A 101,290-nucleotide genomic window follows, 5' to 3' on the forward strand; every position below is an offset into this window, starting at 1 on the left:
GGAGCCACCGGACCAGACAGATGTGGTAGACACCGGGGACAGGCGAGTATGGGTTTTGCTTTTTTTTCTTATTTGTCACCTTTTCCTTGCAGACAACTATAATTCCTGGATAACCCCATTAACATCTCAATACCGTGTTTCCCCGAAAGTAGGACACCCCTGAAAGTAAGGCATGCCCAAAAATCGTGTGCATAGCAATGCTGGCTGCTGCCTCTGCTGTTGTGTCCTCTGTCCCTGCTGCTGTAGGATGAGCTCTCCCAGCTCATCCCAGAGGCAGCAGCCGGCATACAGAAGAGGCAGCAGCCGGCATACAGAAGAGGCAGCAGCATACAGAAGAGGCAGCAGCCGGCATACAGAAGAGGCAGCAGCCGGCATACAGAAGAGGCAGCAGCCGGCATACAGAAGAGGCAGCAGCCGGCATACAGAAGAGGCAGCAGCCGGCATGCAGAAGAGGCAGCAGCCGGCATACAGAAGAGGCAGCAGCCGACATACATAAGAGGCAGCAGCCGGCATACAGAAGAGGCAGCAGCCGACATACATAAGAGGCAGCAGCCGGAATACAGAAGAGGCAGCAGCCGGCATACAGAAGAGGCAGCAGCCGGCATACAGAAGAGGCAGCAGCCGGCATACAGAAGAGGCAGCAGCCAACATAAATAAGAGGCAGCAGCCGGCATACAGAAAAGGCAGCAACCGGCATACAGAAGAGGCAGCAGCCGGCATACAGAAGAGGCAGCAGCCGGCTTTCCTGTGAACACAGAGCACGGCATCCAGCCGGTGCTGTGTCAGTGAAGTGGGGATCCCTAAGCCCCGCCCACGAAAGCTCCGCTAAGCCCGGCCCCCCCGAAGCCTCACTAATCCCCGCCCACCACTGTCGGGACGAACAGCAGCACCAGCGCTGCTAGGAAGATGGGAAAGGTAAGTATGATCCCTTCCCCCCCTCCCCTACACTACCTACAACCGGCAGTTATGCTGACGCTCCGCTAAGGAAGTGCCGGCATGACTGCCAGTTGTAATAAGACGTCCTCCGAAAATAAGACAGGTCCTATATTTAGGGCGACAATTTAATATAAGACACTGTCTTATTTTCAGGGAACGCGGTATACTGAATATCACACTATAAAATACAATTTTAGTATGCATAATGGTAGTCATGTACAGAAGAAAACAGAGACACACTCATATGCTGGATATACTTAGGCCTGGTTCACATCTGCATTCGGTATTCCTTTTCGGGAAGTCCACTTGGGGTCCCCCGAACAGAAACCTATACGCATTAAAAAGCGGTGAGCAATGAAACCACACGGACCTCATAGACTATAATGGGGTCCATGTGTTTACCATGCAGTGTCCGCATGAATCGTGTGGTGAGAAAAGTGCTGCAAGCATTACTTCTCTCTCCTCGTGATTTGCGTGGACACCGCGCGGAAAACACAAGGACCCCATTATTGTCTATGGGGTCCGTGTGGTTTCATTGCTCACCGCTTTTTAATGCGTATAGGTTTCTGTTTGGGGGACCCCAAGCGGACTTCCCGAAAAGGAATACCGAACTCAAATCTGAAAGGGGCCTAATACATATAATATACATTTACACACATACTTTCATATACATACACACCTATCTACAAACATACAGGAATCACACAGTACATCAGACACTTTACACAAATATACACATATTAAATATACATATTTTACCCAAAAGATGTACTTACATTTGGGTGCACTGGGTATGGAGGCTCATGTGCAGCTCTGTCCTGTCTGGCAGTGGTGAAAGCTCTGCTTCATTTGCAGCAGCTGGCAGACTTCCCCCTGCACACTCCGATCTGTGAGGGGAGGGGCAGCATAGCTCCTGCTACATGACGGCAGGGTACAACGTAGGGAGCAGAAGACCCCGCACCTGCTAATGGTCTCACACACTCCCAGTGATTGGTACAGGGGCCCATTTTGGAACAGTCAGGAGCCCGATCAGGCCCCTGAAGATCCCGATCGAATCCCTGACAAGTGCATTTGGATAGGTTAAATGAAAACTAATAGTCAGGCTCGGGGCCCACCAGGGAATTCCCCGGTTCCCCGGCGGGCCAGTCCGACCCTGACGGTTTGGCTTCAATTTGCTTCTTTCCCTCTCATACGTCTTGAGGGTACTGCCTCTCAGTGCAAAGCTGGGTACTGGCTGGGTGAGAGGTCTTAGATCTTAGTTACGTGACTACTGGGCAACTTTTTGTCTCATAACAAATATCACCATGTGCTCCTAGTGTAACAGCCTCAGGAGCAGGTTACATAATCCCATATAAACAACCAAAAAGGAACATTTCTGTCCTCACTAGAGATGGGTAAAGCTCCCAAGATTCGTTTCATGATCGGCGACTTGGGTCTTATTGTTATAGGGCCGGGATAGGGAACCTTCGGCTCTCCAGCTGCTCTGAAACTACAACTCCCAGCATGCTCCATTCACTTCCATGGGAGTTCCAAGAACAGCAGAGCAAATATGCATGCTGGGAGTTGTAGTTTTGCAACAGCTGGAGAGCCGTACGTTCCCTACCCCATATAGCGGGTTATTGTTATTTGGGAGAGACAAAAAGGCAGCAACAATGATCATGATGGGAGCAGCAATATGGCGAAAATATCACCAGCAGTGTGTTATATTGAAACGTGATGGTGATGGAGGGCGCTGTGGTGACATGTGTGGCAGTGCGGCAGGGACCAATATGATGGAGCACATTTTAGTACCACGGCCAATTCTACTACTTTACTATTGTTTGTGATGTAGATGTAGAATGACAGATGTGCACACAGGGCTCCTGCACATACAGATTTACATCATGGCTCAGTCTCCTTCACTCTGTGTGTGGATCAGACACCACAGCAGACCAGAGTGGAAAAAACATGAAATTCCTATTCCTAAATGTGTTTTCTAAGATTACAGAAGGCTAAACTTTATTGAGTGAATATACCCAAACCAGCCCCCCCCCCCCCCCAAGAAAAAAAAAAAAAAAAAGCAAACACCAATATAACGCAGACTCCTTATTTTACATTAGCGAAGGACGGACTACTAGTATTACCACGGCCACTGCTACTCCTTTACTATTGTGTGTGACATCAGTGGTGTAACTAGGAATGGCGGGGACTCAAGGCGAACATATGACATGGTTCCCCCCAAAACTCCGAATGACCGACAACCCCCCTCCCTCGCGCACACGTGCGCGAACCGCATTGCTGCCCACACTATTATGCCCCATAGTGGCCCCTGCACACACTATTATGACCCATAGTGGCCCCTGCACACACTATTATGACCCATAGTGGCCCCTGCACACAGTATTATGCCCCATAGTGGCCCCTGCACACAGTATTATGTCCCTTAGTAGCCCCTGCACACAGTATTATGCCCCATAGTGGCCCCTACACACAGTATTATCCCCCATAGTGGCCCCTGCACACAGTATTATGTCCCATAGTGGCCCCTGCACACAGTATTATGCCCCATAGTGGCCCCTGCACATAGTATTATGTCCCTTAGTAGCCCCTGCACACAGTATTATGCCCCATAGTGGCCCCTGCACACAGTATTATGTCCCATAGAGGCCCCTGCACACAGTATTATGCCCCATAGTGGCCACTGCACACAGTATTATGTCCCATATAGGCACCTGCACAGAATATTATGCCCCATAGTGACCCCTGCACAGAATATTATGTCCCATACTGGCCCCTGCACACAGTATTATACCCCATAGTGGCCCCTGCACACAGTATTATACCCCATAGTGGCCCCTGCACACAGTATTAAGACCCATAGTGGCCCCTGCACTCAGTATTATGTCCCTTAGTGGTCCCTTCACACAGTATTATACCCCATAGTGGCCCCTGCACACAGTATTATGCCCTATAGTGGCTCCTGCACACAGTATTATGCCCCATAGTGGCCCCTGCACACACTATTATGACCCATAGTGGTCCCTGCACACAGTATTATGTCCCTTAGTGGCCCCTGCACACAATATTATACCCCATAGTGGCCCCTGCACACAGTATTATGCCCTATAGTGGCCCCTGCACACAGTATTATATCCCATGGTAGCCCCTGCACACAGTGTTATGCCCCAAAGTGGCCCCTTCGCACAGTATTATGTCCCTTAGTGGCCCCTGCACACAGTATTATACCCATTAGTGGCCCCTGCACACAGTATTATGTCCCATAGAGGCACCTGCACACAATATTATGTCCCATAGTGGCCCCTGCACACAGTATTATACCCCATAGTGGCCCCTGCACACAGTATTATACCCCATAGTGGCCCCTGCACACAGTTTTATGCCCCATAGTGGCCCATGCACACAGTATTATACCCCATAGTGGACCCTGCACACAGTATTATGCCCCATAGTGACCCCTGCACACAGTATTATGTCCCATAGTGGCCCATGCACACAGTATTATACCCCATAGTGGCCCCTGCACACAGTATTATGCCCCATAGTGGCCCATGCACACAGTATTATCCCCCATAGTGTTCCCTGCACACAGTATTATACCCCATAGTGGCCCCTGCACACAGTATTATGTCCCATAGTGGTTCCTGCACACAGTATTATCCCCCATAATGACCCCTGCACACAGTATTATACCCCATAGTAGCCCCTGCACACAGTATTATCCCCCATAGTGACCCCTGCACACAGTATTATGCCCCATAGTGGCTCCTGCACACAGTATTATGACCCATATTGGCCCCTACACACAGTATTGTGCCCATAGTGGCCCCTGAACAGAGTATTATGCCCCATAGTGGCCCCTGCACACAGTATTATCCCCCATAGTGGCCCCTGCACACAGTATTATGTCCCATAGTGGCCCCTGCACACAGTATTATGCCTCATAGTGGCCCCTGCACACAGTATTATGCCCCATAGTGGCCCATGCACACAGTATTATACCCCATAGAGGCCCCTGCACACAGTATTATGCCCCATAGTGGCCCCTGCACACACTATTATGCCCCATAGTGGCCCCTGCACACACTATTATGTCCCTTAGTAGCCCCTGCACACAGTATTATGCCCCATACTGGCCCCTGCACACGGTATTATGTCCCTTAGTAGCCCCTGCACACAGTATTATGCCCCATAGTGGCCCCTGCACACAGTATTATACCCATTAGTGGCCCCTGCACACAGTATTATGTCCCATAGAGGCCCCTGCACACAGTATTATGCCCCATAGTGGCCCCTGCACACAGTATTATGTCCCATAGAGGCACCTGCACAGAATATTATGCCCCATAGTGACCCCTGCACAGAATATTATGTCCCATAGTGGCCCCTGCACACAGTATTATACCCCATAGTGGCCCCTGCACACAGTATTAAGACCCATAGTGGCCCCTGCACTCAGTATTATGTCCGTTAGTGGTCCCTTCACACAGTATTATACCCCATAGTGGCCCCTGCACACAGTATTATGCCCAATAGTGGCTTCTGCACACAGTATTATGCCCCATAGTGGCCCCTGCACACACTATTATGACCCATAGTGGTCCCTGCACACAGTATTATGTCCCTTAGTGGCCCCTGCACACAATATTATACCCCATAGTGGCCCCTGCACACAGTATTATGCCCTATAGTGGCCCCTGCACACAGTATTATATCCCATAGTAGCCCCTGCACACAGTGTTATGCCCCAAAGTGGCCCCTTCGCACAGTATTATGTCCCTTAGTGGCCCCTGCACACAGTATTATACCCATTAGTGGCCCCTGCACACAGTATTATCCCCCATAGTGGCCCCTGCACACATTACTATGCCCCATAGAGGCCCCTGCACACAGTATTATGTCCCATAGTGGCTTCTGCACACAGTATTGTCCACCATAGTGGCTCCTGCGCACAGTATTATCCCCCATAGTGGCCCCTGCACACAGTATTATACCCCATAGTGGCCCCTGCACACAGTATTATACCCCATAGTGGCCCCTGCACACAGTATTATGTCCCATAGTGGTTCCTGCACACAGTATTATCCCCCATAATGACCCCTGTACTTAGTATTATACCCCATAGTAGCCCCTGCACACAGTATTATCCCCCATAGTGGCCCCTGCACACAGTATTATCCCCCATAGTGGCCCCTGCACACAGTATTATGCCCCATAGTGGCTCCTGCACACAGTATTATGACCCATAGTGGCCCCTAAACACAGTATTGTGCCCATAGTGGCCCCTGAACACAGTATTATGCCCCATAGTGGCCCCTGCACACAGTATTATGTCCCATAGTGGTTCCTGCACACAGTATTATGTCCCATAGTGGCCCCTGCACACAGTATTATGCCCCATAGTGGCCCCTGCACACAGTATTATACCCCACAGTAGCCCCCGCACACAGTATTATCCCCCATAGTGGCCCCTGCACACAGTATTATCCCCCATAGTGGCCCCTGCACACAGTATTATGTCCCATAGTGGCCCCTGCACACAGTATTATGCCCCATAGTGGCCCCTGCAAACAGTATTATGTCCCATAGTGGCTTCTGCACACTGTATTATACCCCATAATGACCCCTGCACACAGTATTATACCCCATAGTAGCCCCCGCACACAGTATTATCCCCCATAGTGGCCCCTGCACACAGTATTATCCCCCATAGTGGCCCCTGCACACAGTATTATGTCCCATAGTGGCCCCTGCACACAGTATTATGCCCCATAGTGGCCCCTGCAAACAGTATTATGTCCCATAGTGGCTTCTGCACACTGTATTATGTCCCATAGTGGCCCCTGCACACATTACTATGCCCCATAGAGGCCCCTGCACACAGTATTATGTCCCATAGTGGCTTCTGCACACAGTATTGTCCACCATAGTGGCCCCTGCACACAGTATTATCCCCCATAGTGGCCCCTGCACACAGTATTATCCCCCATAGTGGCCCCTGCACACAGTATTATGCCCTATAGTGGCCCATGCACACAGTATTATCCCCCATAGTGGCCCCTGCACACAGTATTATACCCCATAGTGGCCCCTGCACACAGTATTATGTCCCATAGTGGTTCCTGCACACAGTATTATCCCCCATAATGACCCCTGCACACAGTATTATACCCCATAGTAGCCCCTGCACACAGTATTATCCCCCATAGTGGCCCCTGCACACAGTATTATCCCCCATAGTGGCCCCTGCACACAGTATTATGCCCCATAGTGGCTCCTGCACACAGTATTATGACCCATAGTGGCCCCTACACACAGTATTGTGCCCATAGTGGCCCCTGAACACAGTATTATGCCCCATAGTGGCCCCTGCACACAGTATTATGTCCCATAGTGGTTCCTGCACACAGTATTATCCCCCATAATGACCCCTGCACACAGTATTATACCCCATAGTAGCCCCCGCACACAGTATTATCCCCCATAGTGGCCCCTGCACACAGTATTATCCCCCATAGTGGCCCCTGCACACAGTATTTTGTCCCATAGTCGCCCCTGCACACAGTATTATGCCCCATAGTGGCCCCTGCAAACAGTATTATGTCCCATAGTGGCTTCTGCACACTGTATTATGTCCCATAGTGGCCCCTGCACACATTACTTTGCCCCATAGAGGCCCCTGCACACAGTATTATGTCCCATAGTGGCTTCTGCACACAGTATTGTCCACCATAGTGGCTCCTGCACACAGTATTATCCCCCATAGTGGCCCCTGCACACAGTATTATCCCCCATAGTGGCCCCTGCACACAGTATTATGTCCCATAGTGGCCCCTGCACACAGTATTATGTCCCATAGTGACCCCTGCACACAGTATTATCCCCCATAGTGGCCCCTGCACACAGTATTATGTCCCATAGTGGCCCCTGCACACACTATTATGACCCATAGTGACCCCTGCACACCGTATTATCTCCCATAGTCTCCCCTGCACACAGTATTATGTCCCATAGTGACCCCTGCACACAGTATTATGTGCCATAGTGGCCCCTGCACACAGTATTATGCCCCATAGTGACCCCTGCACACAGTATTATCTCCCATAGTGTCCCCTGCACACAGTATTGTGTCCCATAGTGTCCCCTGCACACAGTATTGTGTCCCATAGTGGCCCCTGCAGTATTTTTATTTTTTTGTATCCTCCAATAAATGCCGCTCTGCTGATTCTGGCAGACTTGTTTTGGAGCAGAGGATATTTTCTCTTGTCTTCACCATTCCCGAGCAATTGTTTCTGCTTCTTTCTGCATAATTCTGCTTTCTACTGGTCCTGGGTGGTCTTGGGCTGGAGAAGACACACAGGGACCGCTCACATAACAGGAGACTAACAGAAATGATTGCTTGGAAATAAAGGGTTAAATAAAAATTCCAGCGGACTCTATTGAAAGATGCAAAGAGTTGGAGTTGGTGGAAGTGGTGAAAGGGTCACTTTGAATTCACCTCCATCTGACCTGACAATTCTGTCCTTTATACTCTTTGCCTGTCTATAAGGGAACAAAGGAGGATTCCTAAGCTCAGGTATATTAGCAGCATCCATTGAAGGAAACAACAAATGTTTACAAATAATCCATGCAATGTGCTCACCTCTGTCACAGTATGGTGATACAAATGGCCTCCTGTCTGACTTCTTTTCTACTTTCACCTGTCTCAGGTCTATTGAAGTTCATCAAACTGCAATGATAACCCCTCTGCAACAATGTATCACTCATATAGTCCAATTGGGTGTCAACACTCGCAGTTCTCATTGGATCTTCTTACGGACTTTCTTGATGATTGTCCATGAATGAGAAAGATAAGATAATCCTTTAATAGTCCCACAATGGGGAAATTTCAGTGATACAGTATCATGGATGGTACAGTAGTGTCATGGTACACCAGGTAGAATAGAGTAGAGTAGATGTCTAGAGAATCGCACAGTGACGAGGGGGCCTGCGTGCTACCGGATAGTGGTGGTAGGAGTACCCCAGGGGCACTTCCAGTTGCAGAGGGGTCCTCTCTTACCCTGAGCTGGTGTGATGCTGTTTGGAAGGGCCATAATGGTAACAGCAGGAATGACTCAGGAGGCGGCAGTGCAGAAACAGGATCATTTGTACTGTGGCAACTGGAAACCTGTGCAGCCTCCTGATGGGGGTAGTAGTCTCCCAAGCATTTGGTATGCCCAGGCTTGGCAATGAGGGACGCCCAGACCTGATGTACTTCACTCCAACAACTCTCTCAGAATCTTAGCCTTAGGCAGTAGATGGTTCTGAGAGCTGTTAATAAGGAAATCCTTTCTGGGCACAGTAACCTTATGGGGTGGGCAGACAGGACTCCTTCTCTCCTCCTGGCACTGTGTCTGATAGGGGAAGCTGCAAAACAATAAAATACATAAAACACATGACACAACCGGTCTCATCGGTGACGTGGGGTACATAGAGGACTGAGGACTGAAGCACAGAGTGCGACCAAATGGGCTGCAGAAGGGCACACCAGACCACCAGGGAATATATATATATATATATATATATATATATATATATATTTTTTTATGTTACACCTGTCCCGGACCCCTATGGAATTTGTCCAGGTCCTGAGGGTGTCTAGATTGAGGAGTCACTGGAGTGTGAGTGTGTTGGCGGCTGCTGCACCTAAAGCTTAATGGCCGCCCTGACCCCACTACCTACAGTCCTATGAAAAAGTTTGGTCACCCCTATTAATCTTAATCATTTTTAGTTCTAAATATTTTGGTGTTTGCAGCAGCCATTTCAGTTTGATATATCTAATAACTGATGGACACAGTAATATTTCAGGATTGAAATGAGGTTTATTGTACTAACAGAAAATGTGCAATATGCATTAAACCAAAATTTTACTGGTGCAAAAATTTCGGTACCCTTATCATTTTATTGATTTGAATACTCCTAACTACTTTTTACTGACTTACTGAAGCACAAAATTGGTTTTGCAACCTCAGTGAGCTTTGAACTTCATAGCCAGGTGTATCCAGTCATGAAAAAAGGTATTTAAGGTGGCCAATTGCAAGTTGTTCTCCTATTTGAATCTCCTCTGAAGAGTGGCATCATGGGCTACTCAAAACAACTCTCAAATGATCTGAAAACAAAGATTGTTCAACATAGTTGCTCAGGGGAAGGATACAAAAAGTTGTCTCAGAGATTTAACCTGTCAGTTTCCACTGTAAGGAACATAGTAAGGAAATGGAAGACCACAGGGACAGTTCTTGTTAAGCCCAGAAGTGGCAGGCCAAGAAAAATATCAGAAAGGCAGAGAAGAAGAATGGTGAGAACAATCAAGGACAATCCACAGACCACCTCCAAAGAGCTGCAGCATCATCTTGCTGCAGATGGTGTCACTGTGCATCGGTCAACTATACAGCGCACTTTGCACAAGGAGAAGCTGTATGGGAGAGTGATGAGAAAGAAGCCGTTTCTGCACGTACGCCACAAATAGAGTTGCCTGAGGTATGCAAAAGCACATTTGGACAAGCCAGCTTCATTTTGGAAGAAGGTCCTGTGGACTGATGAAACAAAGATTGAGTTGTTTGGTCATACAAAAAGGCATTATGCATGGTGTCCAAAAAAAACACCACTCCAAGAAAAACACATGCTACCCACTGTAGAATTTGGTGGAGGTTCCATCATGCTTTGGGGCTGTGTGGCCAATGCCGGCACCGGGAATCTTGTTAAAGTTGAGGGTCGCATGGATTCCACTCAGTATCAGCAGATTCTTGAGAATAATGTTCAAGAATCAGTGACGAAGTTGAAGTTACGCCGGGGATGGATATTTCAGCAAGACAATGATCCAAAATCGACTCAGGCATTCATGCAGAGGAACAATTACAATGTTCTGGAATGGCCATCCCAGTCCCCAGACCTGAATATCATTGAACATCTGTGGGATGATTGGAAGCGGCCTGTCCATGCTCGGCGACCATCAAACTAACCTGAACTTGAATTGTTTTGTAAAGAGGAATAGTCCAAAATACCTTCATCCAGGATCCAGGAACTGATTAAAAGCTACAGGAAGCGACTAGAGGCAAAAGGAGGATCTACTAAATATTAATGTCACTTTTCTGTTGAGGTGCCCAGACTTTTGCACCGGTCAAATTTTGGTTTAATGCATATTGCACATTTTCTGTTAGTACAATAAACCTCATTTCAATCCTGAAATATTACTGTGTCCATCAGTTATTAGATATATCAAACTGAAATGGCTGCTGCAAACACCAAAATATTTAGAACTAAAAATGATTAATAGAGATGAGCGAACAGTGTTCTATCGAACACATGTTCGATCGGATATCAGGGTGTTCGCCATGTTCGAATCGAATCGAACACCGCGTGGTAAAGTGCGCCAAAATTCGATTCCCCTCCCACCTTCCCTGGCGCCTTTTTTGCACCAATAACAGCGCAGGGGAGGTGGGACAGGAACTACGACACCGGGGGCATTGAAAAAAATTGGAAAAAGTCATTGGCTGCCGAAATCAGGTGACCTCCATTTTAGACGAATAGTGGATTTCAAATCCGGGTCATATGAGAATGTGAACTTTGTGACTATGAGACAGGGATAGCTGTACAGGCAGGGATAGCTAGGGATAACCTTTATTTAGGGGGGAATGTTATTAAAAATAACTTTTTGGGGCTCTATCGGGTGTGTAATTATGATTTTTGTGAGATAAACTTTTTCCCATAGGGATGCATTGGCCAGCGCTGATTGGCCGAATTCCGTACTCTGGCCAATCAGTGCTGGCCAATGCATTCTATTAGCTTGATGAAGCAGAGTGTGCACAAGGGTTCAAGCGCACCCTCGGCTCTGATGTAGCAGAGCCGAGGCTGCACAAGGGTTCAAGCGCACCCTCGGCTCTGATGTAGGAGAGCCGAGGGTGCACTTGAACCCTTGTGCACACTCTGCTTCATCAAGCTAATAGAATGCATTGGCCAGCGCTGATTGGCCAGAGTACGGAATTCGGCCAATCAGCGCTGGCTCTGCTGGAGGAGGCGGAGTCTAAGATCGCTCCACACCAGTCTCCATTCAGGTCCGACCTTAGACTCCACCTCCTCCAGCAGAGCCAGCGCTGATTGGCCGAATTCCGTACTCTGGCCAATCAGCACTGGCTAATGTATTGTATTGGCGTGATGAAGCAGTGCTGAATGTGTGCTTAGCACACACATTCAGCTCTACTTCATCGGGCTAACAGAATGCATTGGCCAATCAGCGCTGGCCAATGCATTCTATTAGCGTGAACGGAGTTTGCACAGGGGTTCTAGTGCACCCTCGGCTCTGCTACATCAGATTGCTACATCTGATGTAGCAGTGCCGAGTGTGCATCAGATGTGTAGTTGAGCAAAACTGACTCAGCACTGCTAAGTCTCTGCATTCGCATAGGAATGCATTGGCCAGCCTTCGGCCAATCAGCGCTGGCTCTGCCGGAGGAGGCGGAGTCTAAGGTCGGACCTGAATGGAGACTGGTGTGGAGCGATCTTAGACTCCGCCTCCTCCAGCAGAGCCAGCGCTGATTGGTCGAGTTCCGTACTCTGGCCAATCAGCACTGGCCAATGCATTTCTATGGGGAAAAGTTAGCTTGCGAAAATCGCAAACTGACAGGGATTTCCATGAAATAAAGTGACTTTTATGCCCCCAGACATGCTTCCCCTGCTGTCCCAGTGTCATTCTAGGGTGTTGGTATCATTTCCTGGGGTGTCATAGTGGACTTGGTGACCCTCCAGACACGAATTTGGGTTTCCCCCTTAACGAGTTTATGTTCCCCATAGACTATAATGGGGTTCGAAACCCATTCGAACACTCGAACAGTGAGCGGCTGTTCGAATTGAATTTCGAACCTCGAACATTTTAGTGTTCGCTCATCTCTAATGATTAAGATTAATAGGGGTGCCCAAACTTTTTCATAGGACTGTATAAGATTACTTACATAGGACTGCTGCCTTTACATATGAAGCAGGTATCCCTGTGCAACAGAAATATCTTCTTACATGGAGTGAGAGACAGCAGTCCTGTGTAACAGTTTCAGTCTGACATGGTAACTTACATAGGACTGCTACCTCTCCCTCCATGTAAAGCAGTCCTGTGAATACTTACTTTAGGCTAAGGCCTCATGCAGCGAATCTCTGGCAAAAAACACTGCAGAAAAGACCACGGTGGAACCACATTGAATCTTTTTCTGCAGTGTATTTCACAGACAGACAGCAGCGATTTCATAGGTATAAACAACATGCTGCGAGTTACAGAAACGGTTTTTGAAATCGCAGCATTTCCACTGCGGATCTTTTTCTGCAATGTGTGAATGGGATAAGCCAGAGTCCCCTCCACATCGCTGGTACTGGAAAATGCTGTGTTTTTAGCCATAGCTTTTCCGCTGCTGCCTAAAATCACTGCGTTCTTACAATGTGGGGCCTTAGGGCCCCTTCACACGGCGTAAACGTTCCGAATCAGCGGTGTTTAAAACAGATCCTGTTGCTTTCTATGGGAGATGGCATACATGCGCTCCCCATGCCGGTTCTGATGCCAGCCATGAATCCCTGACTGCTTATGGCAGCGGTGCAGGGATCTACAGCAAAAATAACCTATTCCTGTGCTCGGGGGCAGGGAATACAGACCTGGGGGCAACTTGTGGTAATTTATAGTAACATGTAGAGGGGTGCAGCATAGGGAGACTATTTTGGGCAGATTTATTGAGCTGGTAATAGGGGACAGTTCCTGTAAACATGAGGCGTGGCCTAAACATACTGAATAAGGACACCCCCACATATAACTTTGCTTGGGGCCCCAGAGATGCCGACTCAGTAACCTGCACATTACCCCGACTGTATAAACCGATTGGAGATTGGCTACTGGTGTGGTCCCTTATAGCCAATCAGATGGCAGCTTTCGTTATTGCAATTCAGTTTTAAAAGCAGTGCACTGATTGGTTGCTGTGGTCAGCTATGGCACGTGTTGTCTCTAGGCATAAGCCCCGCCCCCTTGTTCTGTTCCAACTGCCATCTCTTCTGGCCGACACCGGTCTGGAGAAAGGGAAATACAAGAGCAACAGAGCCCGGCCTGAGCCAGCAAGAGATAGGCCCAAAGCCTGACAACATGGAGGTAAGGTCAGCTCTGACACTGGAGGGCTCCTTCATATGTGTAAGGGGAGTGGCTAAAAGGTGGTGCGTCAGTGGGTGGAGCTAAGAGGGGGAGACAAGGGGTTAATGACAATAACTTTGTATCTTCTCACAATCACAGACAAGACTTGTGGGTACCGGCACCTGGGGTACATGTCCAGCAAACCCCAAATACTACGCCCCTATCTAAGAGTAACATCCACCTAATGCTACTACTGAGGCCACAGGACAGTCATAGGGACAGTGTCAGGATTATATGGAACGTGGGGGGCAGGGTTGTACTGATTGCTGTAGTAACAGGTGGGGTAAATGCAGCAGCTGCCGGAAAATTTCAAGAATTAAAATGGTGGGAGTGTTTGGGTGCAGGAGGTGCTGGGGGAGGGGAGGGGGTGTTTGGTTGTCTGTCTGCCCCTTCCCTGAGCTTGAGGACTGTTTTTTTTCCCACTTGGAGCTCAGCCTGGCTGACTATAGGGGATCTGCAGTGCTCCTATTAACCCCTTCCCGATGGAACAGGAGAACTGCAGATCCCCTATATTCAGTAGGCCGGGCACTGTCAGACACAGGGAGACCTAATGTGTTTGTGTCTCACAGTCATTCTCTACTTTTATATGTATTCTAGGGAAAGGAGGGATTTACAACTCTTATTTATAATATTTTTTTATTATATTCTTTAAAGCTTTTTTTTTTTTTTTTTTTACTATTTTATGGGAGATTCTATACATTACTATTGCTGGTCATAGACCCCTCTCCCTCCCCCCCCCCCCCCAATAAATAAATCATTTTTTTTTTTTTTTGCTTGACTCGCATATAAGCCGAGGGGGGCTTTGTCAGCACAAAAACTATGCTGAAAAACTCAGCTTATACTGGAGTATATACAGTACATTACGGCCGTGTAAGAGCAGCCTAACACCTTACATAGACTTATGTGTGGGACAGATAAGAAGTCCCCATTCAGGATAAGCCTTTTCCTGATATGTCAGAGAGTTTCTTTGTGTTGTACCAATGAAGTGTTTGCTGGGTATTGTAGTCCGCCTGTGCTAATACTGAGGACTGGGACTTTGTTTTGGTGATGGTTTGTCTTTCTGATTCATTTCTAGATTGTGAAGTGTGAGAGGAGCAAGACCAGGATCCATGTGAAGAAAGCTGCTCGTACTATAGAGACTGCTCATCTCCTGTCCACAGTCACTACAGACCTGCAAACATGGACCTGATCCTGGACTGAGAAGAACTCTACCTCACTACAGCCGGAGTCCTGATCCTCAGCAGTGGACGACAACCTCAAGACACTTGGGCTCCGACCAGAGGAAGGACTCACATCTCCTGGGGTTAGGTCTCCACTATCAGATGGCATTATATGTTATAGATTATTGGTACATGTGCACATGACTTGTTGACTTTTAAGTAACTTAATTATTGGTTGAAATAGTTGTCACAGATTTAAAGGGAAACTGTACAGTGTTGCAGAATGAACTATGTGTGTTGAAACTCAATAGCAAATTGTATTTACCTTAATGAGTTTCAACTTAAGAAATCCTTGCTAAAAAGTATTAGGATTCTTTAATATTTTATTTATTTTCAGATTTACATAAAATAGATGATAAAAATACAGGATGAAGACAACCGTCTGTGGCTTCGGTCCGACTGCCCTTTTCTTTGAGTGGCCCCTCAATGTTTTGGAAATGGGTGGAGGACATTGTCTTCATTAGAATGGGCTCCCCCGAGGTGCTGATTCAGTTTGGACTCGACATTAGCTCGTGGCAATTTGGCCACGACATGAAGGTTTAGAGGTTTAAAGTAATGGTGATTTCACAGACCCTAGAACCCGGTGTCGACTCTGTGCATTAGCATCTAATGGGCTAACTGTATTTTGTTTAGATTGTGAGCCCTAATGGGGACAGGATCTGATGTGACTCAATGATAATGTACAGTTCTGCAGATTGAACTATGTGTGTTGAAACTCAACAGCAAATTGTATTTACCTTAATGAGTTTCAACTTAAGAAATCCTTGCTAAAAAGTATTAGGATTCTTTAACATTTTATTTATTTTTTGATTTACATAAAATAGATGATAAAAATACAGGATGAAGACAACCGTCTGTGGCTTCGGTCCGACTGCCCCTTTCTTTGAGTGGCCCCTCAATGTTTTGGAAATGGGTGGAGGACATTGTCTTCATTAGAATGGGCTCCCCGAGGTGCTGATTCAGTTTGGACTCGACATTAGCTCGTGGCAATTTGGCCACGACATGAAGGTTTAGAGGTTTAAAGTAATGGTGATTTCACAGACCCTAGAACCCGGTGTCGACTCTGTGCATTAGCATCTAATGGGCTAACTGTATTTTGTTTAGATTGTGAGCCCTAATGGGGACAGGATCTGATGTGACTCAATGATAATGTACAGTTCTACAGATTGAACTATGTGTGTTGAAACTCAACAGCAAATTGTATTTACCTTAATGAGTTTCAACTTAAGAAATCCTTGCTAAAAAGTATTAGGATTCTTTAACATTTTATTTATTTTTTGATTTACATAAAATAGATGATAAAAATACAGGATGAAGACAACCGTCTGTGGCTTCGGTCCGACTGCCCCTTTCTTTGAGTGGCCCCTCAATGTTTTGGAAATGGGTGGAGGACATTGTCTTCATTAGAATGGGCTCCCCCGAGGTGCTTATTCAGTTTGGACTCGACATTAGCTCGTGGCAATTTGGCCACGACATGAAGGTTTAGAGGTTTAAAGTAATGGTGATTTCACAGACCCTAGAACCCGGTGTCGACTCTGTGCATTAGCATCTAATGGGCTAACTGTATTTTGTTTAGATTGTGAGCCCTAATGGGGACAGGATCTGATGTGACTCAATGATAATGTACAGTTCTGCAGATTGAACTATGTGTGTTGAAACTCAACAGCAAATTATATTTACCTGGATTTGTGACATGGACGTGTGGCAGTTTGGCCACGACATGAAGGTTTAGAGGAATGGTGTTTAGTCAGACTCTAGAACCCGGTGTGGACTCTGTACATTAGCACCGCAAGGGAAAACTGTATTTAAAAGGTTAGATTGTGAGCCCTAATAGGGAGAGAGACTTATTTGAGTAATGAATATCTGTACAGTGCTGTATAATACTTTGATAAAATAACTTTGAAAAAATAAATTTTTGGTTGTATGTGAGTAAACAAGGGTTGGACCTTGATTGTTATTGACTTACAATGTGAATGAGAAATGATGTATTCCTCAATAAAACTCCGTTTATATTGTAACTTTTTGTATCTGAGCTCTTTGTGCACCACATGTGTTTTGAAATAACACCACACTCATTGTACAGTGATATGATTTAGTAAGGCTTGGATGTAGTGACATCTAAGGGAATAAACTGCTGAGTAATCTGCCCCCAGCAGCTGTGGCAGGAACCTAGTTTCATATGTCTGCTGGGCTCCTAAGGGAGTTTTTTGGCAGAGGATTTTGATGCAGAATCTATCTCAAAATCCGCTGCCAGAAATGGCTCCCATTGACTTCAATGAGAGATGCTCGCTTCTTTTTTCTGATTGCTAGTAGTGGAAAAAAGAAGCCACATGCCCCTTCTTCCCGTGGATTCCGTGAAGGACTCAGTCGCAGCGCGAGACTCTCTCCCGATTAGGCCCAGTCATTCAGGCCTAATCTGGAGGTGAATGCCGCTACTTATTGCTGGTGCACTGCATTGGCATTCCGTCGCGGCTACCCTCGCGGTATGTTCACAAGCTGAATCAATTTTCTGCCGCGTTACATACCTATCAAAGAACATGCAGGTACAATGGCAGTGACATCATAGAGCATTATCTGACCCTGGCTCAGGATGGATATATCCGTCATGCAGGATTAAGGGTATATTCACACAGTGGAATTTGTACCAGCTAAAAAATTCAGCTTCAGGTATTTAACTCAGAACTTTCTGCTTGACCTAATTCCAACTTGTCATTTGCAAATTCCACATTGGCCAGACAGTATATTTCTACCTTCTATTTACTTCAAGAGCAGTTATCAGGTGGAATCTGCCTGAGGATCGAGGGTGATGATTATTTTTTCCCGCTAGCTGAAAAACTAAGAGTAAAAAAATCTGCATTTTTTTTTAAATAAATTAAATTAATAGGAGGCAGATTTCAGGCGGAATTAGGGGCTGATTTAGAGGCAAAATCCAACTCAGATTCAGCCATGTGAATATAACTCGATGATTTATACAATATTTGTATATTTTAAATCCTTTAGTGGAGAGAATTTGGTGATATAGTGGTCGCCACACATACTCTAGTGGTGAGTGTCGGTACTGCAGCTTTGCACCAGTGAAGTCTATGAGGCAAGGAAAAACTCTTTGATTAATTTTGTGTTATAATACTTTGAAATTTCCGATATTTCTTCTGAGAATTTCTAAACTAGAGATACACATGGCAGGATACCTCTGGTCTGTAGGCAATGTGGCCAAAATATCAGGGATTGTAACGTGATCTCTCTCTTAATACTGTACATAGATATTTGGTATATCGCCTCTACTGCCGGTGACTACAATAACATGGCTATAGCCATAAACGCTCATTGGCTTGTATGTTTAGCTCAGCTCCCCATGCGTTAGGAAGAGGGATATATGCAGAATTAGAACAGTCTGGCAGCGGAGAATATTTGTATCGCACAGTCAGGAAGCCCCCAGCCCCCATGGTTAGTGCGCAGACACAATACGGTTGCCTAATACTTCCATTCATCTATCTTCATCCGGTTGTATAATTGGAATATCTCTACATAAACACTTATTATAGGGATATACAATGCTCAAAAAATAAAGGGAACACTCCAATAACATCTCCTAGATCTGAAGGAATGAAATATTCTCATTGAATACTTTGTTCTGTACAAAGTTGAATGTGGTGACAACAAAATCACACAAAAATCATCAATGGAAATCACATTTATTAACCAATGGATTTAGTGTCACCCCCAAAATTAAAGTGGAAAAACATATTACAGGCTGATCCAACTTTGATGTAATGTCCTTAAAACATGTCAGTATGAGGCTGAGTAGTGTGTGTGACCTCCACGTGTCTGTATGACCTCCCTACAATGCCTGGGCATGCTCCTGATGAGGTTGTGGATGGTCTCCTGAGGGATCTCCTCCCAGACCTGGACTAAAGCATCTGCCAACTCCTGGACAGTCTGTGGTGCAACGTGACATTGGTGGATGGAGCGAGACATGATGTCCCAGATGTGCGCAATCGTATTCTGGTCTGGGGAATGGGCAGGCCAGTCCATAGCTTCAATGCCTTCATCTTGCAGGAACTGCTGACACACTCCAGCCACATGAGGTCTGGCATTGTCCTGCATTAGGAGGAAACCAGGGCCAACCGAACCAGCATATGGTCTCACAAGGGGTCTGAGGATTTCATCTCGGTACCTAATGACAGTCAGGCTACCTCTGTGAAGCACATGGAGGGCTGTGCAGCCCCACACCATTACTGACCCACTGCCAAATCGGTCATGCTGAAGGATGTTGTAGGCAGCAGATCACTCTCCACGGCGTCTCCAGACGTCACATGTGCTCACTGTGAACCTGCTTTCAACTGTGAAGAGCACAGGGCACCAGTGGCGAAGTTGCCAATCCTGGTATTCTGTGGCAAATGCCAAGCGTCCTGCACGGTGTTGGGCTGTAAGCGCAACCACCATCTGTGGACGTCGAGCCCTCATACCATCCTCATGGAGTCTGTTTCCAACCATTTGTGCAGACATATGAACATTTGTGGCCTGCTGGAGGTCATTTTGCAGGGCTCTGGCAGTGCTTCTCCTGTTCCTCCTTGCACAAAGGCGGAGGTAGCGGTCCTGCTGCTGGGGATTTGCCCTCCTACGGCCCCCTCTACATCGCCTGTCTCCTGGTAGCGCCTCCAGCATGTCACGTTGCACCACAGACTGTCCAGGAGTTGGCAGATGCTTTAGTCCAGGTCTGGAAGGAGAGCCTCAGGAGACCATCTGCAACCTCATCAGGAGCATGCCCAGGCGTTGTAGGGAGGTCATACAGGCACGTGGAGGCCACACACACTACTCAGCCTTTTTTTTTTTTTTTTTTTTTTAATAATGTAGATTGTGAGCCCCACATAGAGCTCACAATGTACATTTTTCCCTATCAGTATTTTTTTATTTTTTTGAATATGGGATGGAAATCCATGTAAACACGGTTAGAACATACTAACTCCTTGCAGATGGTTTTATGCCCTTGGCGGAATTTGAACACCAGGACTCTAGAGCTGCAAGGCTGCAGTGCTAACCACTGAGCCACCGTGTGACCCCTACTCAGCCTCATTTTGACGTTTTTTAAAGGGGCTCTATCAGCAAAATCATGCTGATAGAGCCCCACATATGCGTGAATAGCCTTTAAAAAGGCTATTCAGGCACCGTAAATGTTATATTAAACTACCCCCCCATTTTAAAATAATACCCTAAAAAAAGAATGTGATCTACTTACGCATCGTGCCCGCTGGGCGGGCATTCAGGGTCCTCCTCCGGCGCTCACGAACTGACATTGATTAAAAAAAATGGCCTGGACGCATACGCAGTAGCATGCGGCTTCCACTACGGCTACTGCGCATGTGCCCAGGCCATTTTTTTTAAACAATGTCAGTTTGCGAGCACCGGAGGAGGACGGGACTCGAGGACATCACAGGAAGAGGAAGCGTGGATGAAGAAGAAGACACACCCTGAATGCCCGCCCAGTGTGCACGATGCGTAAGTAGATCATTCTTTTTTAGGTTTTGCTGATAGAGCCCCTTTAAGGACATTACATCAAAGTTTCAAAGTTGGATCAGCCTGTAGTGTGTTTTTCCACTTTAATTTTGGGAGTGACTCCAAATCCAGGCCTTCATTGGATAATTCATTTGATTTCCACTGATGATTTTTGTGTGATTTTGTTGTCATCATGTTCAACTTTGTACAGAACAAAGTATTCAATGAGAATATTTCATTCATTCAGATCTAGGATGTGTTATTTGCGTGTTCCCTTCATTTTTTTGAGCAGTGTAAATAATACTGCCATATACCAAGCATCATGCTGTAAGGTAATATATAGTAACTACTCAACCAGGATCAAGGGTAACTATTAGAATAATTACAAAAACAAAGTTGTCCCCCCACAAAAATATTAGGATAAAATTTACCTTTTATTATTATAAATTAAAAATAAAATAAAGGATCCTCAATAGAACATGTGCTCCCTATGAAAGTGAACACCTATGTACAGACCCCTATATGACTGAGCCGTCAGTGAATAATGGATAATACTCCTAAATAAAGATATAGCTCCGGATTGTAACCATGTCTCTATTGTCTTAAAGAGCAAATGCAAGTGCAGATCGATATATCAGTGAGGATCTGTAACATTAAACTGACAGCTACAGCAACAAACCGTCTAATGGGGACAGGATCTGATGTGACTCAATGATAATGTACAGTGCTGCAGATTGAACTATGTGTGTTGAAACTCAACAGCAAATTGTATTTACCATAACCACTTCCGGACGCCCATAGACTATATACGTCCGGGAAGTGGTTGCCTAGTTCTGACAGGACGCACCTGTACGTCCAGTCAGAACACAGCAGCTGCACGGAGATCGTGCAGCTGCTTTCAATAGGAGCCGGCTGTAACTTCAGCCGGAGCTCCCAGAGAGAAGACAGGGCAGATTTATGACCTCCCCTGCCTTCTCGATCGCTGTGTATACAGCGCTCAATGAGCGCTGTATACACAGCTATGGACGCTGCCATAATTCAGCTGCCCTTTGACCCGGTGGACACGTGATCCGCTGGGAGCAGAGTCTTGCAAAAGCTGCTGGGTCCTACAGGACCCCAGATCAGCTCAGTAAGATGAATATACAGTGTGCAGGAGGCTGGATTTCTCCTGTAACTGGGGTTAAATGTAGCAGCCCCAGTTATAGGAGAAATCAGCCTCCAGTACAAAAAAATAAGTGATCAGATGTCCCCAAAGGTCTCTTATCACCTTATGGGGACACAATCTGGAAAAAATATAAAATAAAAATATAATAAAAAAGTTTTGAAAAAAATGTAAATAAAATAAAAAATAAATAAATAATACGCTAATAAAACACCGTTATTAAAGGTTATAGCCCCACCCCCGACTACACCATACAAAATAAAAATTACCGTAACGGAGAGGAAAAACTATTTTATAAAGTTTTTCAGTGACACTTTGTGTTATTAAATAAAATAAAATAAAAAAAATTGAAAACCAGACACAATTTCCCTCCTATTTTGTTTATATTTTCCTGGATATAAAAAATTTTAAAACACATTTGAAAATAAAAATAACATAAAAATAAAGCCCTATGTGTCCCCGAAAAAAAACGCAAAAATTAGTTGACTGAGACATACGAGAAAAATTTTACAGACCTCAAAACCGCACATACAAAATAAACCTAAAATGTGTCTGGTCCTGCACCACAAATTGGCCCGGTACTGAAGTGGTTAAGTTACCAGTCCCCGGACATCTCCTTTATTGCCTGGCCTGGGTTATTGCAGATAATGGCCGCAGAGGGTTCCTACGTCATGACCCCTGGATCATATGATTTGAAGTGGCATTCAGCCTTCCGGGTCACTTGCCCCATCCTTCACCAATCTCGTACAGAATTATCTATGTTATGGTGGCTGGTTATACTATAGTCAGCCGGCTCCCATGGAGAGAGACGTCCTGCCCAATCTTCTGATGGATTCCGCCCATAAATGCAGCCCAAACCATCCCATAAATAGATGTGCTTGGAATTGTCTCCTTAGATACCAATGTATGAAGGCTTGTTTTTTGCACAACAAATTGTACTTTTCTATTCCATTATTTTTATTGAGATATATATATATATTCCCCCACCACCACCATTGAGGTCTTATTTTTTTGTGCTTTTTTTTTTTTTTTTTTTTGAGACATGACCAACAGCAATTTTGTTTTGCTTTTTTGACGTTCACTGTGTGAGACTGATAAAATTCAACATACTATAACAATAGAACATTATATTTTATTTCATACTTTACAGTATTTTTACATTTACACTTCCATACTGAAACTAGAACACTAGGGAGCGTGACTGCCTGTGTAATACATTGCAATACTTCTGTATTGCAATGTATCATACGTTATCTAAGTGAAAGTAAGGTCTACTGATGGCCCCCCACGTCTCCATTCTAACGCATAACCACCACTTTAGAGGTCTCAATCGACAATGGCATTTAAGGGTTAAATAGCTGCAAATGGAGTTCCTACAGTTCGCAGGCGTTGGAGCAGAATGTCCGCTGTGTGTTACTGCCCGCCACCTCTCCCGGTGGTACCGTGAGAGCTCCCTAGCCTGCGCCATCTTCGTTCTTGATGTAATAGTATGTCACGGGATGGGAAAATTTAGAGGTATTCCAGTTTTCATGACGAGAACGGGATACCATAAAGCCGTGACATCGATGCAGCATTACAAAAACTTGTTGGGGCTCCTAACCACAATGCTGGCTCCTGCGGGGTTACAGGGGCTTCTCATGGTTTTCGGACTGTTCCAGACATAAGCACTGGCTAAACACTTGTGGTGACGCAGGTCTCGTTGGTTTGCAAAATGCCAGGGGCTTGGCCGATCTTCTTAGAAGGTTCTGGAGTTTTCCAAAGGTTGGCACTCAGACAACAATACAAATCGTAACACTTGTTAGCGAATGGGATGTCTAATAGGTCATTCACCGATTGTGGACCAGACGTGAAGGTTTCCTGTCCTGGCGTTTGTATGTAATTTCTATAGAGGAAATAAAGCGGACATCTGAACTCTGCCAGTAAATCCAATATATTGTGCTAAATTTTGGGGGAAAATACAATATAAAAAAAAATATTTAACCCAAAAATATAAGTGCACAAAAAAACCCTGAATAACTTAATATAGTTTTCACGTCACCACCATGAACTTGTCCTCGGCCTGGTTTTTTATACTTCACGACCCATAATCGATACACAAACTTGTGAGCACATTTCTTAAAAAAAAAACAACACACCTCCTTCTCACAGTGTGAATGAAATCGCTAAAAATAACCCCGCAGAGAACTGACTGAAATGAGAATTTCCAAGGTGTTAGGGGAAGGCAATTCACCAGACGACGCAACCGATCACACCAATGTGTGGCCATATAACAGTAAACTCATTGACATGAAAAATACCGCCCCAAGGAGTTGGAATGGACTGATGATGTATGGAAGAGATTACAATATTAATTGTGCAGAGGCTGTAGTGTCCTGCGGGCACCTCCGGCCTGGATATAAGATGACATATGGTTATGCAGCAGGATGCCATACAGAACCGGTCACTGCCATTTGCCACAGATGTAGGTTGCCAAAGCCGGGATCGCACCTGGTCCCAAAAATACTTGATTGGGAATAAATCTGGTCACCAGGCAGGCCAAGGAAGTGTTACAATCTGGTGGACAATCCTGAGGAACCCTTGCTGTATGTGGGTGAGCATTATCCTACTGAAAAATGCCATGAGAGAACACGTGTCTGAAGCATGTCCTGCACATATCACTGAGCTGTTAGGGCCCGTTCACATGGGCACAGAGGGGGCGGATTATGGCGCGGAATCCACGTCATAATCCGCCCCCTCACAAGGGTGGTCTCTGGAGACCGCTAGCGTTTGTTTTTCCGCTAACGACATGACTTTTCTTGAGGCGGATTCAACCTCGGGAAGTCAATAGAAGTGACTGGGAGGCGGAAACCACATTGCAGGTTTCGGTGCAGTTTTTGGCAAAAACCACAACCAAAAACCATGACGCAATTTTTTACAGTCCATTTGCTGTCCGTGAAGGAAAAACGGCCTGGCGTTTTCTGAAGCGGGTTTTGCCAAAAACCACCTCAAGGTCCAAAAACCGCTTCCTAATTAGGAAGCGTTTTTTTTCTGGACCAAATTACGCCACACGGTATTCACGTGTGAACTAAGCCTAAGTCTCCCTCGTATCTCTTGCAGAGGTGACCCCACTTTTGGGGCGGTGTGTCACTCCACAGCAAAGGCAGGATTGAAGTGCTCCCCGCGAGGCCTTTGTACTCTAACATAACCTGGATTATTCACTAAAGATTATACAATTCCAGTCCTTAGAAGTCCAAATGATGGTGGGTGACAGTCAATGGCAGAAGGAAAGTTGGTGTCCAAGAGCCTAGAAATGGTATGTAATGAAGGTGGCACCTGTGTCTGAATGGTGGACAAGGAAACCGAGGGGCTGCTACTGCTTGAAGGTGGATTAAATGATCTTCTCTACTGATAATCTGTCTGGGCTGGTCACAGTGTGCCCTCCAACCTCTGCTCCCAACAGCCTAGATGATGAACAATTCATTGACATGACCATGCTGCTTCCCTTAGTCCAATAATACGCCCCTCCTCAAAGCCCGTCAACTAGGCAAAATGACTGCAAGTACAGCATAGCAGTCTATGATCTCTCACCAAGTGGTACACTACCCAAAAGTAGCCTTTTTTTTTGGGCAAAACCAGTATGTCTTGTGGCAAAACCCCCCTGCCTAGTCAGACCATACTTGTAATGACTCAGATTGCTGAAAAATATATGTAGAGTGCAAAACTTTGGATCTATTCAGATTATAAATTGAGTATACATACTATATACACTATACAGATCTGGCAAATGTTATCCTTAGGCAAAGCTCTTCGCCATCTAGTGAATCCCAGGTTTTCTATGATCAATCCTTGTTTTTGGCGAGAAGTATAGCGGCCAGACATGGAGTCATGCAATTATTACGTGTACTGACGACCTTGTAGCAAAAACAATGCAAAGTGGACACGGCATAGATACAGAAGTTATATAATAACATTTCTTATTTGAACATTTTTTTTCCAATATTCCTTTCTGTCTGAATAGCAGTAGAAGAAAACAAAATGGTTTCCAATATATCCCGTACATCCAGCACATTGGTCGCCTGTCACGTGCGCACAGTGGGGGCAGACAGATGGGAAACAAAAACATCTTAGGTGCAAGTAAACATCAGGTGGAAAAAAAAAAAAAACACACCCAAAAAAGACAGAAAAAGTGAAGACCGGCTATACTGAGCCCCTTCATCGTTGGTGTTGGGCGCGGTTTACCTTGCCTGGTATGTATGCAAGCCTAGACTCCTCCCCTTTTTCACAAATTTGTGTTTCACATGCACTAGCTCTTAGGGGTGGGAGCAGGAGACCCAAAAGGTAATATTTTTTTTTACTTTATTTTTAACTAAAGCATCCCTTTAAATCAGAAAATGGCCGCCTCCACTGTGGGTAGGAGACAGGCTCACGATAGGACTGCGGTAATGACCAATAATAAACACTGAAAAGAATACATGTTACGTAAGAACAGGAAAGTAGCTCATAACATCAGCACGTGGTTGTGGAACGGTTCTCTTCCGGTTGCGAGAATATGGCAGGATGAAACAAAATGGCTTCCCATTCATCCCGTTTTCCTATACAATGCATTACCAAGTCAATAAAAAAAAAAAATGATACAGAACATAACATAAAAAAAAAACGAAAAACACAGCTTGTATATTTCCATGAGCTTAGCATAAAACCGTTCGGCAGCCGTGGTCCGCCTCGGAACGGAAAAGAGTAAGTTCTGAGAATCACCACTGCCGGGAGCGGTGAGAGAAACTTCCCATGAGTCAGTCTGGTCTGAAAAGACCTAAAATATATATTTATCTTTTTTTTTTTTTTTCTTTTTTTTTCTGTAAAAACTTTTGCACAGAGTCCAAGGCTAAACCTGAGAAAACGGGTTGGACGGAGGAAAGAGGCTTGTTGGATGGCTTCTGGATAAAACCAGCTGGGGACGGGTCTTTCGAAATCCGGTCAAGAGGACACGTTGGCCGTCGCCGTCCTGCTTTGGAAGTGGTGGTTTGTGGTGTTGACGTTTGGGAGGGAGGAGTCGTTCGGGGCGATGCCGTAGTCAGCCGGCTGGGAATTTAGAAAAAAAAAGTCCAATTTAGTTACAAAAGAAATATGAATCCCCAAGAACTAGATTGTCGCCATCCACCTCATGTCCCGACTAAAGATTCAACCGCGGATTGATGAAGACTGGTGGTACTCATGCCAGTCTTCATAGCCCCAGAGTTGGCAGTGGGTAGACCTTCAGGAAATCTATGCCAGATCATATATATATATAAGACAATCCTTTAGATCAGGGGTGGGCAATTAATTTTCCCATGGGGCCACAGGAGAAATTGTAACAGTTCTAGAGGGCTATGTGCGCCGTGGCAAATGTAGCTCCACCCACTTCTCCGCTGACTCCACCCATTCTCAATTATTTTTCCATGTGCCCCACAAAGTATAATCCTCCTACAGTCACCCTAACATTATACACCCCCACATTATAACGTTTCCCTCCAAATGTCCCACAGTATTAAGTCCCTCTCCTGGTGCCCCAGTATAAACCAGCAGAAACTAGTGGGGACATTAAACTGGGGCAGCTGGAGGGGGACATGTCCCCCTCCAGCTACCCCCCATGGTTTAATATCCTCCTCCAGCTGCCCCAGTTTAATGTCACCCTCCATCTGTCTAGTTTAATGACATGTGCATTCAGTTTAACTGTCTCCTACATCTGCCCCTAGTTCCCCCCTCTTGCTCACACATGCTGTCTCTTCTCTCTATCATCCGGCAGCCTCCACTGCCGGCAGCTTGCATCAAGCGCACACTCCCATGTGGCTCCGCCCACTAACGAGTCATAGCCTATCCTGGTGATAGGCTGTGATGACATCATCACAGGTCCTTGAAAAAACTTCCACTAGCTATGCAGGCCAGATAGACGCAGTCAGAGGGCTGGATGTGGCCCGCGGGCCGCACATTGCCCAGGTCTGATTTAGATGGTAGTTATACTTACATGTCTTCGGAAGATCCTTTGGAGCAGGCTACGTTTTGGCGGTTCAGGAAGAAGCCTCCAGTCGAGATCTGGAGAGCGAGTCCCATTTGGTCCGAAGATGTTGAGATCCTTGAAGCATTCAGTCTCAATCATCTAAAAGGACAAATTCATAGATCAGCCCGACAGTGATAAACGTGCATGGGATCAGCTGTGATCGGTGCAGGAACTAGGTAGGAAGGGTTTAGTTCCCCTGCACCGCCACCACAGGGGAAATGAGGTATTGCACAGTACTCTGTGACATCAACAAGCTCTATATTCATACTAAACACACAATATTACTAATTTTGATCTTTTTATTTCACTATTTTCTTTTTTTAATGGACAATTTTAACAAAAAATAAATAGAAATTGGGCACCACAAAACTGTAAAATATTTAAGAAATTGCCCCCTAGGATTTTGAAAGTGACCCCCATAAATAATATAACTACAGTTACCACTAGAGGGAGCCCAATTCATTCAGAATTCATTATATTATAACCCCTTTAGGGTTGTGCTATTCCAGACACTTCTCTCTCTATACCAGCAGTTGGACCCCCAGTGATCAGGAAAATAGGGGATTAACACCCCCCCCCCATGCATGCTTGTGAATGAAGAGCCGATATGCCTGAGTGACCTATGCTATGGCGCTGCCAGAAAGTGCAGTCCAGCAGCCCCACTCAAATAAATGAAGCCCCAGCCATGGAGGATGCAGGGGGGCTTTTAATCCCCAAATTTTCCTGATCGCTGGGGGTTCTAGCATTCAAACCCACAGCAAACGGGATAGCGTACAAATGCCTATAATAGCACAACCCCTTTAAAGGGGTTTTCCAAGATTAGAAAAACAGTGCCACACCTGTCCACAGGTTGCATGTGATATTGCAGCTTAACCCTATTCACGTCAACGGAGCTGAACTGAAATATTACAAAACCATTCTACTGGTGTGGCACTGTTTAGGGGGAGTTGTCTTAATAGCCAAATGGGCATTAGAGATGGACCCTCCATCATTTTTGAGTCAGAATGGACCCAAGCCTTGAATGTAATGGCGCTATATATTACTAGGTTTCCCCTGTAGAGGATATTCCTGTCAGACTGTGGTTTTCTCTCTGTAATATCCGCTATTTCCTGGCGGTATTGCAGCACATTTTGAAAGGGGTCATTTCTTAAAGACCACCTCTAACTTCTATACAGACCTAAGCAAATCATTTGGACCTGGAAGTAAACTGAAAAGTTAGAGGTACACTTTAAGAGTCCTGCACGCCCCCAGTACTGTGGGGTATGATGGTGGAGACGGTACTGACACCAGTTACAATGGCTGACCCATGATAAATGGAGTGGTCACCAATGAGAAGAGTCTATGGCGGAGATTTATCAGGCCATATACGCCTGTTTTCTTGAGTACAAAAATGTGCGACCCTCTTTACTACTCTTCACTTTCCACTTTCTGAGGCTTGGCCACAGACCCCTCAGATCTATAATCACAACTGGGCAGAGGGTACGTCCGATTTATGACACGCACCCTCCGCCAGCGTCTATGAAGACTGATGTTGAAAAGTCTGCCCCTATTTCTGGCTCTCGCGTCAAAAAGGAATTAAAACACTCACCTCATTCTGCCAGGGGATTGGCACACAGCCAGTGGCAAACTTGGCATAGAAATCATTGTCTGTTTTATCCAAGTTGACCCCTTTAACTGTGGAGAACTGCTCAATGTCCAGAACATCTTTACAATACACCGCCCGGGGCTAAGGAAGGGGGGAAAAATGACACAATTTAGTAATTTTTTTTGGAAAATCTGCCGACACTTCCATCCCCTAGATCAGGGATAGTGAACCTTCGGCTCTCCAGCTGCTGTGAAACTACAACTCCCAGCATGCTCCATTCACTTCCATGGGAGTTCCAAGAACAGCAGAGCAAGTATGCATGCTGGGAGTTGTAGTTTTGCAACAGCTGGAGAGCCGTACGTTCCCTGCCCCTGTTCTAGACAGATTATGAGAATATATATCATACGTCTGGCACGAAGGACGGCTTCATCATCCCGGCTTCCAGCCTCTTGAAGTTGATGTTCCTGAGAAACGGATGCTGCTTCACTTGGCTGGCGCCCTGCTCATTGCACCCCAGCCGCTGTTTTGGGTCTTTGGCTAGTAGCTGAGAAGAAGAGAACAGAAAATTGTGACCCCTCCCTTCACTTCACAACTGAACTTCTTAATATTAAAGGGGTTATCCAGGAAATGTGACAAAACTTCCTTCCTCCAGGGTTCTTTATATGGATATACGGCCTGGATCATGGGATGGGAACCAGCAGCCGGATCCCTCCTCTCACATGTTCACAGGTATTAGCTCTACTATTAGGGTGATCTAGTCTGCCAGCTCCCATAGAACATGTAAACTACCTAGGAATATGGGAGAAGCAGCGGACTGACGCGTACTGGGGTCCTGGTTCCAATCATGTGACCCACGGAGGGAACCAGCCCAGAAACCCTGGACAACCATTTATAAGTGTGTCCATTGTGTAGTGTTCCCCGATAACTATCCCCTCCTTCAGCCAAGCCTGCCCCCTGTAAGTGCAGTGACACTTACCAGCCTATAGGGGCAGTATATGAATCACTTACCATCCTACATATCGACTTGGCGTCTTCTGTGAACTTATCAGAATACGACTCTTGTTCTTCTTGAACTCGTTTTTCCACCTCTTCCCTTTTTACGCGTTCCTTTCGGGCACGGAACGGAGACTGCCCCTCGATCATCTCATATATGATACAGCCCAGCCCCCACCAGTCAGGGCTAAATGTATATCGCTCGTTCTTAATGACTTCTGGAGCTGCGGCAATGGGAGGACAGAGGGTAAGTCCATGGGGCTTAGTCTTATCTGCCACCATTGCACATACGGTATTGGTGCTGGCACTTACCCATGTAACCCACGGTTCCTACTCTTCCGCGGATACTCTCACCATCTGGAATTTTGATAGCCAATCCCAAATCTGAAATGCGGATGTGACCTGTGAGGAGGTAAAGAAGAGCATGCCATAAATCCTGTGGTGATCGGTCATGTAACTGTAGATGTATCTAATGGCTATGTTACAGTCAGAACATACAATACCCTATACAACCCCCCCCCCCACCCGCAATGTGAATGTACGCATGTCATAAAGCAATAAAGTCAACCTATCGGGGTGATTTAGGACACACAACCCATGGTCCATAAGGACCTGTGGGTGATCTAGTGTCCGAAATCACCATAGGCTATATTCAGTTTTAGTGATCCACCAATGCCTGGTGCCCTGTCAGTGATGACATATATGGCAGTCACATAAGTCGGCGGCAGGTACATAAATATACAAATTTGCTATTAATGCAACAGGTGTAAGGTGCGACTGCAGTTATAGCACCATACAACCTGCCGCAAAACAGGTCACACATGGTCATACAGAAGAAACTTATACAGTACACTAGTGAGAGATGGGGGGGGGGGTCACAGGGTAAAATCTCACCCCTCCTATTAGTCTGTATGTGCTGCCATCTGCTGGAGGACGGTGAACATTACTTGGGAGACCACATCATGTACAGACAGCAGTGCTATAGTGTCTGCTCTACATTACTGTGAGATAAATCTAATAGAGAATGTACAGTAGAGTGCAAAAGTTTTAGGCAGGGGGAATAAGAATGCTTTCAGAAATAGAAGTGTTAATAGTTATATATTTTTTTTTTTCAATTGACACAAAAATAAAAAGAGAACTATAAATCCCATCAGTATTTCAGGTGACCTTTGCCCTTCACCTTCCATCAGTTTTTTCGGGACTTGGAGACAGTTTTTGAAAGAACTCGTTTGTTCCCGCCATCTTGGAGATCTTCTGTAGATGTAGGCTTATCCAATCAGTCTGTCTCTTCATGTCATCCCAGACAGACTGGATGATGCTGAGATCAGGGCTATATCTTTGGGGGCTGTATCATCACTTCCAGGACTCCTCCATAGGGCAAAGGTCACACCAAATATTGATGGGATTTACATTTCTTATTACTTCATTTTTTTGAAACTATTAACCCTTGTATTTCTGAATGAATTGTTTGCAGCATATTTTCACACCTGTGTAGAACGTTTGCAGGGACCAGGTTGCGGTCACATACAATGGTGTGCAATGTGTATACCGAGCCGATAATTGGCATCCCCATAGGCAATCATCAGTTGCCAGGCCGCAATCAGTTGCCTGTGATAAAAGTCACCCTAACAGTCTGATGGAAATAGCTTGGCCGTTTTGTACAGGGTCCAGTTCACACACTGCAGCAGTACTAACATTCAATTGACAAGTCTAAACTATTAACACTTCTATTCCTGAAAGCATTTTTTTTTTTTAATACCTGCCTAAAACATTTGCACAGTGCTGTATGTACATATACATTTCAGTATTGCCATAAACGTCGTCAGTCTGTGTTGAAACTCCTGTATCGCCCCTGCTTATAGGGACGCAAGGCTTTCATACCCAAAACGACTGTGCAGACGATCACATCATAGCGCCTGCTACGCTGCAGTGACGCCATTCTCCCTACGAGGACATGAGTGCAGCTCTGGAGAAGTCATGGCCATGTTTACTAGGGTGGGACAATAGTAGTCTCGCAGAGGATGTGACTCGTTTCCTATCAGGCAATAATAATAATAATATAGATTCATCTGTTTTTCCGGAAAGTGCCGGCCTATTAGCTTATTGTGAATCGACGCCCTATAAAAGCTGATGTCACAGCAGAGGACCATGAATGAGATTCCGGTCTGCACCGCTGTCCTGATGATGGGTTTTGCTCTAAAATTACAGAGACAGGGGCTGACCTGAGGACGGCCAGCGAAAGCAGCGCCCTCCCATTACAGACTACACAAAAGCAAAACCAATTAAGTGACGGAGGATGACTACTCTCATTTCCCCTTTACGGGAATCATCCCGATCCCGTACACAATTTGCCAAGGTCTATGACAATTCTGTCTCCTTTTCCTCCTAATGTTTTTGATTTCTTTAGTCACGATTTTTTTTTTTGTCTCGTGCTCAGCCTTGGTCACGGTCCTCATACTGTACATATCATTTAGCTATCCCTGAGTCTGCCTTTGATATTCAGGGCTCATTCGCACAGGGCAAGAGGGGGCAGATTTTGGTGCTGAATATACCTCAGAATTCACCCCTCACAATAGAGGTCTATATAGACTGCTGCTTCCTTTTTTCCGTGAGCCAGAATATACCTGCCCTTTCTTCAGACTGATTCAGCCTCGGCGTCCACCTCGCGACAGCACCCTCCGGACTGGGCCCATTCATTTGGGCCTACTCCAGAGCGGGAAGACGTGACAGGCGCATTTTGGTCCTATTCTTCCCGCATCAAAATCAGGACCAAAATACGCGGTTCCATGCCCCGTGTGAACTAGCCCTAATAGATCAAGGGGATATGTCCTTTCCTAAAAGACTAGGGGGAAGACTTATGAAGACTAACATTTTCAACGTCAGTCATCACATCTCCTGCACTGGCGGCGGGGGTGTTGTGGCATAGATTTCCGGCATCATTAGCTTTACCAGTTGCCTTGCCCATGCCATACCCCCTTTCAGGAAAGTGTCAAGGATGGTGTACATCTCCCCCATAGCGTCTCTGGTGGCTGAAAATAATTTTTTTTCCCTTTTCTGCAAGGATCCTAATTTACACAGACTTCTGTCATGAAGATGGAAGGTTATGCACAAAGAGTTAATAAACGTTGAGCACACTGGCCTACGTTTACGACAAGACCCTGTTGTATCTAGGAGACATTAGTTAAAAAAAAAATTCTGACTTGTTAGACAAGTGGGTGTGTCTTTTCAGAGAAAAAGAGTCAAGATTGTGTCGCAAAATTCTGACTGAAAGTAAGCCAACTAAAGGGTGATATAAACATAACATCTGCTGTATCTTTACAATTTAGTTTATCATCTAGCGTCAGTCACTGTGATAAATCTGGTGTAGTATCAGACTGTGGAAATCTCTTATTATTAGTAAATGTAGGTCAGTGCCATGTCATAGGCAGGAATAGGGATAGCCAGAACGGCTATATAGTAGGGACACCCTAAAAACCGCTCCATCGGGATCGTTTTTGTTGTACAACTTCGAGTCCTTTTACACAGGTAAATTCTCTTAATTTTCACCAATATTATGCCTAGTACAGGGGCAAAAGGTGCAACATATTGGGATTCAATGCCAAGGACTTCAGACCGTGAACCAAGTAGAATACATTTGTTTTATCTTATTCTTTGTGCGTCCCTTTAAGAAGAGCCTCAATAAAATTGCAGGAAAATCACTGAATGTGAAATCTTTCTCCCATCCGAGATCCTTAAACATCATATTAAGAAAACAAATGTGGCGCAGGGCAAAACAATTCTAACTCTTCACCACAAGATGGCATACAGGTCCAGAGTATTGTGCTTTACAGGGCGGGTCCTGGAAGAAAGGGGCAGAAGTGTGCAGACAAGAAATGTGCCCATCTGCCAAGGTTTGGCTGGCCTGGGGAAAGTGAGTCGAAAGTGAGTCGAGTACGGGCACCTGCGGGAAGTTTGGGAACTGCTTACACCCCTCTAGAATGGGGTACAGATCAGCCCCTTTGTCCCAATGATCATTTAGGGACTGAGGGCCTAAGGGACTTTCATTGCTCAAAATAGCAGTAGGACTTTACGGCTGCATGTTTGAGATCCTTGCCATAGACAATCATTAGATACAACACCGCCGTCTGCAAGTCCTATGGCAAGTGTCACCCTATAGCCCTAAAGTAAAAGCTTGACTGGGTCCAGGTCACTCACTACAGTCAAACATCTAGTGACTATCAGCGTGATATGTCAGGAGATATTAACATAAGGGGTCATCACCTCCAGTACCGCGCCTCATCGGTTATACGGGTTATTAGTCTTTTAAGTCAGCTTTAGGATAGATTTCCTGTGTACAGGGCACAGGACAGAAGACGCATTCACCCCCGACCCCTGTCTGATGAGACACTATTAGTCACAGCCTAAGAGACTGATAAACCTCAACACATGACGTCTTGTAGAAAAAGCCATTGAACAAAGTCACAAAAAGATCATCTGGAATTCGGGCAGAAAATTAGCGAAAATCCTGAAATAAGATCTTCATCTAATGTGTTACATAACATACTAGAAGATCCTAGAACCATACAGGCAGTCATTACTACTAGAGATGAGCCAGTACTATTCGAAGCGGCCGTTTCGAACAGCACGCACCCATAGAAATGATGGACGCAGCCGGCACGCAGGGGGTTAAGCAGCCGGCCACCAGCAAAGTCTGCATGCCGGCCACTTCCATTCATTCCTATGGATGTGTGCTGTTCGAAACGGCCGCTTCGAATAGTACTCGCTCATCTCTAATTATTACGTCTCGTAGGATTCGACCAGACATTGACGCAACCCCACGTGGCCAAATCTCAGGCCCAGTCGCAGTAGCCAACCCCAGCAAAAGTTTACTGGTAACAATTGTTCTGTCTGCGCCAATATGGGATTGTACAAAGTAAGAAGCCTTTATAAGGATTTCCAGGCAAAATAATGGATAATCTATCTTTAGGATAAATCATCAACTAAAGATCAAAAGGCAACCAACACCTGGGACCCCAGCCGATCAGCTGCGGCATTCGGGTAAGTACTGTATGCTCTCTAGTACTTACCAAGCAAAGCTTTTTATCACAGTTCAGCCCACTCACTTGAATGAGACTGAGCTGCGATCAGGCCATGTGACCGATAAACGAGGAATCACAGGTTTGTGAAGCGGACAAAGCACTCAGCGGTCTCAGGTGTTGGACTCCCACAGATATACAACTGATGGCCTGTCCTGAGGATAGGTCATCCATTAAATAGCCCAGAAAAAACCCTTTAAGTGCCAGTTAATAAAAGGGACGCTATACACAGACCGCTGCCTTGATGGTAAAGGATCTGCCAACTGTCTGATTTAGGATGTAAAGGGTTAATAAAGGACACCAAAAGGAGCGACTACATCACATGAGATGACAGATACAGTATATACAGTAGAGACTGGTACTTACCATCGTCATCTAAGAGAATGTTCTCTGGTTTCAAATCCCTAAAAGGTAAAATAAAAAATACGAAATCCTTAAAAGCTCATTACACAGATTTATCAACAGACACAGAGCGCGCAAGAGGAGTCGATACGCTTTTTATGTTGTCGATAGTGCGGCCATCTGTCCACTGCAATCTACTGTATGTGAGTTATAGGAAGAACCCCAACCTCCTCATAGAAGGGGTCCAACATAAAGAAGGGACTAGACCACTTTTTTAACATATCCACAGGATAGGCAATAATGGTCAGACCTAAATATTACTAATGGTTACTGTTACCTGTATACTATTCCCTCCTGGTGCAGGTGATCGAGTCCACAACAAATTTCAGCAGCATAGAAAACCACACGCTCTTCCTCGAAGCCGGGATTGCCCATGTTATAGATGTGGAATTTGAGGTCTCCGCCATTCATGATGGTAAGCACCAGGCATAAAGCGTCTTTAGTCTCATACGCGTACGCCAAGTTTACCTGAACGAGGAAAACAACCAGTCAGGGCGGGGGAAATACACTTTTGTCTAACAAACCCCTTAAAGCTTCACAGAGAAAGTGGCTGGAGGAATATTAACCCTAAAACAAAAAATGGAAGTCGGCACTCCAATTAATATCCAAAAATTAAAATATACTTTTAATGTCCATGATTAAAATGAATTGACAAAAACAGAAGACCAGTGCAAAAACTTGAAAAATACGAAAACAACACTTACAGCATGATGAAAAAATAGACGTGCTCAAAGCATAGATGAACTAGCGTTAGTAGCCTACGCGTTTCAGGGCTTTAGCCCCTTACTCATGGCAGAATGCCATGGGTAAGGGGCTAAAGCCCTGAAACGCGTAGGCTACTAACGCTGGTTCATCTATGCTTTGAGCACGTCTATTTTTTCATCATGCTGTAAGTGTTGTTTTCGTATTTTTCAAGTTTTTGCACTGGTCTTCTGTTTTTGTCAATTCATTTTAATCATGGACATTAAAAGTATATTTTAATTTTTGGATATTAATTGGAGTGCCGACTTCCATTTTTTGTTTTCCTGTTTATATGGCCTGGACCGGGAGGTATGAAGCCTTGAGCACCCAAGGAGAGTATTTCTAAAGTATCGCACACTATACAAGCACTTTTTACGGGGGCTGTGTTCACTTTCTATATGTTTCAGAATATTAACCCTACTTTAGGCCAAATCCTTCATATTAGAAAGGTCTTTAGCAGAGCCCCCCCCAGCCATGGCACTGATGTAGCGGAGACTCCATTACTTCTATACACAAATATATTACTACTGGTCAGTACCACGAAGCGGCTGTTCACTTTTTCCAGGATCTGCTTCTCATTTAGAGCCATAGATTCCCCTTTCCTCTTCTTGATCCTCTTCTTCTCTAGCTTTTTACATGCATACATCTTCCCTGTGGCACGGACCTGGCAGGCACACACCTGGGGACACAGGGCACAAGGTTGGATCTACAATGAGCAATGATAACCCGCAGAAAGCACTATATGGGACAGGTATACAACGTACTATATGGAGTGTGGCATAAACATAGAAAGTACCACCATATGGAGTGCTAGCGAGCAGGCACAGTATATAGTATTGTGTAGTGCGGTTATATGCAGGGCTAGTGAGCAGATTTAGCTACTATATAAAACCAATGTGGGGCAGAAACGGCGGACAAAAGGGTATGGAAATGAATATATAGGCAGTATAGCAGTATGTATGGAGAGCACTATAGGGCCAGATAGACAGGACTATAGTACTACACAAGTCATGTGTGACAAATATAGTATAGAAGCTATTATATGAATCAGTGTGACACAATGAGTATAGACAATACTATAGTACTAAACAGAACAGTATGTGAGCGACTATATGAAGTACAGTATAGGCCGTACTACAGTATAGTGAGTGTTACAGGGCACAGATAGTAAGCAGCAAGCACAGGAAGGAACAATATGGAGTGAGGACAGAACACAATCCACTACACATTTATATAATATCACATGGTAATTGATAAGTTACCTCCCCGAATCCTCCTTTCCCAAGCACCCGATACTGCCTAAAAGTATCCTTTGTAACGGCTTGTCTGGAAAATAGGAAAAGAGAAATCTATATCAGTCATAGACATCTTATTACCATCCTGACCTGGTCCCTGAGGACTCTCACTACTAGAGACTAGACTCGCCATTGTAAGGCCCCGTTCACACGGGGCAAGAGGGGGCGGATTTTGGTGCGGAATCCACGTCATAATCCGCTCCCTCTCAATGGTGGTCTATGTAGACTGCAAGTGTTCTTGTTGCCGCCAGCGGGAAAAAAAAGAAGCAAGCTGCCCTTTCTTCAGGCGGATTCCGCGGCTGAATCAGCCCCGATGTCCGCCTCGCTACAGCACCCTCCGGACTAGGCCCTTTCATTTGGACCTAATCCAGAGCGGAAAGCCACAACAGGATGTTGTGCACTGCACCGGCATCCCGTCATGGCAGCCGTGACGGAATAAGACACACGGATTCCCCGTGTGAACTATCCCTAACAGACAGGGCACGAATCATTCAGCACCCTACTGGAAGGAATATGGAGGCCATTACCAATATATCTATCTCGTAAATCCCAAACTAAGACAAAACCTGAACATTTCAGATCACTTTAGCTGAACGAGTTGTATAGGACTATAAAAACATGGCTGCTTTACCAGAACAAGCCCCATTCCTGTCCAGCTGTTGTGTCAGGTTTTATAGCTCTGCTCTAGTGGGGTGTAAGGGGCTGAGGTGTAATACCACACACAACCTGTGGATGGATGTGGTGCTGGTTTTGAAAACAGTCATTTTTTTTTTCTAAGTGTTTACTGCCACGTCCAGCTTAAAGGGTTTGGGACTCTGAAATACAAGGTGTGGTTTATAGATAGTCCCAGTGCTTGACTCCAATATGGAAAGGAATGAAGTAGACACTGAAAGAGAAGGTGTCGCCTCTCCAAACATGTAAGTTTTCGTAAATACGCATATTCCCTATGAAATAATTCAAGATATTCACTAGGAAGGAAACATAGGCTACTTTTTAGGTCCCACACTCACCCGGAATGCCGACCGCGATCAGCGAAAGTGCTCTCCGGCTCCGCTGCAGGACCTGAGATGATGTCATCACAGATCTTTCAGCGGGGCTCCGATTGCTTGGCTGTGCTTGCACGGTCTGCCAACCCCATGCACCCCTGTAACCTCGGCGCACGGGGATCGCGGGGTGGGGTAGAGCCAGGTTCGCAGTGTGTGTGTGTGTGGTGTTAGAGATGGCAAAAACGGGGCACAGGGTAAGGGGGTGTAGAAGAGGAAAGGGGGCACGGAGTGAGGTGGGAAGTGGGCTCAGGGTCGTTGGTTGGGGAGGGAGAACGGAGTGAGGGAATATTGGAGCAGATAGGGAAAAAAGTGGGGGGCCAAGGGAGAAAGGAAGGGAAGGGGGCCAGTGGGGCGTAAGATGGGGGTCCATGGGCGCACTGGGGTTGGAAGGGCCCACTGCGGCCACAAGGCAAAGGCGGCACTACATGTGGGGCACGCAGGGGGTGGAGGGCCGAGGACGAAGTCACAGGTAATGTTAGTAATCTAATAAATACATTATTATAACCGTGTTCATAGACGTTCAATAATAAAATTGTATTATTTAACCAACACATTGAAAATGAGCTAAAAAAAAAAAAAAAAAAAAAAAAGCCAGAAAAGAATAATTTTATTTTTTATATCCTGCAGCACAAAAAATGGAATAAAAAGCGACAACGCTTTTCTTTCCAAGCGAAATGGGGAACGGAAACCCCAAGCGGAATATAGCCTTATACTGGAAAGTGGTTCAGAAAGTTGGCAAAAAGTAGCAAAGTTTCAATAATCCCCCCGACTCACAGACACATCAGAAACGTTCCAGATAATAAACCTATAAAAGTCACATTTAGGTTTTCTGAACTCTCTCACCTTTCAAGGCTTTTCCATTGCAGAAAGCGATCAAAGAACATACTTTCCTGGTACTCTCTGAACGGAGACCCCCGAAGGAACTCATTGAGCAGGCTGAAGGGGAACAACAAAAAAAATGAGTTTACATCCAGATTCATTAAACATGGCCACTCGGCTGTATTAGTACGTACTTAAAGCTCCTGGACCCCAATGCAAAATATGGAATCGGCCCCCACAATCTGGTGTCTCCTTATGTTGTTGAGAGGCCTTTGGGCCCCCCTTAGGCTCCTGGGCCCAGTAGCGATTGCTACTTCTGTACCCACTATAGCTAGGCCCTTAAGTAGACACTATATAAGATCACCAATAAATACAAGACATTGCGCCTCAGCAGGGTTATCTGACTGGAAATTTGGCCTTGTCTTCCTGTCAGAAATTGTTCCTTGACGATGGAGTCACCCTTTAAGGTCATCCACTCACCTAATACAACTGCCGAAGATCTCCTTGCTGGGGTTCTTCTCGAAGTTCAGTTTACATTCCTCCACATGCGAATCTGGGATTTCTGGCACATAATCGCGAGACTGGAAGGGAAACCACGTCATAGGTGAGGGAGGAACGGAAGAAGACATTACAGGAATTATTGACCCGTCCCAAATACACATCCCATACTACAGCCTTGAGAAAGGGTCTTTGTGTCGGGCCAGTGAACCCGTTGGTAGCATTTCAGTAAAATGACTGCTCTTCAGATATTAGAATGATATCTGAGGGAGCTGAGGAATGAACCCAAGCATGGCGAAGAGGAACCAGGCAGAGCCTACGATTAGTCACATGACTGACTAAAAGGTATACGCAGCTATGAGACAAGGACACCCATGACTCCCACCAGTCCTTCGCACAGTGATAATGGGGCAGGGTTTAGTACATTAACATAACAAGGGTGGTGTTGACGCATTTTCCAGACAGATTTGGGAGCATCTTAAATTTTAAAGGTCTTTCATAGTCCCAAAAAGGAGAATTTTTGGATACAATACGCCCCAATATTTTACTTTTGCAAAGTTTGCAAAGGTGGAATGACTAAACATGTTTTGCCACTTGACTTTGCTTACTTGCTCTTAGTCCATTTGGGTCCTGCCAAACTGTGGACCTGACACAACAGGTCTCTTCCCACAATGGTAATCAAATGAGCCGCCAGTAGTTCCGTGTACGGCCACAGGGGGTGCACCAACGTACAGGAATAAACTTAGAAAGAGACACAGAACTGCAGACCATTTATTCTCAAAAGCAGTTTGGGTACCAGAGATGGGACTTTCACAAATTATAAAGTGATAGCAATTCCTTAAAGGGATCCTCCAGGTCCCAAGATATTTATCGGTACCTGCACCAATCAAATGTTTGAAGAGACAAGCATAGCAACTACTTCATTTCTTACCAAGCACAGCGCCATACCTTGCATAGTGGTGGTGCTTGGAATTGCAGCTCAGCCCCAATGACTTAATTGGGCCTATGCTACAAACAGGCACATGCAGTGTGAAGCCTCTAATATTTTTAATATATTTTTTATTAATTAAAAGGGTGGCCAGGATTTTTTTTATGGGCTCTCTTTACGATAGGCCATTAATATCTGATCAGTGGGGGCTGGCAACCAGCCCCTGCACGGATCAGCTGTTCAGGGCTACTTTTGGAGCCAGAATAGGGTTTTCTTTGTGCCCTGTATAGTAGCCGGGCCTGATCACTGCAGCTCGGCTCCCACTGACTTTAATGCCATCTGCTTCCAGCTCTGTGCACTGCATAGTACGGGCCCTGAACGGCTCATCCACGCGGGGGCCAGTTGTCCGTCCCCCACTGATTAGATATTTATGGACTATAGTAAGGATGTGCTATAAACGTAAAAAAAATCCTGGTGAATCCCTTTATAATAGCATTATTCTCAGGAGACTGAGGGCAAAGTGGTGACAAAGAAGGGGGGTAAAAAAGGGGTAAAAAATGCAAAGTCATCCTGAAATCCTAAATTAACAAGAAAACAAATGTTTAGTGAAATCCATTTATCCCACACGGCCATTCAGATCTAAGACTGAAGTGACCTGAAATATAAACAGATGATGAATTTGTTTTAACTCTGCAATCCCCCCACACTCCATATGGCACTGGGAAAGTAGGCCACCGGCACATGACAGGGGCGTTCAGCTAAAAAGTGAAGGAAATCGAAGTCTGTATGACCTTCAGTTGTTAGATTTCCAAATGCAGTCTGCCTATTGGGTAAATGATCCACAATAACAAGGATATATAGTGGAGCCCTTACATATAATACTAACAGATGCAGTGAAATTTAACAGGACTCAAAACGCGTTAGCAGCAACAGGGATATATCTCTACGTGCTTGCTCTACAACAATGCCCACTGTTGTCGTGGTCAAAATACTGCCTTCTACTTGCCTGTACATTGATGCAATATAATGTGGCTGTGACCTCTGGTTGTATCAGGAAAATGTACAGGCTCGGCTGTGGATTTGGAAGGCCCACCCACCAGACTCCTCTGTTTTCCACAGCCCTGTCCACAGGTAGATTGTCCCACTGCTAAGCCAGCCTTACGTCAATGGATTAGAGCCAGAGGCTTGCGGGTTAGGGAAGGCCTAGTCTAGCTCAGTCTACAGCCAACAATAATATAAATTCTATTTTCCCTCAAAAAGGACAAAAAGTTTGACTGGTGGGCGGTGTTTTATAGACTCATTGTTAATAGTATCATTTACAGTGCATTTAGAGCTGCTAAAACATAAGTGCTGAGGATTTTACGAGACAGTTTACTACTAGAGGTGTATTTTTAATCTTTTTACGGGCCTGGAAACCAGATCATTTGTAAACATTTTTTTTTTTTTTTTTTTTAGAAAGGAACCTGGAAATGTAGGTGCAATTTGCTGGGTTCACCGATTAAATGGCTTCTGGAATTGGCTCCTTCTGAATTTCAGGGTATGTTCACACGGCGGAAACCTTTTCCGCCGTGTGAATTCTTTGCGCGGCTAGCAGTGCATGAGCATCCTGTCGCGGCATCCCACTCCTGATTAAGCTAGAATGAATGGGCCTAATTAGGAGAGTCTCGAGCCGTGGCCGCCGCGGCTGTCTCAGTGGCAAGATAGCCAGTGGCAAAAAAAAAGCGTGAGCAGCTCCCATTGAAATAAATGGGAGCCTTTTTTGCAGGTGGATTTTGAGGTGGATTCTCCCACCATTCCTGAGCAATTGGTTCTGTTAGTTTCTGCCGCCTACATGCTATTTAGGCTCCTTACTGTCAGGTGTGTGCTCCACCCGACACTGGGGAACATAAATGTTTACTTAGGAATGGTGGGGGCTAGAGAAAAAATTCCAACTGCACTGGAATCAGTGAAGCAAAGCTGATGGAAAGATGAAAAGAGGTGGTGAAAGGTCCCCTTTAAGTACTGATGACCTAGCATTAGGATAGGTCAATTATATCTCATTGGAGGCCCCAAAGATTAGCTGTTAGACACGATTGCAAGATTCAGGTGAACACTGTGGCCTGTACAGTGAATACCAAGCACAGTGCCATGAACGGCGTATGGGCCGTGCTTGGTATTGCAGCTCAGCCCCATTCACTTGAATGAGACTAAGCTGCAAACAGGCCATGTAATCAATGATCCTACCCCCCGATAAAAGGGGTAACCTAGGTAGGTGACGACTTACCCTTGAGGTAAAGAACCTATTGATGATCAGCTGTCCTGTCTCCTTCCTCTTCTCATCTGAGCATAATTCATAATTTGACTATTGGAGAAAAAAAAACACGGTAGAGATTTGGTCAGTCACATGGTGCAGAGACAATGTTTTTGGGTCTGGTCACATGGGTAGAAAATTCACAATCTGGATATACCCAACAACACTGACTTCCATGACTACATACAAGGCTAGGACTGCGTAATGAATTTTGGTCACCAACTAGGGATGGTAAAACGGCGGCATCACTGTGACCACGCCATAAACTCAAGATTTTCCAATACATAAGGTTATGGGTAGGTTTTAACTATAAAAAAGCATGTAACTTAGTCACTCTGTACATTACTGAAAAACTGTATCTATCCATCTCCTATCTATCTATCTATCTATCTATCTATCTATCTATCTATCTATCTATCTACCTCCTATCTATCTATCTATCTATCTATCTATCTATCTATCTATCTATCTAACTCCTATCTACCGATCTCTATATATGACAGCAAGGTCCCTACATTTTATACTATGTTATATGGATGACGGCATACAATACACCAATACAATAATGCACACGATATCCGTTCCTCCTCACCGCTGCATCGAGGAAGAGGATGATTTTGAAAAGATGTCTCCTCGTTTCACAGAATTGGCGAAAAAGTAGGCGTCCTATTGGCTGTTTTTCACAGATGCTGGTGTAGTCCCTGTCTATAAGGAATAACAGAAAACAAAGAGTTTAGAAAAAAAATTCTAGGGTTCAATGGTACATGAAGCTAGAAAATTCAGGCTGAAATGAATCACCAGCCCTATACTCCTCCTTGTCCCCTCCACACATGTGGTTAGCGGGGGTACTTTAAAGGGAGTCTGTCAATTCCAATATGGCCTCCAATCCTAATAATATTGCCATGTAGGGGCCTTTAATATGAGCAGAAACATACCTTGTGTAGGGCTAGACAAAAAAAAAAAAAAAAAAAAAAAAGATAAGTAAATCCAATGTTATTTTGGGGACGTTGGTGATTTCAGGCCTCCTGATGGGGACCAAGTCCCAGTCAGGAGCTGCTAAGGCCTGAGATTGGACCTCAGACATCATGTGGTGTCATGACACAAAGATGCAAATGTCAAGACGTTGTATGACCTACAAGACGTTGTTCAGGAGGCCTGAAGAGAACCAGGCCCAGCCCCAGAGCACAGGAGAGGTGAGTAACGCAGTTTAATAGCAGTTCCAGTTCCAACATGTTCTGTCTGAACAAAACTGAGTTTAGTATTATACAATAAACAGTCGGCCATTCCCAATAAAACAGGAGCAACCTCTGCCGGCCTGCGTGTCTAAATGAAAATCTAAACCAGCTCATTTATGACTGAAATCTATAAGTGATATTGTGACCCCTATACAAAATGAATCCCTCTTCTCTACAGCTTTGTCGTAAAACTGATCATAGGGCCCCTTCACACGGCGTAAGCGTTCAGCTCATCCCGAGCCGTACACGCGAGCACTTCTAAACACTTCCCATTCACTTCAATGGGAGCGCTCGTAAAGCCGGCTTTAGTGTGTTTAGAAGCGCTCACGTGTACGGCTCAGAATGAGCCGAACGCTTACGCCGTGTGAAGGAGCCCATACACGACAGGGAAAGTGCACTTCCTATGAAAAGTAGAGTGACCCAGTGGCTCAAATGATCGGTCCTGTTGAATTTTAACATGCCCCATCTTTATGTTTATAGATGCCCATACCCATTAGGCGGTCTCTCGCCCCCCAAATTGAAACCTACACCAGTCAGGGCCATTAGCCAAATAAAATAAAACAAGAAGTTACAAAATGGAGATTTGGGTGGAAGTTCTTAAATCAATGAACGTAAACAGCAGACAAATTTCAAGACTAGAAATAGATCCCTAAAGAATTAGCTCTTGAACCATATTTAATATAGAAAAAAAAATAAGTTGTCTATCTATAGAGCCTGGGCTCCGAGCCAGAAGAAAACACAACAAGGGAACATCTAATAAGAGCTTTGAACTCTAGCGGGAGAGGATAATGAAAAACGTTTGGGCTCGAGATTCCCAGGAACACAAGAATGATCGGAGTCTCCCGGGAGCCCAAAGCCTATGGGATGATCTTTCCATCACAGCACAAGAAAGCATCTCTGAAAAGCATGAGGATACAAGACTTAGTCTTACCTCCTTAAGAAAATCAATCCTGGCCTTACCTTTGGTGCAACTCATCGCCTATCCAAAGGAAAAACCCTTTAGACTGAGGTCTCACGTTGCAGATTTAGCTGCGTTTTTTTGGGCCAAAGCCAGGAGTGGATTCAGCAATAGATAGAAGTATAAGAACTTCCTATACATCTCCTATTCCTTTAGTAGTGCTAGGTGACGCTAACCTATCCAACTAAACAAGGGCACACCCTTCACCCAATGAATCTTACAGTCTGAGACATACAGTAACTGTCATGGTGGAACCAGAAAGCGCCGGCCTAGAAAACCAAAGATTCAATGCCTACAGGATAAAGCCGAAATAACCCAGCCCTATATTACCATAAATAATGCCGCCACCCTCGTCAGGAGAGCTGTAGTAGTCCGTGTTAAGAAATGACTACACGTCTACTCACCCAGCTGTTTGCGTAATTCTTCACACTGGCTGATATGTGGAAACTTTAGGATTTCCTTCCATTTTTTACTCCTCCCTTTCCTTTTGCCACCTCCACCTGCAAAGGAAAAAAAGGAAAAAGTTAGAAGTCTTGAAAAGTCTAAGGAGTTAGAGACTCCAGAATCTTCAACATTTCCTACATATTTTCCACCATGGCCCTGCTAATTCTGTAACTTCCATAGGCTTGAATGGAGAGGGGCACTGACCTGTAGGGCCACCCTTCCATTTACTCTCTACCGTTGACCTAATGGATGGTTGGTCCCAGATATGGTATAACCTTTATATACATCAAATAACTATAGTAAGGTTGGGCGATTTTTGCCTAAAAATCTCAATTTTATTCAAGCTTATGGAGTGATTCTCAACCCTTAAAGAAACTAAAAAAAAGTTCAGGGAGCTGGCATAGGGGCCGGGAGCAGTAAGTGACACCGCGGGCCCCACAAACACTATTATACTCGAGGGTCTTTTCTGGCCCCGAAGTATAATATTTGGAGGCCCGGGAGAGGTAAGGGAACATAAAACACAGTTACTTACCTCTCAACGCTCCATACAGGCACGCGGCCTAGTCATGTGACATCCAGATGTCATTGAAGATGACCAACACCACCAAGGACTGCAGCGGCGTGACAGTGTTTTTTATGTTAGCATCCCCCTTGGTCTCCGATTTTTATAATCAGGGGTCTGAAAAGACCCCACAGTATAAATATTGTTCATGGGTGTTCATTGCTAGCTTAAAGAAAAGTCTGTATACTGAAGTAGTCAGTCAGTAAGTATGGCTCCTGTCTACATTTATCATTCATTTTTGGGTTTAGTGTCCCTTTAAACGTTGGATTATCCTGAACTGTGGATGCGAGAAGCTTAAAGAAAATGCTGTTTTAATTTTACAACTTGCCACAGTTAAAGGGGTTGTCCACTTTGTACAAACTTTCCTTATACTAATATCTCCAGCAGATAAGTAGACTGAGTGAGTGTCATACTGTAGGGCCACGTGTTATCAGCTGAAATTATCCGCTGTTATAAATCAATTGGACACCGCTTTGTGCCCTGGTTCCCCCCCAGAGGGATATGTGAACTTGTATTCTGGCTAATAAAGGGGGCTCCAGACTATGGGAGATACAGAGGATAGTCACATGTTTCACAGGGTAATGAAGACCAACTGATATCTAGTTCTAAGTCAACAGAATTTTGTAAGCATCACTTGAAAGGGGTTGTAGGAAAGTGCTCAAAAACATTCTGAAATTTTTAAGAAATGGCACCACTCTTCTATCTGAGCTAGGCCATCTATTGCTTCTCAGACTCATTCACTTGCGTAGAGTGGATCTATAATACCAGATACAACTTGTATACATGAGTGGCGCTGTTTCTCGAAACGTTTTCTATTCACACACAAGCATTATCAAAATGTGGTTGCCAGGTCAGTCAGCTGGGGTCCCAGTCCTGGCACCCTGGCCAACATTTAGTTTTGCCAAGAGAAGGTCAGCCAGGCATTTCCATTGCTCAGGCCACATTAAGATGAATGGACAACAAACAACAAGGAGCGAAGTTCCGAGGCAGGGGATCCACGCTCTTTGGTTGTGAAGACAAGACACAGGCCAAGGATTTTGACTGGGGAAAACCCTTTATTGAGGGAAGTATAAAACAGATTGCAAGACGCGTTTTGGGCCGTACAGAGGCCCTTCATCAAGTGTGAAATAACACGTTTCATCGGGCCAGATGCAAAACCCTTGGCCTGTGTCTTGTCTTTGCAGAGAGCGCGAATCCCCTGCCAATGACCTTCAGTCCTTGTTGTTTGTTGGCCACAGTATTCCCCGGTCCTCCGGTATTTGCAGGTTGAACCGCTGCCACTCTCACCTGGAACCATAAGTGTCTACATGCGATTTAGGGTGTTGTGACTGCTTCACAACCCCGCAAGGTGAGAGGCCATCTGGTCATTCTATAAAGTACACATATTGTCAAATACTACATTTAGTGTGCTCGGTGTCACATTAGGATTAACGTCTGTCCATGTGCTATAAGGGATGGCTGTGTCCGTCATAACTTGACCTGTTCTCCATTCTGGCTCATTCGAAGGTCAATTTGGGGATGCCCTCTGTGATGTCCATATTCCCTAAGACTGCATGAGCTTGTTCTTCTATGACAAGTGCTTTAATGGTTCTAAAATACCACAAAAAAAATCAAGGGCAACGCTAACTTTCATAGGTAAAATGTAGAACAATGCATCAAATTCCAAATTTTACTATTCTCGTGACCTGGCACAAAACCTATGATTTTGGGTTGCGTAAGTAACACCAGCAGCAGGGATCCACCAAGAACGTCGAATCTATTATAACTCTGTATACACTGCCTACGGTTTCCTGCCCCCAGACCCTGTTGCCTAAAACAGACCTAACAGTACGCTCCGTAATAAGCACATCCCGGGAAATTAAGACCATGAAGATTTGGCAAAGTTCCGCAGTGATCAAAGTTATCTTGAGGAAACATGCTGAATATAGACTTGTGACGTAAGTAGACTGGAATTCGCAGTCTGAAATTAAGAATAATAATCTGTAGAGGAGAATTCCTTGGTAAGAAACGTCGAACATATGTATAACGTCAGACATTATATTCATTTTACACAAAAAAAACTGGATGAAAGTGACATTATCGAGGGCCTGTAAAGATGTCTTCTCCAGACCCAAGCACTGAGGACAGTTGCATTCAGTCAAGTGCAAGGTCATGGACGTCATCTCAGCTCGATCCTACATTCTTTCCATGCAGGTGTTGAACATGTTTTTCGGGAAGATTCTGACCCCTGTCTATGGTACAGGGAAAGCATGTGAGAGCTAATTGTCAAATCATCTCAAATTCTTTGGTAGGAAAGTGGTTCAACAAGTCACAAGGGAAGATGCAGATGTTTGCCTCGCTCCTCACGGATGCTGAACAAATGTTGACCAAATGTCGTCCTCCCCCATGTTCAATAAGCAATGATAAGCTTGAAAGCTTGCTGGTGTTGACAAGACCGTGATGTAATGATGCCATACAACCTTAGACTATCACTCTTCATCTGGCCATACAAATAAGACAAATATCAGCCAAAATGACCAATTTTGATGGAAATGATGGTACAAGATGACCCAACTCTTTCCCTACAGTTATATAAAGCTTCGGGCAGTTCAATGTCAACATGCCCATTCTACGTTTCTCACAACAAGAAAATTGTATGTAGTATGCGCTACATGCGTATGGGCGGGTAATACGGTTGGCCAAACAAACAAACATACATTGGCAGCCTTGTAGACACTTGACCACGTTTTCTGGTTGAACGTTAACGTCTGAGTGGTATCAAGACAGATCGGCTAGATCTTCTTACATTCCAGGGATTCACTTGGTGAGAACCTCAGTTCTCCTTAAAGTTATACGTACACTATGACCGACTACCACCCAAAATGTCATGTAGACTGCCAAAAGAAAGTTCCCTCCGATTTGGCATCAGGAACTATGCCCAGATATACAGCAGATCCAGAATGGATCTGAAGTTGAAGGAACCTAGATGACTTCAGTTACGGGATCAGCTGTCACGATTCTCAAGAGGACAATAAACTGTAGGAGTCAATTGTACCACACTAGTAGATAGTTCTAGTGGTTTTAACGTCAGACAATAATTTTCATAGATATCAATGGAAAATAGCTAAATAACCCAAGCTCTAGTCTCATTGGCTACATGGCCGATGGGAAAAGTCCAGACTTGACTTTGGTAATCAATACATTTGCCTCTTTTGTTTAGAAGAGTACAATGCTCAGGTCTATAAATGCAAATGGGAACTTATAAAATATAATCAATGGTCGACCCAAGGTGACGAGCGTCTACAACCTAAAGTATATGGGGAATGTCTCCTTGGATGAATAGTGAGGAGAACAGGCAGAATTCATGCCAATAACCCAGCAATCATCGCCGCCTGATGCATCTGGGGGTAAGTGGCTGATGGGTGATCACGAGAACTGGAACTAGGGTGTTCAGACTGACCATCAGTGACTATATTTCTCACCTTGATCATTCATTTCCTGACTTGGCATTCCTCTAAACCGGCCATACACTTTAGACACCGGGCAGAGTATGCATGTGTTCTCAATACGGAGAGGAGAATACACCATTGCCAGTAGACACCGCTGGTGGAGGATGATCTCCACTGAGAACGCACTCAAATTTTTTAACTTTTCGACATTCTGGCTTCTGCCATTAGAGTAAAGTCGAGATACCACAGCACACATTAGATATTTGGATGCTTACATTTTGGTGGATTTGGCTAATGTTCATACAATATGAATGGCCGCGTGAAGAGGACCTTTTATCCTACAATAGGCACCCTTCTACCAATTCCTGCACAGGATTTTTTTTTCTCTCGCTCTCACCATTCTTGAGCAGTCAGTGCTGATAGTTTTGGTGCCAGATATTCTAATTAGGCTGTCTAATGCCAAGTGGGTGGTGTCAAGTAAAGCAGGCAAGGGAGACTGACTCATAGCTACAATCAGAGGTGGGCGGTGTCAGAGCCCTACTGACACCACCCACTTTACATTAGAAAGTCTAAGTAGCTAACTAACTGCACTGATTGCTCTGGAAAGGTGTGGGCTAGAGAAAACTTTCCAGTGGTGCTGAAATCACATGACGGTGAGCCTAAATAGAAGAACTGCAGTTGCTGGAGATGGTGAAGGGTCCTCCTTAAAAGAGTTATACTGTTACAAGCTTTTAAGCACTTTCGACGGGGCCTAACTGTTGCGACCACCATCAGGGGTGAACCTGCCCCTTTCGCCGCCCGAGGCGAACTACAGAAAGCCCCCCCCGGAGGAGGGGGTGTGGCAGAGCGGAAGGGGCGGGTGCTTAGCAAAGGGGGCAGAGCTTAGCACTGTTCGCAGGCAGAGAGCAGGCACGGAGAGGACCTGCTCTCTGCCTGAGCGTGAGGGGAGGCTGCTGGAGCAGCGCTGCTCCAGTGGCCTCCCCAATCCACCACTCGGTGCTAAGCCAGTCCAGGGCAGCTTGTCCTGGACTGGCTTAGGTAAGCAAAAATGCCGCCCTCCCTGGGGCCTCATGGGAGGTGCGGCGCTGACCACCATTCATCAGAAGAAAGGGGTCCTGTGTAGCTACCCTTTGGTGTCAGTGCACCCCATGCTGGCAGACCCAGTAGCCCTATAGAAGTGAATGGAGTACTAGCTATACCAAGAACTCTGGGACTTCAAAGGGAGGCTTCAAGGGAGTTTCAGCATCTTAAGTATCTAGAACGGTGGAATCCCTTCAAACTGGCTTGGTGTCAGTAAAGGGAGTAGGTTTCTGAATAGCAAGCTACCTCCCAGCCAAAGAAATAGCGATCTAACACCCTTCCCTTTAGTTATAGCCTGCTGTTTATCAAACTCTAGGACTGGACATTTAGGGGGACTGAAGAATTAGGACACCTACTAGACTGTGATGAAGGTTGTGTACAGGGATAAGGATCCTACTAAAATTTTATATACTTTTTTTTTTTTTCCAAACTTTGCGTCACTTCTCAAGTATCCTACATTCCATCGCAAGATACGGCCAAGGAAAAGTTCATGCAGACCTAAAGGAAGGGACGGGCACGAGTCCAAGGCTTTGTATGCTTATGGCACCTTTCGTGGTAACCTTGGCACAGCCGGCAGCTACACTGTTTATCTTTATGTAATTGCCCTACCAAAAGTAAATATTAAATAATGAAATCAAAATCAACAGCGACTAAAAAGTCTGATTGTCTTATCATAACACAAACGTTTCCTTCTGGAATGAAGTCAGAGCTCACGACACAAAACTGGGGAAGTGCCAAAGTCAGCAGCGCTGCGAGCAGCAGGCAGAGCGCAGAAGTACACCACAATACATAATAACACGGCACAGGCCATGGGGTGGGGCGAGATACCACAGGGTGTAATAGAGGTCAGAACATGGCTGACAAAGGCCGGGGGGATAGACCACAAAGTGCAATAGTGGCCACAACATGGAAAGCGGAGGGGGAGGATTTACCGCAGTGTGGACTGGAAGTTAACACATTGTAGACGGAGAAGGAGGAAGTTGTAGATTTTCTGCGGCTTGAGGTGGAAAAGGGGGGATTTGCACCACAGGAAATGTAAATTTTTGGATAATAGATTAATAAAGCCACAATGATAGCAAATCATAAAAGCGATATAATATACAGATGCAGCAAAGGTTAACATGACTCATAACTCGCTGGCAACAGGGTGGCACTGAGTGTAAACTCGACTCTTTCAACGGCTTTTGTGGTCTTCTGAGATAGGATATCACGGCACAGAAAGTTATCACAATAGTGCTACATCCAGTATAACATCAGATACACGGCCTACAAAAGGCCACCAGCTATAGTGTGTACCAACAAACCGTGCCCATACTAAAGCATGACATTGCTTGTACGCTCCTCCAGCTACGTTGACCATACCAATGATCGCCCACTCACAAATGACTTCCTTTTCCTACATGGGGGTCCATGAGTCCATTATGAGATGGATAATGGGGGGTCCATGATCAGAGTTCAGTCCATAAAACAGGTATTTTGAACGTCAACATTTATGAAAGAACCAAACGATAGGCCATAAATGTCTGACGCAGGTACCATCTTAGGGTCGTCCACCTACCTGAGAAGGAGCAGAAGCTCCATCCGGGTGAAGAGAGAATCGAGACATGGCTATGCATGTGTTTAGCCATGTCCATTCAGCTTGGCGTTACAGAAACCGGCTACAATGGGGATCCCTGGTATAGGTCCCAAAAGTGAAATTTGCATCGGTCAGACATGTTATGGCACATCCTATGGATACATCATAAATGATAAATGCGGGAATACCCTTTGAAAGGAGTTTTCTGGCCCCGATAGTGTTTTTTATACCGAGTACCTATCCACAGGATAGGATAGACTATACTACATTTTATACAGAATAGGCCATGAGTATCAGTGGGGGGTCCCAAACCTAGAAGTTGCACCGATCAGCTGATCCGGCTGCCTCCTGGCCCTTGGAAGCTACTGCTGTGGACAAGGCCAGAAGTAATATATAGGTTATAGGTGCAAAGAGACAGTCCTGTCCAATGTATAGCTTTCAGCTCTGACCAGTGGGGACCCAACACCTAGTCGCTGCATGGATCAGCTGAATCGGCTGCCTCCGGGCACCACTGCAGTAAGGATTGGAGGGCTGCTTGGTGGTGAACAGTCATCTCACCACCACATTGTGACGTTAGCCAGAATTTAGATTCACCAACAACATCAATGTGCACATCCACTCCATGATACATGTGAATATTGATGCACTTGTTGACTTACAAAATACAAGGTTACACTTTAAGCCGCAGAGGCGAGTCTATGATAGATGGCTGGTTGGGATGTGGCGTTGTGCTTCACTCTGACCATTCCCACCCTCAGATTAGGACATTTGACTAGATTTACATTGTTAATAGATAGTTTTTGCCTATTGTGCGGTTCTCCCCAAGCTCTCCTGAAGAGTTTACAAAAGCCAATCAAATGACAGCGATGTGCTCGGCTCTAACACCAAGAGTCACAGCCAAGGCCACAGACTACCCAAACTGTAATGGGAACGCGACCCCTAGGATCCCGAAAAACAGATTGTGGGGGCAGAGGCACGGTCTATAGTCCTTTCACTGCACAGCCTAGTGAAGTCCGGACTGTATCTGGTACCGCAGTTTGATCGATTCAGTTGTGGTCCTTTAGTCAGTGTAGCTGATCCCATGTTCTATTGATCAGTTGGGATCCAAAAAGAAGGGACAGCACTGAGCTCGTAATGATAGCCTAACCATTTAAGGGGGCTCATTGAGTCAAAGGTTCCAATCTGGGGTCTGAATGAGTTTAAAGGGGTTCTCCAGAGTGTTCTGAGTTGGTTCTGACCCTGGGTCACATGGTTAGAACCTGTGTCCCTCCTAGAATATTCTGCCTCGTCCCTCTTCTTTCATGTTCATCACTAGTTACCTGTGCTATAGTCATCCGGCCCCCAAGACACAAGAGTCGGGAGAAGGTGGAGAGAATTGGGAGACTAGAGGCTGGTTCTGATCATATGACCCGGGATCGGAACCAGTCTGGAACCCCTAGGTAAAGCATATAATTCATTGAGGTCTAGGGGAGAGTTTTCTAGAAATACTTTCACCCGCAGAGGGAGCAGATAAGCTGTGACATCATCCATGGTCAGTGGTGGATGTAATGATGGGTCATGGGTGTTATCTTCTATTGTAATCCTGTCTGTGATGTGAATATGAGGTCACTGCTACAAAGAAAACCCTTAAACTTGTGAGTCTATTTTTAGGCTTAGTATCCGGAATGAGAAATTGTGGGAGTTACTACTTATTATTAAACAACTGGATCATAATATAAATTTTTTTTTATACATTTCAAAAATCATAAAAACTTGGTTTACCATATAAGTGAGTTTTTAGTGACACATTCCCTTTAAGGTGGAGCAGTAAGACTGACCTGTGCCTTATATGCATAACTTACACCCTAACCCAGTCTTATCCTGCATCCGATGAGAGCCCACCACCATATTATGATGACCAGATGACACCGCAGATGTTACATTACATAAAGAAGCTTCCGATAAGCTGCACATAAGACGCCCCAGGACTGGATTAAGATGCAGATTTCACTATAGGTTTTCACTTATACCAGCTTCAGACTGAGAAACACCAGCGCTGACGTACCTAGAGGGATAAAACGGCTCGCTTCAACTACGTCATGTATCAGAAGCCAATGGCTCCCTACCAAGATACCACCATCTGTGGAGGACTACATTAGGAGAAACAGGAGTGTCCCCCGACAAAGTCCATAGGTGCTACTGAGATAATCTCTTCCAACGGCATCAACTTCTTACGAGACGTCTTTCCTAAGAGATATAGTCTCTTACGAAAATGGGTTTGGTGGTCATAAGTGGTTGGCCTGGCTCACCATATAGAGATGAGTATCTAGTACTTCTATTGTCAGAACCTCTCAATAGAGTCGGAAGACATAACCCGTGAGGAGGCCATAAACGTCTCAACAACAGGTCAGATGTCCATCAGTAGGTGCCACCAGTCTGAAGGAAGACCGTTCTAACAAGTTGGACAATCGCTATACCTGAATTTAAAGGGATCTTCCATTCCAATACACATGGTTTGACCACTAGTTAAAACAAAGTATAAAAAGTGAATAGTGTCCAAAAACCATGGTGGAGGTCCTGAGAGTCCTTCAGTTAACTTAAGCCAAATCCACCAAGACATAAGGATAAGCATACAGACTACTCAACGAGCAGCAAGACACCAACGCCTCCTCCTTCCTGTGGTAAGCCATGGTGTCATTTTAATAGATTTCTTTGGTAAAATCAGTAGGTGCACATCACATAACAGGACATGAAGGGGAAAAAGAAAAGTGAGCGGAATACTTCAAGATAAATCTGTAATGAAACCAATGACTCAAAGATACAATAACATGATCTCCATGATTGAGATGACGCACTCGATCATGTAACATACAAGTCATACACTACATGTATGACACAACCCTCCATGAGTTGGGTATCTGACTCTCAGAATGACTTTTGGCACCTGCCCAAGTCACAGTAAAAACGCATTTTTCGGAAGTTTGTACAAACCAAGATATTATGGAAGGACAGATATAGCAAATCATTTTCTGTTTTGCTTCCATATGGTCCCTATTACAGTGCACAGATGACGTTACGGCCAGTACGGCTCCCTAGAGGATGTCCATCGGGTAAGGAGGCCAGCATGACTCTTCAGAGTAATGGCTCCACCCTCATGACTCTTTAACGATCACTAGAATTGAAACGACCTGTTCACAAAGGACTTTTTATGGGTTGTGTTGCGTCAGCCATAAAACAGGAGATCGTTGATACGGGTACACTCAGGACCTGACTGGTGGAGTTCAGAAGACAAACCACCAATTCCAACTCTAGATTCAGATTGATTATTTTGGAGTCATAGTCGGTAACTAGAGATGAGCGAAAACTGATCAGGATCAGCCATTTCGAACAGCACACTCCCATAGAAATGAATGGAAGCGACCAGCCGCCGGCAAAGTGTACGTGCCAGGTGCTTCCATTCATTTCTACGGGACCGTGCTGTTCGGAACGGCTGATCCGAACAGTGTTCGCTCATCTCTATTGATAACTTTTACAAACCATCCACTCAAAACTGGCCCAACTAAGACTCCACAGCCCTGGTTCTGGATATCACGTTGGGGCGGCCTGGGATTCTCAATAGTCCTGACAACGTCCATTCAGAGAGAACCTTTCACCACCTCCACCAACTCCTTATACCCTCCAATAGGCACCACTTTACCGATTCCAGTACAGTTGGACTTTTTTCTCCCCAATTGTTTCTGTTAGTTTCAGCAGAGACTCTACATGCGCCTGTGCCAACAAGGACAGGCGCATGTACTTAAATTTAAAAAAATAAAAATAAAAAAATACATATATAAATCTTTTTATACCCAGACCTTGAAGACAAAACTCCTAACAAGCAAAGCGAGAAATAAGCAGCTTTTTATGCTGCGAATAACAGACAGATGAGATTAGATGGAGATGGGACAAGTGATTTTAGAGGGATAAACTGCTGGGTGAAATCAGATTTCATTTGGCAGCGAGACGTGATGCCAGATGGTGCAGAACCCACTATACAACCCACCATAGGAGAACAGTCTGAAGAGCAAATGCTACAGAAGCAAAGGTGGACTCTGCAGACTACGAGACGCACACTCATATTATTAGCAAACTTTTTGTAATAAAAGTTATTATAGATAGATATAGATAGATAGATAGATAGATAGATAGAGATATATGTCCGAAAAAGTGTGTGTGTGTGTCTGTGTAATATATATATATATATATATATATATATATACCCACACTTTTTCAGACATATCTATCTATATAACTTATTACAAAAAGTTTGCTAATAATATGAATCTGCATCTCGTAGTCTCAACATTAAAAAAAAAAAACATGGCTGATACACAAATTTATTTTATTTTGTATGCAGTTTCATATACTAAACTAGAAAAACTGCATAAAATTATCTTTAAATTGATGAGATTTCGTTTATTTTTACGCTTGTTTTTTAAGTTTACAAACCAATTATTGAAGGAGAATTTAAATATTTTATTTTTATATAATTTTTTGTAAGTTTATAAAACCAACTACCAACTATCGCGGGAGAAAATAGGACATAAAAACAATGCCATAAATTAGAAACCGGCTGTAATATTATGTGCCACAAACATCAAAGGAAGCGGGCGCGCTATTCATAGGGGATGTTTATTTTAACTTGAAAGGGCAGCGAGACAAATTAGCATAACCCTGTGTTTATATAATGCGCCATCTACATAAATCCAATGATACCGCCAAACCCATGTAAATAAGACTGCACCGTACTATGAGGCTAATGGGTAAAATGGACGTCACCTGCAAAGTATTACAAAACTACACAAGTGACCAGAGTAGGGGTGTATTAGTGAATTTGTTATATCGCTGTTGTCTCAAGGGTTCTCTTATTAGAGCCAATCGCACCTGAACTAGGAATTTGGCAGAAATCGGTGGTTTTATAACAAAACTATTGTTCCGTATGCAGGAATATAGAACAGCATTTTGTATTCTGCTAAAGGACAACTCACCGCGTCAGTAATGCTATACTACATTATAGAGTCTCTAGGATTATGATTAAAGTTATATGATCACAGCTGGAGCACCATAACCAAATCACCTTCCCTCTGTATTTACTGCCGGGCTACCCTGGTACATAGCGATCAGAAGAAAACCCTATAAAGATGGCCATACATGTCAAATAAAAAGGGTTGCCCATGGACTTTACTACTGAAGGGGCCAAGTGAGAAAGAAGCAGAAAAACCACAGATAAACAGAGGCTGCTGGAGCTAATAGTAAGTTTTCTACCTCACCCCTTCTTCTATATAGTATACTACATGACTACCTGATCCTGCTGCTTAGTGAGTTAGACAGTGTTAGGGTACGTTCACACGGCATCGACGTCCCACGTCCTTCGCTGAGGCCGCTGAATGGACTCAGCAGTCACGTGCAATAGGGAATTCCGCATGTGAATCCATTCAAGCCGCAGGACCATATTGGGAGGCATCGGAGACAGGAGAGTATGTTTTTGTATTTTTTTTTTCTCTCACCTCCCCCGACCTAATTAAAAAAAATATATAATCCTGAACAATCCCTTTAAGGCGATATTCACAGAATACACATGTCACTTTTGGGGCTCCGGTTATAACTATATTTAATTGAAGTTATTCCGAGATCCAAACAGTTCTGACAGTAACTCTAATCCTTTGTCTTTTTACGACTTCTACGGAAAACGTGTGAGTATATGACTTGTATACAACCCGCGTGGCTGGACGAAAGAGACGGCAATATTTTAGGATGCACTTTTACATTGACATCTGAGAAGTGGGTGTCTGGACCTAAATTCAAGCGATGGCTGAGGATCTGGAGATAGTGGAGTACATACTCCCATAGAGACGAATGGAATGACCTGCCACTCCATTGATGCTGCAAACACAGGACCCCCACATAACCCCACAGTCCGACCCCACTAATGAGCAAGTTATCTATATGGGGGCAGGTTATAACTTCTAAGCTTGGTTTAAAACCAGCTCAGCAAAGCAAGTCTGTCATATAGCGGACGCCCATCCTTGGGACCACTGAGGGCTCCACCACCGTCATGTACCCTATGAGGTGACACGCTCTTCAGATGGGGACTAGACAAACACCAGCAGTACGTTGCGCATAAAATAAATATGGCTGCTTTCTTCCAGTAACAGCGCCTCCCCTGTTCATAGGTAGCGTGTGGTATAGCAGCTTAGCAATGTTCATGTAACTACAGCTTAGGTTCAATGGCAGCCACAACAAAGAGAGCAGCCATGTTTTCTAAGCGTATCAACAATGGCCGACTAGAGTCACCAAGTGCGGTCAGACGTTAATGGATATGGTGGGTACACTTTAAGGCCTACTATACGTTTGTAATGCATCCAGATTTTCGGGATAGTAATATGGCCATAAATCCCATTTAGATCTTGGGATTAATGACCCAAACGTACATCATAAACCTCTGTGATGGCTGAGCAATGCAGCCTTGCTGTGCTGGAGTCCTGGGTTCGAATCCCACCAGGAACAACATCTGCAAGGAGTTTGTATGTTCTCCCTGTGTTTGTGTGGATTTCCTCCCATTATACAGAGACATACAGATAGGGAAAAAAATGTACATTGTGATCCCTATATGGGGCACACAATCCACATTAAATTAAAAAAAAAAAAAATCCCTGTGATGTTGTAAATTTGGGCAATTTTTTCCACGATTTGAGCAGAATTGGTGGCCATAACATGGTACCGAAAATCCAGGAGAACTACAGCCATGTGCAAGAGACCTAAAGGTGCGGAGAAAATGTCCGGACAACCCCCTTTAGTTCCCCGTTCACATTGATGGATCACGTATGATGACGCAGCGTCCCTACTGGTCTGTAGACACACCATGTGACCTCATATGGCGCCTCCTTGAGGTTCTCCTCTGTCCACACTGCGCAGCAGGTATCGTATAGGCATAGTATAAGTATGTATCTACCCTATAGACGTGTAATACACATGTACATGACACCGACACCACAGAATACATTCAGAGGAATTGTCCATTAATCTGGACTGAATTACTCTACACAGTGTCAACCTCGTAACTGCAACCTCCAAAGCATCGCAGCGTTCTGGAACTTGTAGTTCTACAACAGACAGCCGTGCACGCGATACTGTATGCAATAAATAAACCTGAGCTCCTTTCTCGTACGACTCCAAATCTGGGAGGTGACAAGGTGGCTGTTTATACAATGGATTCTAGCACTCTTATCTCCAGAGATTGGGGACACAGTCCAAATACCACACGCGTCTAAAAATAACCGGACTGACGGCATAAGACACATTACCAGTTGATGGATGAAACAAAGTGGTCCGCCCAGTACCGAAAACCTATATGTGGGATTGTCGCTGCACCCACTAACCCCCCTCACCAATCTTCCAAAAGAAGCAACAGCATAACACGAGAATACAAGCAGGACACTCCATGCATATGCAAAAGCCAAATACGTCTTGGGATCGCTCTCTCAAGATTAACATTGGTTTAAGTTAAGGAGACCCTAAAAACTTTTGGTGAGGCCTCCAGTAGTCCAATGCGGTCACTCTTCTTCCAGCCATTGTCTTTGACTCTCTGCATTAATAAAGGATATACAATAAACAAGCTAAGGTATAAAGTGACACTCCGCCTATTAAAGAAGCAGGATCGGAGCAGTGGTTCACGCCTGAATAGAACAAGGCCCTCAGGCTTTGTAGACAATGAAGGGGATGTGACACTCCCACCATCACCAGAGGACTTTCACTCTGACAACAAGTAGACATTTACTAAAGGGTTTGTCTTATGACCTGTCCATACGTCCTAGTGATAACATAGAGGGGATCCCCTTGAATTAGAGGTTTAAGCTGTCTTTGTATTGCATGGACATACATCTTGTAATACAACATTTCACCTGTAGTGGCCACTGCAGGGGAAACACCTGACTAGCACATGTTTTTGAAAGGGGGAGTTTCTAATGAGACCACCCCTTTAAATCCAGGATTTTAAATGATGGCGTATGCTTAAAATAGGTCATCAATTAAAGACTAACTTCACAGGCCCTCAATCACATGGCCTGATCGGAGCTCAGGCCCATTCAAGCGAATGGGCTGAACTGCAATACCAAGCACAGCCCCTATACAAATGTACGGCGCTGTATTTGGTAAGTCCTGAAGGTGCTGCAGCATTCTTCCAAATACTGCAGCCTCTTCCAACAGCTGTTCAGCAGGTAACCTAGGTTTTGGGCCCATGCCTATCTTTAATGGATGACCTAGGTCATCCATTAAAGGTTGCAAAGCCTGGAAAAACCTCTTTAATGCACGATTACAGGCCCAAATCGTCAAGAGATTGCTCTTAGACCATGTTCAGATTTGTTTCCTTAATCCTGACCCAATCTGCCAATATTCTGCAGCAAGTAAATGAAGCTCTGTGTACCCCAATCACATACAGCGGGAATTACAATGAAGGCTAGCACCACTGGACTACAATGAAGGCTAGCACCACAGAACTACAATGAAGGCCAGCACCACTGAACTACAATGAAGGCCAGCACCACTGAACTACAATGAAGGCCAGCACCACTGAACTACAATGAAGGCCAGCACCACTGAACTACAATGAAGGCCAGCACCACTGAACTACAATGAAGGCCAGCACCACTGAACTACAATGAAGGCCAGCACCACTGAACTACAATGAAGGCCAGCACCACTGAACTACAATGAAGGCCAGCACCACTGAACTACAATGAAGGCCAGCACCACTGAACTACAATGAAGGCCAGCACCACTGGGCTACAATGAAGGCCAGCACCACTGGGCTACAATGAAGGCCAGCACCACTGGGCTACAATGAAGGCCAGCACCACTGGGCTACAATGAAGGCCAGCACCACTGAACTACAATGAAGGCCAGCACCACTGAACTACAATGAAGGCCAGCACCACTGAACTACAATGAAGGCCAGCACCACTGAACTACAATGAAGGCCAGCACCACTGAACTACAATGAAGGCCAGCACCACTGAACTACAATGAAGGCTAGCACCACTGAACTACAATGAAGGCTAGCACCACTGAACTACAATGAAGGTTAGCACCACTGTACTACAATGAAGGCTACAACCACTGTATTACAATGAAGGCTAGCACCACTGAACTACAATGAAGGCTAGCACCACTGAACTACAATGAAGGCTAGCACCACTGAACTACAATGAAGGCTAGCACCACTGGACTACAATGAAGGCTAGCACCACTGGACTACAATGAAGGCTAGCACCACTGAACTACAATGAAGGCTAGCACCACTGAACTACAATGAAGGCTAGCACCACTGAACTACAATGAAGGTTAGCACCACTGTACTACAATGAAGGCTAGCACCACTGAACTACAATGAAGGCTAGCACCACTGAACTACAATGAAGGCTAGCACCACTGGACTACAATGAAGGCTAGCACCACTGGACTACAATGAAGGCTAGCACCACTGGACTACAATGAAGGCTAGCACCACTGTACTACAATGAAGGCTAGCACCACTGTACTACAATGAAGGCTAGCACCACTGGACTACAATGAAGGCTAACACCACTGGACTACAATGAAGGCTAACACCACTGGACTACAATGAGGGCTAGCACCACTGAACTACAATGAGGGCTAGCACCACTGAACTACAATGAAGGCTAGCACCACTGGACTACAATGAAGGCTAGCACCACTGTAGTACAATGAAGGCTAGCACCACTGTAGTACAATGAAGGCTAGCACCACTGGACTACAATGAAGTATAACACATATGGATCTGCTCTTTCATTCCTGGTGGACAAAGTTTCATCCACAGATGTCAGCAGCAGATTCTTTGATAAATCCAAGCTGGATGCGCCTATGGCTATCTCAGCACATGTGAACATAGCCTTATGGTGACCACACTCATAGCTGTCAGCCAGCAGCTACTCCTTTCACCCTTCATACACATGCACACTTGGACATATTTGCCAACATTCAAAGTTTCAACTCCAGGAGAATGGAGACAGGGTCATACCCCCAATAGGACAAGTTCTTGCTTACTGGACCCCTTGTTGTGACACGGACAGACCCTTTTTTCGGGATGTGATTGGCGTATAAAGTGACACTTCACCTAAACTAACAGCTAGCCTGGGAGATTTATATGTATTGCAACTTTTTGACTGGACCTTTCCTTTAAAGGAGTTTTCACCGCTTTGTAATTGATGACCTTTCAATAGGATAGGTTAATAACTGAAGATGAGCGGGGATCAAATACTGAAGCACCAACGCTGATCAGCTGCATGAAGTGGCCGTGGCATACACTACTTACAAATACTGCAGAACACATTGTATAGCGGCTGTGCTTGGTTTTGCAGCTCAGTTCATTCACTTGAATGGGACCAAGCTGGGAATAGGCCATGCGACCGATAAACGAAACGTTACAAATAGCTGATCCACGAGGTCCCAGACACCCAACCCCCACAGACCTTTAACTGAGCAATCCTAAGGAAAGGTCATCAATTAAAGAGTAGGTAGGTAGGTAAGCTTGATGGGTAGGTGATCAGTATATGGTCTGTGGGGGTCTGAGACCCAGACCCTGTACAGAGCAGCTGTTGCCGGACTTTGCCTAATGGGGTAGTTGAGGCCAAAATCTGTACTAAAAACATTAAAAACAAGCTATAAATGATACTAATCCTGCAGCAATAAACAGTTTACAGATGGGGCTGGAGATGAGAGGGGAGAATACACAAGCCCTCCAAACTACGTCATTGGCCGATCCCTCCCTGCCGGCACAGGAAACATACGCTTTGTATGGCTTGTATACGCTGCTGTAGTAGTGGAGGAAGGTTACTATTATCTACTAGGACCTGAGTCATGTTCACAGCACTACATTCAGGTCACAGCTGTAGTATACAGACCCCTACCTCAGTGGTGTCCTACAGCTTCATGCCATCCGCTGCTGCAGAACCTCTTCACGTGACCGCTGCATCAAATCACTGAAGGACGTACGTGAAAACCCGAAGCAAACGGTTTTCTGTGTGTATGTACTGTACACTGCAGCTGCTGCAGAACCTCTAGGACCAGAAGAGGGTATCGCTGCCCTACTGGCATGGCAGACATAGATATAGCACTGTGGCTAGCATGTTCTTGCATCGAGAAAGGTGACCCCAAATCTGCTCTACTTACCCACCAAACAGATTTCGGAGGGTCTGCGTTGGAGACATCAAAGTTCCAAGCTCTTCCAGAAAGAGCGCCATAGCTGTCCAAAGGTTGCATCTGGAACTACAGCTTGGCTCTATCAAAGTGACTAAAGCGGAGCTGCAATACCACACACAACCCATAAACAGATGTGGCGCTGTTTTGTAAAAGGGGTTTCCGGGACCTAGGATAGGTCATCAATTTAATTTTGTTTGTGTCTGACCCTTGGACCACCTGTTTGACGCAGATGCGGCGCTCCTTAAAAGCCATGTGACGTCACGTTCATTGGTCACATTGGTTTATAGCTCAGTCTCATTCATGGGAATGGGGCTGAGCTGTGATACCAAGTTTTGCTGCTATATTATATATGGTGCGGTGCTTTGTTTGCTGATCGGTGGGGGGGCCCAGATATCAGACCTCCACCAAACTTCAATTAATGACCAATCCTAAGTATAGGTCATCAATTAATATGCCTGGGAAATCCTGTTAATAGACATGAGATCCAGATAACATCCAGTGTCCCCATCTCCCCAGTCCGGAGTTCCCAGTCTGACATAATTACTATAATCAGTGGATCGCTCTCCTCCACGTGTCGCAACGTACCAGTGAAGTGCAGGTGATCTGTATATTCTCTGCATACATTACAGAGGATTCCTTCATATCACAAGTCATTTCAGACCATGAATCTTCAAGGGCCAGTCCAGAAATAAACGATCTATGTAAAAACCAAAGGGCTCGCCAAAGGCAGGGACAACAAGATCCATCCCTAACCAGACAGGCAGTGCTACAGAGGGTCTGCAACTACAACCGAGCAAGCGGGACAGGGGCTACTCTATAAAGGAAGTGGGGGGGGGGGGGGATTATTAGACATAAGATACATAGGGAACACTACTCTATTGTAAGAGTAGGGGAAAACTGCCCTAAATATCAAGAGAGTAGAGAATGGGGTGGGGGTGCTCCATCAAGCAAAATGCAGGGTCTGCTCCGACTACCAAAAGGAGTAGGGGGCGGCAGCTCCGACTACCAAACACAGCACGGGGGCGGCAGCTCCGACTACCAAAAGGAATAAGTGGGAGGCAGCTCCGGCCACCAAAAGGAGTAGGGGGCGGCAGCTCCGGCTACCAAAAGGAGTAGGGGGCGGCAGCTCCGGCTACCAAAAGGAGTAGGGGGAGGCAGCTCCGGCTACCAAAAGGAGTAGGGGGCGGCAGCTCCGGCTACCAAAAGGAGTAGGGGGCGGCAGCTCCGGCTACCAAAAGGAGTAGGGGGAGGCAGCTCCGGCTACCAAAAGGAGTAGGGGGAGGCAGCTCCGGCTACCAAAAGGAGTAGGGGGCGGCAGCTCCGGCTACCAAAAGGAGTAGGGGGAGGCAGCTCCGGCTACCAAAAAGAGTAGGGGGAGGCAGCTCCGGCTACCAAAAGGAGTAGGGGGAGGCAGCTACCACTACCAAAAGGAGTAGGGGGGGGCAGCACCGGCTAGCAAAAGGAGTGGGGGGGGGGGGAGCTTCGGTTCCAAAAAGGAGCAGGGGGGGCAGCTACCACTACCAAAAGGAGTAGGGGGGAGGCAGCTCCGACTACTAAACAAGTAGAGGGTCTGCTGTGACTACCATACAAGTAGAGAGCCACCATGGCTCGGCACTATAGCGACCACTCCTTTAAAGGGATGTATGAGATGAGGAAGCCATGACCCTCTTGTTCACGGGACAGATCTGATATTACAGTGCAACCCCATTAAAGGCTGCCATACCGCTCACAGCCCATGGACAATTGTGGCGCTATTTCTGGAAGAAATCATCCTCGGTTTCCTAATGTCAAGTATCCTCTTTAATATGCCACATAAAATAAACTCCAGCTTAGAGAAGACCAGATCTAGCCCTCAAGGAAATCTTCTACATCCTCAAACAACCATCTAGAAGGAGCCACCATGTTATTAAAGCCGTAATATACAATTATCTGGACTCTGAGACGTAACCTTCAATTTCCACCTGAGACTACAACAAGACGCACATGCCTCCTCGTGCCAGACGCCGCCCTTGCCAATGCTAACATTCCACAGAACGGGAGAATTTCATGCAAAAAAGGTCAAAATATTAATATTTCACCGTCAACACAAGAAAAATCATAAGCAACCATTTGCTGAGTACAGATTCTTAAAGGGGTTGTGCCATGAACACAACCATGGCCAATATGACCTATTAGGACTCATGGACATCACAGGGAGCAGCGCTCCTACGCTTGGCTGTCCCTCTACTTGTCAGAGTCCCTAAAAAGTGTAACTCCGGCTCCAAAGGCCATTTAGTCTACAGCTGTCGTGTGACTCCATTTCAAGTGAAGGAGGGACTTGATGACACGGCCATCGTTGCTCACACAATGGGAGCCATGGTCAAAGTTGCCGTGTAGCCATAGTCCACAAAGCAGACATGTAATACTATAGTTCACCTGTAGTGGCCACTGCAGAGAAAATGTGCAGCTGAATGCAGCCGATCCCGGCGATCACTGCTGATACCAGAGGTTTTAGATGCCAGATCCACTTGAAATAGTATTGCCACGAAGGAATCCGCCAATCTGCCAAATATCCATTACTGGTCTACATCTATAGACAGCTATATGGGCATCTTCAGCAGGCACAAGTTACTTGTGTAAACATAAGCGGGGTGGAGGTGCCAAGACAACCATACGAAAAATTGTATATAATGAGGTTGGGGGGGGTGTTCGTTTTTTTTATCCCCAGAAACAGCGCCTCTCTTGACCATAGGCTGTCTTTGGTATTGCAGTCTTTACTTCAATATATCTGTGCTACAATACCAGACACAGCCCAGGGACAGGACTAGAAAAAGAAACCAAAACACTGTTTTTCTAGATAACCTGTCAATTGGCGAGTTCACATGTACTACATATTCCAGATACGAGACTCTAGGCAAATTCGAGGTAAAATTGCGGTATCACTTACATGCAGATTCTGTTGCATTGCGCAGATATGGAAATCCACAGCATGCAGATTATTTCCACTATGTGTGGATAAGGTTTCCAAAACACGGCCAATCTGCCATGTCTGAACTTATGTCCACAAGGGTCTTCGTAAAGAAAGGGATAACTTGCAGATCAGTGGGGGTCTGACCACTCAGGAGAACAGGGGATGTAGGGTATGGTGGCCAGGCAGCATGTGCACAGCTCCATTCATCTCAATGGCAGGAGAGGAGATGGGGTAGTGCTATAGTTCAGTTATCTCCAGCACCGCTATAGAAATGAATGGCATGGGGCACCCTTTGCCTAACCACAATGGGGGACAAAAATCACCCGTTCTCTGGCTTGGAGGAGGGCTGAGCAGTCAGACCCCCACCCATTTGCAAGTAGTCCCCTATCTTGTGGATAGGTGATAACATGCCAAGCTGGGGGATGAATTCGTCATACGTTGAATTAGCGACAAATTGGTATTCAGAAACGCAAAAATCCAGGACAGGTCACCAATATCAAATTGGTAGGTGCTGACTTCCAGTACCCCTGCCGATCAGCTGTTTGAAGGAGCAGCGGTGCTGGGGTAAGTGCTGCAGCCTCCTCACTGTATATCAGGAACAGCTCCATATACTGTATAGAGGTTGAACCTGCATGGGACTAAGCTGCAAAACAGCCAGGTAAGATGACAGCCATGAAGAAGAGGCCGAGACATGCAGCCCCCTCAATAAAGTGAACAGTGGGGGTGCCGGGGGACAGAGCTGCAACAATCTCACAGTCATCTGGGCTTAAAGGGTTTCCCTATGAACTTGACCAAATATAAATTAGTAGTCTGGCACTTGTCAGAAACCCGGCCATGATGTCCTTATTGTAGATTATAAGGCAGGGACACAACATGTATGAGAAGATAACCCGGCCACAAGACCATGGTCATATCCTATCCATTGGCAATTGATCAAGACACAAGACTGTCACCACTAAGACGGCTAGAGAAAATATTAAAACTCAGCAAAATTTGGAAATATTAAACGTTCAGTTTTCTACAAAATTAAACATAGTTCTGCTCATGGGAAACCCCTTTAATGTAACATGAACATAGTGTAAGCTGTAGGGCGATGTGACTGTCAAGTACACGTCCTGACAGATGGAAGGCTATATGTTCGGATGGAACGTTTATAGATCGCGCTCCACTAGTTTTCTCAATCGTTAGTCGTCATTACTACGATCACGAGGTTCTCTGATGATGACATATCACTAAGACGTCTGGATCATTGGGAACCCAAATGCCAGGACCCTCAGGAATCCTAATACGGTACGGACTGCTCCTTCAAGTCTTCAGGAAGCAGCAACCTTGTCCTCAGGATCAACAGAGGTCCCAAGGATGAGACCGCTCCCCACTTATCTGTAGCATGGTCCGCACCCGAATTACCCATATATCAGACAGGTGCTGACCAGCTGCTGCAAAACTACAACTCCCATCATCCCCAGCAGTCTGTGCCCGTTTGGGTTTTCTGGAAGATGCAGCTCGAGATCCACAGGTTGGAGATTTACTTACACAGATCTATTATACGTGAAAAACATCATTGTCGTGTGCTAGAGGCCTTAGTCTCTGTTCACATCTGCCCCGCAGTTTCCATCCTAAACAGAAGCCACAGTGCAGGGCCAGATCTGTCACACGCCAGACACTAGTGAAAATCGAAAGACCCCATCAAGTTTCAGTGCAGTGCCCGTGTACTGTGTTACTCTTCCTGTCAATAACAGGGGAACATGTGATGGAGACTCTGATGCCGAGGTCAACACAGACACATCAAAGAGTATAAAATATAGTCATATAAACTGAATAATATATTAGGGCGACTGATAATAATTTCATAATATTACTAGTCATCACTCCATCAATAATTCAGTATTAACAGGGATAAGACCACTACCATAATAAGACTGCGTTCACACCAGAATCTGCATCCGCTCCATCATAGGACACAGTAAGCAGACACGAGGGACATCACTCTCTATAGAACCGATCCGTCCTGTCAGGGATCCACCGGGTTCTCCATCAATATCACTAGTCACTGTGGGACTATTATAGGATTATCTTATTACATCCACAATATCAGACGGACTCTGTGATGCAGATGTGAACAGACCCTTAACAGCACTATCACAGCATTATATATTCTTCTTGGATTTGCGGTGTAACATTTTTTCTGCTTTTGCATGGATATTTTTTAAAAGTACTTGCAGGGTTTTGGCCGTGTTAGTAAATTGCTATTTTTCCCCAACTTTGAACTTCTTCGGGGGGGGGGTCTCATTATAGAGCATTGCAACAGTACAAGAAAATATTGGGAAAAATCACAGCTGACCGTATGTAAAAAAAATATATAATATAAATAACATGAATAATAAAGAGTAATAAATACAAATAAGGAAATAATAGGGATAATGTTAATAAATCAGCAAATAAAACCAATAATAATAAAAATTACAACTAAAAAACAATAAAAAAAATAATATAAATATAATAAAAATAATAATTACAACTCTAAAAATAATAATATAAATCTAACAATAATAAAATTAATAATAATAATATAAATCATATAAAAATCTAATAAAAAAATAAAATATAAATCTAATACAATAAAATTAATAATAATAAATAATAATATAAATCTAATATAATATAATAATAATATAAAATTAATTAATAGTAATGTAATCTAATAATTGGCGTATTTGGGATTTCCTCACCTTCTCGGGCTTTTAGCAGCACGGTGTTGGCCACGATATTTTCCAGTTCCATGATCTCGCAGTTTACAGCGGAGCGGTCATTCAATGGACGGAGCGATTACCAATTAATCGCCAATCTATGGTAAACAGCGCCGATTTGGCGGAGACGTCATGAACGTGGGTCCTACAAGTCCTCTCTGTCCCCTGGGATTGGAAATATTATTGTACTATAGGGAACGGGGTAAGAGAATGGGTGTAGGGATGGCAGGGGTCTCCTGAGGGCACAGAGGGGGGTACAGGGGGGCACAAGGATACAAAGTATCCCCTATAACACTCAGTCTATATGGAAGCAGCAGCCAGTGCCAGCCTGTAATGTGGGCAGAGCTACAGCCAGCAGGCAGGGTGGTGAAGGGGCTGCAGCCTACACACGGATCAGCCAGGCCCCCTGCAGGTAATGGGGGGCAGCAGCCTGACACTTGGGGGGTCCTACCAGCATAACTTAGAGGGGGGCGGCAGCCCCATAGTCAGCAGCAGCAGCTCCGGGCACAGGACGGGGATCCGCTCCTCCCCGGCCGATCACAGCGATCTAGAGGCGGCGGCAGGTCGGGGATCCTCCCCAGTGCTGGTCCCTGGCCGGGGGGTGATAATCCCCGGGGCAGCGGCAGCAGGAAGTAACATGGAACTGGAGGCGGCGAATGGACGAGCTAGATGCTGGATCCTAGTGGCTGAAGGACCTGTGGTGATGTCATGGCCATGTGACCGGTCACGTGTGCGCGGGGAGGAGTCTGGATGCGCCTGTGCTGTGTATGTGTGTGATGTGTGTGGTGTAGAGGTGTGTGTAGTATAGAGGTGTGTATAACCTGTGTGGTGTAGAGGTGTGTGTAGTATAGAGTGGTGTGTATAACCTGTGTGTACTATAGAGGTGTGTGTACAACCTGTGTGGTATAGAGTGGTGTGTATAACCTGTGTGTAATGTAGAGATGTGTGTAATATGTGATGTACAGATGTGTGTATACCTTGTGTGTGGTGTAGAGATGTGTATAATCTCAGTCCCATTGTGTGAAGTGACTATTTCTTTGTAATGTTTCTGTTTGCCTGTAGTTGAATCCTATACATTGTACAGTGCTGCGGAATATGTTGGTGCTATGTAAATAAAATGTTATTATTACAGCTTATGTGTGGTGTAGAGGTGTTTGTATAACGTGTGTGTATTGTGCATAGTTTGCAGAGCTGTGTGTGTAATGTCTATGGTATAGATGTGCGTATAACCTGTGTGGGTATTGTGCAGAGTTGTGTGTATGCAACTTGTCTCTGTAAGGTATAGGTGTAGTATCTATGGTGTAGATGTGTGTATAACCTGTGTGTAATATGTATTGTGCAGAGCTGTGTGTGTAACTTGTCTCTGTAATGTAATGTATAATGCGTATAACTTGTGTATGGTGCAGATCTGTGTGTATCATGTATGTCAGGTGCAGGAAGCATGGCTGCGTGTATAAGGCTGTGTTCACATCTGCGCTTAGTGTCTGTCCAGTGCACATCCATCAGAAATCCCAATGGTTTCGGGGCCACATGGTAACTCAGTGGTTAGCACTGCAGCCTTGCAGCGCTGGAGTCCTGGTGTTCAAATCCCGCCAAGGGCAAAAAACCATCTGCAAGGAGTTTGTATGTTCTCCTGTGTTTGCATGGATTTCCATCCCGTATTCCAAAGACATAGTGATAGGGAAAAATGTACATTGTGAGCTCTATGTGGGGCGCACAATCTACATTAAAAATTAAAAAAAAAAAATCCCAATGGTTTCATCCAGCGATTTCAATAAAAACACCGATACTCAACGTTATAGTCTGAGAGGTCCCTTACAATTTGTGTCCAACATGCCACCGATCTGTTGCTATCCATTTCTCATGTCTTTTGGGCCTGAGGTGGAGCAGAACAGCTAGGACAGTAGAAAGTACCGTAATGTGCATAATGCAGGGCTCTGTATGTAACTTGTGTATAATGTGCAGGGTTCTGTATGTAATGTGTGTATAATGTGCAGGGTTCTGTATGTAACTTGTGTATAATGTGCAGGGTTCTGTATATAATGTGCAGGGCTCTGTATGTAACTTGTGTATAATGTGCAGGGCTCTCTATGTAACTTGTGTATAATGTGCAGGGTTCTGTATATAATGTGCAGGGCTCTGTATGTAACTTGTGTATAATGTGCAGGGCTCTCTATGTAACTTGTGTATAATGTGCAGGGCTCTGTATGTAACTTGTGTATAATGTGCAGGGCTCTCTATGTAACTTGTGTATAATGTGCAGGGCTCTGTATGTAACTTGTGTATAATGTGCAGGGTTCTGTATATAATGTGCAGGGCTCTGTATGTAACTTGTGTATAATGTGCAGGGCTCTCTATGTAACTTGTGTATAATGTGCAGGGCTCTCTATGTAATGTGTGTATAATGTGCAGGGTTCTGTATGTAACGTGTGTATAATGTGCAGGGCTCTGTATGTAACTTGTGTATAATGTGCAGGGCTCTCTATGTAACTTGTGTATAATGTGCAGGGCTCTCTATGTAACTTGTGTATAATGTGCAGGGCTCTGTATGTAACTTGTGTATAATGTGCAGGGCTCTGTATGTAACTTGTGTATAATGTGCAGGGTTCTGTATGTAATGTGTGTATAATGTGCAGGGTTCTGTATGTAACTTGTGTATAATGTGCAGGGTTCTGTATATAATGTGCAGGGCTCTGTATGTAACTTGTGTATAATGTGCAGGGCTCTCTATGTAACTTGTGTATAATGTGCAGGGTTCTGTATATAATGTGCAGGGCTCTGTATGTAACTTGTGTATAATGTGCAGGGCTCTCTATGTAACTTGTGTATAATGTGCAGGGCTCTGTATGTAACTTGTGTATAATGTGCAGGGCTCTCTATGTAACTTGTGTATAATGTGCAGGGCTCTGTATGTAACTTGTGTATAATGTGCAGGGTTCTGTATATAATGTGCAGGGCTCTGTATGTAACTTGTGTATAATGTGCAGGGCTCTCTATGTAACTTGTGTATAATGTGCAGGGCTCTCTATGTAATGTGTGTATAATGTGCAGGGTTCTGTATGTAACGTGTGTATAATGTGCAGGGCTCTGTATGTAACTTGTGTATAATGTGCAGGGCTCTCTATGTAACTTGTGTATAATGTGCAGGGCTCTCTATGTAACTTGTGTATAATGTGCAGGGCTCTGTATGTAACTTGTGTATAATGTGCAGGGCTCTGTATGTAACTTGTGTATAATGTGCAGGGTTCTGTATGTAATGTGTGTATAATGTGCAGGGTTCTGTATGTAACTTGTGTATAATGTGCAGGGTTCTGTATATAATGTGCAGGGCTCTGTATGTAACTTGTGTATAATGTGCAGGGCTCTCTATGTAACTTGTGTATAATGTGCAGGGTTCTGTATATAATGTGCAGGGCTCTGTATGTAACTTGTGTATAATGTGCAGGGCTCTCTATGTAACTTGTGTATAATGTGCAGGGCTCTGTATGTAACTTGTGTATAATGTGCAGGGCTCTCTATGTAACTTGTGTATAATGTGCAGGGCTCTGTATGTAACTTGTGTATAATGTGCAGGGTTCTGTATATAATGTGCAGGGCTCTGTATGTAACTTGTGTATAATGTGCAGGGCTCTCTATGTAACTTGTGTATAATGTGCAGGGCTCTCTATGTAATGTGTGTATAATGTGCAGGGTTCTGTATGTAACGTGTGTATAATGTGCAGGGCTCTGTATGTAACTTGTGTATAATGTGCAGGGCTCTCTATGTAACTTGTGTATAATGTGCAGGGCTCTCTATGTAACTTGTGTATAATGTGCAGGGCTCTGTATGTAACTTGTGTATAATGTGCAGGGCTCTGTATGTAACTTGTGTATAATGTGCAGGGTTCTGTATGTAATGTGTGTATAATGTGCAGGGTTCTGTATGTAACTTGTGTATAATGTGCAGGGTTCTGTATATAATGTGCAGGGCTCTGTATGTAACTTGTGTATAATGTGCAGGGCTCTCTATGTAACTTGTGTATAATGTGCAGGGCTCTGTATGTAATGTGTGTATAATGTGCAGGATTCTGTATGTAATGTGTGTATAATGTGCAGGGTTCTGTATGTAATGTGTGTATAATGTGCAGGGCTCTGTATGTAACTTGTGTATAATGTGCAGGGCTCTCTATGTAACTTGTGTATAATGTGCAGGGCTCTGTATGTAACTTGTGTATAATGTGCAGGGTTCTGTATATAATGTGCAGGGCTCTGTATGTAACTTGTGTATAATGTGCAGGGCTCTCTATGTAACTTGTGTATAATGTGCAGGGCTCTCTATGTAATGTGTGTATAATGTGCAGGGTTCTGTATGTAATGTGTGTATAATGTGCAGGGCTCTGTATGTAACGTGTGTATAATGTGCAGGGTTCTGTATGTAATGTGTGTATAATGTGCAGGGTTCTGTATGTAATGTGTGTATAATGTGCAGGGCTCTGTATGTAACGTGTGTATAATGTGCAGGGTTCTGTATGTAATGTGTGTATAATGTGCAGGGCTCTGTATGTAACGTGTGTATAATGTGCAGGGTTCTGTATGTAACGTGTGTATAATGTGCAGGGTTCTGTATGTAATGTGTGTATAATGTGCAGGGTTCTGTATGTAATGTGTGTATAATGTGCAGGGCTCTGTATGTAACGTGTGTATAATGTGCAGGGTTCTGTATGTAACGTGTGTATAATGTGCAGGGCTCTGTATGTAACTTGTGTATAATGTGCAGGGCTCTGTATGTAACTTGTGTATAATGTGCAGGGCTCTCTATGTAACTTGTGTATAATGTGCAGGGTTCTGTATGTAATGTGTGTATAATGTGCAGGGCTCTGTATGTAATGTGTGTATAATGTGCAGGGTTCTGTATGTAATGTGTGTATAATGTGCAGGGCTCTGTATGTAATGTGTGTATAATGTGCAGGGCTCTGTATGTAACTTGTGTATAATGTGCAGGGTTCTGTATGTAATGTGTGTATAATGTGCAGGGCTCTGTATGTAACTTGTGTATAATGTGCAGGGTTCTGTATGTAATGTGTGTATAATGTGCAGGGCTCTGTATGTAACTTGTGTATAATGTGCAGGGTTCTGTATGTAATGTGTGTATAATGTGCAGGGCTCTGTATGTAACTTGTGTATAATGTGCAGGGCTCTCTATGTAACTTGTGTATAATGTGCAGGGCTCTGTATGTAATGTGTGTATAATGTGCAGGGTTCTGTATGTAATGTGTGTATAATGTGCAGGGCTCTGTATGTAACTTGTGTATAATGTGCAGGGCTCTGTATGTAACTTGTGTATAATGTGCAGGGCTCTGTATGTAACTTGTGTATAACGTGCAGGGCTCTGTATGTAACTTGTGTATAATGTGCAGGGCTCTGTATGTAACTTGTGTATAATGTGCAGGGCTCTCTATGTAACTTGTGTATAATGTGCAGGGTTCTGTATGTAACTTGTGTATAATGTGCAGGGTTCTATATGTAACTTGTGTATAATGTGCAGGGCTCTGTATGTAACTTGTGTATAATGTGCAGGGCTCTCTATGTAACTTGTGTATAATGTGCAGGGCTCTGTATGTAACTTGTGTATAATGTGCAGGGCTCTGTATGTAACTTGTGTATAATGTGCAGGGCTCTGTATGTAACTTGTGTATAATGTGCAGGGCTCTGTATGTAACGTGTGTATAATGTGCAGGGTTCTGTATGTAACGTGTGTATAATGTGCAGGGTTCTGTATGTAACGTGTGTATAATGTGCAGGGCTCTGTATGTAACTTGTGTATAATGTGCAGGGTTCTGTATGGAACGTGTGTATAATGTGCAGGGTTCTGTATGTAATGTGTGTATAATGTGCAGGGCTCTGTATGTAACTTGTGTATAATGTGCAGGGCTCTCTATGTAACTTGTGTATAATGTGCAGGGCTCTGTATGTAATGTGTGTATAATGTGCAGGGTTCTGTATGTAATGTGTGTATAATGTGCAGGGCTCTGTATGTAACTTGTGTATAATGTGCAGGGCTCTGTATGTAACTTGTGTATAATGTGCAGGGCTCTGTATGTAACTTGTGTATAACGTGCAGGGCTCTGTATGTAACTTGTGTATAATGTGCAGGGCTCTGTATGTAACTTGTGTATAATGTGCAGGGTTCTGTATGTAACTTGTGTATAATGTGCAGGGCTCTGTATGTAACTTGTGTATAATGTGCAGGGCTCTCTATGTAACTTGTGTATAATGTGCAGGGCTCTGTATGTAACTTGTGTATAATGTGCAGGGCTCTGTATGTAACTTGTGTATAATGTGCAGGGCTCTGTATGTAACTTGTGTATAATGTGCAGGGCTCTGTATGTAACGTGTGTATAATGTGCAGGGTTCTGTATGTAACGTGTGTATAATGTGCAGGGTTCTGTATGTAACATGTGTATAATGTGCAGGGCTCTGTATGTAACTTGTGTATAATGTGCAGGGTTCTGTATGGAACGTGTGTATAATGTGCAGGGTTCTGTATGTAATGTGTGTATAATGTGCAGGGCTCTGTATGTAACTTGTGTATAATGTGCAGGACGATGTATGTTATTTGTGTATAATGTTCAGGGTGGTGTATGTTATTTGTGTATAATGTGCAGGGCGGTGTATGTTGCAGAGCTGTGTGCTTGTGTAACTTGTATGTAGTATGCATGCTGCCGTACTGTGTGTGTATATCCTGCTTGCAGCGTGACTCTTGTGTATAATGTGTACATTGCAGAACTGTGTGTGTAATGTGCAGAGTGCCTGAGCTGTGTGTAATGTGGTTTTATTGTGCACACTCCAGAGCTGAATACATGTAATGTGCATATGTGTGTAACCTGCCCAGTACAGAGTTCACCAGGAAAGCTGAAAAAGTGTCATTTGCTCCAGTGTGCCCTGTTCAGAGCCATGTGTACACAGCTAGGCGTAAGATGTGTTGTGCACCATGTTACACGTTGTGTACATAACATATGTTTGTATGTTTTGAACTGTATTTTATTTTTACTATGAATTAAAAGTGACATTTTATGGAAATCCAGTGTGATGTGGACTTTTCTCCACAATTTTTTGTCAACATATACAACCCCTGGCAAAAATGATGGAATCACCAGTCCCTGAGGACGTTCCTTGAGTTTAATTTTGTAGAAAAAAAGCAGATCACAGCCATGGGAAAAAACTCAAGGCATTTCATGTGGCAACTTTCTGGCTTTAAATAAAAAAAAATAATATATATATATATATATATATATATATATATATATATATATATATATATACAGTCCTATGAAAAAGTTTGGGCACCCCTATTAATCTTAATCATTTTTAGTTCTAAATATTTTGGTGTTTGCAGCAGCCATTTCAGTTTGATATATCTAATAACTGATGGACACAGTAATATTTCAGGATTGAAATGAGGTTTATTGTACTAACAGAAAATGTGCAATATGTATTAAACCAAAATTTGACCGGTGCAAAAGTATGGGCACCTCAACAGAAAAGTGACATTAATATTTAGTAGATCCTCCTTTTGCAAAGATAACAGCCTCTAGTCGCTTCCTGTAGCTTTTAATCAGTTCCTGGATAAAGGTATTTTGGACAAACAATTCAAGTTCAGTTAAGTTAGATGGTCGCCGAGCATGGACAGCCCGCTTCAGATCATCCCACAGATGTTCAATGATATTCAGGTCTGGGGACTGGGATGGCCATTCCAGAACATTGTAATTGTTCCTCTGCATGAATGCCTGAGGATTTGGAGCGGTGTTTTGGATCATTGTCTTGCTGAAATATCTATCCCCGGCGTAACTTCAACTTCGTCACTGATTCTTGAACATTATTCTCAAGAATCTGCTGATACTGAGTGGAATCCATGCGACTCTCAACTTTAACAAGATTCCCGATGCCGGCATTGGCCACACAGCCCCAAAGCATGATGGAACCTCCACCAAATTTTACAGTGGGTAGCATGTGTTTTTCTTGGAATGCTGTTTCTTTTTGGACGCCATGCATAACGCCTTTTTTTATAACCAAACAACTCAATTTTTGTTTCCAAAATGAAGCTGCCTTGTCCAAATGTGCTTTTTCATACCTCAGGCAACTCTATTTGTGGCGTACGTGCAGAAACGGCTTCTTTCTCATCACTCTCCCATACAGCTTCTCCTTGTGCAAAGTGCGCTGTATTGCTGACTGATGCACAGTGACACCATCTGCAGCAAGATGATGCTGCAGCTCTTTGGAGGTGGTCTGTGGATTGTCCTTGACTGTTCTCACCATTCTTCTTCTCTGCCTTTCTGATATTTTTCTTGGCCTGCCACTTCTGGGCTTAACAAGAACTGTCCCTGTGGTCTTCCATTTCCTTACTATGTTCCTCACAGTGGAAACTGACAGGTTAAATCTCTGAGACAACTTTTTGTATCCTTCCCCTGAACAACTATGTTGAACAATCTTTGTTTTCAGATCATTTGAGAGTTGTTTTGAGTAGCCCATGATGCCACTCTTCAGAGGAGATTCAAATAGGAGATCAACTTGCAATTGGCCACCTTAAATACCTTTTCTTATGATTGGATACATCTGGCTATGAAGTTCAAAGCTCACTGAGGTTACAAAACCAATTTTGTGCTTCAGTAAGTCAGTAAAAAGTAGTTAGGGGAATTCAAATCAATAAAATGATAAGGGTGCCCATACTTTTGCACCGGTCAAATTTTGGTTTAATGCATATTGCACATTTTCTGTTAGTACAATAAACCTCATTTCAATCCTGAAATATTACTGTGTCCATCAGTTATTAGATATATCAAACTGAAATGGCTGTTGCAAACACCAAAATATTTAGAACAAAAAAATGATTAAGATTAATAGGGGTGCCCAAACTTTTTCATAGGACTGTATATATATATATATATATATATATATATATATATATATATTTGTGGCAGCCAGTAACAGTTAGATTTTTAGAACAAGCGCAGGGAAAAATTATGGAATCATGAGAAACAAACAAGATAACACTCCAAAACATCACTCGGACTTTGTTGCACCACCTCTGGCTTTTCTAACTGCTTGCAGTCTCTGAGGCATTGACTTCATGAGTAATAATCAGGACTCTTCAAAAATGGGATTTACGTACAGAAAAGCTAAAAGAAAGCCATCACTAACACCAAAACAGAAAAAAACAAGGTTACAATGGGCTAAGGAAAGGCAATCGTGGAGTGTGGATGAAAGTCATATTCAGTGATGAATCTGGAATCTGCATTGGGCAAGGTGATGATGCTGGAACTTTTGTTTGGTGCCTTCCAATGAGATTTGTGCAGACGACTGTCTGAGGAAAACACGCAAATTTTGACAGTCGATGATATGGGGCTGCATGTCAGGTAAAGGCACTGGGGAGATGGCTGCCGTTAAAGGGGTATCCCCATAACTCTTGTACACCAACCTGCAGGCTCTGTGCTCTGTTCACTTCCTGGTTTTCTCGGCACATTGGTGGGTGGGGTTTCACTTGCTCTGCTATCTGCTATGTTTGCAGTCAGTAATGAGGGATTGGTTGTAAATGCATTACCACAGTATGAAGCTGATGTAGCAGAGCTGGATTTGAGTCAGCTTGCATTACATACAGAGGTAACGGACTCCTTATCTCAGCCTTTATCAGCCAAATTCAATTAAACAAGAATCAGAAATGCCGGAGCTCCACCTCCCCTATCTGAGAAGCTCCATTACTTGTCAGACATACACTGCTGCTGAGCACTCAGCCCCTCCCTTCCCCCCTGAGAGCAGGCAGCTACATCACTTGGGAATTGAGCAGATAAGCCCAGTGGCCATAGAAACTGAGTGTAAACAATGAAGTGAATAAATTAAGATAGTGGCCAAACAACGCAGTTTTGATAAAGCAATGCATTTAGGAAAAGTCTTATATCCACACAAACTAGCAGTATAGATAGGATGCTTTTCATGGGACAACCCCTTTAAATCTTCAATAAATGCACAGGTTTCCATTGAAATTTTGGACACTTTTCTTATCCCATCTACAGTATTAGAAGGATATTTGGGGATGATGAAATCATTTTTCAAAATGATAATGCATCTTGCCATAGAGGAAAAATGTTTAAAACATTCCTTGTGTTGGAGTGTTATCTTGTTTGTTTGTTTTTCATGATTCCATAATTTTTTTCCTCAGAATTGTGTGATTCCATCATTTATTCCCTCCGCTTGTTCTAAAAATCTACCTGTTCCTGGCCACCCCAATTATTCTTCTTGATTTCGTTTAGTGTTTCTGAAAGCCAGAAAGTTGCCATACGAAATGCCTTTAGTTTTTTTCCATGGCTGTGATCTGTTTTTTCTTTTTTATCTACAAGATTAAACAACTCAAGGAACCTCCTCAGGGCCTGGTGATTCCATATTTTTTTTGCCAGGAGTTGTACTATGCAGTGGTGTGTAAGAAGTGTGAGTAGTATACCGTAGATATACAATATGTGACCAGAGCCTCCTACGTGTGTGCTGTGCAGGTGGTGTGAGCAGGGGCGTAACTACAGGGGTAGCAGTTGGCACTGGGGCCCAGAACACTAGGGGGCCCGGTGACAGCTGCTACTGCTGCAGATTTTTATTTTTTTTAAATAGGCCGTTACCTGCTGGAGTAACTCCAGCACATAACGGGCCCTATTTACTGCAGCGCCGGGGGCTGCCTGAAGATGGAGAGGAGCTGCCTTCTCCACAGTCCATCTTTTAACAGTAGTAAAGCCAGCAATTGCTGCCTTTACTACTGCACCCAAGCAGGGGCCGCCTGCTGTCCGGAGCCCTGCTGCCTCCCGGAACTTGTATGCCTTACCACGTCACATAAGACTGACCCCACAATCACAGGCTTCAAGAAGGCCCTGAAGACTCATCTATTCAGGAAGGCCTACAACCCCCAATAACACTATCACCGCACCGCCATCTGTACAGTCTCCCCCTCTCCTTCTGTCTCTACCCCCCTTCCACCATAGATTGTAAGCCCTCGCGGGCAGGGCCCTCTACCCCACTGTGCCAGTCGGTCTCTGCTAGTATTATATCTACCTGTATATTCTGTGTATTGTATGTAACCCCCAAATGTAAAGCACCATGGAATTAATGGTGCTATATAAATAAATAATAATAATAGTGACAGCACAGGAGAAACTCCTATCTCCTGCCCGCAGTCCCCAGGCCCTGTGCCGGCATCTATACTAGTAGACTGAAGGACCTGAGACATGACGTCATCAAAGGTCCTTTAATCTACTAACATAGACTCAGTGTCTTTTGTGGGCAGAGCTACCTGGATTGTAGAGGACAGTGTACAATGGGGGGAATGGGTTATAGGCTGTGAGGAAGAGGGTACATGGGCGTGCAGGCTGTGTGTGAGAAAGTCTGCACCCCCATTCCTTTCTCACATACAGCCTGCACACCCATGTACCCCTCCTACTCACAGTCTGCACCCCCCATTCTGCCCTATGTGAGCAAGAGGAGGGAATGGGTGTGTAGGCTGTGTGTGAGCAAAGAGGGTGACCTGGGGGTGCAGGCTGTGTGTGAGCAAGAGTGTGGTGGAATGGGGAGTTCCCCCTCCAGATCACCCTCTTGCTCGCACACAGCTTGCACCCCTATTTCCCCTCTTGCTTATACACACCCTGCACGCCACGTCACCCTCTTATTCACAAACAGCCTGCACGCACGCCCATGTACCCCTCTTGGAGGGGACCCCATGTCAAAAGTTCACCACGGGGTCCCGCCATTCCTAGTTACGCCACTGGGTGTGAGTAATTTCCTTGGTACATAGCAAGTCTACACCTCGCTCGAAATTATTATACAATTGATATTTTTCTCTGATTTTCCTAAATGTTCGATGCAAATGACAATTGGTATAATGTTCACTCCTCAACCATTAGAGAATAAATTATATTTTACTAGCAGTACCTGCGACTTCGTCCGCGGAACCCTGACCCCTTGCGCGACCCACCTGTAGCGCCGCGCAGGCTTCTTCCTTTGCCTTGTGTCCACAGCGGCTCCCTTTTCCTCATCTCCCCCCTGGCGCCCACCAACCCCCTTTTTTCCTACCCACTCCCTCATGTGCTCGCTTCTTTCTCCTACCCCGTGCCCCTTAGCCCCGTGTCCCCTCCCCCCCAACTCCATGCCCCCTTGTTACCTACCCCATGCCCCCTTCCCTATCTTACCTACCCAGTGACCCCTTTCCCCCCTCCCAGACCCTGTGTCACCTTTCCCCCCACCAACCTGTGCCCACGGCCTCACCAAACCCCAGGCTCCCCGTGCACCGATGTTACAGGGGTGCCTATGAGGGCCCCCATCCCGCGGGAAGCCATGTGCCCCCATTCCATCTGTGGGCGCTGTGGCGGCCCTGTCCCCGTCCCCCTTCCAGGGGCCCCCAGGTTTACCTGCCCAGGCCCCCCCATTCCTGTGTCCCCCACTGGACCGGCAACCATCTCACTCCCAACACCCCACCCTTCTACCTTCGCAAAATCCCCTTACTGTCGTCATAACTCTTCTCCTGTGGCCGAATGACATCGGCAACATCCCCAACGGACATGCAGAGGCTGCAGCTGCCACGGGACAGCAGGCCGAATCGGCGTTCCAGACCGCGGCGCAGGCGACCCCCTGTCCGGCCGCGGCAGAGCACTGCGGTCCTGTGGTAAGTCCACACATGTGGGGCAGCATACGCACTTCTCGCTGCCCCAGAGTACGGGCGCTGGTTCAGGATGCTCTGGACCTCTGAGAGTTGCCATGTTCTTGTGGACGCCGGCCGCTAGCTCCGCCAAAATAGAGAAGTGTCACCTATCCAGGTGAGCTGCTGATGGGGCTGGGATGACGTCATCCCAGGTCCTGCAGCGAATTCAAAAGTGAAAGTGCGGTCACTGGAGTGAATTGCGGTGGTGTACAGGAATTCCATGTAGCCTATCGTTCAATTCGGGACCCAAGGTATGTATGTGCGCAATTTCAGCCAAATCCGTTCACCCATCTAGGTGTCATTGCGTCCCCTTTCCAACCCCCCTTCCCCCCCCCCCCCGACCCCTTTGCACCCACCTCGGCCTCGGCCTCCTCCCCTGCCTGGGGTTAGGAGCTAGGCCTGAGAGGGCAATAGGGAGTTTGTGGCTTGCTATGCTAAAAAGTGTGTGGGATTGCAGAGCTAATGGTATGAGATGTGGTTTTGTGGGGGTCCTGGCAAAAACGTATGTGTGTGATTGTGACGAAAAGTAGCCTATCGTTCAATCCTGCCTAGGAACTATGTTTGTTGAAAATTTGAGCCAAATCGGTTATAACATTTCTTTTCACAAATTAAAAAAATCAAAATCCGCTGTTCCAAATTATTCTGCGCAACAGAGTTTCGAAACATTTTATGAGGAATGGTCATTTGTTGAATTTTCAGCATTAAGAGGTGACATTTACTGAAATCACAAGCTGTTATAACACGGGGTAAACGTGCATGTATTTTGGCAAAATACACGTGTAAAAATCAGACTCCCATTGACTTCAATGGTATTTTTTTTTTTTACACATGTAAAAAAAAAAACATGTCAAAATACACGTGTAAAATGTCATTGAAGTCAATGGGAGTCTGATTTTTACACGTGTATTTTGCCAAAATACACACGCGTTTACTCCGTGTGAAGGGGCCCTACAATCAGAAACTTCTTAAAGGGGCTCTATCAGCAAAATCATGCTGCTAGAGCCCCACATATGCGTGAATAGCCTTTAAAAAGGCTATTCAGGCACTGTAAATGTTATATTAAACTACCCCCCCGTTTTAAAATAATAACCTAAAAAAGAATGTGCTCTACTTACCGAACGTGCACGCTGGGCGGGCATTCAGGGTGTGTCTTCAACTTCATCCACGCCATTTCTTCCTCCGATGTCCTCCGGTCCCCGTCTTCCTCCGGTGCTCGCGAACGGACTTTGATTAAAAAAAAAAATGACCTGGGCGCATGCGCAGTAGCATGTGGCTTCTACTACGGCTATTGCGCAGGTGCCCAGGTCATTTTTTTTTTTTATCAAAGTCCGTTCGCGAGCGCTGGAGGAAGACGGGACCGGAGGACATCGAAGGAAGAAGAGGCATGGACGAAGATGAAGACACACCCTGAATGCCCGCCCAGCGTGCACGTTCGGTAAGTAGAGCACATTCTTTTTTAGGTTATTATTTTAAAACGGGGGGGGGTAGTTTAATATAACACTTACGGTGCCTGAATAGCCTTTTTAAAGGTGATAGAGCCCCTTTAAAGCGATGTTATCATTAAAACGACATTTTTTCTTGATAACACATAGGAATAGCCTTAAGAAAGGTTATTCTTCTCCTACTAACGCTGGGTTCACACCTGCGTTCAGGGTCTCCGTTCTATGGTTTCCATCTTCTGCATGCCAGAAGATGGAAACCATAGACTGGGTCCGGCCGTGAGCGTCGGTGAGCGTTTTATGCTCTCCGCCGCGAAACCGGTTTTTTTAATCCGGACACAGAGTACTGCATGTCCGACTCTGTGTCCGGTTTATAAAACCCGGTTTCGCGGCGGAGAGCCTAAAACGCTCACCGCCACTCACGACCGGACAGCTTTCTCACCCATTCAAATGAATGGATGAGAAAGACTCCTGCAGGTTTCCGTATCCTGCTCTGTTTTATGCAGGAAACGATAACCTGAAGTACGGAGTGCCGGCGCAGATGTGAACGAGCCCTTAGATGTCTTCTCCGCGCCGCCATTCGGTAGAAATCCCGGTTTTCTTCGGTATGCAAATGAGTTCTCTCGCAGCACTGGGGGCGGTCCCCAGTGCTCAATACAGTACTGGGGGCGTCCCCAATGCTGCGAGAGAACTCTCCAGCGCCGCCTCCATCTTCGTCTGGAACAGCCTCTCTTCGCGTCTTCTTTCGGCGCTGGGTTTAAACTTCTAGGCAGTCGGCTCTGCCATCGGGCCTTGGGCAGAGCCAACTGCGCATGCCCGTGGCCATTTTCTTGTGGCAGCTTATCCCATCTTACTGTGTAAGCGACCACAAAAAAATGGCCGTGGGCATGTGCAGTCAGCTCTGCCCGATGGCAGAGCCGACTGCGCATGCGTAGAAGTTTGAACCCAGCGCCGGAAGAATACGTGGAGTGAGGCCGTTCCAGACTAAAATGGAAGCGGCGCTGGAGATTTCTCTTGTAGCATTGGGGAAGCCCCCAGTGCTGTGAGAGAACTCATTTGCATACCGAAGGAAAACGGGATTTCTACCAAATGGCAGCACGGAGAAGACATCTAAAGGTAGGAGAAGCTGTATAAATATATAAGTGTCCCATACAGGAAATATGTAAAATCCCCTCAAAAGACAAGGGGGTGCTCCCTCCATCTGCTTTAAAAAAAAAGGTGTCATCTCTGAAGTTGACAAAGATTCTTCACTGTAAGGACTGTGAATCAATGGAATAGCCTACCCAGTAGCTGGTTCTGTACTGTAAGGACTGTGAATCAGTGGAATAGCCTACCCAGTAGCTGGTTCTGTACTGTAAGGACTGTGAATCAGTGGAATAGCCTACCCAGTAGCTAGTTCTGTACTGTAAGGATTGTGAATCAGTGGAATAGCCTACCCAGTAGCTGGTTTTGTAATGTAAGGACTGTGAATCAGTGGAATAGCCTACCCCAGGAGCTGGTCACAGCAGTAACAGCTTCAAAAAAGGTTTAGATGCCTTTATACAGCAAAATAGCATTGATGTTTGGATTCTTAGATATTCTGAGATATTGCTACATCATACCAGAATTTTTCTGCTATTTTTGGCAAACATTACAATGGAGGGAAGAAATTAGCTTATTCCATTCTGCCATATAACAGACTGGTGTACAAGGGTAGAGGCTGCCCTTGGTCTGGGGCCCATGGTGTAACTCACCATTGACCCTGTACACTACCCCATCATTTCGCGGAGCCCTTAGCTCACATTGTTTAGGTGAGGAGGACTCACAGGAATACCCAGCACCTCTACTAAACTTTGGGTCTTTGTATTATCCCTGTATTTGTACTGTATACTGTATACTACACTATATTATATGGTTAGGATTGAGATATTGTCTTACATATCCCGTCTGTTTACCTCTTATACAAGTCATACCATCTCCATGTTCCGGTCTTCCTTCGGAGTGACCACTTATGGGCTTGGCATCTGCATGGACTCTCCATTTTACCACCCATAACTACATATCATGTTGATAGCTGCTGCTGCCATTGGAAGGTTGTCCAAACTCCCTCAACCAAATTAACCTCTTTCCTTTCTAAGTTACCCAGCGACAAAATGTTCTTCCCCTGACCAAGCACAAATTTTACTGTCAAAACCTAGAAGTTGAGATATTTGGTGCCAACCTCCAATCCAATGGTGCACTACTAGAAATTGTGTTGCACAAACAAGTTGATGGCACCATGTCAAAGCCCGGCTCACGGGCCATTCTGAAACTGGGACTTGACCCTGTGGTTGGCCCAAGGTTACTATACTGGTTTAGTATATGGACATTTTTGATAGGTTCGGCCAATAATCTTCTGTCTATTGGCCACTGGATTGTCCTCAGACTTCACCAGTGTTTTTGTAAGTGCCAAGAGGTATCTCATGTACTTGGTTGTCTTTGGCCAATGCCTTCATTGAGGATTTATGTTTCTCTATGGATACTCATGTTTCCTCCCACACTTCAGTAATTTTTACACTTCACCCAATTTTGCCTGCGGCTGTGTATAGAAGCCATGAACAATGACACGAACGAGGAGCTATTTTGCCTGAGCTATTTCTGTAACATGCCGAAGCATCCGCTTTTGCATTATGTAAATACATAAGACCCATTTGTTACCTTTTGAGCTTCTTCACTCTTTTCTATAATGTCCCTATGTTGTTTATTTAAGCTGAAATTCATTTGGCACTGGCTAAACTGGGGTGTAAGGGGATGTTAAAGAGGACCTTTCATGTCCTCAGGCACATGCGGTTTTATAAACCGCTAGAAAGCCGGCAGTGTCATTACCGATATCTCTCCACTGTCAGAAGGGTGTTCCTGACAGTCTAGCTGGGCTGTGAGGACCGCCCCTCCTGACAGTACTGTCCATAGCTCTGTACTGTCAGAGGGGGTGTTCCTTACCACCCAGCAATGACGGTAAGCTGTGAGCAGTACTAGTCTATGGATGAGTACTATCAGGAGGGGGGGCATTCCTCACAGCCCAGCTAGACTGTCAGGAACGCCCTTCTGAAAGTGTAGAGCGATCAGTAACGGTACCGATATCTCAATGAATTCTGAATTCAGCACACTGTCAGATTTCTGGCGGTATATAAAACCGCATGTACCCAAAGACATGAAAGGTCCTCTTTAACTTTGCTGCAGTCAGATCCCAGGTTGCAGTCTCTAGAATAGTCCTAGCAGCAGTACTAAGGTCAAGAATACATCCAAAGGTCAAAACCAGGAGATCAGTCAGAATGTGACAGACCAAGGAATAAGACTACCCAGGAGCTAGAACCAAGATACTAGGCAAACAATCCAAATGAAAAGGTAAGAGTATATCCAGAGACAAGGTTGAAGTCAAGAACAAGGTCAGAGACAATACTAAAGATCAGTGACAAGTGCACCGGAGCTGCCTACTTTGGGAGGTAAAGTTCTGTGACTTTTTTCAGTTCGCCCCTCTCTGCCTTCCAAAAATCATGTTATTTCTCCATTGATATAGCCATATAAGAGCTTATTCTTTGTGTAAAGAGTTGTACTTTTAGATGGCACCATCTTGGTGTATATATACTCCTCAACATTGAGATTACAACAAGAAGAAGACTTGGTATTCTGGAAATCACAGGATGGATAGACATGTTAGTGATCCCACTTTATATAGGTATGAGCACCATATGCAGAAATACTCAGACTTCCATGCCTTGACAAGCTATTAGTAAAGTGATATGTTATACAACTCTGAATACACTTGGGCCAGAAATCATCAATCACCCCATACCCCAATCCTGGGAGCAGGACCGGTGGGACATACCCTTGTAACATTGCCCCTATTTTCTCCAGCCTGTACACCCGTATAGCCTTTGAGCCTTTCACCTCTTGGTAGTGATCAGCAAAGATCTCTCAATCAGTGCTGTAAGGACCTGCTTTTGTTTTTTAGTAGAGATGAGCGTACAGTAAAATGTTTGATATTCGATATTCGTTTCGAGTAGCCCCTCAATATTCGACTACTCGAATCGAATATCGAACCCTATTATAGTCTATGGGGGGGGAAATGCTCGTTTCAGGGGTAGGCAACGTTCAATAAAATTATACTTACCAAGTCCACAAGTGAAGGTCGGGCTGGATCCTCCGAGAAATCTTCTCCGTGCAGCGTCCCTGCGGCGTCTTCCGGCTCTGAATTCACTCTGCCAGGCATCGGGCCTGGACACTACAAGCGGACATGCGCAGTCGGCTCTGCCCAGGCCCGATGCCTGGCATAGTGAATGAAGAGCCGGAAGACGCCGCGGGGAAGCTGCACGGAGAAGACTGCTAAAGGTAGGAGAAGAACCAGCGTTGATTGGCGACTGTATAGCATTCGGCCAATCAATGCTGGTTCTGCATCGAACTTTTACATTTGAATAGCGAGTGGTACTCGATCGAGTACGAGTATTTCGAATACCGTAGTATTCGATCGAATACCTACTCGATCGAGTACTACTCGCTCATCTCTATTATTTAGTCATCTGCTACCTATGGATAACTCTAAATAGTCAACAACCAATTGATTATGACTCTTCGGTGCACTAAGGCGGCATTATGCTATATGGTGGCCAGTAGAGATGAATGAGTACTATTCGAAACTCCCGTTTTGAATAGCACGCACCCATAGGAATGAATGGACGCAGCCGGCATGCAAGGGGTTAAGCGGCTGGCCACTTCCATTCATTCCTATGGGTGCGTGCTATTCGAAACAGCCGTTTTGAATAGTACTCGCTCATCTCTAGTGGGCAGTAAAGAGGCATGAGACTCTGTGGGGGATACTATATAAGGGGGCATTATACTGTACTGGGACCACTACTGGGACATTATACTGCAGCAGTCCTGTGTAAAATATGGAGGGGAGTTTGGTGTACTGTACTATTTTGTCCAGATTTTTGTGACTTGTACGTTGGGTCCTCCACACAGGATCCTATGGGCATTAATGCTCGGCGAGTTTTTCCATATTTTACATCGCCGCTTTCCTTCAATAATTGACATGACATCTGAGAGCTTATTCTTTGCAACAGTTTTTCTTTTAGTTTGCATCACTTTTGTTGACGGAGCTATCCGAGGGCTCTTTTTTTCTGGACGAATTGTATCACATTCTGGTGTGTACAGCTTTTTTTTTTAGCATTCTTATGGTCCATTCAGACGGAGGAAAATGGCGCTGATTCTGGTGTGGAACCCGCATCAGAATCAGCGCTGAAAAAAAAAAGACTCCCATTGACTTTAATGGGTTCCGTTTTCTGAACGGAACCTATTGAAATCAATAGGAAAAAAGCCTTGAAGTCAATGGGAGTCTTGTTTTTCAGCACTGATTCTGACGCGGGTTCCACACCAGAATCAGCGCCAACTTCCTCCGTGTGAATGGACCCTTAGGGTGAGGTGACGTGACCAAAGCGCATTAATTTGTGCATTGTGGTATTTTTTTTTTTTTTTACAAGGTTCACTGTATGGGATACATAAGCAGGTTTTGGGATAGTGCGACCTTATATGGGGCTACTTAATACGTTTGTTTAATTTAAAAAATTTTTTTTAGATTTTATATTTAACCCCTTCCCACTCTGCCCCGTACTCTTACGTTGCACTGAGCCTATACTAATGCTATATCGGTTGTATGGAATGGCACTACTTATAGGATTGCTCCGTCAATGTCACTATGGATACCAAGACTCATATCTAAAGAAAAGAGCCGAAAGCACTCCTCATTTGCTAGTAATACTAGCTTAAGCCTACAGAGGGATAATCTTCGCCAACTTTGCAACATAGGAGGATCCCTTAAAGAGGACCTTTCACGTCCTCATAGATGTGCAGTATTATATACCTCTAGAATTCAGCGCACTTTCCCAGGATGCACCCCAGTTCTGGAGATATCTCCGCTCTTTACTATACACTGCAATATATTAGTATTGCAATGTATAGTATGAGCGATCAGACCCCCTTAGGGTTCAGGGTTCCTAGGGGGGGGGTCTGAAAATAAAAGAAAAAAAATTAAAAGTTTTTAAATATATTTATAAAAACACAAAAGTTTAAATCCCCCCTCCCTAGATGACATCCTACTAATATTATAAATGTGAACGTTTGCATGATGGGATGTTTGTGTGTTTGGATGTTTGTTCCTCAATCATGCAAGAACAGCTGAATAGATTTTGATGAAATTCGGCACATAGATAGATTGTAACTTCCATTAACACACAGGCTACTTTTTATCCCGGTAAATGACATGGCTTCACGACTGTTATGAATTTATGTTCACATACTATATTACACTGCTCTTGGCTGCAGCTTATTTCAGGTTCTGATAGCGCCAGGTCTGTTATCTCTCTGTGTAAACACACGCTAACCCTCAGTGGATTGTATACATGCATTTGCATATTATCTGATCTGCTCCAGGCAGTGCTGATACACTGACATGGGAAAACACCTTTAAACCAAATTGGCAGTTTGCTACTTTTAAACATGCCGGGGAAAAGAAAATCTAATTTGTCGTAAAATTCAAAAACAACGACAGCTATGAAGGAAGCCAGAAGTCACAGAGTTCTGCTCAAGTGGAGCTGACGGGGATCATTGACACCAACAACACGCTCATTATATGGCGTCCCAGCAAGCTGCTGAGATGCTGGAACAATCACGGGCACAGTGCAAGGAACGAGTTTAACGGCAGGCCAGCTTGACAGTTGGGGAAATGCCAAAATACAGGTGCAGGCAAACCATCGATGGCAGCAATTTGCTGAATATATGCAGATCATCGACACCAATAACAAGCAGACGAAGTCGCGGGCAGAGGCTATTATTAAAATAAATAATTAAAAGTAAACAAACACTAGATCTCTGGCGCTCACAAATATCCAAACTATTAAAATATAAACAAGAAGACATCTTGTTGGTTTCTCTACTTATGTACTGCAGCGAAGACTCTTATTGCCCACCATTGGAGAGATGCGCTCCCCCCTACGAGGTCTAAAGTGATTGCCGTATGAAGGATATTCGCAGCCATGAGGTTTTGACTGCCGCATTGAACCATATGGTTGAGGCTTTCAACTCTTATCCTGCACCAGCTACTGTACGTTACAAGGTCTTTGATGTTTCACAAACCTTGTACCCTCATTTTCTACCTCCCTTCCTCCCCCATGAGGGAATGCAGTAGCTACTGGAAAATTTCAAAAATTAAAATGGTCTGAGTTTTTGGGTGCAGTAGGTGCTGGGGAAGGGGAGGGGGTGTTTTGGTTGTCTGTCTGCCCCTCCCCTGAGCTTGAGGACTGTGGTTTTTTTTTCTCCCACTTGGAATTCAGCCTGGCTGACTATAGGGGATCTGCAGTGCTCCTATTAACCCCTTCCCGATGGAACAGGAGCACTGCAGATCCCCTATATTCAGTAGACCGGGCACAAAAACTGTGCTGAAAAAAATAAAAAAAGTAAAAATAAAAAAGTTATGAATTTTGGAAGGCGGAAAGGAAAATATAAAATAAAGTCGCCGACTATTAACATTTATACTCCACCGATTCCGTAAAGGGTTTAAACTTTTAAAAAAAAACTTTACTGTCCCACAATGGCAACTTGACATTAAACTGGGGGCAGCTGGAGGGGGAAATCCCAGTTACTGCTGTAGTATTATCCAAGGCCTGCAGAAGCTCCAGTTAGCCGTGGGGTCAACCTCATGCAACAATTGTGGGATAACTTGATTGTGAGCCAGACATTCTCCCCGGCATCAGTGTCTGACTTCATATATAATCTTTTGATTAAATGGGCACAAATTCCCATAGACACATTTAGAAATCTTATGAAAAGTCTTCCTGGAAGAGTCAAAGCTGTTACAGCCACAAAAGGGGGCCAATTCCATATTAATGCCAAGATTTTGGAATGGGACATCCAGCCAGCTAACATAGGTGTAATGTCCTTTCAGCTATATCATATATGAAGCCACATGAAGACTTGTTATCATTTTTGCATATTTAGGAATTTTTATGGCTCTTGCAGGAAGGGTATAGGGATGACATGGACATCAGAGACTGATCCCCACCCTCATGTACCATCTTTAAATCCTATAGAGGGCTAGGGGTTAATCTTTGCAGCAGTTACCCAATTTACAATCACTGACAGGAGTACAATAGAAGTTAATACCTCTATAGATAACACCACTGACAAACCGCGCGCGGAAAAAGGAAATGACCGGCTCCCATTGATTTCAATGGGAGGCGGTTTTTTTGAGCTGGATTCTTACACTGGTTCCGTGTCAAAATCAAGCCCATTGACTCTGTGTGAACTAGCCCTTAAAATGTATGTAAAACCAATGTTATCTTCTATACAGTTGTAAACTTCTACTCTAATCTTTTTTGTGATGTAAATGAGGTGACTGCTGCAAAAATTCCCCTACAGAATCAGCAAGTATCAATCTATTATTAGGCTTGGTGATTAAAGTGATAATTGTAGGATATAGCATTTTACTAAAATATAGATAGTAAATGGAATTTAAAAATGATCAAAAACTCTTAAAAAAAATATAAAACCCGATTTAAAAAAATAGGTATATTCTGGCGACACATTCCCTTTAGGGCTAGTTCACACAGGGGAATGAGGCAGATTTTGACAGTGGATTTCACCTCACAATCTGCCTCCATACAATAGTGGTCTATGGAGGCCGCTTCTTAATTAGGAAGCAGTTTTTTTCAGGACCAAAATAAGCCAAGTATTTTTTTACGTGTGAACTAGCTCTTAAAGTGTAAGTAAACTTTCGGACAACTTTCAATTTTCTGGCAGTATTTGTGGCATTAATACATTTTGTAATATACTTTATTAACAACTTTCTCTTCACGACATACAACCCTTTATTCGGTGCAGAATGAGAAGGAAAAACAGCTTTCAATAGAGAAGCAAGGGAAAAATGCAGGATTTCACACAAAGGAGCCAAAATCTGTTAATAAAAGTAGATCACAAAGTTTATGAATGACAGAAATACTGCCAGAAAATCAAAAGTAGTCCAAAAGTTTAGACACGTTTTAAGTATACTTGTCCTTCCTGCTGGATCACATCTAGCACTAGCTCAAAAAATTGCAAAAAAAAAAAAAAAAAAAGTTGCAGGTAAAACACAACTAATTTTTTATTTGAATAAGTCAAAACTGTGATAATGGTCCAAAAACATAGGCACCAAAAGGGTTAAGAAGGGTTCCCCACCATACCATGTCATGTTGCTAAGGTATGGTATGACAGTTTGATCAATGAGAGTCAGGGGCATAACTTGAGTGGGTGCAGAGGGTGCAGTTGCACTGGGGCCCAGGAGCCTTAGGGAGCCCATAAGAACTGGCATCAGTATTGAGATTGCAGCACAAACCAAGGAGACCCCCAGATGCCCCTAACCACACTAAGGTGGATTAAATTCCTTAGCTCCCGTAACTATCACTATCAAAAATCCGCTGTAGGGATGAGGTAGGGGGCACCGGACAAAAGATTGCATCGGGGCCCACAAGACTTTAGTTAGGCCACTGATGAGAGCCCAAGCCTTGGCACCTCACCCAGTCCAATGGTCACATTGAGATTTCCTGGATTATAGAGCTTCTCCCTGGCACTTATTACACAGGGCACAACAACATGGCCGATTTAGGAGAACTTCTTGTGTCAGGAGAGGATTGGCGCCGTGCAGAGGAACCATTTATAGGAGCTTCTCCGTTTTACATAGAGCTGTTGTCTCATAATTCTAGAAACTGGAATGGTTGCCAAAAGTCTCATGCCATTGATCAGACAGTGAGGACATGATGGCGGCGGACACAAGAATAAGCTTTATTTTACATCTAAGTATACTTCCAGCAGGTTGGCTCTAGAAGCAGCAGCAGCATCCTCCCCCTTACTGCTGAATGACTGAGAACATCCTCAGCATCCTACACAATGTCAGACCGGCTGTTCCTCTCTGCTCTGACTCTATACAGCTCTTCCCTCTGTTAATATTCTCTTTGTATCAAAATTTTAGGATATTGTTCATACTGAGCTTCTGCTTATCCAATGATACAACTGGTCCAACCAACGGCAGAAGAGTTGAGCCATGTGCCGTACAGCGGCTGGAGAGGGTGTAAAACAAAACAAAATTCATACTCATCTATAACAAGTCCATTTCTCTTCCCTTTGTTTATATTCTGTTTGTATAAAGAACATTTTAGGATACTGTTCATACTGAGGTTTTGCTTGTCAATTGATGCAACTTTTTGGTAGAAGAGTTGAGCCATGTGCCATTTATCCATTGACAATGAGTTTCCATTATAATGAAAGGGATTCTGATTTTTACAGCTTTTTCTGGTCTTTTAGCCAACCTATATAGGTATAGGATTTGGAGCAAACTCACGAATTGTTGCCGGGGTAGACACAAAACAAAGAATAATAGTCATACTCACCTATAACAAGTTCTCCAGCAGGGTAAGAGAGCCAGGTTGGCCCGCTCCATCTTGACCCTTCCGAAGCAGTGGGGTGGCCTGGGCCTCCCCAACCCCCGCCGCTACTATGAGGCTGCTCTTTTACAAAGAGTAATAGACTGGTGCCACCACTCCCCCTTCAAACAATGGATCTCTCTGGAGTGCTCTTTTTCGAGTCTTCTGCTTCACTTGCTGCCCTGGTTGGACTCAATTGCCCCTTCTTCTGTTTACGCACATCCAGCTATTGGCCCCACTCTTAAAGTGTGCAGGTCGCTTTTTCGGAAAGACTGCCTCTCCCCCTCTCTGTCCCCTCTCCTCCCTGTCCTAGGCAACCCGGCCTTCCCGGCTGGCCTCTCCCAGGGTCCGTTACAGTCCTGGCTTGATGCGGGTATGCAGAGGGTCCTCCACTTCCGTTCTGATGGTTCATGGCGCTCTCTTGGGGACCTGCATACTGTCCGAGACCTCCCACCCCTTGGCCCTTGGAGGGGGTTACAGCTTTCCCACTTCCTCTCCTCTTTGCCTGGTCCTGACGCCTTTGACAGGCCTCTCACGGTTCTTACTGGAACTGGTCTTTTATGCCATTCTCTCTCAGAGCTTTACACGTTGTTGGTTTCCCCTCCTTCTGGCCACAGACCCCCCTATCTAGCCAAATGGGAGGCTGATCTCCGCCTCTCCTTTTCGGATGCGGACTGTGTTAGGATCTTGGAGCTCGCCTACAAGAGCTCTGTGGCCTGTAAGTTTCAGGAGGCGGGCTACAAGAGTCTCACCAGATGGTATCACGTCCCGTCTCTGCTGCATAAGTTCTTACCCGCTACCTCTCCGCTTTGCTGGCGCTGTGGTTCGGAGGAAGGGACCCTCCTTCACGTCTTCTGGAGTTGTTCGGCCCTGAGAGACTTCTGGGATGGTGTCCATCATCTGACATCCCAAATCTTCCAGACTTCACTTCCCAATACCCCGGCTTGTTTCCTATTACACCTTTCCAATATTCCCCGCCGGGCCTACCGTCTATCGGCGGTTCGACACCTGATCAATGCTGCCAGAGCTTGTATCCCGGCCCTTTGGAAATCCCCCAACCCTCCGTCTCTGCGCCACTGGTTCCGTAAGGTGGAGGACATCCAATCTATGGAAGACCTCACGGCGTCTCCTCGAGACAAGCACGAGGCCTTCTTGAGGGCCTGGACTCCGTGGATTTTATTCCAGGGGTCCCAGTTGTACAGGGACATCATGGACCAGGCTTGGGGACTGGCTCTTGGTCTGGATCCGGCCCCCTCTTCTCTTTCCTTCTCTCTCGCCCCCCCCCCTTCCGTCTCCCTTCTGTCCCCCTCGCCCCTTATTTGCTTTGCTTCCCCTTCCCTTTGGTATTTTTGTGTGGTGATGGTGCCTCTCCTAGTCTGCTGGTTATCGAGAGGTCCTGTTTCCGTATCTTATGTCCTGTTCTGTATTTTGGGCCTTTGTTGTTATTTTGGGCCCTCTTTGTTCTGTTGTTGATTTACTTGATACTACAGACGATTTCTCTTTCTGTTTATTTGTGTTTATAAATAAAGAATTTATAAAAAAAAACAAAAAACAAAAAAACAAGTTCTCCATTGCCTGTTCTGAACTCCATTTCCCTTCCATTCTCAGAATCGGAAGCAGAAAGATTCAAGCGATCGGGATTGGAAAAGATCAGATTCCGATCGGCGATCAAGCAAATTTCACAATCGGGATCAGCTGGAAAACTATCGAAAATCTGATATTAAAAACGGTCCTGAAATCTCAAGATCGGCTCAATCCTACCCCATAAACATAAAGTAACTAGGGTTGAGCGATCGGGAAAGATCGGAGCCTGATCAGTGATCGAGCAAATTTCACGAATGGGATCGGCTGGAAAATAATTGAAAATTGGATTTTAAAAACGATCCTGAAATCTCAAGACCAGCTCAACCCTACTCTATAAACATAAAGTAACTAGGGTTGAGCGATCGGGAAAGATCGGCTCAAGACTGGCTCAACCCTACCACTGAGGTGTACCAGCGGTCACACCAGTGACATCGCCGCTCTCTGCTTCGTGGCTCCTTTCCACAGGAGGAGGTGAGTTATCGCTTCGACCAGTAACGGACTGAGTGGTAGATTCCTAAGTGTTCAGAGCATAGTATATATTTGTAACCTATTCTGACTTTTATTTTTTATTTTTTGCAATCATTTTAGAACAGCCTAAGCAAGAATTGATCTGCAACCCATTAGTTGCTCGTTTCGATGAGGTTGGAGTGCATGATCCAGTATTGTACCGATACACACATGGTATTAGAATGGATCGACCAGTGATCCTGATGCTTATACAACAGGGATGGATGGAATTTTGTTACAACACAACATCACCTTGCTACTTGTTAGGGCAAGCTCTTAGTGCCTGTGTAACACCCATATGACGTTGCGTATACACCACCACATTATTACTCACTGGTGATCTAATGCAGTTTTCCTAGAATGTGGATCTAAATTAATCCAATGTGACTCAACCTTTGCTCTACATGCTGTACTTTTGGAGTGATATTAAGTATGAACTTGTCTGCCATGAGGCTCTGCCATTCAAGGACGTTGGTATATCTCATGCTTATCTCCTGCCCACGTCAAATGTGGGCCAGGCACCATGTACAGGGTGGGCCATAAGTATGGATACACCCAGATATGGATACACCCAAGGTCTTCAGATCTCACTCCCTTGGACTTCTATCTCCGGGGCCATTTGAAGGCTATGGTCTACTCCATGAAGGTCCATGATGTGGGGCAACTCAACGAATGGATACAGGAGGCCTGTGGTAGCTTTGCTTCTGCGGTATTGCTCTCGGTGTGTCAAGAGTGGGAGAAGAGGGTCGCGTTGACAATTCAACACAATGGGCAGCACTTTGAGCACATCCTTTAGTGGGTTACTGTCGCTGCTCCATGTCACAAATGTGTCAATAACTCGATAAAGAATAAAGCTATGTTAAAAATGATCACACCGTTGTTTTTCTTGTGCAATTCTCCATATGTTTGATGTGTCACATGACCCCCTTCCCATTGAAAAAAAATAGTTGAATCCAAAATGGCAGCTTTGCAGATGGCCACCATGGGCATCACCCGGTCTCAAATGTTTCCCTCCTCCCATGTACTAATATGCCATAAACGGTAAGGTGATATCAGCAACCACTTCCATTTTATCTGGGTGTCTAGACTTCTTCCTACCCCAGAACCAGATCCTACTAAAATCATATTAGCTGACAAAGGTTGTATAGGGTTAATAAAACAAGTCTGCTTTTCCAGAAACTGAACCCTAACTCTCCATGGGTTGTGTCTAGTATTGCAACTTAATACCATTGATGTAAGACCACACGCAACCTGTGGACAAGTGTGGCACTGTTTTTGGAAGACAGCCATGTTTAGTTACACCTTGACAACCCTTTTAAGGTGGGTCCATAAATAGATTCCCTATTCAGGGCGCTGAAGTCTCTTCTTTCTGGTTATGGGTAAAGGTAATACAAAGAGAAAAGTTGCATGGGCCTTCTTCCTACAACCCAGATATGGTGCTCTGTTGGTTGTCTAGGAAAGACTACCTCCATAATACATCATGCATATAACATTGGAGGTACAGAGGTATAGAATAGACCCAGAGTAGGCCATTGGTGGTTTATGTAAGGGGGAAGTTGTATCATGAAGACATTGGTGGTGGTGGTAAGGGGGTTACCCCCTATAAGCCAGAAAAGACTCATTCGATGAGAGCAGCCCACATTCTGGCATATTCATACCAGCCAATAAGATTCAGGCTTTCATTTTTAAAGTCACTTTTTTTCTCTTGTAGTCAATGTAGTCGTAGTCAGAAATCAGATCTTGGGGGGAGGATAAAATCACACTTTTGCAGGGTATGGTTGCCGAACAACGCCTTGTGATAAGTGTTTTAACTTATGTGACTAAGAATCCATCTTTCAGTCAGAAGAACAGGAGCCTGCTTAAATAAACTCCTTTTGTAAAACCTGTGAACCACCGACCATGCAAGTGTCCATAATAGGATAAGCGGAGTCCTTGCTGAACCAGCCGAGCCAGTCCTTACTACAGTTCAGCATTCCAGCGACTAACAACAAACCTCCCGGCTATGCTATATATAGCGCTTAGAGATGGTCAGACAGGTCCTACCAATACCGGGTATTCGATAGCAGGAAAGATACAGTCAACCCGCCAACACTCAGCACATTCTTCTCTACAACGACCTCCTGCCCATGGTGCGTCTTACGTAGAATAATGAACTGCCATCTCAGACAGTACAGTTATATCTCCATAGGCGGAATTTCCTCAACAGTCTAAGTCACGCGTGTCCTTTCCTGGAAAGTGGACAGGACGAAGACATTGAAGTATATTACCCTAAATAATAGGATATGACCTGGTAAGAATGACCAGAAGGTGCAGGGGCCACACAGTGGCTCAGTGGTTAGCACTGCAGCCTTGCAGCGCTGGAGCCATGGTGTTCAAATCCCGCCAAGGGCAGAAAACCATCTGCAAGGAGTTTGTATGTTCTCCCTGTGTTTGCATGGATTTCCATCCCATATTCCAAAGATATACTGATAGGGAAAAATGTACATTGTGAGCTCTATGTGGGGCTCACAATCTACAAAAAAAAAAAAATGACCAGAAGGTGCAGCAAGGGCTCCCTATAATGTGTACAATGCATTCAGACCCTTTCACATTGTCATTACTAAACCAAAAAAAAAAAAACATTTAAAATTTTTTTTCCCTTCAATAGCCTGTAATGAAAACCTAGAAACAGAATTGGAAATTTTTGCAAATTTATTAAAAAGGAAAAATTTTCAATGGACAAAAGTATTCAAATCCTTTGACACTTGCAATTTAGCTCTGTGGGTTTCCCATTTCGCTCGATCATCTTTGAAAAGTTTCTAGACCTTGTTTGGGGATTCAGAGAATATATAAAAAAAAAAAAAAAAAAAAAAGTCACCAAAAAACAAAACATTTCTGCTGCTCAAAGTTCCCAAGAGCACAGTGGCCTTCATAAGTCTTTAGGGATGGCTAATAGAGATGAGCGAGTACTGTTCGGATCAGCCGATCTGAACAGCACGCTCCATAGAAATGAATGGATGCACCTGGTACTTCCGCTTTGACGGCGGCCGGCCGCTTAACCCCCCGCGTGCCGGCTACATCCATTCATTTCTATGCGAGCGTGCTGTTCGGATCGGCTGATCCGAACAGTACTCGCTCATCTCTAATGGCTAACCCAATAAACTAGGTAATCGGGAAAGAAGGACCTTGGTAAGAAAAGTGACCAAGAACCCAATGGTTACTGGAGAAGGAGTGAGTAGAACAAGGAGTTCTGCTGGTGGAAGCCATGTGAGGAGACTCAGGAACGCTTACTGACTAAGAAGTCCAGAGACAGGCTTCACAGATACGTTTGGTATGGTTTTCTTTCTATCTTTATCCCCATTTTGTTTATGTATTGTATTATGCTTTTTAACTGTATTTCATTGTCATCCACTGATACGTATTTCTGAACATGTCCTTGGCTAGTGCTGACCCACTCAGGTAAATATATAAAATTTATAAACCTCATTTCTAGAGATGAACAAGTACTATTCGAAACGGCCGTTTCGAATAGCACGCACCCATAGGAATGAATGGAAGCGGCCGGCATGCACTTTGCCGACGGCCAGCCGGCCGCTTCACCCCCTGCGTGCCAGCTACATCCATTCATTCCTATGGGTGCGTGCCATTCGAAACTGGAGTTTTGAACAGTACTTGCTCATCTCTACTCATTTCGTATTATCTTATGAGCCCAGACAATTACAGATCGTGAGTGGAAGGTTAAGAAAGGTGATAGCAGGTGTGCCAAGTGGCTTGGTAAGGTGAGATCCTTCACACCACTATTCTCAGTAAAGGACACAGGAGTTTACAAAAAAGCTAAGCATTCAGCTTCTAAGAGAAAACTCTCTGGTCTGATGAAACCAAGACTGAACTTTTTGACCTTAACACTAAGAGTTATGTCTAGAGTAGAGATGAGCGAGTACTGTTCGGATCAGCTGATCCGAACAGCATGCTCCATAGAAATGAATGGATGCACCTGATACTTCCGCTTTGACGGCGGCCGGCCGCTTAACCCCCCGCGTGCCGGCTACGTCCATTCATTTCTATGCGAGCGTGCTGTTCGGATCGGCTGATCCCAACAGTACTCGCTCATCTCTAGTCTAGAGGAAACCAGTCACTGCTCCTCACCATCCTTATAGTGAAGCATGGTGGTGGTAGCATCATACTGTGGGGGAGTTTCCAGCAGCTGGGACAAGACTTCATAATTCTTATTGAAAACCTGATCCAGAGTGCTCCGGACCTCAAACTGGGCTGAGGTTTTGCCTCCCAACAAAACAATGACCCCCCCCCCCCCCAAGAACACAGCCAATACAACACAAGAGTGGCCTAGGGGCAACTCTGGGAATGTCCTTGAGGGGCTCACGAGAGGCCTGAACCAAATTGAACTCAGGAGAGACCTGAAAATGGCCGTCTATCAAACGGTCCCCATCCAACTTGATAAGGCTTGAGAGGAGCTGCAGAGAAGAATGGCAAAAAAAAAAAAAAATACATCCCCAAATCCAGGTGTTTATACCTTGTGACATCATACCCAGCAAGACTGGAGGCTGTGACCTCACAGTATATTGTATATATACACAAGTTCTCTGCCTTGTATAGCTATGCAAGACAAGAGAACAAGCTTTTGAAGAACGCCAAATTTACTTGAACCAAGTCACCATCGTGACTATTTCCAACCACTAAATAGCAGCCGTATT

At 44.8% G+C, this 101,290-nt stretch overlaps 1 protein-coding gene across 1 annotated transcript; it reads right to left on the bottom strand.

Moving 5' to 3' along the window:
- Positions 1-25,924: 25,924 nt before the first annotated feature.
- LOC142202582 (G protein-coupled receptor kinase 5-like) lies at positions 25,925-70,588 on the bottom strand. Its single transcript, XM_075272770.1, has 16 exons — positions 69,883-70,588; positions 46,283-46,378; positions 44,278-44,390; positions 43,659-43,736; positions 40,450-40,550; positions 39,994-40,086; positions 38,072-38,135; positions 37,348-37,488; positions 36,346-36,536; positions 36,033-36,070; positions 30,904-30,993; positions 30,607-30,815; positions 30,005-30,142; positions 29,602-29,739; positions 27,981-28,112; positions 25,925-27,058 (listed from the first exon to the last, which is right to left on the bottom strand). The coding sequence occupies exons 1-16, from the start codon at positions 69,932-69,934 to the stop codon at positions 26,954-26,956; spliced, it is 1,779 nt and encodes a 592-aa protein (XP_075128871.1). The 5' UTR covers positions 69,935-70,588; the 3' UTR covers positions 25,925-26,953.
- Between the last annotated feature and the right edge of the window lie 30,702 nt (positions 70,589-101,290).

The sequence above is a fragment of the Leptodactylus fuscus genome, chromosome 5, assembly GCF_031893055.1.
Source record: "Leptodactylus fuscus isolate aLepFus1 chromosome 5, aLepFus1.hap2, whole genome shotgun sequence".
In the NCBI taxonomy this organism is placed as follows: Eukaryota; Metazoa; Chordata; class Amphibia; order Anura; family Leptodactylidae; genus Leptodactylus; species Leptodactylus fuscus.

Bases quoted from the DNA above. Each gene is read 5' to 3' on its own strand.
- LOC142202582 (XM_075272770.1), bottom strand. From the start codon at position 69,934: ATGGAACTGGAAAATATCGTGGCCAACACCGTGCTGCTAAAAGCCCGA. The intron at 43,737-44,277 runs GTGAGGAGGAAC...TTTCTCCAATAG, and splicing joins TCCTCTTCCTCGATGCAGCG to TCAAATTATGAATTATGCTC. The intron at 40,551-43,658 runs GTAAGTCGTCAC...TTTCCCTTCCAG, and splicing joins ATAGGTTCTTTACCTCAAGG to TCTCGCGATTATGTGCCAGA.